The sequence below is a fragment of the Sinohyriopsis cumingii genome, chromosome 8 (genome assembly GCF_028554795.1).
Source record: "Sinohyriopsis cumingii isolate HCF-2022 chromosome 8, ASM2855479v2, whole genome shotgun sequence".
Taxonomy (NCBI): Eukaryota; Metazoa; Mollusca; class Bivalvia; order Unionida; family Unionidae; genus Sinohyriopsis; species Sinohyriopsis cumingii.
Window position 1 is genome coordinate 7,507,960 of NC_142968.1, and position 144,179 is coordinate 7,652,138.

At 36.9% G+C, this 144,179-nt stretch overlaps 4 protein-coding genes and 1 long non-coding RNA gene across 13 annotated transcripts in view; all 5 read right to left on the bottom strand.

The window, feature by feature from the left end:
- Window positions 1–12,191: 12,191 nt before the first annotated feature.
- Window positions 12,192–63,913, bottom strand: LOC149792925 (beta-1,4-galactosyltransferase 2-like). The gene is made up of 6 exons (XM_089966775.1): window positions 63,693–63,913; window positions 63,105–63,295; window positions 58,394–58,516; window positions 56,314–56,418; window positions 14,325–14,463; window positions 12,192–13,516 (listed from the first exon to the last, which is right to left on the bottom strand). Exons 1-6 carry the CDS (start codon window positions 63,693–63,695, stop codon window positions 13,478–13,480), a joined length of 600 nt encoding a protein of 199 aa, XP_089822901.1. The 5' UTR covers window positions 63,696–63,913; the 3' UTR covers window positions 12,192–13,477.
- LOC149792926 (beta-1,4-galactosyltransferase 4-like) lies at window positions 16,131–39,239 on the bottom strand. The gene is made up of 7 exons (XM_089966774.1): window positions 39,087–39,239; window positions 31,254–32,081; window positions 25,163–25,398; window positions 24,643–24,833; window positions 23,952–24,074; window positions 21,070–21,174; window positions 16,131–16,735 (listed from the first exon to the last, which is right to left on the bottom strand). Exons 2-7 carry the CDS (start codon window positions 31,573–31,575, stop codon window positions 16,732–16,734), a joined length of 981 nt encoding a protein of 326 aa, XP_089822900.1. The 5' UTR covers window positions 31,576–32,081; window positions 39,087–39,239; the 3' UTR covers window positions 16,131–16,731.
- LOC149792927 (uncharacterized) lies at window positions 54,191–55,866 on the bottom strand. The gene is made up of 3 exons (XR_016422531.1): window positions 55,012–55,866; window positions 54,679–54,817; window positions 54,191–54,317 (listed from the first exon to the last, which is right to left on the bottom strand). It is a non-coding gene; the product is annotated as an uncharacterized LOC149792927 (long non-coding RNA).
- Window positions 63,914–71,814: 7,901 nt separating the features above from the next.
- On the bottom strand, window positions 71,815–74,815 carry LOC149792928 (beta-1,4-galactosyltransferase 4-like). The gene is made up of 3 exons (XM_089968921.1): window positions 73,509–74,815; window positions 72,950–73,140; window positions 71,815–71,971 (listed from the first exon to the last, which is right to left on the bottom strand). The coding sequence occupies exons 1-3, from the start codon at window positions 73,734–73,736 to the stop codon at window positions 71,815–71,817; spliced, it is 576 nt and encodes a 191-aa protein (XP_089825047.1). The 5' UTR covers window positions 73,737–74,815.
- Window positions 74,816–106,335: 31,520 nt separating this feature from the next.
- The window catches only part of LOC149792929 (beta-1,4-galactosyltransferase 4-like), a 97,575-nt gene continuing 59,731 nt past the window's right edge, over window positions 106,336–144,179 (bottom strand). For 2 of the 9 annotated variants that reach the window (XM_089966767.1, XM_089966764.1), the window contains exons 2-8: window positions 119,945–120,754; window positions 113,990–114,225; window positions 113,440–113,630; window positions 112,367–112,489; window positions 111,441–111,545; window positions 109,350–109,488; window positions 106,336–108,980 (exon numbers count right to left, since the gene is read on the bottom strand). In XM_089966767.1, coding sequence (XP_089822893.1) covers window positions 108,942–108,980; window positions 109,350–109,488; window positions 111,441–111,545; window positions 112,367–112,489; window positions 113,440–113,630; window positions 113,990–114,225; window positions 119,945–120,266 — 1,155 coding nt within the window. In that variant the 5' untranslated portion in view covers window positions 120,267–120,754 and the 3' untranslated portion in view covers window positions 106,336–108,941. Of the gene's footprint in view, window positions 108,981–109,349; window positions 109,489–111,440; window positions 111,546–112,366; window positions 112,490–113,439; window positions 113,631–113,989; window positions 119,187–119,944; window positions 120,755–129,629; window positions 130,038–130,579; window positions 130,730–144,179 lie in introns of those variants that run through there. The other 7 variants (XM_089966765.1, XM_089966766.1, XM_089966769.1 and 4 more) reach the window with 7 other exon arrangements.

A 144,179-nucleotide genomic window follows, 5' to 3' on the forward strand; every position in this document is an offset into this window, starting at 1 on the left:
GATTAATACAGTGAAGAAAGTTAAAAACAAAACCTTTTGACTATTTTTTAAAAAAATTATACGTTTTTAATGTGCTCAAATATAAATAGTTGTGTGCGCAGCTTGGGAGTCAATGTAATTTCCAGTGGCCGAATTGCCACATAGCCCCTAAAGGGTCATTAGAGAAATTAAATGGAAACGGCACTTGGGATCAAAGGTTCTCAAAGAGACCAAGCGACAATGGCGATCCTTATCACACAATACTTTTCAAAATGTGTTGGTGCAAGTTTACGCTAGCGGTCTTGAAGATGATATTATTATCTCATATCCAGAGAGAGAGAGAGAGAGAGAGAGAGAGAGCGCTGGTAAAACTGATAGGATGACTAAACAAACAAGACTAGCGTATAAAGAAATTCGCTTGGTACCTCATGCAGATCATTTTTTGACAATCTAGTAGCCCAAAGGTCACTTCCGAAAAATGTAGAACGACATACAGGGTGTAAATAAACTGTTTAAGTAAATGGTTGCAGTATTTATGTATGATAAGCGCATGTTAAACTTGACACAAATAATACGTGTGTAAGCGAAAGCTAACACACACACACACACACACACACACACACACACACGTGCTACTGAATCAGGTGACAGTAGAACTGCTAGTACTTTAGTCTGGACAATAGTGCTTTAAGATATGGACAGACAGAATTAAAATTGCATTATACAGAGAGAAAGAAAGACTGGTAAAAGACAAATGTAAGACACCATTTTTGGTTCTGTTCCCTTTGTAGTACTTTTTTTCACAAGATAACTGTATTTCTGAAGACAATGACACATTGCATGGGAGAAACGTTCTTTGTTTTCGTTCATTCATCAATTTTATAAAAGGCAATGCTATATTTATTGTCGACTGACTCCAAGTAACATTTTTGTATATTCCAAATTTAAGAGATGTCATCATGCTGTGTGGAGCGAGCAATTTTTTTTATATCAAAATACCAAATAACTGGACTTTGTGTGCATGTGCGTGTCTGACTTTCTCAAAATGTTTTATATGATATTTTCTCAAAAATGGAGAGATCTTAAGTTGCTATATGTTTGTTTTGTGCTATATATCTCTTGTTATTGTTGTTTGATTTTTGGAACAACTCCGTCAGGCACATTAGAAGACAACAAAGGTTTATTCTTTTTTAAAAGTTGGTCCTAGTGCGTGGACACTACGACTGAGACGCCTGACTGAGACAACCAGACTGAGGTAAAAAGAAAAGTAATGTTAGCAAAACCGATTTCTCTATCGCTTGGATGAGAAAGTATTGGTTCGCCTTTTGAAATGGACATAAATTTGATCTCGCTTAGGCATTTTGACATATTCACGCTCACTCACATCGGTAGAGAGAGAAGTGAGACATTACTGAGTGGCAGTTTAACAAAAAAATAATTAGCGAATTTGGGGTTTGCATTAAGTAAAGAAGCTAAAGTACAGTAAACCTCAACGATAATGACCAAGCTGCCTGTCCATTGATGCATTTATATAAGAAGAAATATATCCTCTTAAACACAAATATATAAGGCATGCATGACTAATATGAACACAAAGCAAACTGTACTAACAAAGGGGGTGTTTTCTTTCAAGTCTGCGTAACTTAGTTTCAATTCCTTTTCAAGGACCGCTCCGGTGGTTTCGTGGTTAGAGCGCCCGCCTCGGATGCGGGAGGTCATGGGTTCGACCCCCGGCCGAGTCATACCAAAGACTTATAAAAATGGTACTAACAACTGCCTCGCTTGACGCTCAGTATTAAGAGGTTAGTGTTAGTACTGGTCGGCCTGGTGTCAGGATAATGTGACTGGGTGGGACATAATCCTACAAGTCTGCGACATGATGCCCCAATGCTAGGCTTCACTATATATTGCCACACTGCAGACATCGTAGCCATATGACTGAAAAATTGTTAATGCTACGTTACAAATACAAATACAAATCACACACACGTGCGCGCGCGCGCGCGCACACACACACACACACACACACACACACATATATATGTCCCTTTCAAGACAAACATGGCATCCTTTCGTAGAGCTTGAAATAAGAAAGCTTAACAAACGTAAACACTTTGTTATCGATATTTTCTTTTACAGCATGTTATGTATATTTAATTTAATTGTTTGTTTGTTACTTTTTAATTTTTGTATTATTTCATTACATGTTATTGTAATGTAACATTGTATGCTGGACTTGATCTTGTCCAAAATTGAGTTCATTTTCTGCTTGACCCAGACTGACTTTTTTTAATTTCATTTTGTGTAAACAACTAATACATAGCTAAATTATTCTCTCTGTGAATGGGCATACTATCAGGTTAATTATTAATAGAAAAAGTAAATATGTTAATTTGGGTCAGAGTTTCGGAATTTCGTAAGTGAATTATTAGGTTACGGTTTTGATTTTGTAAACTTCAGGATCATTCTAGAAGATTATTTTACGTTAGGTAATGGTTTTTTTTTAATTATAGAAAATGCTAATTGTGACCTGAGGTCAAGTATAGAACTATGTAATCTTGTAATTGTGAGGATGTGGTCATTCGTGCTTTAACATCTAGCACTTTCAAGTTGTATATTATATGTTGTGACCAGTAGTTTTGGGCTGAAATCTTTTCTCTTCAGCTTACTGAATTCAAATGATTATTTTCTCTGCAGATATAAAAGTACTCTGATAAAATTATTGGATAAAAACATACATTGGAATTTATACTGAATTCAAACCTGGAATTATATTACTGTGATTCAACAAAAGACTGTTGACTAATAAACGCTCTGTAAGCTATAACAGCCACGTAATCGTCTTCAGTTTTTGGATCCCTTAGGGAATTTTATTCAGGACTTTAAATTACTAGGACTTGTGTCTGATCTAATTCTTGGATTGTTTTGGGATTTAATTATAACAAGCATGAAACAACATAAATACCTTTACAACAATAAAAAGCTGTACCTCTTCTAAACAAACATTTGTATCAAAATAGAATTAAAGACAAAAGACCAACAGAACCGGATTTAATAAATGTAATGACGTGTGTAGAAATGCCTCTCACTTTGAGAAGGTATGCGGATGCAACCTGCCATGGACCAAAAAACATGAAAAAATTAAAACAGAAAGAAACATAATTCAAAATTCATTTTAAAAAAATCTCTTTTAGTGGATATGCCTAAACACTAAAAAGAGTTGAACGGGGACAATAAATATAAAAGCCTTTATATGTTTGAAAAGTGAGGGAATATTCGTAGAGTTCTTAATTAGCTATACATGATGGGATGGGTCTGTCAGATATCCACAAATAAAGAAGTAAAGTTTTCTGGTAAAGTTGCAAATGTGCATGCTTTGGAAAATAGCAAAAATTGTGCAGAATTCTTTTTCTCGTGACACTTGTAAAGTGGAGAATCTGTGCAAATGTCAAAAACTAAGTCACATAATTGTCTATGGTACCGTTCCGGTGGCTTCGAATGCGGAGGTCGCGGGTTCTAATCCGCGGTTATTTCAGAGAAGGAGAGGGGTTATAGAGATGGAGAACCCATTCCACAAGGAACGGAGAAAAAGGGCTATGAAAAGAAACAGAGGAAAAAACCTGTGCAGGTGAAGAAATTCAAACAGAGAGACAGCGAGTGAAAGAAGAAGAAATTGGACATTTTATGTGAAATGTTCATTGTGACTTCCTAAAGTGAATATATATATATATATATATATATATATATATATATATATATATATATATATATATATATATATATATATATATATATATATATATATATATATATATAACTCATGTACTGGATGCGATGATCCTTAATTGCCTTATACCCTTGCCGAGGCCAGGTCCTACTTCTTCACCTGCCACTGTGGATGAATCGGTAGTGATGGCGCTGCTAATGGTGCCTCGTGGGTTTCCTATACAGAGGATAACCTACGCTCCTAGCTGCGATCAGCTGGATGAGAAATTCCATACCCAGATGGACGAACTGATGAGATGGATAAAGGTTGATCAGAATTGATTAGAAAAACGTAAATTACGTTAAAGGGAAATGAGATGTATTTTTCTTCGACTAGAATGGAATATACAATTTGTTTCTGGATAATGTCTCCCAAATATCCATCCGTAGAAGTAGATGAATTCGTGCGGAACACGGAGACGACGAAGTTAAGTAGTTTCGTAAAGGCCCAAGGACACGTGTTTAAGCCGAAAGGGAGAGCGCGAAAGTTATAACAAAATGTCTGAGTATGGGATCCGTAGGAAGTTCCGTGAAGAAGGGTGGAAGGGGAACATGGAAATATGCATATGCCAGATCGAGACTGATCTGGCCATTTCTATCTTGAACGTTTGGTGGCAGCATACATTGATCTTGATGACTGAGATGGATGATTAATCTTAATTTGTCATTGGTCTGCCTGACCTGCAAAAGCCTGGAGTAAAACCACGGAGATTGTGGGTTTTGAACAATCTCCACCGCCAGCTTCTCGATAAGCACCCGGATGTCTTGTTGTAAAAGCGAATGCTTTGCCAAGTCGGATTGTACTTTCGTTAGGAATGGGGAGGACGAAAGGTGAGGGGTATGGCAGAAAGAGATCCGAAGTCTATACAATTTGGGTAACTCACTTGTCTTGCGTGAAGAAATCGATCCAATGTTGTTTGAAAAACAAGAATCTGGCGCCTACCGGATAGTTGTCTGTGAGCCATCGGGAACACGAGCCAGCGAGGAAAGAGTGGAGGCTTGGTGGTAGATAACCTTCGTTTACTACCCCCAAGAATGACTGTCTACGAGATTTCTCAGCAGATTGTCTCCGTGTATAGGGTTGGGATCGTGGTTGATTGTTTGCTGTTTGTTTTGTCTTTTTGGGTTGGTTTTTTGTGAGGTGAGGGGTTTTGAGAAGCAAACGATCACACATCCCCTCATCTCCTGTCATCCTGTCTTTGAGGGAGAGTGGGAGATTGTTTATAATGTGATTGTTGCTTAGAGAATTGATATGGAAGTTTCTGGGGTGCCAGTTTCCGTACTTCTTCGATCTTATCACCGAACATTGGAGGCGATCCGAAGTTAGTGGTTCGCAGAGTCAGTGTATAATGAGATCTGAGCGAGATAAAGCGAAAGCTTGCGTCCCGTCGCAGCGGATCCAGGTTAGCGGACGCTGTCAAAGCATTCGCCATAGCATGGTTGGCCGCCTAGTTAATAACCTTAGATATTCTAGCCGTTGACTCCCAAACATGATGATTGCTAGACTTATCTGCCAGCCAGAAAATTACCAGCGACGCCACATCCAACAACGAAGACGTGGCACAATGCTGCGACCGAGCTTCAGTCATATCGCTACGATGTCTGCAGTGTGACAGTTTATAGTGATGTCTAGCACTGGGTCATCATGCCGCAGACAGGTAACATGATGTCCCACCCAGTCACATTATCCTGACACAAGGCCGACCAGTCCTAACATTAACCTCTTAATGCTGAGAGCCAAGCGAGGCAGCTGTTAGTAGGCGGACGCTCTAACCACTAGGCCACCGGAGCGGTGGACTCGTATAGTTGAGAGGACAGTAAGATGTGATAGTGCTCCTCTACTGATAAAAAATGACAGTTCCGTAACAATAGAGAACTTATGCAAGATAATATACCTAAAACATTTTATACAAAACATTAATCAACAAATGAAAGGTGACATTAGAAATAAATTGAAAACCGAGCTTGACAAGACAGGTAAAGAACTGCACAGCAGAGATGTTAACTCGACTAGACTACAATAAGAATTAGAAAGATGCAAAGAGGAAGAGAAGAAGTTATCCAAAGACAAAATGGCCTTGTGAATATCACTCAGGGAGAAGAATAACCAGCTGGAAGGTATAAAGGCTCACTAACTCTTTCTACACCAATTGCTCGGTGATAGAGTATATAATAAGGATAAAGAAAATGTAACTACAAAATGTACGGCACAAACTCAGACATTACTAGCTGATATAGTGCGTATGGGCAAACCTTCAATTGAAACACAAACGGCAAATATGACGAATGCGATCAATGCTCTTGACTCTGATTGTACCAAACGGCGGAAGCATTTATCGGACTAAACGGGATATATGACCAAGAACAGAGGCGGTCGTATGAAATCCACTGGCTCAAGGGAAGGAGTGACGCTGAAACTGTCCATCATACACAATACCTCTAATGAAGAACTTACAGTAATTAATGATAACGGTGTACGTGGTTATCACCACGATCAGAAATACTCAGCACGAGCACACACAAGACAAAATAACTTATTCAAAAAAGAAGACGATATATTGTTGGAGACACTTCTTGGAAGCAGGGATGACTGCATGTTGTCTATTGACGATGATGTATGGGATAGACTCATGATGGTGACGACAAAACAGCATAGCTTCATTCTACAATAAAATGTATGCCCTACTATCAACCAACACGTCGAAACATAACAGCAATAACGATTAATAAAGTATCATTAAACAAAGTTAAAGGCCAACGTCTTCTTGTCAAATCCGCAAATTTTGTAGTATGACAGCTGTATACAGTTATATGTATGTATGTATGTATGTATGTATGTATGTATGTATGTATGTATGTATGTATGTATCATCATCATCATTGGCGACTCGGTCTCGAAAGACCTTGCGAATAGCGCCCTGGGGTGTTGCCTGTCTCTGTTGGCAACGTCTGCTGTGGCTGTGCAGGCCTATACGTGAGTGACAGTCCCTACTGCAGTTGGTGCAGACATACTGGGAAGTCTGCATTACTGTGGTTGCTGTTGCGTTCTTCTTTCTCTTACGTTTCTCTGCCACCAACTGGCCTCTCCTCGCATCAGCGACTGATATGCCATTGTTTACCATCAGTCTCCAGGTGCCTCGGTCCTCAGCCAGCTCTTCCCAGCCATCGGGTGAAATGTTGCATGCCTTCATGTCCCTCTTGCACACATCTTTGAAACGGAGTGAGGGGCGTCCGACTCTTCTCATGCCAGTGGCCAGCTGTCCATATAAGATGTCCTTTGGCAGCCTTCCATCCTCCATGCGTCGGACGTGACCCAGCCATCGAAGGCGGCGTTTAATTAGCAGGGAGTACATGCTGGGGGTACTTGCACGCTGCAGGATCTCGCTGTGTGGAACACGGTCTTGCCAGCTGATTTTCAGGATGCGTTTTAGGCACCGTATATGGAAGGAGTTGAGCCGGCGTTCTTGCCTCATGTAGGTACTCCACGTCTCACTTCCATATAGAAGGGTGCTGAGAACGCAGGCCTGGTAGACTCGGACCTTGGTGTGCTCTGTCAGCGCGTTGTTTTCCCAAACCCTCTTTGTTAATCGAGCCATGATGGTGTTTGCCTTTCCAAGCCTTCTGTCCAGCTCCATATCAATCGAGAGAGTGTTGCTGATGGTTGACCCTAGGTAGGTAAAGTTGTTGACTGCTTCCAGGGTGACACCATTGATTTTGATTGAAGGGGCAATGGTGGTATCTTGCACGCTGACATTTGTTTTTTCCAAGCTGATTGTGAGACCAAAGTGCGTGCAGGCAACAGCAAAACGGTCTCCCAGTCTCTGGAGGGCTTCCTCGGTGTGGGCCACAAGAGCTGCGTCATCTGCAAAAAGCATCTCCCTGATGAGCACAGCTCTCACTTTGGTCTTTGAGCGCAGTCGTGCCAGGTTGAACAGGCTCCCATCAGACCTGGTGTGTAGATATATGCCATCCGTGGACGTGTCGAAGGCGTAGGACAGGAGCAGGGAGAAGAAGATCCCAAAAAGTGTTGGTGCCAGCACGCAGCCCTGCTTCACACCACTGTTAATTGGGAAGGAAGTTGAGGATGATCCATCATACAGGACTGTTCCCTTCATATCTGCATGGAAAGAGATTATCATGCTGAGGAGTTTTGGGGGGCAACCGATCTTACTCAGAAGTTCAAAAAGGCCCTTCCTGCTGACCAAGTCAAAGGCCTTGGTGAGGTCGATGAACATCATGTAGAGTGGTTGACCTTGCTCTCTGCTCTTCTCTTGGAGTTGTCGTAGGGAGAAGATCATGTCTGTCGTCGACCTGCCTGCTCTGAAGCCGCACTGTGATTCCGGGTACACACGGTCTGCCAGCAACTGCAGCCTGTTGAGTATGATGCGGGCGTAGACTTTACCAACAATACTCAAGAGCGAGATCCCTCTGTAATTATTACAGTCACTTCGGTCGCCCTTGTTTTTGTAAAGGGTCACAATTGTGGCATCACGCATGTCTTGGGGGACTACTCCTTCCTCCCAGCAGCGGCAAAGTAGCTCGTGCAGTGGTTTAATCAATGCTGGTTTTCCACGTTTGATAGCTTCGGGCGGGATGCTGTCACTACCTGGTGCTTTGTCGTTTGGAAGGCAGTCGATTGCTTTGCTGAGCTCCTCTAAGGTTGGCACTTTGTCGAGCTCTTCCATGGTGGGCAGATTCTTTATGCTGCTGAGGGCTGCATCAGTGACTGACGTTTCTCGGGAGTATAGTTCTGAGTAGTGCTCCACCCATCTGGCCATCTGTTGCCCACGGTCTGTGATCTTCTCTCCCGTCAGGGATTTCAGGGGAGCGACCCCTTTCACTTTAGGGCCTAGAGCCTTCTTGATGCCACTGTACATGCCTTGGATGTGTCCGGACTCGGCACTGCGCTGGATCCCTTCACACAGTTGTTGCCAGTACTCGTTCGCACACTGTCTAGCAATGCGTTGGGTGTTACTTCGGGCACTTCTGAGAGCAGCAAGCGTCCGTTCATTAGGGCATTTTTTGTAAGCTATGAAGGCTTTTCGTTTCTCCTCGATTTGTGGTTCCATCCTTGATAGGTGTGCATTGAACCAGTCCTGGCTGGGTCGTTCCTTCTTGCCAAACGTTGACATAGCTGTACTGTAGATGGCACCCTTCATGGCGTTCCACTTGGCTGTAGCGTCATACTCAGGCAGGTCCTGGAGAGCCTTGTTCAGGGCAGACACATACTCCTCCACCTTGGCAGGGACTGACATCTGTGCAGTGTTTATGCGTGGACATCCTTTGGGTTTTGTGCGGTGTAGCACGTGTGGCTGTAGTCGCACTCTGCTGCTCACAAGGGCATGGTCGGAGTCACAGTCTGCACTGTGGTAGGTTCTGGTGGAGAGGATGCTGTTAAGGGCAGAGCGCCTGGTGATGACCAAGTCGAGTTGGTGACAGTGATGAGATCTGGGGTGTTTCCATGACACTTTGTGTTGTGGCTTACACTTGAAGAAGGTGTTTGTGATGCACAGGCCATGGTAGGTGCCTAGCTCCAGCAGTCTCTGGCCGTTTTCGTTGGTCTTTCCAGTGCCATGATATCCGAGGCAGGTAGGCCAGGACTCGTGGTCCGCACCTACTCTGGCATTAAAGTCGCCGAGGAGGAATAGTGGTTCATTTTTGGGGCATCCTTTGATCTGTTCGTCCAGCTGCCCATAGAACTGATCCTTCACGTCTTCTGATGACGTGAGGGTTGGGGCGTAGACACTGATGATGTTGACAGGACCTGAAGTAGTGGTGAGGCGGATGGACAAGAGACGCTCAGTGCCCCCTGTTGGAGGTTCAACCGAGGCCAGGAGATTGTTTTTGATGGCAAAGCCCACTCCGTGCTGACGGGGCTCCTCAGGTTCTCGACCCTTCCAGAAGAAGGTGTAGTTTTCCTCTCTGAGGGAGCCACTAGAGGCGAGCCTGGTTTCCTGGAGGGCAGCTATGCTGATATTTAGTCTGGTGAGTTCTCTATCGATGATGGCCGTCTTTCTGGTGTCGTCCACTTCTCTGAGGTCGTCGGAGATGCCTGTACACATGGTGCGCACATTCCAGCTTGCAAATCGAAGAGCTGGAGTCTTCTTTATTGGTTTCTTGTTTCTTTTGTCTGGTGTGGAATTACCGTCTGCTTGTCATGCTGAACAACACACTGAGCTCCAGACACCCACTGGAGCAGGCAGACGATGGCGGGTCAACACCTTATTGACCGGGGGCTGCCCGGCTTGAGGCGGGCGATAGTTGGCCAGTGGACACGATGATCCCTCCCACCGTCAAAGCTGACCCGTGGCGCCCCTTCCCTACGCCAATCAGGTGGGACTTATAACCCGTAAACTGTCAGCTTCCGTGTTGTTTCCTCACTCAGTAGCGAGACTGGAGTGTCCTCTCCAGGGCGCAAGCCTGGGCGTGGAGTATGGAGATCCTGGGCTGCCCAGACGTCAGGATCCCCCTCTCGTCCTTGCTGGTGGGGTCCAAAGGAACGCTGAGCATGACATTTGGCACCAGTTTGGATGCAGGAGCTGCCGGAAGGAGGTCGTAGTCGACCCCCAGCCGCCTTAGGGGCTCCACTCCTGATTTTCTGTCTGGGTTTACTCCCGTAGCCTTTCCTTCTCCCGAAGATATCCACAAGGCAGTGGAGCCATAATCCAATGGATGGGACTTGGTTGGTTTTGAATCAGAGTTTCCTTCTCCTAGATGAACTGCCTGACAAGGCTAACGAGCTTCATCTGCCCGGGTTTGGGGTCAGAGTTTCCCTTCTCTTAGACTGGTTGTCTGCCAAGGCTAATGAGCCCAGTCTGCCCACCCAGTTATACCGCCGGGTACTCGGTCGCGCCACACAGCAGGCTCTGTTAAAACAGGGGGCACCGCGTGAAGGTGCTGCTGTGGACACAATAGTGTAGGAGAGGCCATATGCAAGTAACCTCCTGCCCCGCAGAGCGAGACAGTGGTCCTGCAGCGATCACTACACCTGGGAAGGAGAGGCTATGAGAGACGCTTCACTTTCCTTTGGCAAGCGGGACGTCAGGCCCAGGCCACGCACCCCCCGTGTGTGTGTGTGTGTGTGTTTATGCATATTTCCAGGATATTTATATATGGTTTTATGTATTTATATATCTCATCTTGTAATTGCATTATTTGACGATGTATTTCTCTTGCTTGCGTTCTCGTCTATGCTGTGTCTCATAATCTTATGATATGTATAATCCGTATTTTCTTAACCTGATATAATCTTTGTTGAAGAGGTAATGAAGTCAGACAGTCAGTCATAGATAAATGCATGCACGCACGCATACGCGCAAACAAGTACATATATGCATAAACACATGTATAATGTAGAAAGAACTACATATATAATTACATTGTTATAAGTTTTCAATTTCCTTTACGTTACTGTTTCAATGTTAATGTTAAACACATAACAATATAGACGTATTAACATTTTCGAAATATTATCATCATCAAGCAATTGTTAAAAGATCAGTGCCATGCTGAGCCAAATGATTGCAGATTTGCATAATTGCAGGTATTGAGATATTTCGTTTTGTCATTACGGTAGCTGACACAGTACTACTGTTGTATTTTCGTCACTTTTCGGTTGTATTTCATGATCTTGTATTATCCTGAATTTGATTAATCTGATGTAATATCTGTTGAAGAGGAAATAAAGTCTGTCAGTCAGTCAATCAGTCAGTCATACATACACACACATCCATCCATCCATCCATCCATCCATCCATACATCAGCACATGCCTCTACAGCAGCGAAAAATGGACCACCTATGCGAGACACGAGAGGAAACTCAACATCTTCCACCTGAGATGCCTGCGGCGCATTCTGCACATTCAGTGGCGGGACAAAGTACCCAACACAGAGGTTCTGGAACGCGCCAACATGAACAGCATGTTCTCCTTCCTCAGCGAGAGGCGCCTTCGTCGACTCGGCCACGTAAAGAAAATGGACCCAGGCCACATTCCCAAGGACCTGTTATATGAGGAATTAGCAGAAGGCGCACGACCGACTGGACGACCACGTCTGCGCTAAAAAGATGTTTGCATGAAGGACACGAAGACGGCCAACATTTATGTCAACGACTGGGAGAGCTGTGCTAACGATCGTTCCACCTGGCGCCTAGTTGTCAGACAGGGCGTTAAAAAACCCGAGGAAGACAGGAACATAAAGCAAGCTGAAAAGAGAGCTAGAAAGAAGGAGAAACAACAACTTGCTCTGGAGATACACCATCGTCTCCCGTAGACGGACGAATGCCAAGACATACATACATGCATGCATGCATGCATCCATCCATCCATGCATCCATCCATCCATCCATCCATACATGCATACATACATACATACATACATACATATATGTTAGCCCGCATTGGAAATTCAAGATATTTGAGGAATTTCTAAAAAGAAAGAAGAACAATTTTCTTTTATACAAGTAAATATTTTTCTCAGATTTTAACTGATCAAAACAGAAGAACAATCTGCATAGGTAACATGGTATCATATGTTACATGATGTAGGTAACATGGTATCATATATTAGATGGTGTAGGTAACATGGCATCATATATTACATGGTGTAGGTAACATGGTATCATATATTACATGGTGTAGGTAACATGGTATCATATATTACATGGTGTAGGTAACATGGTGTAGGTAACATGGTATCATATATTACATGGTGTAGGTAACATGGTATCATATATTACATGGTGTAGGTAACATGGTATCATATATTACATGGTGTAGGTAACATGGTATCATATATTACATGGTGTAGGTAACATGGTGTAGGTAACATGGTATCATATATTACATGGTGTAGGTAACATGGTATCATATATTACATGGTGTAGGTAACATAGTATCATATATTACATGGTGTAGGTAACATGGTATCATATATTACATGGTGTAGGTAACATGGTATCATATATTACATGGTGTAGGTAACATGGTATCATATATTACATGGTGTAGGTAACATGGTATCATATATTACATGGTGTAGGTAACATAGTATCATATATTACATGGTGTAGGTAACATGGTATCATATATTACATGGTGTAGGTAACATAGTATCATATATTACATGGTGTAGGTAACATGGTATCATATATTACATGGTGTAGGTAACATGGTATCATATATTATATAGTGTAGGTAACATGGTATCATATATTATATAGTGTAGGTAACATGGTATCATATATTATATGGTGTAGGTAACATGGTATCATATATTACATGGTGTAGGTAACATAGTATCATATATTACATGTGTAGGTAACATGGTATATATTATATGGTGTAGGTAACATGGTATCATATATTACATGGTGTAGGTAACATGGTATCATATATTACATGGTGTAGGTAACATGGTATCATATATTACATGGTGTAAGTAACATGGTATCATATATTACATGATGTAGGTAACATGGTATTATATATTACATGGTGTAAGTAACATGGTATCATATATTACATGGTGTAAGTAACATGGTATCATATATTACATGGTGAAAGGAACATGGTATTAGACACTAACATAGTATCAACTAACCAAACAACCACGCACGCACGCACGCACGCACACACACACACACACACACACACACACACACAGAGACAGTGCATCATCAAAGTATACATATAGCACTCTTAAAATGGTATCGCAGAAATAGACAACTCTATGTCATCCCCCCATCGGAAATTCAAGGTATTTTTCGAATTTCTGAAAAAAAAGAAGAAAAAGTATTTCATTTTATTGAAGGAAAACATTTATTAAAGATGAATTAATCAAAGCCAGAAGCGATAATTTGCTTATGAGAATAACTATCTAGTTTGTATTAGTTTGAGACTGTGCATGATGAAGTAGGAAAGAATAAATAAACTAAGAATATGTTCAGTGATTGCTATTTTAACGTAGTCGATATACGAATACCCCTTGGGGTGGAGAATTAAACTCTATCAAAATGGGGTTACAATGTCAGTAAAATAGATACATACATACATACATACATACATGGATGGATGGATGGATGAATGGATGGATGGATGGATGGATAGATAGGCAGAGATAAATATAATGTATAAAAAAGCTACGTGTTAACGTGAGTTCTGATAGATAGATAAACTGTATAAAAGAAAAATAAACTGCGTGTATACATAGAAAACCATTAACCATATCAATCAGTCAATGTTATGTTCGTCAGCTTTGACTCGGATCCCATAACATGTTAAAAATCCTAAATAATAACATGCCTTGGTCAGTGACAATCAAAAGAAGCCGGCCTGTGCTCGTTTTGACTCTCACCCTTATTATTCCCCTGCATGTTTACCACTGAACTGAAGCGGTTCCCACATGAAAGATACATATGATCGAAAACTCCATTTTAACTCCAGTAGCAGCCACGAAAGATGTATTATGAAAAATGACCGTCCACAATAGATGTACGGTGAACATTGACCGAACTATAATCTTTCTAGATGTGTGATACATGTGAGCAGTTAAAATGTGATTAAATAAAAATTTAACTGACCTTTAAAAGTTCATCTTCTTTAACTCCTATTAGAAGCCAAGTGTACAACTGGTTGTATTCGAGGGCAAACCTCTTGAAACGTATGGTCTCCACTCCGTCTTCCATTTTTCTTGCTAGAACATTTCTTACAAGTCCATAGCTTTAAAGAGATGAAGCTTAGATTTCAGAAATGACAGTAGTGCAGATAATGATTGTGTATCAGATACACTAGGCTTACACAGAGTTGTCATTATTAGGCTTACTAAGAGTTGTCAAGACTGGTCTTACATGGATTAGACTAGGCTTACTAAGAGTTGTCATGACTAGTCTTCCATGGAGTTGGCTAGGCTTACATGTAGTTGTCATGATACGTCTTACATGGAGATGACTAGGCTTACAAGGAATTGTCATGACTAGTCTTAGAGGGGGTTAATACGACTAGTCTTAGATGGAGTTGACTAGGCTTAGAAGGAGTTGGTTCTACTAGTCTTACGCAGAGTTGACTAGGCTTACACGGAGTTGTCATGACTAGGATTACAAGGAGTTGTCATGACTAGTCTTAGACGGAGTTGTCATGGCTAGGCTTAAACGGAGTTGTTATGACCAGTCTTAGACGGAGTTGACTAGACTTACACAGAGTTGGTTTTACAAGTCTTACGTGGAGTTGACTAGGTTTAAACGGAGTTGTCATGGCTAGGCTTACAAGGAATTGTCATGACTAGTCGTACACGGAGTTGTCATGACTAGTCTTACACAGAGTTGTCATGGCTTATACGGAGTTGACTAGACTTACACGGAGTTGTTTTGACTAATCTTACGTGGAGTTGAATAGGATTACACTGCATTGTCATGACTAGGCTTACGCCGAGTTTATTAGGCTTACACAGAGTTTTCATGATTAGGTTTACACGGAGATGACATGACTAGTCTTACACGGAGTTGACTAGGTTTACATGGAGTTGGCTATGCTTACATGGAGTTGTCATGACTAGTCTTACACGAAGCTGACTAGGCTTACACAGACTTGGCATGACCAGTCTTAGACGGAGTTAATTAGGCTTACACGGAGTTATCTTGACTAGTTTAACGTGGAGTTGACTAGATTTACACACAAATGTCATGACTAGGCTTACACGGCGTTGTCATTACTAGTCTTACACGAAGCTGATTAGGCTTACGCAGAGTTGTCATGACTAGGCTTACACGCAGTTGGTTGACACGACTAGTCTTACATGGAGTAGACATGACTAGTCTTACACGGAGTTGACTAGGTTTACATACAGTTGTCATGACTAGTCTCACATGGAGTGGACTAGGTTTACAAGATGTTATGACTAGTCTTAGACAGAGTTAACTAGGCTTACACAGAGTTGTCATGACTAGGTTTACACGAAGTTGTCATGACTAGTTTTACACAGAGTTGCCATGACTAGTCGTACACGGAGTTGTCGTGACTAGGCTTATACGGAGTTGTCATGACTAGTCTTACACGGAGTTGTCGTGACTAGGCTTACATTGTCCATTATTTCAAAAAAGAGGGAACATTTTTTATCAACTTGGCGTCGTTAGTGATTTTGAGCAAGCCGATGTCAAAGTTTATGTGTAACTTGTAACTCCTAAAGAAAGAAAGACATAGTGATTAATGGGATTGTGATTTGAAGCTAATAACAAAGACTATGCTGTTCGTTTTTGTGCACACACACACACACACACTATATATATATATATATATATATATATATATATATATATATATATATATATATATATATATATATATATATATATATATATATATATATATATATATACTATTGAGGCTCTATGGTATTGAAATACATAACAGAAAAGAGTGAGAAAAAACCTGCAAAATTCAACAAATAATTTATTTCCCTAGAATACAAAGTGAAAATTTTAACACAAAATCTTATGGGTTTGCGAAATAAACCCCAAATCATCCTAGAGTTTCGAACACAAGTCTTAATGATTAAAGCTCTTAATAAACATTAGCTGAGAGATAAAAAGAATCGAACGCTTGAAATGTTTATGTGATTGTGGCAATGTGACAACAGTCTTTTTGTGAATCACAATAATACAATGTAAGAATATATCTTTATTTGAAATGTCATTATAAATCCAAGTATCTAAATCCAAAAATGCTATTTTTGAGCACTTTGTATTTCCGGAGAAGAATAACTTGAATTAAATAATTTAAATAAATAAATTCCAACCCAAATGAAGTACTGGACACAACCATAATACAACTAATTCTGCTCATATATAAAAGCACGATTAAATTTTTTTTTCCAATAAGAAGATAATGTAGTCATCTACCTAACCTCAGGTCACAATTATAATTTCTAAACAAAAATGTTACCTAATGGAAATTTTCATTCTTGAAGGTTCCAAATGTTTGCAAGATAAAATCTTACCTGTAATTATAAGGTCTATTACTAAAATTATAACAAAGAACATGGTGGAAAACACAATATCCTTGATTCAGTCCGAGTGAAATATGTTTACGTCTATTAATAATAATTCTAATATTAATTCCATCCTCATAGAGAAAAGATTACCTATGTATTAGTTGTTTACAGAATTAAACAAAATGATTCAGGTCAGGTTGAAAATGAACTTGATTTTGGACAAGGCTAAATCCACAGTACAATTATCCATAGCATATAATGAAATAAAAGAAATACAAAAGTTAACAACAATTGTAAACTAAGTATACATAACACCTCCCGTAAGGAATAAAAAAGATTTATACAATAATGCTTTCTTTTAACTATTAGTCAAATGTACACAAGATGAAATATTATGAAAGACACAAAAATATACATGAAACAATATAATACTTATATACACGTGAAAGTGCATCTGCTCTTAAATCGTCTTTTCCCTTGACGTTCCAAATGTCAATATTGTATTCCTACAACATCAAAAACCCCATCTTAATAATCTATGATATTTATTTTTCATCTTGGTAATGAGAGTGTGGGATTTGAGATCACTAAATACAATAATCGGAGAAAACGCTGAACTCCAAATTGTTACAAAGCCTATATAAAAACCAAACATTCCTTTTCAGTTGTGAAATAATTTCTCTTGTGCTTGTTTAACTTTTAAGGAAATTGCACACTTGATGATCTTCACCAATTTTGCCTTCTTGAGTCAATACCGAACTAACCCCAACATCATTTGCATCAACAGACATGTTAAATGATTGACTGAAATTTGGAGCTGAAAGAACTGGTGCATTCATACGTATGCCCTTTATCTTATCAAAATCATCCTGACATGTTTCAAGCCAATGAAACTTTTGTTTCATACTCAATAAATTTGTCAGGGTTCAGCAATTATGGATCATTGGAACAAAATCTCCGACAGTATGCAGCCATACAAAAAAAAGTACGGAAGAAGAAAAACACTTTTGGAAAATTAATTGTCAAATTTGCGCCCTGTCAAAGAATTTCCGAATTGCCTATGAATGACCTTTCCCGTTGTCATTGGTGATGATGACATCATCGATGTAAGCATCACAATTATCTAGACCACATGTAATCATGTTCATTAAACGCTGAAAAGTACAAGACGAACCTTTCATCCCAAACGGCATAACTTTATATTGATAAAGTCCATCTGGAGACACGAATGCCGAAATTTGCTTTGCATTTTTATCATATCTTAAGTTCATTTTTAACTGAGTGCAGATTAGTTCTTGCAACTTCACGGGCTTTTGACAATTTATACTTAAAATTAGAAACATATTCTAGAAGATTAATTTCTGTATCTTCACTGGAAAGAAGTTTCTCTTTAAACAACTTTAATGGTCCACGTACAGTCTTATCCCAAAACGTATTCATAGGGACTATATCCAAAAGATTCCTGAACTGATTCCTTAACAGCAAACAAAATTTAATGAACACCTTCATCAGAATCTTTTCCTATATATAAAAAAAAAAATATGTCCGAATCGTATTTTTCAAAGTTTAATAAAATCTTTATAAAGCCCATTGGTTTTTATGATGATAGGCAGACTATTTGAATTGCTGTAATTGTAGCTGTAGGGTTTAACGCCATTTTTTAGCACACGATAGGCTATATATGGCGGCCAGTATTGATGGTGAAGGAAGAACCCGGGAAAACCCCCAAAAGAACCACTCACCCACGAGAAGCTACTGGTAAGCTTTCTCACATACCCACATTAGCCGAATCCGAGACTCGAACCCACGCAGACAGAGGTGAGATGGCAGTAACGGAGAGCGCCTTAGACCACTCGGCCACTCGGGGCCCCTATTTGAATTGCTGGATCCCTACTTCATGCATAACTTGCTGGAAAATTCCAGACATAAAATTTGACCCTTGATCAGACTTGACAAATGTGGGCAGGCCAAAGTTAATTAAAAAATCATGATCAAAGCTTTTGCTATTGTTTTTGTTGTAATATTCCTCAAAGGAATTGCCTCTGTGAATTTTATAGTCGCACACATTATGGTCAACAAGTATTGGTTGCCTGACTTGGTATTATGTAAAAGTCCGACACAGTGCATTCTACCATTATTCTGCTAAATGGTTCGTCAAATGCAGAGGTAGGTTGCAGATGAGCCATATGAATCTTCTGATTGGATTTTCCTTTCATTTGATAAGTGTAACAAGAACTGCAGTATTTATAGTCATCACTTCTAATTATTGGCCAATAAAAGCGATTTAAAATCTTGTCTGATTGATCCTTAAATGAACAGCCGAAGGAATTTCATGTGCCAGACTGAGAATTTCATGCCTAAAGGATTTTGGAGTTACGATTTGATAGTTCATGTGGCCTCCATTTTCTTATAAGGACACCAATTTTAAATAATGTGGCTTCGGTTTTGCTCATATGGCTCTGAAACAAAATGGACATTTTCCCCATCAGACGACAAGTGAAACAAAAAAAAAAGACATTGCAGGGTACTTTTCCCATTCGACGACAAATGAAATAAAAAGGACATCGCAGGGTATTTTTCCCATTCGACGACAAGACATTGCCATTTAAAGAGAATTCGTAGTAAAATGAGGATCACTATGATCAATACCTTTCGCTTAATCCAAACGAGGAGGAGGAAAAGCCTGACAAATAAATGTGTCAGCTAAAGGAGTAATTTCCTGATCAACATTATTCTCAAGAGGTGCTTTTGCCAAAGCCCTGGTAACTGCACAATATGGGTATAAATCAAGAATTTCTATTTCAACAGGATCGACTTTCTGATCCAAACAATACTTATCAGTTACAAGTGAATTAACCACAAACTTCTTTCCTGCTAGGTCATTGCCTAATAATAAATGAACACCTTCGATGCGTAAAGAATACACTGTTCCGACTGTCACGGGTCCTGCGACTAACTCTGATGATAAATTAGCAAATAGAGAGCAACATTAACAAAGTCGCATTCTACTCTCAGAATAAAAAACAGTCTCATTAGAAGAAGACTTCTCATAAAAAGTTCAGTACCTAATAAGAAACGACTCTGAGAAGCTCTTGTGTCCCTTAAAATTTTAATAAGGATAGGATTGACAGAATCACCCATGAATGACGTGGTTCATAATTCTCCATAATAAAATCAGACATGGGTTTGTTTGACCCAAGAAATGTATTGCTTTCAACATATGACCATGACCTTGACCTTTTAAAAATAAGAGGATTTGGAATTGGTCTTTCTTGATTCTATTGGTTATTTTTCATTTTATAGCAATCTGAAATAATGTGCTATTTCCTCTTGCAAATAGGTACACGCAGAAAGCGATAACGATTTATGATCAGTCTTAACAGAAACTTGATTCTTAAAAGTTGTGCTACATTGAGATTTGGAAGTGCTCGTATTAGGCTAAAATAGCTTTTTACCAGAAGACTGCTGAGTGGAAGACATACCGAAGAAAGAAACTGTATGGGCTAAGGAATACTAGTCAGCTGTACGAGCAGCATTTTCTGAAGTTTCGACTTTGTGTTCATCATGGCAAGTCTCAATGTTATTATGGACGCAATTCTTGAACTCTTTAACTAATATGGGTTGTCTGAGATTTTCGTAATCTTGACCAAATTTCTCGGCTAAGCGCCATCGATCAAGTAAAATAAGTGCAGTTGCAGAGAGAGAGAGAGAGAGAGAGAGAGAGAGAGAGAGAGAGAGAGAGAAGCTAATACAAATAAAGGTGCGATATGAAAAATAGTTGCAGGAAGAAAGAGTAAAGCAAGAAAGGAAAATTCAATTTAGAATAAATCAGCGCTATAAAGCGAAAATTACTTCCCAACTTTTACACACAAGTTCTAGTTTTGATGTTACTAAAACTATTAGGTTAGTATCCCTTTTTAAGGAAAAAGAAGGTAAATACTTTCTTCATTTGGAATAAAATGCTGAAAATTTGAAATAGCAAAGAGAGCATTGGACTATGTTATTACAAAGTGCACTTTTTGTGTCAAAGCTCGTGACATCTACACTTCCTCCTTGTTAATACTGCAAAGTGCTAATTATGATATGGTTAAGGAATATTGGTATATTGAAGGTTTGTGAGATGATACTTGAGGCTGATTGACAAACTTTAGGAAGTATAAAAAAGAAATTGGCAAGCCCATGTTGAATTTTCAAGAGAAAAAGTGCAATTATTTGATCGATGGCGCTTAGCCGAGAAAGTTTGTCAAGATTACGAAAATCTCAGACAACCCATATTAGTTAAAGAGAGAGAGAGAGAGAGAGAGAGAGAGAGAGAGAGAGAGAGAGAGAGAGAGTACAACCTGTTGGGGCTGTCTTGATTACTAACGTCTCTCACATGAGGAAGGGCCACATACTTTCCAAATTCATCGTTCGGTCTCACGTATCTCATTCCAGAATACTGAAGTCTAATTAATAAAAATAAAAAGGGTGAATGATACAAGAATGCATTTGTGCAAAGTAATTGATAAAATGTTAACGTGTCCTGCCAGTGTTGACATTTAGTTTTGGAATTTTGAGGAACACTGGTAGCATATACGCTTACTTAGTTTGTTTGCTAAACATACATCTAGGCAATTATCGTACCGTAGTCTAAAGTACACCTACACATCTTGCATTGTAATGACTATGCTTCAATCCAGTCATGTAGGCAATTATCGTATCGTAGTCTAAAGTAAACCTACACATCTTGTATTATAACGACTATGCTTCAAACCAGTCATGTAGGCAATTATCGTACCGTAGACTAAAGAACACCTACACATATTGCATTGTAATGACTATGCTTCAAACCAGTCATGTAGGCAATCATCATACTGTAGTCTAAAGTAAACCTACACATCTTGCATTGTAATGACTATGCTTCAAACCAGTCATGTAGGCAATTATCGTACCGTAGACTAAAGTACACCTACACATATTGCATTGTAATGACTATGCTTCAAGCCAGTCATGTAGGCAATCATCATATCGTAGTCTAAAGTAAACCTACACATCTTGTATTATAATGACTATGCTTCAAACCAGTCATGTAGGCAATTATCGTACCGTAGACTAAAGTACACCTACACATATTGCATTGTAATGACTATGCTTCAAACCAGTCATGTAGGCAATCATCATACTGTAGTCTAAAGTAAACCTACACATCTTGCATTGTAATGACTATGCTTCAAACCAGTCATGTAGGCAATTATCGTACCGTAGACTAAAGTACACCTACACATATTGCATTGTAATGACTATGCTTCAAGCCAGTCATGTAGGCAATCATCGTATCGTAGTCTAAAGTAAACCTACACATCTTGTATTATAATGACTATGCTTCAAACCAGTCATGTAGGCAATTATCGTACCGTAGACTAAAGTACACCTACACATATTGCATTGTAATGACTATGCTTCAAACCAGTCATGTAGGCAATCATCATACCGTAGTCTAAAGTAAACCTACACATCTTGCATTGTAATGACTATGCTTCAAACCAGTCATGTAGGCAATTATCGTACCGTAGACTAAAGTACACCTACACATATTGCATTGTAATGACTATGCTTCAAGCCAGTCATGTAGGCAATCATCGTATCGTAGTCTAAAGTAAACCTACACATCTTGTATTATAATGACTATGCTTCAAACCAGTCATGTAGGCAATTATCGTACCGTAGACTAAAGTACACCTACACATATTGCATTGTAATGACTATGCTTCAGGCAAGTGATGTAGGCAATTATCGTACCGTAGTCTAAAGTAAACCTACACATCTTGCATTGCAATGACTATGCTTCAAGCCAGTCATGTAGGCATTCATCATACTGTAGTCTAAAGTAAACCTACACATCTTGCATTGTAATGACTATGCTTCAAACCAGTCATGTAGGCAATTATCGTACCGTAGACTAAAGTACACCTACACATATTGCATTGTAATGACTATGCTTCAAGCCAGTCATGTAGGCAATCATCGTATCGTAGTCTAAAGTAAACCTACACAGCTTGTATTATAATGACTATGCTTCAAACCAGTCATGTTGGCAATTATCGTACCGTAGACTAAAGTACACCTACACATATTGCATTGTAATGACTATGCTTCAGGCAAGTGATGTAGGCAATTATCGTACCGTAGTCTAAAGTACACCTACACATCTTGCATTGTAATGAATATGCTTCAAGCCAGTCATGTAGGCAATTATCGTACCGTAGTCTAAAGTAAACCTACACATCTCGCATTGTAATGACTATGCTTCAAGCAAGTCATGTAGGCAATTATCGTATCGTAGTCTAAAGTAAACCTACACATCTTGCATTGTAATGACTATGCTTCAAACCAGTCATGTAGGCAATTATCGTACCGTAGTCTAAAGTAAAACTACACATCTTGCATTGTAATGACTATGCTTCAAGCAAGTCATGTAGGCAATTATTGTACCGTAGTCTAAAATAAACCTACACATCTTGCATTATAATGAATATGCTTCAAGCCAGAAGGAATGCATAAAGTGAATGTGTGATGTTGTTCCATAACTGGACTATGTCAAAGCAATTAATACAAGATTGTATATATTTGGGTCATACTAATGAATTTTCCAGCGACCGAATTGCTCCTCTGCAAAATCAAAATGATTCGAAAGAGAAGATTCCACTCTCTTAGTATTTAATAACTGCTTTCGTTATTATTGTGGGACGAGATCAGCAGCACTTACATGTACAATTATAGCAACCAAGAAATTGCCAATAAATAGAACGATGTTTTATATTAATACCCACATTTTCTGTCTTTCTGTGTGTAACGCTTGCCGAGCAAGAGGTCGTGAATTCGATACTCGCAGCGGCATCCAATCTTTTATATCTCATTCTGCATATTTGTGTTCAAACTTTCTTTCAAAGTCGCTCATTCCAATCTTTTAAATTTCGTTCATACTTATTTTAATCCTAGGACGGGCAATTAACCGAGTAACAAGAAATAACATCTAATGATGAAAGAAGAACAAAGACAACAAACAGTACAGCAACAGAAATGCAGAAGCAATTTAACAACCGCAACAGCAGCTACCTCGTGTCATACCTTTTCAAAATAATACACTGGAGAAAAAATGATTGAAAGAAAAATGAAAGAAACAGATACAAAACAGATAACGCAGATCTGTCAAAAGCTAAAATGAGGTGCAATGGGAGCAAACCTTATTCCCAAATCATCGTCTTCACTGCCCCATCCGAAATAGAGGTTTGAGAATCCATTGACTTTAAGGTATTGTTCTGGCGTAAAACCAACAACCCCACCGTGGAAATCATAATATGGGATGCTGAAGATAAAATAATTAAATATAAAAGTGTATGGATATACTCTTTAACAAATAAGAATGAACTGTTGATTTTTGTTGCATTTCATACGATACATAGTCTAAAGCCGCCAAAACATGTAGTACTATATTTACTGCAAACGCGTTACCCCCCCCCCCATTCTTTATAATATGCTACAAGCAAAACCAGAAAATGCAAACCAAATTCCGTAACTGTGCTCCAGAACGGGTGTTCCGTACTATACGCGGCCTAACTGTATCACAGACTAATTCGTAAATTGTCAAACTGAGTACACTGTATCCTCGTTCAAAAATGATATTAGAGTTATAAAAAGTCACGCCTTTTTCTTTGTTTGTGTAATGGAGAGGAAGCGGTCAACTTATTGTTCATCATTCTGCCATGACTACTGATGATTTTCACTGGAAATTTATGTTTACAGATAGACTGTCTCTACATGGCAGTCCTAAAGTCAGTCTTATTGTTTAACTTCTGCATGTGAAGTGAGTATACAAACCGAAGAAAAAAAAAACATTTTGAATACGTTGTGAGAAACGTTTAAAAGATAATTACCCGTTGTTTTTGTATTTTGTGCTTCCGGTCATGAAGTGAATCGGCTGACTTCCGCAGCGATACAAATTTCTGTCGTCAGTCATCAGAGAGTCGACGTCATGGATGATGTAACACGTATAGCTGGATATCCCACGGGCCGTACGGAACCCTGCATTTGCTAACAATCCTCGATTAAACTGCGTTGGCAATGCCTTTACAAGGAGATAGAAGAAGGGATTCAATCGATGACTGTCTGCATAGTGTGTACTTTAATCTCAGACTTGAGCTTTTCAAGTAGAAATTTCATCTTGATGAATCATGAGATAAACAGTACATTCCACTGTCTTAAAATCACACATGTAATGCAAAATATATCGCTAATGCTTTGACTAATTAGTTTTGAACACGTTCGTGTGTTGCAATATAATTTTCAGATTTATTTCAGCATACCAAGAAAACACTGGTTCCTTACGTTGAAAGATGAGAGAGAGAGAGAGAGAGAGAGAGAGAGAGAGGGGGGGGGGAGCAAATGTATTCTTACCATTTCTACGACGTATATTCCGTACTCCAGTTGTTGGCGTTGCAAAACCGTATGAAGATGGCGCACAAGAATATCTAAGTGCACCTTCCGGTCTCTGTAAGGTATTATGATCGCAGTTCTCTCCCTTGCTTGACAATATGGCGGTGCATATCTCCCGCCATAAGACAGATTTCTCAAGCTATCCTCGTTGGTCACTTCTTGGAGAGTAATTGTTGGCTTTATGTTCATTTTACCCACTTGAACATTAGGAAAACACGAAAGAGAGAAGAAGCATAGCTTTTCAAACGTGTCCAATATTTTTCAAGTTATTGAAAACCTACCTAAAAGGATATACCGCCCAACAAGTACGCCGTTGCCTTAAATACAGAACATTATTATGATATACTCCTCGTCGCTAGTCAAGGTGTCACAAGTTAACCACGGCGGATCGATCCGATATTTCATTGCTTCGGGTCTGTTAAGCTGCTGCATCCATTCAAACTCAAGTTGTTCAAAAGTAGTTAAGGGGGTCACAATGGAACTTCAAACGTTAAAATAGGAGGTTTGCACTTTGGCGACAATGGGAATTTAACATGGGAATGTCACCTGGAGGTCAATTCGAACTGAATATTGGGTGGCGTCATGGGATTTATAGGATCAAAAGTTTTTACAGGGTGAAATGTATTTTTAGGGACAAAAGGTTGATAGGGACAAACATAGACATACAGAAAAAAAATACACATTCAAATAATAATAATAATAATAATAATAATGATAATAATAATGAGGACTTTGTATAGCGTCTAATCTTTAGAAGATCTAAGCGCTTTACAACATTAGACAACACCTATAAGATAAAAAACATACAATAATATTATTACAAAAACAAACAACATGAAATTAGAAAAACATTAAAATATAACAAACATGCTGATAATATTTCAGGTAGGAAACATTATTAGGTCTTTAAGTTTGTTCTTGCAGTCGAAGTAAGTGAGTTTTGAAAGCCGTCTTGAATGTGATCACTGTGTCTTTGTGTCTAAGTTCAGCAGCCAATTCATTCCACGTTGTTGGGCCCTGGTATGCAAAAGAATGCTGTCTATATGACTTTGTTTTCATAGTGGGAATAATGAGTATACGATTGTCAGAAGAGGAGCGTAAGTTTCTTGCTGGTGTGTACACATGGGTGAGGTCAGATAGGTATGTTGGACTAGAGTCCGACAGTGAAATGTAGCACAGAGAACAACTTTTTTGTTTGATTCTGGATCGAATGGATAGCCAGTGTAGGGTACAAAGCAGCGGGGAGGTGTGCTCTGATCGTGGTACTCTAAGTATGATCTGAGCAGCTGTGTTTTGAACTTTTTGAAGTTTCTGGAGTAGATATTGAGATGAACCAGACAGAATTGAGTTACAATAGTCCAGTCTTGAAAGTACTAATGAACACACAAGTGTTTTAGTGACATCAACTGAAAGATATTTGCGAATTGAGCTGATGCGTCTCTGCTCAAGATATGCAGCCTTGCATATGTTCATGACATGTTGGTGCAATGTGAGAGTACTGTCCAGAGTAACACCTAGGTTTCGTACTGATTGTGTGAATTTAATGTTGGTGTTGCTGATATTTATTGTTTGAGGTAAAGGATGTGAATGAGAAAGTCTTTGTGTTGTGCTCAGAATGGCCTCAGTTTTATCATCATTCATCTGCAGCTTGTTACAAGTCATCCATGATTTCACATCAGAAATGCACTCTCTACACCTTGGATGGTAGCATCAGCTTCAGTTGGGTGGCTAGATTTGTATATTTGGGTATCATCAGCGTACAATTGGTGAGACACTGGATGATGATCTATGACACTTGAGAGCAATCAAATAGGACAAAGTTCATGTTGTTTAAAATCTAGCCAGCTAGAGTGATTCATCTTTCTCGTCGCTTGTCCTCGCAATGAAGTGTCGTTCTTGGATGATTGAACTTGATCTGCTTACCGATAATTGTACCTAACACGATGGACATAACATCGGATTTACGAATGAAAGGGAGTACGTGATGGGAAACATCTACGCTGGGACCCAAATGGTAGCTGACTAGATTTTAAACAGATTGTGTGACGGAGAGAGAGAGAGAGAGAGAGAGAGAGAGAGAGAGAGAGAAACATGAACTTTGTCCTATTTGACTGGTTGTTACTTGTTTTGTTTTAGCTTTTTCTTACAAATGAACATTTAATGTAAATACGTTGTATATGAAGTGATTTTAGAAAGGCATGAACATTAATTTTGAACAGTAGTTTACTAGAACCAAGAACTAAACAATTCGTAAATAGGTTTGTTTCATGTCCAAATGTTTATCTATTAAATGGATAGTGCTTAGACCAAAGCACGGGCCAGAGAGCCCATGTATATACTTGAATAAATGTTTTGAACCCATATAATAGACTTTTCTTTTTTCGAGTCTCTATTCTATGTGTGAGTCTTTCTTTAGAACATTTTTGTCCTCTTTTATGTGTGTTTGAATGTGTATTTGTTTGTTTCTGTATGTCTGTGTTTGTCCCTATCAACCTTTGTCCCTACAAATACATTTCACCCTATAAAAAGTTTTGATCCTATAAATCCCATGACGCCACCCAATATTCCATTCCCATTGACCTCCAGGTGACATTTCCATGTTAAATTCCCATCGTTGCCAAAGTGCAAACCCGATATTTTAACGTTAAAGTCTCATTGTCGCTGAAGTGACCTCCTTAACTACTTTCAAATTACAACTCTGTTCCTCCATGATCGAGACAAAGGAAGTCATATTCTCACACAACTGGAATAAACTCATCATAAATAAGCAATCTTCCGAGTTTGCAACGATATATACCGGAAATACACCGGAAATGGCTTCTTTCTCGTACGTAGTATAGTTATGTATATCTATATCTTTTGTAACTTCTGGTACATGATTTTATCTTTTTTTTTTTAAAATTTTTATTCATGACTGTAAAGTATAGTTAATATATTTATCTACGAGACCAGGGTCTGTTTTAGGATTATTAAGAACGTAAAATTAAATATGATGTATAAATAAATGCTTACATTTGAGCTGACTATTACTAATAATAGTCTTCTTGACGACTTTGGATTAATTTCTCATCTGTTGATGGGATTTAGACGGTTCTAGAGGAATTAAGTAATTTTCCATTGGTTGGGCTAGGTCACATGAATGGCAAAATGCGAAATAAATTGAGTAGTCTGTTCTGTCATTTGGGGGTATGTTGTGAAACGAAGTCGTAATAGAAGGTGCATATAAATAAAAAATTGAGCAATTAGATTCATTTCTATTTTGGAGTCATGCTTATTTTTTGTGTTCCTGTTGTAAGTCTGAAGGCATGATTTATGTTGTATTTAGATATTATTCGAGAGGAAAAACATTTGTTTGGACTGTTCAGTGGCAATAGAAAGTGCTCATTATTTGGACTGTAATATTATTTTGGAACTATTGTAAATTAGTCAAAGGAACGCAATCTTGCCAACGTAACGATTCTTGGCAGACTAGTACATTTCCCAATTTGAAACTTATACGGAAATTTCATTCTTTGGGACATTCATAGAACTTTATCAGGATTATTTTGGACCCACTTCATAATACTGTAAGTTCCTCTAAGATTTTCATTTATAACTTTGATAATTAAATTCTTTGTAAATTTTACAACATTTGTTGGTTTTGCATCTTTTATCTTACTTAGTTTGTGACCATGGTGTCGTAACAGTATTCCTCTGAAGTCAATTACCTCCACCATTTTCGGCCGATGTACAATGCACCGCTGTTACACGCTATTGGCTAGTTGGCATTACATACTATGAGAGGGAACTATAGATGTCGTTATTGCAAAGCAGACAAATATCGGATCGATCCGCCAAGATGTAGATAGGTTAACGCATCTGAACCTGGGCTAGCGAAGATGTTCTGTTCTTAGGAAATTCTGATAATGGTTCTACTCTAATACTCCAAAAGCAACAGCATGCAGAAAAGAGTTTACATGGATGGAGATTATCTTCTCACTGAGTTTGCATTTATATAAATCTGCTTTGTCACTTTCAAGAATCCAACTCTTGTATAAAGCTCAGAATAATTAGATATAGTTTGTAGATACAGTTATTAGTTGTGTTTATATATTCTTAACAACTGTAGGGATCGGGTGTCCAGTGGCGTTAGTGGTGAGGACGTCAGCCGAGTCATACCAAAAGCTTATAAAATGGTAATAGCAGTTGCCTCGCTTGGTTCTCAGCATTAAGAGGTTAGTGTTAGGAATAGTCGGCCTGGTGTCAGGATAATGTGACTAGGTGGGACATGGTGCTACATGTCTGCGGCATGATGCCCAAGTGCTAGACAAAACTAAAAACGGCCACACTGACATCGTAGCGATATGACTCCAATTGTTAAGGCTACGTTAAACACACACACACACACACACACACACACACACACACACACACAGAGAAATTAATTATGCATAGTGCATTACAATGACAACTTACTGGTTATCCATCTCCACTTTAGGATAAATTTGAACTTTTCATTTCTCTTGAATCTACACTTTATTAAATAATGCAACTTTAGGACGGAGGTGGAAAATTCACATGTGCCTTATGCAAATTATAGCATGCTTTTCGAGATGAAACAAGAAATTGTATTCATCCATTATTTCCTTAACTAAGAAAACTCAAATTCCAGATTTCATCTAATTATATTCCTCTGTACCACCTAAATGTATTTAATATAAGAAAATAAATTCAAGATTAAAATATAGCAGTTGTTAAGAACTTCCATAAATTTTCATTAAGGTTTTGATAAATATATTTTTTTCTTTGTCCGAATGTGTGCTGTTGATTGCTCTTCATTTGAATCCGGTGTACCAGACAAAATTCGACTGATCATAATCCCACCACCATCAACAGGAAAAATAAGATTGGACATAATCCCCTACCCAAATATCTGTTAAGCTCTTTTTAAAACTTTCTAAACCGTCGCAATTATGCATTTTTTTGTGTCGACTTGCTTTTCACAAACATAAAGTAAACGAAAGAGGAGACCACTGATGTGGAACTTTATTATTCTGTTGACATATAGGAACTGCAGGGATCATCAGCAAGGCCTGAAACCCATCGAAGAAACTCTGAGAGCTGCGGGGCACTACATCTGGGGCATTAATATCATACATATTTAAGTGGTGCAGACTAGTATTGTTATATTTTGTGAAGTAGTTAAGGCTAAACAATAACTATTGGGCAAACATGAAATTCTGGCATAACTTATCGGCCTGGTGTCAGGATAGTATGACTGTTGGACATAATGCTACATGTCCGCGGCATGATGCTCCAGTGCTGTGCTAGACATCACTATAAAAACTGCCCAAATTTAGACATTGTAAAGATATGACTGAAAAATTGTTAGAGTTACGTCATAACACACACACACACACACACACACACACACACACACACACTTCCCATCAGCCATCTGAGGAAGAAATTACAAAGATTTGCTACACATCACCTTCCACATAGATTGGAATATCTTTGGTGCTCTGCCGGGGTCGACCTTAAGCGAGATAATAGATCGCGCCGCCAAACGAATCGAAGCGGCTTGACAAAATAAAAGGAAATTCACTCCAAAGGATGTTAATGTAGACGATGTTAATACGATGTTAATGGATTTAGTAGGGCCTATACAGTCTTATCTCTTTTAACTTTGACTGACTTTTGTTTATGCTGCGTTTAAAGTAAATGAACGAAAACTATAAAACAAAATCATAAATAGTTCATTTTCGGAAGCATACTGTTGTGAAAATTAATTTTCAAGTTCTACTCTGTGCTATAGAGTTTTGATTAAACATGTAAATACATCTTTAATATATGGACGATAAATATATATACTGTGTGTTGTTTTCTTTGTTATGAAATACCATGTTAATCACTCAGCCACTTGACTGAAAGTAAAAAGCATCTCAAATTTTTTTAACAATAGAGACGAAGAGTCATTATTTTTTAAAACAAACGAACATTAAAGTGTACATTTTCAATGATGTTGCGGTTGCCATTTGATATAAAGTGGAGAAGAAAAAAAAAACCTTACCCAGATGTGGAGGCTGTTCTGGACAAAGCGGAAGTGTAGATCGATTTTGTGTGGATCCGGTTTGCGCAGTCAAGTACTCCACATTTTCTGATGTGTTCGGACACATTTTAGAGGAAAGGTTAGGTGAGTTATGGACTTTCTGCGTACTTTTGTTACTAAATCCCTTTGTATTGTCACATGATCTATACATGTGTGTCATGCATTGACATCCTTGAAAATACATATGCACTGATATTAAAACAAGGACTATCAATGTCACAAGAAATAGCATTTTTTGAGATTTTAGAATACACTCGCAACCGTTTCCCGTTTTTTCCACCATTTTCGGAAGATCAAGTTAGTTCCACAACATCAGGGGAAAATATGAGATCCAGGAACAATCTGTAATAATAAATTAACCGAGTATTTTATTCCAAATTTATCAATTGCATATCGTAAAGTGTGACAGATCACATTCCAAAGAATATCGAATTGCTGTCTTTGTATTACACCACTCACTTCATGTTGATCTTCAAATACTTCGTGCTCATTTGCAGGAATGTGTACACTTGCAAGACATTACTCAGGTCACGTGACACAAATGTATCCAGATATTGGCTCTCGTTAATCACTGCTAGGTCGTGAAAAAGTGTTGATACAAAACTACGTATGTCCGTTTGAAAGAAATAAGTCACATGACAAGGGCTGCAGACTTTCAAAACGATTAATCCTCAAAGCAATTAGGAAACCACTTTATTTTTTAATTAGAATCCAACAGCTTTAACGTAAAACCAGGTGTGCAAATCCAAGGGTACTATTGGTTATAAATGCGAACTTAGAAGTCCTTGTCTGAAAATAAAATAAATGATGAATAGAAAATATGCAGTCACCAAGAATGGGCTTGATTCACAAAGAATATACAATCCAGTCGAACATTAAAAAACCCAAAGAGGATGCGTTTGAACGCTGTTTGGATACCGCTTATTTACATTATATTTTCTTGTCTCAGGCGCTCCTTTTTATTCCCACTCTCTTGTGACGAGATAGTGTAACTGTTATAACTGCCTCACAAGGTAAGCATTTGTCCTAAGTTTCTCCTCTCTCACAAGGTAAGCAGTTGTCCCAGATTTAAAGTTTCATCTCCCACAAGGTGAGCAGTTGTACTAGATTTTAAGTTTCCACTCTCTCACAAAGCAAGCAGTTGTCCTAGATTTACAGTTTCATCTCTCACAAGGCAAGCAGTTGTACTAGATTTAAAGTTTCCCCTCTCTCACAAGGTAAGCAGTTGTCCCAGATTTAAAGTTTCATCTCTCACAAGGTGAGCAGTTGTACTAGATTTTAAGTTTCCACTCTCTCACAAAGTAAGCAGTTGTCCTAGATTTAAAGTTTCATCTCTCACAAGGTAAGCAGTTGTCCCAGATTTAAAGTTTCATCTCTCACAAGGTAAGCAGTTGTACTAGATTTAAAGTTTCATCTCTCACAAGGTAAGCAGTTGTCCTAGATTTAAAGTTTCATCTCTCACAAGGTAAGCAGTTGTCCTAGATTTAAAGTTTCATCTCTCACAAGGTAAGCAATTGTACTAGATTTAATGTTTCATCTCTCACAAGGTAAGCAGTTGTCCTAGATTTAAAGTTTCATCTCTCACAAGGTAAGCAGTTGTACTAGATTTCAAGTTTCATCTCTCAAAAGGTAAGCAGTTGTACCTAGATTTAAAGTTTCATTTCTCACACTGTAAGCAGTTGTCCTGGATTTAAAGTTTCCCCTCTCTCACAAGATAAACAGTTGTCCTAGATTTAAAGTTTCATCTCTTACAAGGTAAGCAGTTGTAATAGATTTAAAGTTTCATCTCTCACAAGGTAAGCAGTTGTCCTAGATTTAAAGTTTCATCTCTCACAAGGTAAGCAGTTGTACTAGATTGAAAGTTTCATCTCTCACAAGGTAAGCAGTTGTACTAGATTTAATGTTTCATCTCTCACAAGGTAAGCAGTTGTCCTAGATTTAAAGTTTCATCTCTTACAATGTAAGCAGTTGTACTAGATTTAAAGTTTCATCTCTCAAAAGGTAAGCAGTTGTACCTAGATTTAAAGTTTCATTTCTCACACTGTAAGCAGTTGTCCTGGATTTAAAGTTTCCCCTCTCTCACAAGATAAACAGTTGTCCTAGATTTAAAGTTTCATCTTTCACAATGTAAGCAGTTGTACTAGATTTAAAGTTTCATATCTCACAAGGTAAGCCGTTGTACTAGATTTAAAATTTCATCTCTCACAAGGTAAGCAGTTGTACTAGATTTAAAGTTTCCACTCTCACAAAATAAGCAGTTGTCCTAGATTTAAAGTTTCCACTCTTTCACAAAGTAAGCAGTTGTCCTAGATTTAAAGTTTCATATCTCACAAGGTAAACAATTGTCCTAGATTTAAAGTTTCATCTCTCAAAATGTAAGCAGTTGTACTAGATTTAAAGTTTCATCTCTCACCAGGTAAGCAGTTGTCCTAGATTTAAATGGTTTCTCCTCTCTCACACTGTAAGCAGTTGTCCTAGATTTAAAGTTTCCACTCTCTCACAAAGTAAGCAGTTGTCCTAGATTTAAATGGTTTCCCCTCTCTCACACTGTAAGCAGTTGTCATAGATTTAAAGTTTCCACTCTCTCACAATGTAAGCAGTTGTCCTAGATTTAAAGTTTCCACTCTCTCACAAAGTAAGCAGTTGTACTAGATTTAAAGTTTCCACTCTCTCACAAAGTAAGCAGTTGTCATAGATTTAAATAGTTTCCCCTCTCTCACAAGATAAGCAGTCTCCTAGATTTAATTAGTTTACCCTCTCTCACAAGTTAACAAGTTGGCCTAGATTTAAAGTTTCATTTAAAGTAATTTATGCTAATTTATGTAGCATTTTACCAACAAATAATTTAATAAAGAGAAGGAGCAAACATCACTGACCACGTTCACCACCGTACCGTCACACCAAAGTGCGTCCAAGAAGGGAAAGGGATCAGTAGACCTAAAGGAGTATTTTAGCATCCAAATGACTCAGACAGCGACCTCGAGAAAATTTAGAACGACAACTTACACCTACAGGGTGAAATTTAAAGACTTCGCGTCTGACATTTCACCCGAGGAAGCAGAAGGTTTCATTACAGTCTTATTTGACTCACTGTTAGAGGAACTCAAACGTCAGTGCCAAGTCAAAGATCGAGGTCATTTGAGCCTATCTATGTATCACGACAGTTTGAAGTCGCATGTATGGTCCGGGTTTAGTATACCTGCAGAATTAAATTCTTCCAAATTTTGAGGGCTCTTGAAGACGTGCAGACGATGACAGAAACATTTGACATCACCGATGGAAATGTAACCATTCATATGGCATACGTTGTACCTTCATGGGAAGAAGACAACGAATGCACTTGATCTACTTACCGATCAGTGTACCAATGGATACAACAGCAGATTTGCTAATGAAAGGTGTGTGACGGATAAAGAGAGAAACATGAACTTTGTCCTATTTGATTGTTTGTTTATTGCTTTATTTTAGCTTTTTCTTCAACATGAACATTTAATGTAGCGTGAAAGAAAATGGCATTCTTTTATGAAATGTAAATACATTGTATACGAAATCTTTTTTGGAAGGCATGAATTTTAATTTTAAAAAGTAGTTTACTAGAACCAAGAACTAAATAACTTGTACATAGGTTTGTTTCATGTCCAAATTTTATGTATTAAATGGATTGTGCTTAGACCAAGGCACAGGTCAGAGAGCCCATATATATATGCTTGAATAAATGTTTTGTACTCATACAATAAACTTCCGTTTTGGATCTCTATTCTATATGTGAGTCTTTCTTTGGAACATCTCTGTCGTCTTCTCTGTGTGTTTACATTTTCTTTGTTTGGATGTGTATTTGTTTGATTCTATATGTCTATATTTGTCCCTACGAACCTTTGTCCCTATAAATCCAATTCACCCTATAAATAGTTTTGACGCTATAAATCCCATGGCATCACCAATGTTCAATTTTAATTGACCCCCAGGTGCCATTCCCATGTTAAATTCCCATTGTTGCTATATTCCTTGTCACCTAATTTCAATGGTAAGTCGACCGCTCTGGTGGCCTAGTGGTTAGAGAGCCCGCCTCGGATGTAGGGGAGATCATGGGTTCAATCCCCGGCCGAGTCATACCACAGACTTATAAAAATGGTATTTGCAGCTGCTTCACTTGGCGTTCTGCATTAAGAGGTTAGTGTTAGGACTGGTCTGCTTGGTGTCAGGATAATGTGACTGGGTGGGGCATCATGCTACATGTCTGCGGCATGATGTCCTAGTGCGAGACATCACTATAAACTGCCACACTGCAGAAATCGTAGTGAAATGACTGAAAAATTGTTAAAGCTACGTTAAAAATCCAAATTACACACAGACACACACATTCAGTCCCAATTTACGCCATATTGCCCCCATATACTACTTCAGGAGAAATGCATTAGAAATTTACTTCAGCCTTATATGCCAAACCAGGTTAGTCATACACAGACAGTGCAGAATAGTTATATATGGAAATCCACTTCATTTATGGATCCTTGGACAAAGCTAGACAACAGGGTTCGCGACCCGAGGACGGACTTCATGTATTCTGCTCTGCGTAAAGAGCTTTGTGTGTTTTCTTTGGGCCAAAGGCGTTTAAAGGCAGATACTGCCGTGTAAGTCGTGTATTCCACAATCAGTCACCCAACTGCCAGGTATCACTCCTTGAGATGTGCGGCCAGTATAAATGGTGGAGGAAGAACCCGGGAAAATCCCGAGAAGAACCACGGACCCATGAGAAGCTACTGGCAAGTCTCCAAAGCAAGACACGTGTCTCGGCGTGCCCTGATTGTCCGCTATTGGTGTGTGAGCGGAAAAAATACACACACACAAAAATAAATAAATAAAAAAAAAATAACGAAGACTGATAATAAACGTTATCAAAGGTTAGACTTAGTGGGCTGAATTTTTTTAAAGTGTTAGTGTTAATCTAATATCAATTAATTAAATAAAAGAATGACAGACCTTATACTAATGGGAAATTTTGTGAAATTATTTGTTGTATGAGTTAGGGTCTACCCTTGGAGAACTGTAAATCCAGGCTCTCCATTATAAAATATTCCTCAGTTTTTCGAGTAATGACTGTTATTCCGGATTTGCAAAAGCCCCCATCTCCACCCCCCAACCAACCACACACATCCCACGAATACAGTGTTCTAACAAGCTTATCTTGCAAACGTTCTCAAAAGGTTTTCGGACAAGAGGGAAGACACACTGACACCAGCTAATACGACATATCAGTCCAAGTTGTTTCAGCTTAATATTTGGTAAATATATGTAATATTATACTGATTGTATAACCGACATTAACAAGGTACATACAACCGAAATTGACAAGGTACTTACAACCGACACTGACAAGGTACATACAACCGAAATTGACAAGTTACTTACAACCGACACTGACAAGGTACATACAACCGACATTGACAAGGTACATACAAATTACTGTAAAATCTACTTGGAAATTCACAAGATTTACTGCAAACTACGTAGAATAAGTTTGAAGTGCACAGACATTAGAAAACCAATACAGCATTTACATTTATATACAGGAAATGCTTACATTTTGCCTGCGGTTTAAGGAAAACTTCACATCGTCAAGGTGTAGGTGATGCTGTAGGTATTTTTAAAATGTGTATTGATATTGTCAGTGGCGTCACTAGGGTTGGTGTCACCCAGTGCGGTAACTCATGGTGTCACCCCCATGGACTTCCTTCCTTCACAAAAATTCAAACATTTTATAAACAGTCATTTTGGTATCACCCCATCTGATGGTGTCACCCGGTGCGGTCCGCCCCCCCCCCCCCGCCCGTTGAGGCCACTGGATATTGTCATTCAGATATGGAAAGGTAAAATAAATAGCTGATATGGATTATGAGTTTAGAAATTATTCCTATTGTAGATAGTATTTATTTTTACCCACCCCCCCCAAAAAAAATCAAACAACAAAAAAAAAAAAAACAATACAAAACACACACACAAAAACCACAGTATGTTAACTTATTTTGTAAACTGAAAAGAAGTTGTCTGAATCTTTGAGTAAATACAGGAAGACGTAATTATACACAGTACCATGAAAGAATAAGAAACTTTTGCATTTTAGACGCTGAGATGGAATTTAATCTTCCACATGTTTGTAGGGAATTTGAACTTTAACGTCAGTTGTTTTCACAGAGATTTTTCTATTAACACCCTAATGATCTTTTTTAATCTGCTTTACAGCGTAAAATAAAAACACTTTGAATTCCTTTTTTATTTTTAAAATTCGTTACTGTAAGCATTGAAACGATTGAACGCAACTTGAAAATTCTTGTATGACAAACAGTGTATAGGAACTGATTTGGATCATTCCGTAGGAGTTGAACTGAATAGCTTTTACAATGTCGTTTATAGGTAGGTCTATATATTATATTAAACAAATTAACTTTTCTCGCTGACAAGTAGCATTCCTAGCTTTCACATCTTTTTGTGTTTATTTTGATCTTACGTAGATCCAAGTGTTTGCCTTTCTTAAAACGACACGCAGGTCACGACACAACGGGATATAGTTCTATAACTGTGTTGCGTGGTATTAATTTAGTCTCATACACGACAGAGTTTGCTTTATGATAATGCAAACTCCAGGGAGGAAATCGCTCTCCTGGAAAGATTGTTATACAAATTCATGCAAACGTCTATCAATAGTTTACATATGTCCCAGTGTAAGGAGTTGTTTGGCAGTGTAAGACTTCAAAACGTGTCCTTATTACAACCATGTATCGATCTTTAAAGACAACCTAACTCTTCTCCTCTCCCTTACAGTAATTTTCAATCTACATAGCTTTTGAATGTATAAATATGCACGTACATAAATGTATGTATGCGTGTCAATACATACATTCCTGCATACATACATACATACATACATACACTCCAAAAAGAAGACAAAATCCCAGTTATCATTTTGCCATATCCATTGAGTTATTTGTTAGATGTGGGTTTCTTTGGGTGGTGGTGGTCTTCCTCATTTTTCTTACCTCCAAACCAACTTAATGATCTGATATACGTGTAACGAATTCAGTTTGACTTCTTGGCTTGAATTTACTGTCCAATACCTTTCTCTTGTCCATCCTATGCACCGGGTATTTATTTCCTAACGAGGAGGTAAACTGTGCCATTGGGTCAAAAACATACCGACAGAACAGGAACGATGATACAACGAGTAGCATTTAACTCCATTGCTATAGATACAATACCATAATGGTGCACTTTCCTTATATTTCAACACGAGTTTGGCATTGCCACTATCATCATGCTATCATAACATAATTTATTTTACATATTATAAAGGGCATAATGATATAATCGTATAATATAGTTCCTAACATTTTGAGAAGGGCACTCCAACCCCCCCCCCAGTACAAATTGTAATGGTACAGTTTTCTTACACTTTGAGAAGGGCACGCCAACCAACCCACCCCCCAGGTACAAATTGTAATGGTACAGTTTTCTTACACTTTGAGAAGGGCACGCCAACCAACCCACCCCCCAGGTACAAATTGTAATGGTACAGTTTTCTTACACTTTGAGAAGGGCACGCCAACCAACCCACCCCCCAGGTACAAATTGTAATGGTACAGTTTTCTTACACTTTGAGAAGGGCACGCCAACCAACCCACCTCCACAGGTACTATGATTTAATGGCATAATTTTCTTGCCCTTCGAGAAGGGCATGTTCACTACCCCATTACTTTATTGCAACTATATGTTACATAAAAATGCAGTGAAAACACTTACCGTTGCAGACTAACTGTTATGAATGGACGGTAAGACATGCATTACAATACGGTACTCGTTTCCTTTCCAGGGTTCTTCCTCCGCCATGTATAGCCTCTCGTGCATTAACCCTAAAAAAAATCAACAACTACTTAGCAACGACTTCGCATAAAATAAATGACAATAAATACACTCCATTCCTTTTTCGTCACAGAATTTGAAGTTATTGTGCAGTATGTATAGCACGAACTGAAGTAAACAAAATGTCAATGACACTTACCAGTAATCCTTTGACTGGCAAGTAGGTGTTGAATTTGTTTAAACCTGTTTCATTTTTTGCGTGTACTGTTTGCAAACAAAAGATATTCAAGTCAGTCATGGAAACCTGAGAAGGATAATAAAAAGGTATGGAGGCTTCTACTAACCAGAATGTGCATTTTAGAAGCATTTTATGTTGTTGTAGGGTTTAACGCCATTTTTCAGCACAAGATAGGCTATACATGGCGGCCAGTATAATTGGTGGAGGAAGAAACCTGGAAAACCCCGGGAAGAACCACCGACCCACGAGAAGCTACTGGCAGGCTTTCTCACGTACCAACGTTAGCCGAGGCTGAGACTCGAACTCGCGCAGACAGGTGAGATGGCAGTGATCCGTAACGGTGAGCGCTTTAGACCACTCGGCCACTCGGGGCCCCGGTAAGCATTTTATGAGAAGCGCGATGATAAAAATTCCATAATCTGTTGGTATGTCAGACGTGAAAACCTGGGAAGTATAATGAAAAGTATGAAGGCCTGTACAGACCATAATAAACACCTTCTCAGAAGTGCGATGACAAATTACATATGTCTGTTAGTGTGTGTGTGTGTGTGCGTGCGTGCGTGTGTGTGTATGTGTGTGTTATTTTGGGTTTTTAACGTTTGTGTGTTGTGTATGTGTTATTTTGGGTTTTTAACGTGTGTGTGTGTGTGTTATTTGGGTTTTAAATGTGTGTGTGTGTGTTTTGTTTTTTTTTAACGTGTGTATGTCTGTTGTTTGGGTTTTTAACGTATCATTACCAGTTTTCAGTCATAACGCTACGATGTCTATAGTGTGACAGTTTATGGTGATGTCTAGCGCTGGGACATCATGCCGCAGAATTGTAGCATTATGTCCCGCCCAGTCACATTATCCTGAAACCAGGCCGACCAGTCCTAACACTAACCTCTTAATGCTGAGCGAAGCCGAAGCAGATGTTCTAACCACTAGGCCACCGGAGCTGTCATATGTCTTTGGTAATAATTGTTATGAAAATAATGTCAGTGACAGACACAATGATGATCCCAAATGAACAGTTTGGAATAAAAAAATCTATGTTCATATGTCAGTCTGTACATGTTGTAAGTGTATACCTTGGTGCCTGCCTGACTATATTCTAGTGACAGTTTGTAACTGAACCATGTCAAATACCCGCAACATACTTCCTAGTGCCCTTTGATTACTTTTAGTATGCAAGGTTACTGGACTGCCACCATTTTAGTATCCAAGGTTACAAGACTGTCACTATATTAGTATACAAGGTTACGGGACTGCCACAATTTAGTATGCTAGGTTAATGGACTGCTACCGTTTAGTATGCAAGGTTACAGGACTGCCATCATTTTAGTATCCAAGGTTACAGGAGAGACACCGTTTTAGTATGCTAGATTATGGCACTGCCACATTTCTCTACTATCTTCTGGGCTCTGTAACATAAAGCACCGTGAGTTAAAATTCAAAGACATGGACTTTCAGTCAGTCTAGGTTTGTTATTCTGTAACCAACCAGAATGTATACAGATTTTATTTTAAATGTAGCATTTTTACTATCGTGATGAAACACATCAATTTTACAATAGTGCTGAAACACGGCATATTTACTATCGTGATGAAACGCATTTAACAGCCTACTAAAATGCGGCACAGAATCAATGTCGATAATTTACTCTTTAGCGGAAATACCTTTCATCCTTAGAAATGGTGGTCACCCAATATTAGCACTAAGATGCCGCATTATCTTTTGATTTACGCAATTTCCTTATGGCTTGCCTATGTATAGTCTCGGGCTTGGCCATTGTGGGTATGTAAAAAAGCTTACTAGTAAATTCCCGTGGGTCGATGGTTTTTCGGCTTTCCTGGGTTCTTCCTCTACCAGGTAGACTGGCAGTCGTAGCTACCAGACGGGATATGATGTAAAATTGGCACCATTTTCATTTGGGACCAGGTAGACATCAAAAGAAATCTTATGGTAAAACCCCATGTCGATATGACTATCCATTCAGGGGGACTAGCGATAAAAAATTTTCAAGATGGCCATTCTGCCGTCAAATCGGCATTGTTTTCACTTAGGACCAACTAGACGCCATAAGAGGTGATCTTGTGGAAACAACATGACGAAATGACTTTCCGTTGAACAAATTTTCAAGATAACGTCCATATTGTACGTCATGTCCGCATCGTATTCATATGGGTCCAACTGGGCATGATAAAAAGTCAACCAGATCCAGATATCATAAGAAATCATGTGGTGAAAAATCCATATCGATATGAACAGGTATCCAGGGAAGTAGTGATATAAAAATTTTAAATATGGCTGCCGTAGCGTCCCTGTCAGATTAATATCGTCATCATTTTCATTTAGGACTTACCATAGACCATACAAAGTCTTAAAGTGAAAATCCTATGTTTGATGACCGATCCGTTCATGAGGAATATCTGTAATAAAAGTTCAACGATGGAGAAACTGGATATCCCAGCTGCTCCATTTTCTTTAGAACTGACTAGACGCTGTGATGAATGTTTGTTTAAAGTTTCATGGTATTCCTCCAAGTAGTTCATGAATACTAGCGATAACAAGTGGAAGAACGGAAGGACGACGTAAAACAAGCCGTTCCATAATCTCTTCAATGATGTGCATACGCAAGCAATGACATCATAATGTTGCTGTATTTTCGGGTTAGAATCTTATAATTTTCATCTTATTTTCCTCCTTTAAGAAAACGATCTGATTATACTTATTGTCACAGTTTAAAAAACGCCAAACACATATGTTGCTAATATTTGAATTTGATTTAAATAATATTAATAAATAAATTCCAGCCCAAATGAAATACTTGACACAAAATAATACAACTGATTCTGCTCAGTTCTTACAGCACGAATAACTAATTTTACAGTAAACAAGATTTATATGGCAAACTAAGACGTAAAAAGAAAAACCCTAATGAGGGACAAAAGTTCATTGTTCTAGAAGACTTAGAAGGTCTGTTACAATAAAACATGTGACTTCCATCATAAAGTCCTGGGTCTAGCTATATGAGAAGTACAAATGTCCTTGACCCACCTCAATATAATAATCTTAATAATAATCCTATGTTGTTTACAAAAACTGTCACTGATCTTGGGCAAGGTCAGCCTTTAGATACGTTATCAAAGCATATATTGCAATAATATTTTTTTTATATAAAAACCCACTAACAAGTAATGCAAATTAAATACACACAACATGCGGGCGGAAAATCCTCAAAGACATCATATTGAGATATAACGCCAATCATAAAATGTGGGGATAAAAAGGTCAAAATCTGGTCAACATATGATGGAGACAAGTACATTCTCTAGCACAGCTTAGGGCTTAGGGCTTAGCAACGATTTTTCAAAGCACTTGCCCCTGGACGTTTGAGATGTATCATATACTCGCCCATGTCCACTACACTAATTATTACAAACGACAGGCACATGATGCAAGCTGGGCACTATAATATCCCCAAAGCATGAAAATATTATGGTATGGTTGAAAACATTGAGCTTATGGCCATTCTAATACACACACGGATATAGCTAAATGCACGATAATCAACAAGGTTTGCTTCTCGAAAATAAATTGCAGCTTTTCACCTAACCCACGATATCTTGATGGTCGTCTTTTGTAATCTATGTGTCATTATACGTGGATAAGTTTTCTTTTGAACTAGCTCTCATACATCTTGCAAGTTAATATGTGGGAATCCAGAAACGACAAAAATGTGTGCATTTTAGAATGGTCAAACGGTAATACGATCTTCCCAGGTCACCTGTTTTTTAAGACTGCACAGCTGTATTGATATATTATATCACCTCAGCGAGGATGCCAGCAAATCTTTCTGTAAGTTTTAATTTCGTTGGTTTCAGATAGGCAACACCCATAACGTCAGGTTTGACATGGTTGTTATCGCTGACTCATTAAAAGGACACTACTTTCGTCCTTACAAGTCAGCATGAGGAGCCAAAGGACATCTTGCAGTCAAGGTCTTTGTTGCTACAGGATACAGTAATTAAAAATTAAGTTTATCAATGCCCGGTGCAGAGCTAATTCCAACGTATCAATGCTGAATCCTGACAACCCGTGAAGGTTTCGTCTCCAGCGGATCACTAAAGTACAGCATAACGCTGATAAAGAAGCGAGTCGTTCAGGCGGCACTAGATTAAAAACATATAACGCACGGCTTTCAATATCACTGACGCCACTGACAGTAGCCTCACCTGGTTGTGTTGTCAATGATCGCAGGTTTTATAGGACTTCCTGTGCTTTTCATCCTTGTATCACGAAACGTAGCTGTTAGACAGGAAGGTGATCTCTGAGAGAATTTTTTGCTTCTGCAAGCCGAGTGGGAAATGCAAACCAGCTCAGGAGTGATCTATAAGTATTCACTCAATTGGCCTGATTGGATATTATACCGGTTGTATTTTAAAATTAGATTTGGAGATTCCATTATTCTTGCATGACTATTTTTAGGACTGCTCGTTAACTGCATCGAATCGCATTCCAGAAGACAATAGTCGATCTTCCTTGAATATCATTAATATTCAAAACCAACAGTTCCAATATTCTTTGAGAAATCAAAGAGAAATACGACATTCACTAAGGAATACTAAAATGGGTAGGCAATTGAGTTAAAAATTGAAAACTATTCACAGCGTTGTCTTGTTTTTGAACAAAATCGTGACTTAAATCTAAGTGTCAACTAAATAAGTGTTTTAGAGAAAATCCAACAAAGGACTTACTCAGAGTCATGACTAACAGTGTGTTGAGTAAACCGGATAAAATGACAACAGTAAAATACATGAAAAGAAGTTTTTTTAAATGTTAGAGTTACTGTAAAGGACGGGCGGGTGGGTATGTTCCGAAGTGTATAAATGCAATAATAAGTTTAAAGAAATGCTTGAATTCCGGATCATCTTATTTTTAACCGTGTGGAATTACATGCTTAATAAAAGGAAAATACGAGGAAAACATAAATATATAATTACGTTTAATTACATATATAATTACGTTTAATTACATGTATAATTACGTTTAATTACATGTATAATTACATATATAATTACGTGTAATTACATATATAATTACGTTTAATTACATGTATAATTACGTTGAATGACATGTATAATTGCGTTTAATTACATATATAATTACGTTTAATTACATATATAATTACCCTGAGAGTATGATTTGCTTGTCTTCATACCCCATTCCAATCATTGAGCAAGAAATGGATAGCCTACATTGTAAGTATTTTGTAAGTTGGCTTCATATTCTTAGTGTGGCTGGAGATAGCTGCTTATATTTAGTATGAAACAATATTACATCTGCAACAAGCCTTAATCAAGATGGAATTTGATTGAATCGTTCGATGTATCACAATAATATAATCCAAAAATGTTCTTGTCTGAAATCACTATAATTCCAAATTAATGTGCCAGTCCAAGAATATTAAAAATGATCACTCTGTATTTCCAGTGAATACAAATTTGAATAAATAATTCCACTAAAATGAAATACTGAGCACAAAAATACGATTGACCTTCCTCAGATGTTAAATGCAAGACTGAGTAATTTCTCAAGTAAATGTTCTGTTTATAACCCCCTCTACTTGATCCAGGTCGCAATTGCCATTTTCTAACTGATACACTTTAGGTGGAAACATTGTAAATATTCTCATGGAAATTGATGTATATGGCTTGATTGGCTAACCCGAGGCAACATACTATTACACTGAGGAATTTCCATCCAGTGTTGAAAAATGATGCTGAGAAAAATGTTCTATTCATTTGGATGCTCTTTGGTCTATAATTAGTAAAGCAATCACATTTTTAATGTTTCTGCTTATATAACTGCGCATTATTAATTCAGCTAGCGTCTGTGACTATTTTATCTGCGATCAGCAAATGAATGGTGGTTCATCGTCCGAGCCATTATGAATGAAATTATTTCTTCTTTCTCTCTAAAATACAAACATAGAAACAAAAGCAATGTGATAAAAAAATCTCAATGCTCGTAAAAACTGGACAGTATTTAACTTGTTTCATAAATTTAATATTAAATCATTTGGGATTTACATACAGATGTTACTATTTCGTTTTAGTTTAAAACTTTTGTCCCTATGCTGAAGGCACGCTTCGTACAGGCAGATTTTCGTTACGCTCCTGTATCTCCTCTGCAATTTTAGTTTTATCGTTATGTATTTTACATTGTCCATAATGTTTTCATTTTCCTTCAGTAATTTGATTTTATTCTTATACATTCAGTAACAATTTGGTCAGTTAAATGTCGATTTGCTTTTTGTAGTCAGTTGCGAACTGGTATAAACAAAATGGAATCAGTCTCTTTGCAAATTCTTCGGTATCCATTTTTGATGACGGATCAATCGTAAACCTTAGATGCTTCTTTGAAACGTTTGCAATAGGAAACAGTGAACGCAGAACTGAATTTTGCATGATAAATTGTATTATTGACGATTTTTATTATAGTCAAATTTGTCTGCCGGTAAGACTTGTGATATTTAGTGACCGAACAATTCAGACATTCATCAGTGTTTATTCCATGTAACTTTCAGCACAAATTACTTTGGCATGAGTTTGCTGTTGCCTCTACAGTGTTAAATATTTTGTCTGGTAAAAGTCCGTATGCTATTAGGAACACGAGTGTTAACAAACTGAACAGGGAATAATTAGGTTTGCAATATCTTCAGAATATACGTTTGATAGTGGACACTATAAACAGTTCATTTAAAAGCATAAGAAATTAGGAGGAGATTAAAGTGCTGTATGGTAAAGCAGGTTGATTTCGGTGTTTTAAAAATGATTCTTGGTGACTGAGGTTTCATAAACGTATTAATAGTGTGCAAAGTAAATATTTTGTCCAAGAAAAATGTACAATTGATCGTGTACTTGGTACGAGTGCTGTACTGTTGTTTAAATAAAATGTAAACGAAGTCTTAATGTCCCCAACATTATGTTACCATCTATGTGATTTTTAAAACCACCTGTGTTTTGTTCAAATCTCAAAGACAAACTTATAGTTTATCTTCTTACATTGTGTTTATTTTCAACTTTTTTAAAATATGTTTGGAATAAAGAATATGTATTTGAATATGTGTTGCAATTACTTTGTGATGCCTTTTATTAACCTTCATGAACAGGGTACACTTTGTAGTCGCCTTTTCACATTTTTCATGTGAACCATTTTGTTTATTACTGGTAGCGTTTTGGGAATAGCGTTACTTTTTTCCCTCTGGTATATCACATGTCAAACATATTTTTATTCCTTCATTTTCTATTACACTTATTTGTCCACATCTGCCACATGCTAGAAACTCGCTATCTTTCAAATATTCAAAGTAGTGTTCAAATGGAATTATGTTTTACGTTGCATTTGTTGTATCGCCAGAACTTTCAGCCCTGAATAAAACAGTGAAGAAAGTTTGAAAGCTGGACTATATTTCTTAACTTTAAGCGTGAATGAAGTCACAGATAAACATGTATTGTACATTTATGTAATGCTAACCCTCATGAATTTATGGCACAGTTTAAATGCATTTCCAAGTTATGAACTTTTACTTTCATTGAATTACACGTAACTTAACTTTGCCAAAGTAGGTCTGTATTCCGTTTTCACACTCATGATCACCAATTTACAAACTTTACATTTAATTTATATGGTTTTCGACTTCATAAAATCCAAAATGACCACTGTATTGTTGTTAGGACTGTGAGTTGTGAAAATTTTGTTGACTTCGGCAAATTATTTGCCATGTTTCACTTTGTTCCACAAATAAAATGCAATCCAAACAATATCCATTTTTTGCTTCAGTGGAACTGATCTAGCGGCCATTTTAGTCTTGGGATCCTTCTTGATTGTTTTTGACGCTATAAATAAACAACCTTCACCACTAAAATACGTATGTCCAGTAACATATAAAAAATGATAGCATTGCATTCCGATTAATAATTTTTAATCTGAATAAATAAAACAAAACATCTCACTTTCATTTACCTTTAATTTCTCTTCACTATTCAATATAAGGTCACCTTTCCTTAAATGTAGGAGTAAAGGAAATTACCAGATTAAATGATTATTTTCAATTAAAAACGTTGCTTTCCAATCATGTGTGTACACGAAACAACAATATATGTTTAAGAAACTATTCATTTTCAACATGCTTTTGAAAATCGAATCATTATAAGGCTGCAGTAAAACATTATATTATTATTCTGGAAAACCTTCTAACAATGATGGCGTCTACCGAGTACAAAAATTATATTTATCGTATCCTAGTTTCTGCTTTTATGAAACAAAACCAAAATGCAAATGACAAACACCCAGATTTTCTGTTCCATTTTGCAGCAGCTAATCATGGTCTATACTATTCATTTACCCAATAATTAGTAAGGATGCGCACAGAACTATATCCAGCATATGGTGTTCGAATCCAGACTCGTTCATCAAAGCGTGAAAATAAAAATCACTTTTGAATCGGTAAGGTATACGTGATATTCTCACAAATTTTAAAACAATTCAACTTGCAAATTTGAATTTATTATTTCCACATACTTGTTTTGGCAAATGACTTTCATCTTGATAAATTAGAATCTGTGAATGAATCATAATTCTATATTAAAAAATAACTGATCACTTACAGTAAATAGTTGCGGGGTTATTTTTACTTCCGTAAATTCTAATGTGTTCATAGTAACATGTTTTAATCCACCCGTAGTATCTTAACAAGCAGCATGATTAACGGACTGAATGGGCAGAAAAGGGGTAGGGGTGGGGAGATAAAAAGCTTTTTCCCCATTATGTAATTCACATCCCGTCTGACAAATCATGAATAAAAGCTATATTTGAAGTTACTCTTTTATACAATTTGCTTGGGGGTGGGGGTGGGTGGGGGGGCGGAATTCGCTTTCACCGCCATTTAAACGAGAATCAGAAATCCTTAGTGCTATTAACTGAACTAAAACCTTACGGTTTGAAAAGAAAAATCATCAAAATCTTCAAGTTTCGTTTGCTTTATTTCTGTGATTAAATGGTGGTTTCCAGTTTGTAACAAGTGATGGAATTCGACAATTTTCTGCAGTACCCATTTATTAAACCAAATCATGTTTAGTTTTGGTTCATCACGGCTCATGTATAATCGCACTGTTAGTCACTCTTTAATAATCCACTCAGACGTACAAAACAGAGAACGTACCGACAAACAAATCAGGAAAACTTACTCATAATGATTTACCACTCACACAACATTAAAAATGTTATCATAAATTGGATTCGAAATAACTTTCAAACCGGAAATAACTTTCAAACCGGAAATAACTTTCAAACCTAACACACCTACCAAAAAGAATTGTCACGTGACATGGACCAGTCTGCTCCCTAGTAATGCAGTTAATATTGCAGTAAAGGTATTGTCTAATTCATCTTCTTTGTCGTATGAGAAGAATTATTGTTTATAAATATGTCATCTGTATCATCATCCTTCAATGTTAAACAACCGAAAACAACCGAAAACAACCGAAAATCACCACATTACTTGTCTAATTTTAAACAACCGAAAAACATCAAATTACTTGTCTAATTTTAAATATTTGCACAGTAAGTTAAGAAGGTAGCCATTTGTAGGAATTGTTTTGTATTTTAAAATTTTGTTTCACATAATCTAAATGTAAAAGTTCTAAATGTTTCAGTTGATAAAAACTTAATAAATTGGTCCATATTTTTCAACTGTTCTCTTCCTCACTTGCTTCTGTTTCATCCGTCTGCTAATCTGTGAAGAGTGTTTAGAATCCTTCATCTAACTTTGGTAAAATGATAAAACATTTTCTGGTTTATTTTCAGTGAAATAAGTCGACATTCTAGTCCTTAATTTTCTTATTCTGGAGCGTATACCTTTTGTCTTAAGAAGTTGAAATGTATTCATCGTTTCTATTTTCAACAAATAATTAACGATTTTGCTATAATACTATCTTCATTTATGAAAATGTGTATTTATTGGCTTATCTCTGTGAAGATTTCTCTCAAAGCATTGTATATTTGTAGGCTTATCTCAATAAAGGTTTCTCTCAACGCATTGTGTGTTGTAGGCTTATCTCTGTAAAGATTTCTCTGAAAGCATTGTGTAGTTGTAGGATTATCTCTAAAGAGTTCTCTCAAAGCACTGTGTATTTGTAGAATGATCTCAACAAAGATTTATCTCATAGCATTGTGTATTTGTAGGCTTATCTCCGTACATATTTCTCTCAAAGCATTGTCTAGGATTACTCTGTAAAGATTTCTCTCAAAGTATTGTGTATATCATCTCTCATTGTTCTTTTACTTTTTCAGCCTAAGCGTATGTTGCAAAGATGTTTAACACTAAAAAATGTACTCGTATTGATTTTCCATACTGTACATGTAATCAATACCAGGTCATCCGTAAGAACCATTTAAACTCTTTTGTAAAGAATTTTTTTCCTTTGCATGCCTAATAGGTAATCAAATTCTTCGTCAGCCATTATCTCAACTCAGTGTATTTTATTTTCTTTCTTCAGCAATTCTTCATTTTTATATTTTTAGAACATTGTTTTATAAGTGCACCATATGGCCATTAATGCGATGAAGTGATGGTGCATGTTAATATATACATATCTTCGAAAGGTGATATAGCCATGATCAGGAAACAGATCGATGATCATTGAAAATAAATGTCTGCGATCGGCAAACAGATCGATGGTAATTGAAAATAAATGTCTGCGATCGGCAAACAGATCGATGGTAATTGAAAATAAATGTCTGCGATCGGCAAACAGATCGATGGTAATTGAAAAAAAATGTCAGTAATCGGGATGTTAACAGATCAAAAGTAATTGAAAATAAACGCCAGTGATCGGGACACAGATCGATGAAAATTGAGGGAAAAAAATGCCTGTCATCGGGGTGTTAACAAATCAAAGGTAATAGAAAATATATGCCCGCGATCATGAAACGGATCAATGGTAATTGAAAAAATGTCAGTGGTCGGGAAAGAGATCGATGACAATTGAAAATAAATGTCCGTGATTGCGAAACGGATCAATGATAATTGAAAAAAATGGCAGTGCTCGGAAAACAGATCGATATTAATTGAAAATAAATTGCAGTGATCGGGACAGATAGATGGCAATTGATCATAAATGTCAGTGATAGAGACACGAATAGATGGTAATTGAAAATAAATGGTTGCAATCACCAGGAAGCCTACTATTTTTCATTTAAAGCAGGGCCGGATCGTGGGGGTGGTCCGAAAACCCCAGGGTTAGAAAAAAAGTTCACAAACACGTAGTCACTTGTCACTTGAAATTAATTCGCATTATTCATGCACACAATTTTAGAGAATTATGCACACTTGAGTGCATAGACACATACTTTTGCTTTGGTGCCTTTTCGAGGAAAGGGAAAGTCAGGACCCTTTCGAAACTTTGGAACCTCCCCCACACTTAATCTGATCCGGCCCTGTAAAGCGCATGGAAGTAGCAGGAAGATTGGTGTCTGACGTAAGGAATTAGCAGGAAAATTGTTGTCTGACGTAAAGAATTAACAGGAAAATTGTTGTCCGATGTAAAAGTGCCAGATTCCCCAGATGTGGCAACCTTTCTGAAAATGTTAATGCTCTTGACTCCAACTCTAAGGTCCCCATATACATAATTTTCAATAATGTTATTTTAGCTGTAAGGTCCCCATATACATAATTTTCAATAATGTTACTTTAGCTCAAAGGTCCCCATATACATAATTTTCAATAATGTTACTCTAGCTCTAAGGTCCCCATATACATACTTTTCAATGTTATTCTAGCTCTAAGGTCCCCATATACATAATTTTCAATAATGTTACTTTAGCTGTAAGGTCCCCATATACCTAATTTTCAATAATATTGCTTTAGTTGTAAGGTCCCCATATACTTAATTTTCAATGTTATTCTAGCTCTAAGGTCCCCATATACATAATTTTCAATAATGTTACTTTAGCTTTAAGATCCCCATATACATAATTCTCAATAATGCTACTTTAGCTGTAAGTTTCCAAATATAGATCATCTTCAATTAAGTCACTAACAGACGACTTTAAGCCCAACTGGTCAGAAATGACCTATTTGGAAAGAATTTTAAGCCCCCTGAGACATAACTGATCAATACCGAAGACAGTAAAAGACCCAGTGGTCAAAACTGATCTATAACGAAAACCAAGTGGCCACGGGTCCTATTTAAGTCAACCAAGATTTTCGATCTTTTCTGACGCATGAAAACGAGACCAAATCAGTGCACGGGTTACGATGGCATGGTAAGAAGGTCCCATTTTCTGCCTGATCTATTAAAGAATATTTTATTTAAATATTTTTATTGACATGAAAAGGGCCCTGGGTGGCCGAGTAGTCTCAAGCGCTCGCCTTCACCGAACACTGCCATCTCGACACTGTTTACATGGGTTCGAATCTCGGGCTCGGGTATGTGAGAAAGCTGGCAGCAGCTTCCTGAGGGTTGGTAGTTCTTGTAGGCTTTTCTCCTCCACCAGGCATACTGGCCACCATATATATATATATATATATATATATATATATATATATATATATATATATATATATATATATATATATCACTAAGAAATGGCAGAAAAAGAAACCCAAAACAACAACAAAACTGCAATTGATATGGAAAACAATTGTTTTGAATTCTCGTGATCCTTAAAAAATTCTTAGTAAACACTATGAATTGTCTTCCAGTATTACTTTTGATGACATCATCTAAAATGCTAAAAAGACAAATATCGACTGATTGGTGGTGCTTTGATAACCGCAGTCATATAACACACAATGCACATCATATAACTCACAACGCATATCATATAACTCACAACGCATATCAAATAATTCACAATGCACATCATATAACTCACAACGCACATCATATAACTCATAACGCATATCAAATAACTCACAACGTACATCGTATAACTCACAATGCACATCATATAGCTCACAATGCACACCATTTAACTCAGCATGCACATCATATAACTCACAATGTACAGCATGTAATTCGCAATAAACATCACATAATAACAGCATGCAAAGTAAATAACAAATGCAAAGCGTACAACATGCATATCATGTGTTTAAATGCACATATCATCAAACAAATAAACACATCAAACGCACATCATACCATAAAACATACAAATCATATGATAAGGATTGTATATAATATATGCAAAACAGACCACTTAAGACAGATCTGGCGTTCCATACTCTGCCCCTATCGTATGGAGTATATCGCTGATATTTCTGCTACATTGTCTCTTGTCATTTTGTCACCATTACTTACACTGATAGGCTATTCATCAATTGATGTATTGATTTTGTCCCCATAAATATAAACGGAAACACGTGGTTTTCTATGAATTGGACAAAATTAGACAGTTGAATAGATACATAAATACATACGTTGGTTAAGTTTGATTGGAAAAGGCAAACATACAAAAATATATATGGATGGCTAGATCGATGGATATCACAAGTCCTTTTCGATTACCTAATTACCTCCTTTAACAATGTGATCTTCATTATTTGGGATGCACTTCCGTGGCAAATTGGTTATAATTTTGTTTGGATCTATGTAGGTATGTCAATATAAATAATTTATTTAGTTATTTATTTATAGAAGATGTCATGGAAAAAACGAACCGTTTTAAAATATGCTCGTACTGTTGCGCTATTAACTCGGCACAATGTTCATCGAAAGGAACTGTAGTACTCCAGTCGTAAGTAACCCATGTGTATGATGGAGATAAATAAATGATGAATGAATGGATTTTGATACATATGTGTGTGTGTGTGTGTGTGTGTGTGTGTGTGTGTGTGTGTGTGAAGATGGTAGGTTTGTATGAAAACAGAAAAGAAATTAATTTTTGCATTCTAAGGTGCAAATGGAAAATCTCAAATGTGGGACAGTGGATGGCTGCCCTGAATATAAATCATAATGTTATCAAATTGAAATGTACTTCCAGGCTTGGTGTGATAATGTATGTGTATTTTTGTTTGCATATTTCTTGATTAGATTTAGTTGTATTTATTTTATAATAAATTTAGACATGTATGTCCCTTTATCGTCGTATGAATCATTATTTGCTCGTGCTGTGGAATCAACCAATCCATTCCAATCATCCAATGACAGGAATGGGAGGAGCTTTCAGTCAGCCAATCACAGGAATGGGCGGAACTCATTAGAGTACGTAAATATAGAATAGTTAACATCTGATCTCTTCGTATGTTTGAAATAAATTACATCGAAACTAAGCCAGTATAGTGAACATACCACGTGTAAGAAGGGGATAGGAAAATTAAGACGTCATTGGATAAATGAAAATATAAATGTTCGGGATAGGAAAATCAAGACGTCATTGGATAAATGAAAATATAAATATTCATGATATAGATAAAGCAAATATAGTAATGTGTAAGTAACTTGGTATCAGATGCTACATGGTGTACATACGCAACATTGCGCAAGTAACATGGTATTAGACATTAACATAGTATCAGATGCTACACTCTAACTCTAAACTTCAAAGTCAGTTGCTTTTGTATGTTCATATATATATATATATATATATATATATATATATATATATATATATATATATATATATATATATATATATATTTTTTTTTCAAGGTAACGTGTATTGAGCATACACTAACCCATGTAAATCAAAGCGATATAATTTATCATGTGATGTACTAACAAGTTAGCTAATTGACTAATTAATTAACCAAATAACCACACACACACACACACTCTCTCTCTCTCCGTCAAAGTATATATATAGAACACTTGCAATGGCATGGCAGAAATGGACAAATATATGTCATCCCCCATCGGATATCAAAGGTATTTTTCAAATTTCTGAAAAGACAGAATAAAAAATTTGTTTCATTTCAGTAAAGCATTTTTTCTTATAGATCAATTAATCAAAGCCAGAAGCGATAATTTGCATACGAGAATAACAATCCTGTTTGTATTAGACAGAGCATGATGAAGTATAAAAGAATCACAAAAATAAAAATGTGTTTAGTGGTTAGTTAACACCCCAATACTCCTTGGGGTGGGGAGTTACACTCTATGAAAATAGGGTTACAGTGGTTGTAAAATACATACTGTAAAATATATGAAGTGAAAAATTTTGAAATGACTATAGCAAACGTTTTCCATCTGTGTGAAACTCATATGAACAGTTAAAATGTGATTAAATAAAAATTGAACATACCTTTAAAATTTCATCTTCTTTAACTCCTATAAGAAGCCAGGTGTACAGCTGGTGGTATTCGAGGGCAAACCTCTTGAAACGTATGGTCTCCACTCCGTCTAACATCCTTCTTGCTGGAACGTTTCTTACTAGTCCATAGCTTTAAAGAGACGAAGCGTAGAATTCAGAAATAACAATGTAACAGATAATGATTTTGTATTAGAGGATGTGGTACACTAGCCTCACACAGAGTTTATTATTTTGGTGAAAACTTCACCGTGTAACTTTATTATTCATACCTGACAATGTTTTAACTGTTCAATCACATACACAAACAATATAGAGAAAGCTAACCTGAAGCTTTCGTCCTCTCGCTAAGGTCTTCATCAGCAGACTTATTTAATCTCTACTGACTGTTAACATCGCTCGATGGAATGGTGAGATTGTCCCAGATCTGCGGCAGGTTGTAACGGCGTCGGTTTGTGCGTATGGATGTAGATCGATTCTTTCACCCCACGCTCACCCCAGGCTTTTTCTCGATGTAAGAGTTTTACTGAGTCTCAAGTTACATTATGACCAGGGCAAACGTTGTGAATATGCCGTGGTAATTCAGACGAACTCGAATTTGGTCTTCTGTGTTGATTAAATCTCGCTTTCAGTGGCATTTCTGTTACCCCCAACAAAGTCGTGATAACATTAATTTTCACCCTGTCCTTCACACTTAATGTGATAGATGGATCCACAAATATCTTTCTTATCAGACCTATCCTTTCGGTGAACTAGCATTTATCTTAGGGTCCAGTACGGTTTAAAACACACTAATTTTGTGTCGTTTAAAAACGCGCTGCAGGCATTCAGAAGTATCTTTTACATATGCTGGCATAATACTACTTTCCCAATCTATTCGTTCAGTTGGTCTACTCTTCCTGGTGTTGTTATTAGGACTAGCCTTCAGTCGGTTGGAAACCTTAATCGCCCACGCCGAATGCCTGAAGCATGTTTTTCAATGACAGCAGCATTTATCCTTTTCTAATGCGTTGTATTTATCAGTTTCTAATGGGCTGCATTTATCCGTTTCTAATGCGCAGCTAATAGCATAGAGCTGCTCTGTCAATGATACACATACATCCTACGTTCAGACCCACTGTATCCATGAAACACAAACAGACTTAACACTATTCATGGGTCCAAACTAGCGGTACGTTGTCGTTTATTGCAGAAACGAGACACCTTTGCAGATGTTGACGCCATTTTTGTTTTGACCAGGGCAAACGTAGTGAATATGTGCAAGCCCATTTGTGTATACTAGTAACTTTAAAAGAAAGAGAGATGTGTGTGTGTGTGTGTGTGTGTGTGTGTTCCGATAAGAATATACAGACATAAAAAGGTAAAATACATTAAATACATTTTTTAAAAACCATAATGAAACTCCAGCTTATCATATCTTGTAGGACTATTAAAACCACATCACTTCTTAACTGTTTATCTTATCTTTTTAAAATGTATCTAATAAAAACGTTTATATATGCGTGTTTACATGTTTTGGTGTAGGACCTTAATGTATGCATTATGAATGTATGTATCTGTCTCTCTGTGTGTGTGTGTGTGTGTGTGTGTGTGTGTGTGTGAGAGAGAGAGAGAGAGAGAGAGTACAACCTGTTGGGGCTGTCTTGATTACTGACATCTCTCACATGAGGAAGGGCCACATACTTTCCAAATTCATCGTTAGGTCTCACGTATTTCATTCCAGATAACATAAGTCTAATTAATAAAAAGGTTCAATGAGATAAGAACGTATTTGTGCAAAGTAATGGGATTAAATATTATTGGATTATGTCAATGTTGACACTTAGTTTTGGAATGTTTAGGAACACAGGTACCATATACGCTTACTTAGCTTGTACTTGTATCCTAAATATACATGTAGGCAATTATCGTACCGTAGTCTAAAGTAAACCTACACATCTTGCATTATAATGACTATGCTTCAAGCCAGTCATGTAGGCAATCATCGTACCGTAGTCTAAAGTAAACCTACACATCTTGCATTATAATGATTATGCTTCAAGCCAGTCATGTAGGCAATTATCGTACCGTAGTCTAAAGTAAACCTACACATCTTGCATTGTAATGACTATGCTTCAAGCCAGTCACGTTGCCAATTATCGTACCGTAGTCTAAAGTACAACTACACATCTTGCATTGTAATGATTATGCTTCAAGCCAGTCATGTAGGCAATCATCGTACCGTAGTCTAAAGTACAACTAAACATCTTGTATTATAATGACTATGATTCAAGCCAGTCATGTAGGCAATTATTGTACCGTAGTCTAAAGTAAACCTACACATCTTGCATTATAATGACTATGCTTCAAGCCAGTCATGTAGGCAATCATCGTACCGTAGTCTAAAGTAAACCTACACATCTTGCATTATAATGACTATGCTTCAAGCCAGTCATGTAGGCAATTATCGTACCGTAGTCTAAAGTAAACCTACACATCTTGCATTATAATGATTATGCTTCAAGCCAGTCATGTAGGCAATTATTGTACCGTAGTCTAAAGTAAACCTACACATCTTGCATTGTAATGACTATGCTTCAAGCCAGTCATGTTGCCAATTATCGTACCGTCGTCTAAAGTACAACTGCACATCTTGCATTGTAATTATTATGCTTCAAGACAGTCATGTAGGCAATCATCGTACCGTAGTCTAAAGTACAACTACACATCTTGCATTGTAATGACTATGCTTCAAGCCAGTCATGTTGCCAATTATCGTACCGTAGTCTAAAGTACAACTACACATCTTGCATTGTAATGATTATGCTTCAAGCCAGTCATGTTGCCAATTATCGTACCGTAGTCTAAAGTACAACTACACATCTTGCATTGTAATGATTATGCTTCAAGCCAGTCATGTAGGCAATCATCGTACCGTAGTCTAAAGTACAACTAAACATCTTGTATTATAATGACTATGCTTCAAGCCAGTCATGTAGGCAATTATCGTACCGTAGTCTAAAGTAAACCTACACATCTTGCATTGTAATGATTATGCTTCAAGCCAGTCATGTAGGCAATTATCGTACCGTAGTCTAAAGTACACCATGACATCTTGCATTATAATGACTATGCTTCAAGCAAGTCATGTAGGCAATTATCGTACCGTAGTCTAAAGTAAACCTACACATCTTGCATTATAATGACTATGCTTCAAGCCAGTTGGAATGCATAAAGTGAATGTGTGATGTTGTTCCGTAACTGGACTATGTCAAAGCAATTAATACAAGAGTATATACATTTGGGTCATACTAATGTTCATTCCTTTTAATTTTCCAGCGACCGAATTGCTCCTCTGCAAAATCAAAATGATTTGAAATAGAAGATTCCACTCTCTGAGTAATTAACAATGTTCACAGCTTTCGCCATATTTGTGGATAGGGAAGATATCGGCAACAATTACACCAACAATTATAGCAACAACGAATTTGCAAAAATACAACAATTACAATGTAATGAAAGCACATAAACGATGAAAGAAGAAAAAGACTACAAACAGTACAGCAACAAAAAGCCTGAATACTTGAACAGCCACAACAACAATTACGTCAAGTCATAAATACTTCACTGGAGGGGAAGAAAAAAAGAACGAATGAAAAAGAAACGAAATATAAAAGAACAGATAACGTAGATTTGTCAAAGGCTTGAATGAGATATAAGGGGAGCAAACCTTAATCCTAAATCATCGTCTTCACTGCCCCATCCAAAATAGAGGTTTGAGAATCCATTGACCTTGAGGTATTGTTCCGGCGTGAAACCAACAACGCCTCCGTAGAATCTATAATATGGAATTCTGAAGATAAAAGGAATTAAATACAATGGTGAGTGGAAATGGAATTTATTTATAAAATATTACTTATCTATTCAATATTTTGCAGACGACATGTACACTTTATCATGGGTGGTTATGTTTTCGAAATTCTGGTTCTGTGCAGAGAACAAATTTGAAAATCTAAGCACACTAATGCTGTCTGCCGATACTTGAGTGAGTAACGTGTATCAATATTGTCTTAATATGTTCGTGTATAATTACCTGTCTCAGTAATTAGCATCCGTCACCCATACATTTCATTTTCATGTCTTTTAGATGCACATTCTATAGACACTGTCTGTACACAAGACCAAATGCCTGATTTGTTACTATTCAATTAAAAGACAGATACAGAAAGAAAACCATTTTCTTGACCTCGACTCGGAATAAAATGGAAATGTAGGTTTGGTATTAATGCTATAACGCTTTTCACGCTTTCTTAATATTTGTAGGCAAATACATGGAATAGAAGTCAAAACACACACGGATTTATCCAAGCTACATCTGATGTTGATTTTGTTTAACAGCACATCAACAAAAGCAGGCTATTTAGTGCCAGGGCATTCTATTAAAGTGCCTCGTAAAAAAAGACTTTATGCTAGGTGACGCAGTCTGATTCGATCCTAGTATTCTTATTCGCACCATGCTAACCACTCAGCCACCGCACCTGCGCACTGGCATCTGAGAAATAGTCACTAATTACACCAACATGCGCGTTCCCTCTCTCGCACGCACACACACACAAACAAACGCACGCACACACACACACTTACTTTTGGTGGATATCGAGGACTTGCATATGGAACTGAGTACTGAGGACATTTGTTCTGGCGATGTTAGAGCGAAAAGAAATACTGTTTGAGGCAGTAAATTAATAGCAAATGGTGATGTATCAAGGAGGGAACTGTACTATCAATTCTAAGGAATATGAAATTTTATGTACAATCGATACAAACTAAAGACACACACTGTTTGACAAAATCACGGAGACCGTGGACATTGGTACATTATGACCAACAAGGACATGTTTGCATATCTAGTCCAATCTAAAGAATCAATACGACCGCTCGGGTGGCCTAGTGGTTATAGCGTCCGCGTCGGATGCGGGAGATTGTGGGTTCGAACCAAGGCCAGATCATAAAAAAGACATGAAAATGGTACTAACAGCTACCTCGCTAGGCGCTCAGCATTAAGAGGTTAGTGTTATGACTAGTCGGCCTGGTGTCAAAATAATGTGACTTCGTGGGATATCATGCTACACGTCTGCGGCATAATGCCCCAATGCTCGACATAACTATAAACTGTCACACTGCAGACATCGTAGCGATATGACTGAAAGATTGTTAAAGCTACATTAAAATCAAATCTAAATCACATACTAGTATTAAGTAACTGTAACCTCTATACAGGTTTCGTCTACAACTGTTCTTTAGGGCAATTTCATTATTTGTTGAATATATATCTTGCTGTTATTGACTGAATGCTGAATTTATTGATTGACTGATTGTCCTGCAATTAGACTTTAGTACGACATAACACGCTTCGGACTAATCCACCACTTTGGAGATCATCTTGTACTAAATTTGGAGTATGCGCATTTGGTTATAGCGTCCCGTTTTAAGGAATTCTTAGATTTGTGCGATTACTTGTTGGAGTATTGGAACTCGTTGCAATGGAAATATTCCTTAGCCCAAATAATTAGCCAGTTAGTAGGAGAAAACATCACGAAGTGAAGTGTTAGTGAGTTTCCATGATGCCATGGTTGACATTTAGTGAATTCAGGTAAAAACCGCATGAGTGTCCCTGGAAGTACCATAGTCCCTATTAAAACATAGTGGTATACATTGGTGGTGTGATTGCAGTGGCAGTATTTACGACAGGAGACCGGTAAATTGCACAAAGGAAAAAACAAGAAGGGTTAGGCAGATACCGTTTATGTCGTTATGGTGGCAAATGTGACGCAGTTGTACTGGCGTAATGTGCCTTGAAACCATGAATTGACTGGCCTAAGGTGGCGCAGTAAAAATAGTTCCCTGTGTTAGAGGATAGTGGTATAGTTTCTACGGCGTGAACTGCTGACGGCACGGAAAGTTGATGAAGAGAAACCATGCAGATGTGCGGTTGATAGATATTTGGCAAGTTTTGAGATATGTGGTCTTGCATTGATTAGCGAAAAATTTATGTATAGAATGGACAAGTTGGGCTTTTCAATTTACAACTGAAGTTGTATAGAAGTCTTTGGAAATTTGAGGTAAACTTATGACTTCTAGCGGAATCGCGCCAGGGTTTGACACCGCTTGCAACTATACTATTTGGCTGGATTTTTGCATTTATGGCAGGAAACTCGTCGGCAATGACTAATCTCTTTTTTTTTTTTTACAAAATAGAGTAATATCTTCGTTGCATAATACGCGTGCGAATCTTCTCTCTCTCTCTCTCTCTCTCTCTCTCTCTTGGGCATGTGCAGATGTAATGTTGAAAATAAGAACGAATGTTTGTGCTACCCATATTGTGTATTTCACGGAGACTGCATTTTTCAAGTCACTTCAGTAGAAAAAATTGCTGATGCAAACAATATTATTTATGTTGTAATCTGTATAGTGTTTTATCTCATCCTCAACACAAAGAATAATGATAGACTAAAACGTCAAGAACAACAAAAACAACAACTTATCTATGCTAACTGAATTGAAATAGCTTTAAAGTTCAGTAATTACAGAAGTGAAGAACAGAGTTCTATGAGAGTACATGCATGTATAGAGTTAGTGGATGGGGATACTTTTCTGAAACCTTTATACAAAACGTTTATCCTGTTTTATTGTTTTGGAGCCATGAATGAACAATAATATACTTTAATGGTAAAACACTGTCTTGGTTCACCTTCCAAATCACTTAGTTTATTCATTTGGTAATTCAAGGTACCACGTAAAGGTGTTTTGTATCGCTGATTGGAAGTTTTAAACAAGGTTTTATTCCCCCGCGTCTCCTTCTGTGTAAACCATATGGAAAAAAGACTAAATGAGTAAGACTATTACAGTCTAATGCAGCTCTAAATAAATGTTCTGTTAAGTTATAAATACAAGTTGGTCCAGTAGAACATCCTGAGCGTTTTGGCTATTGTTAAAAACCTTTAAATTTGGGAAAGCAATATAGATTGACGCCTTGTATTTACATGTTGTGTATTGTTTTAATAAGACTTCGTTTGCAATAGAATTATCGATACAAATATAATTCATGATATGTTCAGCAAAGTCATCAAATCACCAAGTGAAGCATTTAAAAGAACATTAAATGCATTCAACAGTTTATGATTGCTTGCACGTTCAGTCGCAGGTCTTAAAAGCGCGATAATGAAAAACATATTGCTGTAATTAAATGGTTCATTTGGGACTGATCATCTTGATGATAAATGTTTGACCTCTGTATAATATATTTATCTTTCTATATATTTACTGAAGTTCCGTGCATGTAACTTCCAAATTCGATTAGTGATAATTCGATCTCACTTTAACGGGATTTTTCACTTGATTCACATCTGTTCTCTCCTGTTTGAATACTAAGTAGGCAAATGATGAAATAGGGGCGGATATAGCTCATTTAATAATCATAAAAATCTCAAGGATGTATTTTCAATATCTTTATGTGTGTAAGATCTCGCGTTTTAACTTTACAGATGGGTCGGATAATTAGCAATTTCGGTACAACTCTACAATGAATTCATGCGTATTTTCAATAGCATTTTGATGTACTTCTTTCGTACATGTCGTAGATTTATTTGCCTGTATTGGACGTGTATGGTAATGGATCGTGAGTTTCCCAACACTATTGTCTCACATGCATGAAATATTAAGAAAAAATACAAAGGACTGTTATATGCACCAGCTCATCTTCCTATAGTTTAGCATAGTAGTTGGTATCTGATACTTGGATCGAAAAGGAGATATTACGTTTTTGCACCGTGTAATTTGATAGCAGAGATCTCTTTACAAGTGTTCCACCGAGCAATTGAGGACATAGTTTCTGGGGTATGTATCGCCAGCATTGGAAGAAAGATACACTCCAAAATCGCGAACACGTACCAAGCGTGTAAACGGGGACCTTCCTACAAATCATGATTTAACGTTATTCTAGGCTAAAATAGCTGGAAGAAGCAAGATTTTACCATTTTTCTAACAGAGAACGTCCTCATACCGTTGGTGTGTAATTTCATGAAGGTCCTCGGTTTACACCAAATACAAACGCACACACACACACGCACACACACACACACACACGCACACACACACACACAACTATTGTTGTCCAAGAGACAGATAGTAAACTCTTTTTTTCCCTTCTGCTTATACAATGTTGAGTAAACAAACAGAACGGTGGTGAATTTTTGTCCAACAGTATGCCATGACTGATAGTTGTGTTCCAATGAACAAATTCATGTGTTACAGAGAGATTGTCGCTATGAGGCAGTGATAAAGTCAGTCTTATTATTTAACTTCTGCATGTGAAGTGAATGTATATTAGCTAAACATGTCCTTTTTTTAGTACGTTGTGAGAAAGTATAAATTGTAATTACCCATTGTCCTTGTATTTTGTGCTTCCGGTCATGAAGTGAATCGGTTGACTTCCACAGCGATACAAATTTCTGTCGTCAGTCATCAGAGAGTCGACATCATGGATGACGTAACATGTGTAGTTGGATATCTCTCGGACCGTACGAAACCCTGCATTTGCTAACAATCCTCGATTAAACTGCGTTGGCAATGCCTTTACAAGGAGATAGAAGAAGGGATTCAATCGATGACTGTCTGCATAGTGTGTACTTTAATCTCAGACTTGAGCTTTTCAAGTAGAAATTTTGTCTTGATGAATCTTAATATAAACAGTATATTCCATAATTGCCAAGTCATATTTGTAATACAAAATATATCGCTACTCTTTTGACCGATAAGTTTTTGACACTTTCATTTACGACAAAAAATTGTTCAGTCAGTGCCACTTTCAGTCAATGTCACTTTATTTCTGCACACCAAGAAACACTGAAATACACGTATATTTTTTGACAGACCGAACATTTGTATCATTGCTGAATTGAAGAAATAAATAGTTCCTTCCTTCTTACGTTTAAGAGATCGAGACAGAGGGAGAGAGTATACATGCTTACCATTTCTACGACGTATATGCCGTACTCCAGTTGCTGGCGTTCCAAAACCGTATGAAGATGGCGCACAAGAATATCTAAGTGCTCCTTCCGGTCTCTGTATGGTATGATGACCGCTGTTCTTTCCCTTGCTTGACAATATGGTGGTGCATATCTCCCGCCGTAAGATAGATTTCTCAAGCTCTCTTCGTTGGTCACTTCTTGGAGAGTAATTGTTGGCTTTATGTTCATTTTACCCACTTGAACATTAGGAAAGCACGAAAAAGAGAAGAACCATTGCTTTTAAAACTTTAACAAGATTTTTAAAGTTATTATTATATATAAAAATACGCCTTACAACAAGTACGTCGTCGACCGCTCCGATAGCCTAGTGGTTAGAGCGTCCGCCTCAGATGCGGGAGGTCGTGGGTTCAATCCCCGGCCGAGTCATACCAAAGACTTACAAAAACGGTACTAACAGCTACCTCGCTTGGCGCTCAGCATTAAGAGGTTAGTTAGGACTGGTCGGCCTGATGTCAGGATAATGTGACTGGGTGGGACATCATGCTACATGCCTGCAGTATGATGCCCTAGTGCTAGACATCGCTATAAACTGCCACACTGCAGACATCGTAACGATATGACTGAACAATTGTTAATGCTACGTTCAAATCAAAATCACACACATACACACACACACACACACACACACACACACACGCACACACACAAGTAAGCCATTGCCGTATATACAGAATGTCATTACTCTTATACTTTCAGTTTCTAATGAACTGTTAGTTTCTGTTTTTAGTTTTGTTTTACGTCCAGTTCAAATTTTAAAAGATATCAGCAAGCAAGGTAACCCCTCTCTCAAGAGATTTAACACAAGTATTTCGAAGTCAAGAACTTTTTATTTTAAAAGACATGTATAAAACAACAACAATAACAACAACAACAAAATGAATCTGTGTCCCTGAAGCAAAAGCAATAAGTAATATCAAAGGAACCTTTCAAAAATACGATTGGTAGCCAAGTATGCTAGTGATGGAGTGTCTTTTGTAACTCCATACATGTAATCTTTTAGCCGTGGGCTAAGTTTGCGGTGCATTATACCTAGTGTTTTGGTAGTCTAAAGATATTTTGTACGATATCTGTTCGATCGTTTCATCATTTTACTAGTTGAGTAAAGTACCTCATTTTTCACTATTTGAGTGAATACATCATTTTAGTATGTGAAAGTAAAGTACATCATTTTTACTATTTGAGTAAAACATATAATTCTTTTCGTCGTGTGAAATTACTGTGAATCATTAACTTTTGTCCATGTACTGTGTATGATCATTTACTTGTATTCACATTTATGTTACATTATTAGGTTCGTGCGGATTATGTTAATTTATCCAATTTTCGGATCTTACACACGCACGTATTAATCATAATTATTTTTCCATTCAAGTAATTCATTAATAAACATTGTATTTGTATCACCATCAAAAGTGCTCTGTTATAAAGCCGAAATCCACTCCGGTTATCTTGTTACACCCCTAATGTAATGATTTTGGCCAAGTGGCAAATGTTGATCATTAAAACAAACAACTTTAAACTCCTGTCTAAAAGCAAGATCATTTTTAAGACATTCAAATGAACTAGTCAGCTACAAGTAAGACCTAGTGATTATCAGGGCTATGCCTTTTGAGGTTCATCTATCTCATATCCGCAACGTTAGCCGGACTTGTCCGAGTATGGCGAGACGAAAACGTACACTGACACTCTTTAACTTAATTCTTCCTTTACTATCATTACTTTTCTGTCTTTCCTATTGCCACCTTCCTTCCTTTGTTTAATAGTCATGTGTGGTGAATGCTTTAACGGATAGGTAGATAGATAGATAGATAGATAGATAGATAGATAGATATCATTTGTAATACTGACGCGATACAAGCATCAAAATTCCGGAAAATCACGAAAGTTATTTTGAGTGTGTTTTTTGGGGATCACACAAAACCTACCCACACTTGGACGTAAAACAGAAATAAACACAGAAGTGTGGCCTACAAAAAGCAAGAACTTGCATATGAAATGATGACAGGTGATCTAGATTATATTGTTTCAAAACTGACTCCAAATTCATTATAGATAGTTCATTACAATGGCATACTTAACTAAATATATTTTTGATTCAATGCCACTTTAGGACAAATTTAATCGTCTCATTCTTCTTGAAGCTACACTTTTATTAAATAGTGCAACGTTAGGATGTATGTGGAAAAGTCACGTGTGTCTTATGCAAATAATAACACACTTTTCGGGATGAAATACGACATTGTACTCATTCATAACTTCATAAGTCATTAACTAAGAAAAATCAAATTCCAGATTTCATCTAATTACATTCGTCTGTACCCCTTATAAATTTTCATATAAGAAAATAAATTCACTAATTCGACTTTTTACTTGCACATGCATACCAGAGTGAAATGTAGCACTTGTTTAGTACATCCAAAACAAGATTTTCTTGAAGGTTTCAATATAAATGTATATTTGTCTCAATATTTGCTGTTGATTGCCCTTTGACTGAAATACACCTACAACTAATCCGTGGTGTACAGACAAAATCCACCTCCTAACCCCCGTCTTACACCCCAAGCCACCAACTATGAACGTTAGGACATAACCCCTTCCCCTAGCCTTAGCTGAGCCCTTTTAAACTTTTAAAGTTTCTGTATTTCACTAGTATTGTTATATTTTGTGAAGTAGTTAAAGGTTAATCAATAATTGTATTGGATAAACATAAAATTCTATAATTAAGCTCAGTATGTGGCATATTGACGATCAGTCGCATTTCTATTTTTCATTATCCCGTTTTCAATTTTGGGTGGTTGTGTTGTTGAGTTAATTAACTCATTTTACATTATGAGAGATGTATACATATATTTATCTCTAGGCCAGTACCAGATCTTGAACCCCGATCTATACTTCCATACAGGAAACACAGTAATTACTAGGTGGATAGGTAAACAGACGGAAAATCAGTTTGAAATATTATAGTAATAGTGGGAATGTAGGAAATAAAATCAAATTGTGACGTGTCACAAATGTATTAAAATCATTACATTCTAAGAATTTGTATTTATTACTATCAATCCTCACAATACATTGATGGCTTCACACGAAAAAGGAAAATTATTTATCGACTGAAGTCTCATGGACAAATCGAAAAACAAGCCTATAACACTGAGAACAATGAGTTGATTTAAAGATTCTGTTTGGCAGGAGAATTGTAAAACAAGCATATAACATTCATATTATTCAGGTTTAATCTTCTCTTTGACAGGAAACGGAATATACGTATAAAATGTTTGTTTAAACGTTTACTCACTTTTTAAACAAAAGTTATTAAAATGAATTTTTTTTTTGGCGCTAATTGCTTTGTCGGTCAAAGAGGTCTTTCCAAAGTTCCTTCGTGGTATTGCTAGGCACTTTCAACTGACCAAAAATACAGAGTGTACCAAGAATTATCAGTAAAAACTGTATTAACCATTAAAATTACATCACGAATGAACTTTTCATTGGCAGTGACAGTTAAAAAATGTCATCATTTTGTTAGTACTATGTACATTCTTATTTGTTAAAAATTGCAACAAAATATCTTGAAAATATATATTTAAAAAATCATACGGCAGATATTTTATGGTTTATTATGTTAATATCCAAACGAAAAAGTTTAAACTGTCATATAAAAGCTTGCAACATTACAAAAGTTTCAAATTGTGACTTTTTGTAGTGTGACTTTCTGTCAGTGCCTTTCTGTCATAGAACAGGGGAATTATGCCCCATCTTTAATTTTGCATGTCGTGATTATGTCCGGAGGTGAGGATGAGCTTGTCAGTTAGGGGTTTTACCCAGGGGAGATTTTGTCCCACACCCAACTATTGCATGCATATTTGTTGAATTACTTAATGCAAGTATATTTTATAAACATAACATCTTTGAGAGCAGTAATAGTGATAAGTGAAACCTCATGGCCGATCCAGCCAGCGAAGCTTGAGTTCGAATGTATTCTGTGGAAATTCTTGGTTCCGATATTACGGGATGATTAATGCCACGTTCATTCTAAAATGTAACAATGTGAGTCAATAACTTTGAAGACTACCATGTTTGAAGCTTTGAATCCGATCAGAGAATGATTCATATCATGAACGAGTGAAGACAAAAAGCGCCAAATATCGGTATGGTGTGTATAAATGTAAGGGTTTTAATTAAATATGGCGGTTCAAATTTCGGGAGAGCAGTAGGTAAATTGTCCAGTCTTATATGAATCTACGCGAAAAAAAAAAAAAACCCAGTAAATTATGGCGCGTGACGTCAAGGCAAAATCGATCCTGGTACTAATTTTCGCGAGGTAAAATTCTTCACTATATTTGATTCAATCTTCAAGTCAGCCTTCCGCGCAACAAATTGCCACGACTTGCTACACGTCACCGTCTCTGTACATTATAGGCATTTTCGGTGCTCGGCCGGAATTTATCGAGATGTTGCATTTGTTATTTGAAACAGTGAAAAGTGAAATAAATCCCTTACCCAGATGTGGAGGCTGTTCTGGACAAAGCGGAAGTGCAGATCGATTTTGTGTGAATCCTGTTTTTGCAATCAAGTGCTCCAAATTTTCTGATGTGTTCGCACACAGTTTATAGGAAATGTTAGGTAAATTATGAAATTTCTCGGTACCTTGCTTACTAAATCCCTCTGTATTATCACATGATGTATACATGTGCAACATGCATTGACATCCATGCAAATACAGCTGCATTGATATTAAAACAAGGACTATCAATGGTACAAGAAATATAATTTTTTTTGAAGATTTTAGGTTAGATGTGCAATCACTTCCCGTTTTTTCCATCATTTTATGAAGATCAGGTGAGTTCTACAAAATCAGGGAAATATCTCAGATCCAGGAACAATTCTGTAAATAAATTCACCGAGTGTGGTATTTCACGTCTATCAACTGCTATCTTGGTATTATCCCACTCTCTTTATGTTGATCTGCAAATGTCTCGTGCTCATTTACTGGTATGTGTAAACGTGTAAATTACTAAGGTCACGTGACCCAGTTATCCAAACAAAGGTTCTCGTTCAACGCCGCAGGGTCGTGAACAGGTATTAATACAAAATTAACTATTTCCGCTGTTAAGAAATAAGTCATATGACAAAGAACCTTTGCCTTTTAAAAGATTAAAAACCATCCATAGGACGATATAGGTAACCATTTTCATTAGGATCCGGCAGCTTCAATGAAGAACCAACGTGCAACTTCAAGAGTAGTATTGGTTGTAAATTTTATATTTGAAGGATCTCGTCAGAAAAGAAAGTAAATGACGTATGGAAAGTATGCAGTTCACAAATTTCACCAAGAATAGGTTTAGTTTCCAAACAAGGTGCACTGCACAGTCGGACATTAAGAAATAACAAAGCCAATGCATCTGAACGCAGTTTGGATATCAATTCATTACATGCGATGTTCTCAGAATCTCCTTTTTTATCCCCATGTTTTTGTGAGGAGATATTGTAACTGTCAGACGCTCCACTTGTCCGTCTGTCGTATTATCAGCAGCAGAAGCGGAGGTGGGGTGGGGTGGGGGTGGACCAAAAAATGGTGGGGCATAGACCACAATCAATGCTCCATTTTAAAATCTGAGGCTTAAAAATGTTATTTTTAGTCAGACAGCATTGACTCGTTAACTATACAAAGGCCAATCCACGGCATGTATGTAAGCATGGTTACTGTCCATGAAGGGGGGATGGTGGCGACCAAAAAAGTACGCGTTGACCTTGAGATTTGACCCCAATTCAAGGCCCCATTGTGAGAATGCTGATGTTACCTGCGGTAATGCTGATTTATTAATGAGTCTGCGAAAAGGAATGGCTGAGACCAGGTTGATGACGTTGAATATCTGTTCAATGAATTGCTTGGATAATTGTTGTGTTTTTTTCTTGTTGCGAGAACACACCACCTGGCGAATCTCTAAGTGCAAAACAAAATTTTAGAACAAAATTTTAGAGATTCAGAGTGCTGTCAAGTATGATTTTCAATTTGTTAATATGTAATCAAGCACACCTCACAAGTGAACCCCGGGTGCCATAAAATAAACATACTTATTTGGGTTCGGAAGGGGGCACAGGCAAGTGCACCTGGGTTAAGTTTTATAAGTTTACAATTACCCATTCAAGGATAATTCATCTTTTTTTCAATGCATCGCAGGCGCCCCTCCACTGTAATATTTTTTTAACGCCGACAATGTCTGTCGCGTGTCCCTGCGAGCAAACATGAAGTAAGTTTTCACTTGTTGATCGAAATATTATCTGTACCCGCAAACTTCTCGGCCACTGTTTCTATTAAGAATATACGACTAAAATAATTTACATGAACTACACAAGCGGTGCTGATATATCAGTGCGTTCGCACTTACATATACAAATTTAGTGAATTATTAAGCATCTGAGCATTTTAAATCGTTCCAGTTCTACTGTCGCAACATTTATTGATTTTTGCCTGAATCTGTGAAACCAGTGTGTTATTGCCAGCGATCAATTTGTCACAGGTATTTATAGTAGCTTGACATGTCAACGGGGCAATGTCTAAATTGTGAGTCGAATTGAAATTCCGTCATTTCGCTGTAGATGGACGAAATACGTTACTGTGCAAACTGAAATCTTTTATGTGATCTGACTTGTATGTGGAACTGGTAGCAGATATATTTATTGTGTGATATATGTGAATTTTATTTTCTGGTTAAGTCACATTGATGTAACCGTGTTAGGTATACAGTTTGCTACATACTGTAAAGCTCCGGGATTAATATCAAAATATTTTCCTGCGGCTGACATTGGAGAAAATTCTTATTTCTCCGATTTCCAGATTAATTGATTTAACAGATCGAAGAGTCTTTATACATTTACAAATTTTTCATCGCGTGCTATGCGGTTATCTTTTCTATTTGATTTCACGTGATCAACGACAAGACCATCATGTATCATAGCAATGAAGCACTCGAACACGAAACTGTGATCAAGATACATATTTATTTGTTTTATCCCAGTGAAGGGCGGACAATTTAAAGGTTAAATAGTTCGGAGCCCCCAGTCAGCAAAACCGACGGTCTAGGTGTTAAAACAGGCTATGACAACAACAACAACAATAAGATCAGGAGTTTGATATATACATACATATCTGTAATTATCTGTATAGTAAACTATCAATACCAACAACGTTCCTACGCTTTTTCTACCATACAAATTATAAAAGACACATACAAATATAAATGCCTAATTATACGTGCACAAGGCCAAGAACGCCTAACTCTGCACAATCCACAACTATGTATTCAAATTACAAGGTGACAAAAAACGTCCACCATTTTATTTGCAATTACACGAATTTATCAGAAGGACCAAGAATGAATTTAATCAAGATGGTGCGTCTTATGTGTTTTTCAAAGTTCAAGATAGACAGCAATGGTATTTTCGTTGACTCCACCATGAACAACACACGAGTAGCGACTATTATTAACAATCTTGTGGATGACAGCAAGAACATATTTAGAATAAAATTTATTGTCGAACATGTCAGCCAAGATGATCCAACTTGGATTATTCGTGATAAGCTAGACCCTGTTAAGGAATCGCAACGACATAACAGCGTTGCCACAATAAATAAAAACTCCAAACCAGGCACGTTGACCTAAATAGACAAACCATATTACAATATACTACATATACTACGACCGAATTGCCCCTCTGCAAAATCAAAATGATTTGAAATAGAAGATTCCACTCTCTGTGTACCGGTAATTAACAATGGTCACAGTTCTCGCCATATTTGTTGATAGGGAAGATATCGGCAACAATTACACCAACAATTATAGCAACAACGAATTTGCAAAAATACAACAATTACAATGTAACGAAAACACATCAAAGATGAAAGAAGAAAAAAAGACAACGAACAGTACAGCAACAAGAAATTCAAGAATTCTTGAACAGCCACAACAACAATTACGTCAAGTGATACACAATTCACTTAAGGAAGCAAAAAACAAAACAATGAATGAAAAAAAAGAAGACAAGAACAGATCAGATTGCTGTGTCAAAGGTTAAAATGGGGTGCAACTGGTTCAAACCTTATTCCGAAATCATCGTCTTCACTGCCCCATCCAAAATAGAGGTTTGAGAATCCATTGACTTTGAGGTATTGTTCTGGCGTAAAACCAACAATCCCTCCGTGGAAACCATAATATGGAATTCTGAAGGTAAAATGTATTAAATACAACGGTGAGTGGATATTTTAAATTTTATTTAAAAAATACGACTTAGCTATTCATTTCTTTTACAGACATGTACACTTTATCATGGGGGGTGTTATGTATTAGAAATTCTGGTTCTGTCGAGAACAAATTTAGAAAATCTAGGCACACTAATGCTGTCTGCCGATACTTGAGTGAATAATGTGTATCAGCATTGTCTTAATATTTTCTCAATAATTAGCATCCGTCACCAATACACTTCATTTTCATGTCTTTTCGATCCACATACTATAGGCACTGTCTGTACACAAGACCAAGTGCCTGATTTGTTACTATTCAATTTAAAAACAGATAAAGAAAGAAAACCATTTTCTTGACCTCGACCGGAACAAAACGCAAATGTAGTTTTGGTATTAATTCTATAACGCTTTTTTCACGCTTTCTTAATATTTGTAGGCAAAAACATGGAATAGAATTCAAACCACACAATGATTTATGAAAGCTACATCTGATGTTGATTTTGTGTTTAACAGCACATCAAGAAAAGCAGGATGTTTAGTGCCAAGGCTATTCGATGAAAGTGTCTTGTCTTAAAAGACTTCACAGTAGGTGACCCTGTCTGATCCGATACTAGGATGCGAACTCGCACCATGCTAACCACTCAGCCACCGCATGCGCGCTCTCTCTCTCTCTCATGTACGTACACACAGTGTTGTCTAAGAGACAGTAAACGTTTTTTTTTCATTCTGCTTTTACAATGATGAGTAAACAAACAGAACAGTGGTGATTTTTTGTCCAACAGTTTGCCATGACTGACAGTTGTGTACCAACGTACAAATTCATTTGTACAGAGAGATTGTCTCTTTGTGTCAGTTCTAAAGTCAGTCTTATTGTTTAACTTCTGCATATGAAGTGAATACATATTAGCCAAATAGGTCCTTTTTAATACGTTGTGAGAAAAGTGTAAATGGCAATTACCGATTGTCCTTGTATTTTGTGCTTCCGGTCATGAAGTGAATCGGCTGACTTCCACAGCGATACAAATTTCTGTCGTCAGTTATCAGAGAGTCAACGTCATGGATGACGTAACACGTATAGCTGGATATCCCTCGGGCCGTACGAAACCCTGCATTTGCTAACAATCCTCGATTAAACTGCGTTGGCAATGCCTTTACAAGGAGATAGAAGAAGGGATTCAATCGATGACTGTCTGCATAGTGTGTACTTTAATCTCAGACTTGAGCTTTTCAAGTAGAAATTTTGTCTTGATGAATCTTAATATAACAGTATATTCCATAGTCACCAAGTCATCTTTGTAATACAAAATATATCGCTACTCTTTTGACAGATGAGTTTAGGGCACTTTCGTGTATAATATTCACTGTCACTTTATTTCAGCACACTAAAAAACACCGAAATACACGCTTTTTTTTTTCCAGAGTGAACGTTTTCATCATTGCTGAATTGAAGAAATAAATGTTTCCTTGTTCCTTACGTTAAAGAGATAGAGACAGAGGGAGAGAGAATACATGCCTACCATTTCTACGACGTATATGCCGTACTCCAGTTGCTGACGTTGTAAAACCGTATGAAGATGGTGAACTATAATATCTAAGTGCTCCTTCCGGTCTCTGTATGGTATTATGACCGCTGTTCTTTCCCTTGCTTGACAATATGGCGGTGCATATCTCCCGCCGTAAGATAGATTTCTCAAACTCTCTTCGTTGGTCACTTCCTGGAGAGTAATTGTTGGCTTTATGTTCATTTTACCCACTTGAACATTAGCAGAGCACGAAAGAGAGAAGAGGCATTCCTTTTAAAACTTTAACAAGATTTTTCAAGTTATTATTATTGAAAAAAAATGCGCCGTACAACAAGTACGTCGTCGACCGCTCCGGTGGCCTAGTGGTTAGAGCGTCCGCCTCAGATCGGGGAGGTCGTGGGTTCAATTCCCGGCCGAGTCATACCAAAGACTTACAAAAACGGTACTAACAGCTGCCTCGCTTGGCCCTCAGCATTAAGAGGCTAGTGTTAGGACTGGTCGACCTGATGTCAGGATAATGTGACTGGGTGGGACATCATGCTACATGCCTGCGGCATGATGCCCCAGTGGTAGACATCACTATAAGTTGTTAATGCTACATTAAAAATCTAAATCACACACACACACACACACACACACAAGTACGCCATTGCCTTATATGCAGAACGTCATTACTCTTATACGTTCAGTTTCTCCTGTATTGTTAGTTTCTGTGTTTAGTTTTGTTTCACGCCCAGCTCAAATTTTAAAAGATATCAGGAAGCAAGGTAACACCTCCCCCCAAGGTATTTAACACAAGTATTTCTAAGTCAAGATCTATTTATTTTAAAAGACATGTATAAAACAACAATTACAACAAAATGAATATGTGTCCCTGAAGCAAAAGCAATAAGTAATATCAAAGGAACCTTTCAAAAATACGATTGGTAGCCAAGTATGCTAGTGACGGAGTGTCTTTTGTAACTCCATACATGTAATCTTTCAGCCGTGGGCTAAGTTTGCGGTGCATTATACCCAGTGTTTTGGTAGTCTAAAGATATTTTGCACGATATCTGTTCGATCGTTTCATCATTTTACTATTTGAGTAAAGTACCTCATTTTTCACTATTTGAGTGAATACACCATTTTAGTATGTGAAAGTAAAGTACATCATTTTTACTATTTAAGTAAAACATATATTTTTTTTCGTCGTGTAAAATTACGGTGAATCATTAACCTTTGTCCATGTACTGTGTATGATCATTTTCTTGTATTCACATTTATGTTACATTATTAGGATTGTGGGAATTATGTTAATTTTGTCCAATATTTGGATCGTATACACGCACATGTTAATCATACTTCCTTCTCCATTCAAGTCATTCATCAATAAACATTGTATTTGGATCACCATCAAAAGTGCTCTGTTATAAAGCCGAAATCCACTCCGGTTATCTTGTTACACCCCTAATGTAATGATTTTGGCCAAGTGGCAAATGTTGATCATTCAAACAAACAACTTTAAACTCCTGTCTAAAAGCAAAATCATTTCTAAGACATTCAAATGAACTAGTCAGCTACAAGTAAGACCTAGTGATTATCAGGGCTATGCCGGTCGAGGTTCATTTATCTCATGTCCGCAACGGTAGCCGGACTTGTCCGAGTATGGCGGGACGGAAAAGTACACTGACACTCTTTTACTTAATTCTGCCTCTACTATCATTACTTTTCTGTCTGTCCTATTGCTATCTTCCTTCCTTTGCATAATAGTCATGTGTGGTGAATGCCTCAACGGATAGATAGATAGATAGATAGATAGATAGATAGACAGACAGATAGATATTTAGATAGATAGATAGATAGATAGATAATCATTTTTAATACTGAAGTACACACCGACACGATACAAGCATCAAAATTCCGGAAAATCACGAAAGTTATCTTGAGTATGTTTTCTGAGGATCACAGCAAAACCTACCCACACTTGGACGTAAAACAGAAATAAACACAGAAGTGTGGCCTACAAAAAGCAAGAACTTGCATGTGAAATGATGACAGGCGATCTAGATTATATTACTTTAAAATATTCTGATTTAGCGTTCACTGAAATCTGTCTTGACACTTTGAATAATCCAACTAGTATATACCTCTTAAATAATTCTTTACAGTTTGTAAATAAAATTATTATGTGTGTTTATATATTCTTCAGGGGTAGTAAATAATGGCGCGTGACGTCAAGGCAAAGTCGATCCTGGTACTAATTTTCGCGAGGTGAAATTCTTCAATATATTTGATTCAATCTTCAAGTCGGCCGTCCGCGGAACAAATTGCCACGACTTGCTACACGTCACCGTCTCTGTACATTATAGGCATTTTCGGTGCTCGGCCGGAATTATCGAGATGTTGCGTTTGTTATTTGAAATAGTGAAAAGTGGAATAAAACACTTACCCAGATGTGGAGGCTGTTCTGGACAAAGCGGAAGTGCAGATCGATTTTGTGTGAATCCTGTTTTTGCAATCAAGTGCTCCAAATTTTCTGATGTGTTCGCACACAGTTTATAGGAAATGTTAGGTAAATTATGAAATTTCTCGGTACTTTGGTTACTAAATCCCTCTGTATTATCACATGATGTATACGTGTGCAACATGCATTGACATCGATGCAAATACAGCTGCATTGATATTAAAACAAGGACAATCAATGTTACAAGAAATATCATTTTTTGTGGAGATTTTAGGTTAGATGTGCAATCACTTCCCGTTTTCCCCATCATTTTATGAAGATCAGGTGAGTTCTACAAAATTAGGGAAATATCTCAGATCCAGGAACAATTCTGTAAATAAATTCACCGAGTGTGGTATTTCACGTCTATCAGTTGTATATATCAAAGTGTGTCAGATCATATTCCAAGAATATCGAACTGCTTATTTGGTATTATCCCACTCTTTTTATGTTGATCTGCAAATGTCTCGTGCTCATTTACTGGTATGTGTAAACGTGTAAATTACTTAGGTCACGTGATCCAGTTATCCAAACAGAGGTTCTCGTTCAACGCCGCAGGGTCGTGAACAGGTATTAATACAAAATTAACTATTTCCGCTGTTAAGAAATAAGTCATATGACGAGAACCGTTGCCTTTTAAAAGATTAAAAGTCATCCATAGGACGATTAGGTAATCACTTTATCTGCTAATCAGAACCCGGCAGCTTCAATGAAGAACCACACGTACAACTTCAGGGGTAGTATTGGTTGTGAATTCTATATTTGAAGGATCTCGTCAAAAAAGAAACTAAATGATGAATGGAAAGTATTGAGTTCACAAATGTCACCACGAGCAGCGACTATTATTAACAATTTATTGTCGAACATGTCAGCCAAGATGATCCAACTTGGATTATTCGTGATAAACTAGACTCTATTAAGGAATCACAACGACATAACAGCGTTGCCTCAAAAAATAAAAACTCCAAACCAGGCACGTTGACTGAAATAGGCAAACCATATTACAATAACGCACATACCGTTTAAACGAAACTACAATAACGACCGTACCGTTTAAACGAAACTGATATTAAAGCTCTAACCCCAATGAGAACAAACACGTCAAACTGAAGTATTAGCTTGAGGCGTGGAAACGGACTAACAGAATCATGAATAAAAGATAAAAGAGTGGGAAAAAAATGCTCTTGTCGACAGAGCTAAAATAGATAACGTAGCTGTATTTAAAAAAAACATTGAAGTTTCCAATTGTGTAAAAAACAATAGCTAACGATATTTTGATAAATTCTGGCAAATATTGTAGTAAAGGCGTCCCAATAGCGATAGTTGATCATAACAGTCACGTTTGCACTGAAGCAGTAACATAGTTTCCGGTGGAAAGAACAATATGATTGTATTACAGCGATATTTTGAGAGATTTACAATATTAGTGCGCGTGACCCTGTATCTGTCTGATTATTTCACGGTAACGACACAAATTTATCTGTGAGAGATACATCCGCTACAGATGAATCAACATTTGATCAGTTTGTGCTACCGTCTGGTATACTTTATCGGAAGGAATATCTCCAACGTGCGATGAAACAGATTGCAGTAAAATATGACGTTGACAGTAAATAATGGTCCATATAGAACAACAACAATAACAAAATCATGGCGTTCAAATCAAAAAAGAATTTCTTGATGATATATCAAGATGTTTAGTTGAGTTTGGACATGGTGGTCTCTGGAACACAAAATATAATTCCACCGATACGATTTCAGTTGAGAACGTGGATTTTTACCAATCTAGTTGTGTTGGATCAGGCGAATATCAACTGTATATTGAATGATTCGGTCATCAAAGACACAAAACGATCAGAGTAGTGATAAACGATAATCATCTCATGGACTACGATCTTATCGGATTTGCCGAGATTGAATCATTCGATTTCTCAGCGAGTACCGGTCTGGTTTGGATGTCACTTTATTAAATCGGACCCAAACATTAATCTCAAAGACTGATGCGCAAAATATCAACGTGGCTGTGCTCCAATAGTATGATAACGCTAAGTGTTCGACGCCAAGATCCTTACATCGCGGACTGTAACTTCGACGATAACTTGGTACGGGCCGGCGAGGACAATTTGGTTACTACACGATGATAAAGAAATCTGCAGAAACATTATCGGCATGTTTACGTTCTGTGCGGCATCTGATAATAAACGCCGAAGTACAAGATTGATCATGGGTCTGGCAGACCAAGATTTGTGATCGCAGATACTGTGTCGCGAAGTGTATCAGTGTCGCGGCAACGTGTGTGTTTACACGACGGTACAAATATTGGCATGGTTGTTAGCTACTACAACGGTGACTCGCCACAGTTCACTTATTTGGGATCTTCGATGCTTGCATATTCGTCAACATACCTGTTATCGATGATTAACCGGTTTGTAGCGGATGATGTTAGAGTCGACACTAATTCTTTTAATATAAGTCGATTGAAAACGGATCTGATGAAAACATTTATGGAAATCATCTATCGACACAGCTCCGCAGTGTACAGACACTATGTGTCACTACGACGATGCTCTATGTCGTTCTTGCAGATCTTTGATTTCATAAGCGAAATAATGAGTGTGGCACGCTTGATCAATCGCATTCACCGGAAATTCACCCTCAACCTGATAATGAGGTGGCTCAAATGGGAGTAGTATGGTGGGACGGTCTAGGGACTAGGGGAGTTCCATGTTAAAAATGTAATATCCACTCTGGGGACTACGTAAATTTAACATGGGAAGCAATATCCACTCTGGGGACTATATTAATTTAACATGGGAAAAAAAGGCATCCACTCTGGGGACAAGGGAATTTAACATAGGAGAAAGGAAATATCCATTCTAGGGACAAAGGCATTTGAACAATGGGAGAAAGGAAATATCCATTCTAGGGATAAAGGCAATTGAAACATGGGAGAAAAAAAATATCCATTCTAGGGACAAAGGGAATTGAACATGGTGGGATTGTCTAGGGACAATGATGGTAGAGGGTCAAAAATATCCATTCTAGGGACAAAGGGAATTGAACATGGTGGGATTGTCTAGGGACAATGATGGTAGAGGGTCAAACACAACAGAGACAGAGACATACATACACTAGTACAAGCGTGAGATTTATATATAAAGCATTACCAAGACCTGAAATCTTGCTGAGGTGTTAAAAAATTTGAATAATTGTAATGATCCTATAAATAGCTATAATCAAGGAAATGCTCAAAGACAAAATGGATGTGACTAAAAGTAACGCTAAAATGACTGGAATGTCCCAGAATTTAAAGGAAAATAAACATATCCCCGAAAATTAAGTTACAATGGTTTAGACAAAAATGGATAAAATTAGTAACTACTTACAAAATCAACTTGTGTGACGATCGTGGATACACACCCATGTATCTTTTTATAGCTATAATCAGCTGAAATGCCCATGAAATTCCACTATCTATTTATAGCTCCAACTTGTGGGTTATTCCTTTGGAAAATCCCACTATCTTTTTATAGCCTCAGCTTGAGTGACGTTCCTGTTTATGAAGTCTAGTACATATGTATAGTTACAACCTGTGGAAATCCCCAAGTCCATATTTACAGTCTTAAAATTTCCAGCGTCAGTGACGTCACTGTCCTGAACATTAGGGGATAAGTGTCAACAGTGTTGCAAGTGGCTGACCTGAATACGCGCTACTGTAGGTAGGTAGGTAGAATGTATTTGATAGGGATAAAGGGAGTTTTATAGAGACAAACAGAGACCAATAGACACACACACACACACACAAACACACACACACACAACGTACGCGCGCAGACATACTCACATACACAAACACACACTATAAAATAGATAAAATTAGTAAATACTTACAAAATCAACTTGTGTGACGATTGTGGATACACACCCATGTATCTATTTATAGCTATAATCAGCTGAAATTCCTATGAAATTCCACTATCTATTTATAGCTCCAACTTGTGGGTTATTCCTTTGGAAAACCCCACTATCTTTTTATAGCCTCAGCTTGAGTGACGTTCCTGTTTATGAATTCTAGTATATATGTATAGCTACAACCTGTGGAAAACCCCAGGTCCATATTTATAGTCTCAAATTTTCCAGCGTCAGTGACGTCACTGTACTGACCTGAATACGCGCTACTGCAGGTAGGTAGGTAGAATGTATTTCATAGGGATAAAGTGAGTTTTATAGGGACAAACAGAGACCAATACACACCCACACACACACACACACAAACACACAACGTACGCGCGCAGACATACTCACACACACACACTATAAAATAAATAAAATTAGTAACTACTTACAATATCAACTTGTGTGACGATCGTGGATAAACACAAATGTATCTATTTAAAGCAATAATCAGCTAAAATTCCTATGAAATCTCACTATCTATTTATACTACAACTTGTGGGTTATTCCCTTGGAAAATCCCACTATCTTTTTATAGCCTCAGCTTGAGTGACGTTCCTGTTTATGAACTCTAGTATATATGTATAGCTACAACCTATGGAAATCCCCAAATCCTCGAAATGGAAATCCTCGAAATTTCCAACGTCAGTGACGTCACTGTACTGAACACTAGGGGATAAATGTCAACAGTGTTGCAAGTAGCTGACCTGAATACACGCTACAGCAGGTAGGTTGGTAGAGTGTATCTGATACGCACACACACACACACACACACACATACACACACACACACACAGAGGGAAGAGGAAAAAACAAGCCCCAAATATACTATCAACACAGAAGGGAGATAATACAAACCCCCCAAAAAACTATCCACACAAATGTACGCGAACGCATACAAACCCCAAATATACTATCCACACAACGTCGCTAACGCATACAAACCCCAAATATGCTATCCACACTCGGGAGGAAGAAGAAAAAACAACCAAATTTACGATCTACACAACGTACGCGAACACACACACACACACACACACACGCACACCACAGAGGGAAGAAGAAGAAAACCATTATACACTATCCACACGGAGTGAAGAAATAACCCTTTATATATACTATCAACAGAGAGTGAAGAAAATAACCCATTATATTCCATCAACACAGAGTGAAGAAGAAAAAGTTTCTTGAAAGCACCTAAGCCCTCACCTGCAATGACCAACTCTACCAAAGACCTACACCCCACCCCCCACTCTCAACACTACAAAACCCATTTAACCCGTTATTTTATGGCATCAGTGTGTGATTTAGGAAACATCAAGACACAAAAATGATGGATGAATAGACTGACTATTGTTTACCGACTTGCATGCCTAAAGAGCGTGCGTGAAGGAAAACATCCTTCCATTTCAATTCTAACTAAAACATGATCCAGAGGGATAGAGAGAGGTGAAAGAGCACAATTTCATAAAGTGTGAGTAAAAACAAAACACACCATCCTTATTATACAATGTCAAGACCAAGAGACACTTACGTTTTCTTTCTGGTCTATTCTCTTTTAGAAGGTAGTATGAAATTTCACATCAGGGCCAACGCATCGGCTCACATTGTCAATTTTTCCATTTCCATGTCTTTACTGGCACAAGTTCTTCATCATCTTCAATTTCTTCTTCTTCTGAATCCCTCTTCTCTGTTTCGTCTTGTTTTTTGTTTCTTCTCTTTTCTCGTAGGGCACTCCGAATTCCAATGTCCTTTCTCCTGACAACGATATTAGGTATTTTGACTTTTGTCTCTCTTTCTTAGACGAAGCAGATATTCTGGAGACAAATACCCATTTACCTTTGCAGATATAGCAAACTTCGTTAGCACTTACACACTTTCGTATGACTCTCATCAAATCAACGACCAAAAGAGTAAGTTTTGTTGCCACTTTCGCATGTGAATTATGCTTTCGTATGAAATTTAGCAAATATTTGACCAGCAGGTCGATCTGTGCTGACTCTTCCATCTTCTTGATCGTTTGAGAGCGGAATGAATACTCTGACGCTAAGACACTCTCCTTATATACAGGGACCTGCTGCGTATGAAACCTAGTCAAATGTAATTTTGCAATAAGATGAAACGATTTCATTGAGGAAGTAAAAGGCAATGATGTACCGTATCGCCTCACACAAAACCTGAAGTGTTAGTTCAAATCCGTGTCAGCAATTTCGAAGACGACATAACTGAGCTTTAATCAATGCTCTCCAATTAGGCCACAAAACCACGAGTCCTGATTCACGCCAAAAGAAATTTCGTTCGGTCCATAAAAAATAGTATCACATCTGAGAAACGCAAAAACGAACTTCCAGAAAACTGAGAACGACGGCTTACACCTACAACGTAAATGTATGAGTTCAAGTAGTGCGTAAAACTTAGTCAAATTAAATTTTTATAGTCAAGACGAAACGATCTCTTTTCGAACAAGAAAGCAGACACCAAGCGACAATGGCGATCCGTGTCACACAACACTTTTCAAAATGTATATTATCAGAGGTTTGTTCTAGCGATCTGCACGGTTAAATTAAATGTTGATGTATTTTGCAATAAGACGGACACAATTTCCATGGGATCGCCCATGGTACGATTGTTCGTGCATTAGTTTAATTTTTAAAAATATTTTTTTATATAAATCGCCTATAGGATAGACCCAGTAAAGCATGGCTATTCTCGTCACTGTCTGAATAGCTACTCAAGTCAATTCGAAGTGAACGCGGTAAGAAAATAAGTATAGCCAATGAAATGGCTTACAACGGGTGATGCATTGTTTTGTTCTAGGACTGTGTGGCATAATAATCCCTATGTTCTTGCGTTGTTACCATTACAGTGCAGACAGACTGAAATGTGAACTTACAAGCCCTCTTTGTGTGTTGTACCATTTCCTCTTACCACATCAAAATACTGAGCGTCACAGCATTGGTTCGCGTTTTCAAGCTGACCATTTTTTTATATCTCACTTAAACATTTCGACATAAACACTCACACTCACATCGGTAGAGTCAGAACAGACGTGTTACAGTATTGAGGGGCATGTTATCTTTTTTTTTCAAACTAATAAATTTGGGGTTTGTATGAAGTAAAGAACCGAAAGTACAGTGAAACTCAAGGATGATGACCCAATCTGTCTGTCTATTGATGCGTGTATTTACTTAAGAAGAAATATGACCTCTAAAACACAAAGAGATACGGCAAGCATAATTAGATTAAACACAACGATGTTTTCCTTCACGCCCGTGTAATTTAGAGTTTCAATCGTCTTTGAAGACAAACTTGGTCTCCTTTTGTAGGGCTTGAAATAATAAAAAAACTGAAAAATCTTAAGCACTTTGCTATAGATAATTTCATCAACAGACTAAACAACATAAATACCGTTACAACAATAGAAAGCCTTAAATCTTCTATCAAAAAGAAATGCATGAAAAAAATTAAAGATTAACGATAACTAACCAATGAAACCGAATTTAACAAAGGCAATGACATGTGAAGAAATGCCTCTCACTTTGGAAAGGTAGGTGAATGTACTCTGTCATGCACCATCAACTTGAAAAAATTATAAACAGAGAGAAACCTGAATTCAAAATTCAGTTGTTTTTTTTTCTTCAAAATTATTTCGTTTCTTTTTTTTTTTCTTTTTTTGGGAACAAATCTAAGCACTACTATAGAGTGGAAAAGGGAAAATGCACATAGCTTTGATATTTCTGAAAAAATGAGGGGATATTCCTAACGTTCATAACCACCTATATATGCTTGGACTTGTCTGTGACTTATCCACAAAACAAGATGTACATATTTCTGGTCAAGCTGCAAGTGTGTGCGTGTTTTTGAAAATGGTAAAAATTGGATATACAATTTGAGCCCCATGATCAACAGTAATATGGATTTTTACAGAGCTTTTGGAAACCCGGTAGAACTGAACCAAGGACTTAATTTGATCTTTGTGTAGTACAACGTGGTGGGACACACCTCTGTGCCGTTACTGCGTGTCATTCCTTTCAAAGTGGATAGTACCACAAACAATGACCAGGAAGGTGCAAACACCTATCACGTACACCGTGAATTCTTTCATCCTCACTATTTGCCCGTCAGTAAGTCGTATTTAGACACTGTCAACATTGCTATAAAAGGAGATCTGGGACAAAATATTCCATTCTCCAAAGGGAAAGTTACAGTGAAACTCCATTTTCGAAAACGGTTCTCTCACGAATTGTAAGTCAAGTCAGCGACGAGTGACATTTTCACCCTATAAAATCCGGCGAGATGCGTGTGGAATTTCAGTTTGCAGAAAATCTACGCGCAGATAATACGGTGAACGTCCTCCTGTATGCTGAATTCGACAATACGATATAAACCAACAGTTTGAGAGAAGTCATTCTACACTATTAGAAGTCATGGAAGACTTTTATCAATGTTTATATAATAGGGATTCTTTGGACATGGAATGTGAAGATCCTGAGGAAGGAGAACACCAAGACAAAGACGAAGAAGTCATCATGATGAAGTCTAGAGGGCCAGAACAAGAATCACATTTAGTTTCCTGTTATGCTATAGTCTTGACAGAAAAAAATTAAGGAATTGATCAAGAAAGATTGCTATGGATGTCATAACGATCATCCCAGTCAAATACAACACGATAAATGTCTAATGCTGAGTCAAGAAGATAAATTGGACGAATATCTGGACGAAGCTTGGAGTCTCATCTCGGAAGAAGACGTGTTACAACAGTGGTATAAAGGCTTGCGTGAACATTATTGTCCTCCATTAACAACTCAAGAGATCCATCGCATCGAAGCTCTCTTGGATTAGAGTTGGGAGACAAGGCGAAGAAACGGTTACTTGTCAGACATTTTCAAGCAAAAGGTCAGGATCGAATTGATCACTTATCATTACCTGTGAAGAAAAAACCCACACAAAACAGGGATACCTGGGAACTTTATTACCTTTTGAACCACAGTTCGTACACTGCTTCTTGGAATCCTGTCGTCTGTGCTAAAGATGAACTCCCTCATCGCAAACCTCAAGACCATCTAGCTTACGTGATCAACACGGACGACAGTCATCTCCCAGGAACCCACTGGGTAGCCGTCTACTTTCCTCAAGAAGGATGTGTGGAATATTTTGATTCGTACGGATTGCCCCCTTTGGAAGACGATATCATCGACTTTATGAGAAGAAATGCTCAGACCACCCGATTCAATAATGTGAAATTACAAGGCACAGATTCCTTTGTGTGTGGACAATATTGTGTGTATTTTCTGCATCATCGCAGCCTGGGCTATTCCTTAGAACATTTAGTGACTCATTTTGATCCTCGTTCTTCTTCTAGAAACGATGTGAAAGTATATCGATGGTTTTGTGACCATTATGCTTATCTTTTGTCTCAAGCTAGGAAACGTAGTGTCCATCAATGGCCTAATGACTTCCAACAGTGGAAATCACAATTTCATTCACAAAGTTGTCAGCCCTGTCCAAAATAATTTGTGAGTTGAAAAAAATGTTTGTGATTTGAAAAAAATGTTTGATGTTATATTGTTGGATTATTGTTAAAAATGTTAGAATTGTTGGTTAGTGTTAAGTGATTTTTTAATAAAAAATGTGTTTTGAAGAAAAAATGCCTTTGTGGTTTGTTTAACTATAGGTATCCTGATTCATGCTCTTTGACTTCTCTCTATCCCTCCCATAACACTATTTGAACGGTTGGACTCGAAAACCGTGTAGTAATGATTTCCTTCACGTCCGCGCTTTGAAAATAAAAACGGGACAGTCTACAGTCTGTCCATCCATTGTCGACTCATCTTCCTACGAAGATGTGCTCAAGATTAGCCAAGTTGAACGAAGCCTATGTGAATTTGCATAGGGTCATGACAAGTCTGATACCGAGACCTGAAGAGATAGACAATATCATAATGTTGAAAGTCACTGAAGACCTGAAAGAAGAGCTCTTCAAGGAGGAATTCAAGAAGGAGAAAGAAGAATGGACGGAGAAGTACAGACTTCATAAACAGCAGAGAGAGCAGCAACAGCAGCAGCAGCATGAACCTGACAGAGGCTTTGTATTCAGTGGTATCGACACCAAAGAGTTCTTCTTCTCTTTCCGAAGAAGCAGACCCTATCCTGTGAGAAAGCCTGTCGTCAGAGGAGGCCGTCATCTTATAACCTTAGCGATCGCCATAGCTTCAAGTTCCCTCCCCCCAAAAAAAATTTCAGGGCTACCCCATACTCTCGAAAAGAAATAACATTCCATTGCCTATGATATGTTAGTCAGTTAGAAGAAAGAAATACAGAAGTGAGTCTATCAGCACATGATTTCTTTATCTTGGTTAGAAAGTGTGACTCTAAGTTGTTCGTTTCCGTCGCTTATCAAAATTTTAAAAATAGTAATGTTCTGTAAAAAGTGAGTGAGTGTTTCTTTTAGGTCTGTGCGTTTTTTTTTGTTGGTGATAATATGGATAATGTAAGTTCGGGTACAACGAAATTTAAAGAATTAGGCGCAGAACTCGGTGTCGAGGGAAGAAATATACGCAACAGCAGCGGGAGCAAGAAATGCAGACCTAGCCAGTTAGCACTCCACCCACCTCGAGAACACAAATAACACCTAGTCAAAAGCCGACTGTACCTAACAAACAACCCGTCCCGGAAAGAGTGGTGGCAAAACAAAGGTCCAATTATGTTAGACAAACGGTATGGCAAACTCAAATGTAATTATCGGAGGCACTATGTTCTTTTCTTACTCCGATACTACAGGCAATCTCAGCTGAAAGAACAACCACAACAACAATAACAGCGACAGACACCATAGCAGCGGATTTGAAACTATCTACCTCAACTGAAGAATTAGTATCAGAACCAGAAGAGGAAATTGAGGCGGTTGAGGAGGTGGAGGGGGACGCTGACCCTCGTTGAGAAGTACACTGAAATGGGGCTAGATCAAGCATTGTATGACGTCAACATAGCAGGGCAGTTTATTACAGCCATACAATACGTTGCCTACAAATCTTTAGACACCTTTAAACCAAGACCTTCTCAATGGGGATTAGGGGTCAGAGTTCTTCCCCAATTCTACAGACAAGCCTATACTGGATACCCCCTCAGTCAACTGGTAGAAGCCGCTGCTTACATTACCGCCCATCATGGCTACGCATTTCCTGATATCAAGAATCATGAGACTAGGAGTGCGGGAAAGAACGTGAAAGCAAAAGACGTGTTACCTTCTAACAGAAAAAACAGACTTTTTTCAGGGCTCCAAAAGATTGCTTTTTATTAAATAGGGAACCATATTTGGCTTGGTATCCGTCCTTGACTAAACTATTCTCGAAACAAACTCGACCCATTGGAACACCGCAACAAACTTAACTTTTTAAACCTAACAGTGACCAAACTGGTATATGTCGCTTAGACATAATAATTTAAATAAGATCAGTATGGCTATTTTTATGTACACTAAGTACTAATATTAGACAGATATGTTAGGAAGTAGGAAATTTAACAGACTCGTTAGATTTGAACTAATTGCACAGGTGGTTAACACATTATTGGTACTTTTTATTGTCCATTAGCAAAAACGGGACTTGATTTGAAATAGGTACGGGCTAGCGTTTTGGTGAGTACTTAACATCCATGGCTGTCTTGCTGAGCACCTTTTTCCTCCTTTACCACGCTCGGACAGAAAAATGAGTTTGTGGTGAGACAATTCCCACTCATGTTTAAAGCCTTTCAGTCAGGTTGTTAAGCACTAGTTAGTCCTACACCTGAGTGGCTAAATTTAAAAATAGTTTGTGAGTACATAAAAACCTGGGGGATGAGGCTCTCTTTCCTTCCCCAGGAGTAATTAAAAATCACGCGGTGCGTTATTAAACCAGTGATACATGCTCCATTAGAGCGAAAATCACTTTAATTCAAGTAAGCAAGCAAGCAAGTTCGGGTACCGTCTCTAGCACTCTTGATGACACCAACTGTCTGGGTTATTTTCTTTCTTGCAAGCCCCTATGTTCCACTTCTGTTTGTGATAATAACTTGTGATACTTCACATTTTCTAAAGTGGAAATCTTTACAAGCCGTACAAAATACAAAACTTATATGACTTTGGCTTTTGACACTTGCACAGACTCTTCACTTTACAAGTGTCACGAGAAAATTGTATATCCCATTTTTACCATTTTCAAAAACACGCACACACTTGCAGCTTGACCAGAAATATGTACATCTTGTTTTGTGGATAAGTCACAGACAAGTCCAAGCATATATAGGTGGTTATGAACGTTAGGAATATCCCCTCATTTTTTCAGAAATATCAAAGCTATGTGCATTTTCCCTTTTCCACTCTATAGTAGTACTTAGATTTGTTCCCAAAAAAAGAAAAAAAAAAAGAAACGAAATAATTTTGAAGAAAAAAAAACAACTGAATTTTGAATTCAGGTTTCTCTCTGTTTATAATTTTTTTCAAGTTGATGGTGCATGACAGAGTACATTCACCTACCTTTCCAAAGTGAGAGGCATTTCTTCACATGTCATTGCCTTTGTTAAATTCGGTTTCATTGGATAGTTATCGTTAATCTTTAATTTTTTTCATGCATTTCTTTTTGATAGAAGATTTAAGGCTTTCTATTGTTGTAACGGTAATTATGTTGTTTAGTCTGTTGATGAAATTATCTATAGCAAAGTGCTTAAGATTTTTCAGTTTTTTTTTATTATTTCAAGCCCTACAAAAGGAGACCAAGTTTGTCTTCAAAGACGATTGAAACTCTAAATTACACGGGCGTGAAGGAAAACATCGTTGTGTTTAATCTAATCATGCTTGCCGTATCTCTTTGTGTTTTAGAGGTCATATTTCTTCTTAAGTAAATACACGCATCAATAGACAGACAGATTGGGTCATCATCCTTGAGTTTCACTGTACTTTCGGTTCTTTACTTCATACAAACCCCAAATTTATTAGTTTGAAAAAAAAAGATAACATGCCCCTCAATACTGTAACACGTCTGTTCTGACTCTACCGATGTGAGTGTGAGTGTTTATGTCGAAATGTTTAAGTGAGATATAAAAAAATGGTCAGCTTGAAAACGCGAACCAATGCTGTGACGCTCAGTATTTTGATGTGGTAAGAGGAAATGGTACAACACACAAAGAGGGCTTGTAAGTTCACATTTCAGTCTGTCTGCACTGTAATGGTAACAACGCAAGAACATAGGGATTATTATGCCACACAGTCCTAGAACAAAACAATGCATCACCCGTTGTAAGCCATTTCATTGGCTATACTTATTTTCTTACCGCGTTCGCTTCGAATTGACTTGAGTAGCTATTCAGACAGTGACGAGAATAGCCATGCTTTACTGGGTCTATCCTATAGGCGATTTATATAAAAAAATATTTTTAAAAATTAAACTAATGCACGAACAATCGTACCATGGGCGATCCCATGGAAATTGTGTCCGTCTTATTGCAAAATACATCAACATTTAATTTAACCGTGCAGATCCCTAGAACAAACCTCTGATAATATACATTTTGAAAAGTGTTGTGTGACACGGATCGCCATTGTCGCTTGGTGTCTGCTTTCTTGTTCGAAAAGAGATCGTTTCGTCTTGACTATAAAAATTTAATTTGACTAAGTTTTACGCACTACTTGAACTCATACATTTACGTTGTAGGTGTAAGCCGTCGTTCTCAGTTTTCTGGAAGTTCGTTTTTGCGTTTCTCAGATGTGATACTATTTTTTATGGACCGAACGAAATTTCTTTTGGCGTGAATCAGGACTCGTGGTTTTGTGGCCTAATTGGAGAGCATTGATTAAAGCTCAGTTATGTCGTCTTCGAAATTGCTGACACGGATTTGAACTAACACTTCAGGTTTTGTGTGAGGCGATACGGTACATCATTGCCTTTTACTTCCTCAATGAAATCGTTTCATCTTATTGCAAAATTACATTTGACTAGGTTTCATACGCAGCAGGTCCCTGTATATAAGGAGAGTGTCTTAGCGTCAGAGTATTCATTCCGCTCTCAAACGATCAAGAAGATGGAAGAGTCAGCACAGATCGACCTGCTGGTCAAATATTTGCTAAAGTTCATACGAAAGCATAATTCACATGCGAAAGTGGCAACAAAACTTACTCTTTTGGTCGTTGATTTGATGAGAGTCATACGAAAGTGTGTAAGTGCTAACGAAGTTTGCTATATCTGCAAAGGTAAATGGGTATTTGTCTCCAGAATACCTGCTTCGTCTAAGAAAGAGAGACAAAAGTCAAAATACCTAATATCGTTGTCAGGAGAAAGGACATTGGAATTCGGAGTGCCCTACGAGAAAAGAGAAGAAACAAAAAACAAGACGAAACAGAGAAGAGGGATTCAGAAGAAGAAGAAATTGAAGATGATGAAGAACTTGTGGCAGTAAAGACATGGAAATGGAAAAATTGACAATGTGAGCCGATGCGTTGGCCCTGATGTGAAATTTCATACTACCTTCTAAAAGAGAATAGACCAGAAAGAAAACGTAAGTGTCTCTTGGTCTTGACATTGTATAATAAGGATGGTGTGTTTTGTTTTTACTCACACTTTATGAAATTGTGCTCTTTCACCTCTCTCTATCCCTCTGGATCATGTTTTAGTTAGAATTGAAATGGAAGGATGTTTTCCTTCACGCACGCTCTTTAGGCATGCAAGTCGGTAAACAATAGTCAGTCTATTCATCCATCATTTTTGTGTCTTGATGTTTCCTAAATCACACACTGATGCCATAAAATAACGGGTTAAATGGGTTTTGTAGTGTTGAGAGTGGGGGGTGGGGTGTAGGTCTTTGGTAGAGTTGGTCATTGCAGGTGAGGGCTTAGGTGCTTTCAAGAAACTTTTTCTTCTTCACTCTGTGTTGATGGAATATAATGGGTTATTTTCTTCACTCTCTGTTGATAGTATATATAAAGGGTTATTTCTTCACTCCGTGTGGATAGTGTATAATGGTTTTCTTCTTCTTCCCTCTGTGGTGTGCGTGTGTGTGTGTGTGTGTGTGTTCGCGTACGTTGTGTAGATCGTAAATTTGGTTGTTTTTTCTTCTTCCTCCCGAGTGTGGATAGTATATTTGGGGTTTGTATGCGTTAGCGACGTTGTGTGGATAGTATATTTGGGGTTTGTATGCGTTCGCGTACGTTTGTGTGGATAGTTTATTTGGGGTTTGTACTATCTCCCTTCTGTGTTGATAGTATATTTGGGGTTTGTATGCGTTCGCGTACATTTGTGTGGATAGTTTATTTGGGGTTTGTATTATCTCCATTCTGTGTTGATAGTATATTTGGGGTTTGTTTTCTCCTCTTCCCTCTGTGTGTGTGTGTGTATGTGTGTGTGTGCGTATATCTGCGCGCGTACGTTGTGTGTGTGTGGGTGTGTGTGTATTGGTCTCTGTTTGTCCCTATAAAACTCACTTTATCCCTATCAGATACACTCTACCTACCTACCTGCTGTAGCGTGTATTCAGGTCAGCTACTTGCAACACTGTTGACATTTATCCCCTAGTGTTCAGAACAGTGACGTCACTGACGTTGGAAATTTCGAGACTATAAATATGGACTTGGGGATTTCCATAGGTTGTAGCTATACATATATACTATAGTTCATAAACAGGAACGTCACTCAAGCTGAGGCTATAAAAAGATAGTGGGATTTTCCAAGGGAATAACCCACAAGTTGTAGTATAAATAGATAGTGAGATTTCATAGGAATTTTAGCTGATTATAGCTATAAATAGATACATGGGTGTTTATCCACGATCGTCACACAAGTTGATATTGTAAGTAGTTACTAATTTTATCTATTTTATAGTGTGTGTGTGTGTGAGTATGTCTGCGCGCGTGGATTGTGTGTGTTTGTGTGTGTGTTTGTATGTTTGTGTGTATGTGTCTATTGGTCTCTGTTTTTCCCTAGAAAACTCCCTTTATCCCTATCAAATACATTCTACCTACCTACCTAAAGTAGCGCGTATTCAGGTCAGCCACTTGCAACACTGTTGACACTTATCCCCTAGTGTTCAGTACAGTGACGTCACTGACGCTGGAAATTTTAAGACTGTAAATATGGACTTGGGGATTTCCACTGGTTGTAGCTATACATATGTACTAGACTTCATAAACAGGAACGTCACTCAAGCTGAGGCTATAAAAAGATAGTGGGATTTTCCAAAGGAATAACCCACAAGTTGGAGCTATAAATAGATAGTGGAATTTCATAATAATTTCAGCTGATTATAGCTATAAATAGATACATGGGTGTGTATCCACAATCGTCACACAAGTTGATTTTGTAAGTAGTTACTAATTTTATCCATTTTAGTCTAAACCATTGTAACTTAATTTTCGGGGATATGTTTATTTTCCTTTAAATTCTGGGACAATCTCGTCATTTTAGCGTTACTTTTAGTCACATCCATTTTGTCGTTGAGCATTTCCTTGATTATAGCTATTTATAGGATCATTACAATTATTCAAATTTTTGAACACCCCAGGAAGATTTCAGGTCTTGGTAATGCTTTATATATAAATCTCACGCTTGTACTAGTGTATGTATGTCTCTGTCTCTATTGTGTTTGACCCTCTACCATCATTGTCCCTAGAGAATCCCACCATGTTCAATTCCCTTTGTCCCTAGAATGGATATTTTTGACCCTCTACCATCATTGTCCCTAGACAATCCCACCATGTTCAATTCCCTTTGTCCCTAGAATGGATATTTTTTTCTCCCATGTTTCAATTGCCTTTATCCCTAGAATGGATATTTCCTTTCTCCCATTGTTCAAATGCCTTTGTCCCTAGAATGGATATTTCCTTTCTCCCATGTTAAATTCCCTTGTCCCCAGAGTGGATGCCTTTTTTTCCCATGTTAAATTTATATAGTGCCCAGAGTGGATATTGCTTCCCAAGTTAAATTTACGTAGTCCCCAGAGTGGATATTACATTTTTAACATGGAACTCCCCTAGTCCCTAGACCGTCCCACCATACTACTAATGGGACAAAGTTTATTTTAGTACCACCATCCGCAGATGACCAACGATGTTATGATGTTCTTAAAAAATCAGTGAATTGGCAGAGGTTTTAAAAACAGCGATGTTATTGAGTTTATCGCTGACATCGATGATGCGCCGTCCGTCGAGGATCTTAATGGGAATATGAACAATCAAGTGGTTAACGATGATGTCATGGTTGGCAAACAAAAGAATCCGGTCAGAATATTTTTACGAGGGAGGCATAGAAACATATGTCATTTACTTTACAAAGCGATACACTCAAATCCCCAAAGTGATCAGAGATGACTAGAAGTTTTTGGTTATCTTTAACTGTGTTTACACACATACGCTGAGTAATATTCATCAGGCTTGGTGTCACTGATAATATACCTATTAATGTCGTTGTTTCAGCGACCAGCGAGGAGACCGCGTATATAACATTGTCGGTGACGACGATTCGTCAGCGATAGTTTTGTTTTCTTTTGTCCTGTGCTCGTCGATGATTTCTTCCAGCGATTCCTTCCACGCACATGCTTGATTATACCAAAAGGACTGTGTGCGATTCGTTATGGTATATACTAAGTTATTAATTGAGGTGTTTTCGCGACGAATTCCAGGCACCACCAATAGTTTCTCCGGTGAAGTCTTTATCTGCTGGTTTCAGTATGAATGTTTCCTCGGTATTTTGATTTAACACGACCGACACAGTTCCAGAAACTCTACTAGTGGAATGACACCATGGAAATGTCGTAAATATCCTAAATGTAGCGGCGCTAAATACGGAGAGCAATGTCACCCCGGTAACCTCAGCGGTATGTTTGAATGAGTTCTTTTGTCGTGACCATGTTGCTGATCCAGATGCTACTGTGTTGATGAGTGGAGTCGTATGAACTACATGATCTTGAATCGCTTTGATTTTGTCTCCAATTTCTGGGAGAATAATGCCGACGACCATTGCTATTTCAAATAAAGTAGTGGCGACTCTACTCATGTTCTGCGATAATTGGTAAACGCGGTTACGTGATTGCTCTATTCAGATCTGTATATGGCCAATCCATCACTGATTTGTATTAACGAGGTTATTGTCAACGTATTTCTTCCTTGCAGCGTCATCGTCCGATTTTGCAATTCTACTTTTGCAAATGCTGAGCTCACCGGTCATCGTATCGCCGGCATTAGCAACAATATATTTTAGACAAAATATTTTATCTTTCTGGAAAAATCTTCTAACAAATGATGGCAATTACCGAGAACGAAAATTATATTTATCGTATCATACTTTCAGGTTTTATAAAACAAACCCAAATGCAAATAGCAAACACCCAGATTTTCTGTTACAAACTGCAACAGCGAATAATGGTATGCGCAAATCAGTTACCAAATAATTAGTAATGATGCGCACAGAACTATATCTAGCATATGGTGTGCAAATCCAGACTGGTTCATGAAGCGAGACAAAATGCCACTTTTGAGTCGGTATGGTAGGTGATTAAAACGTTATATTCTCACAACATTTAAAACGATTTAACTTGTATATGTCATGTTATTAGTTCGACATTCTTTTACAAATGTCTTTCATCTCGAAAAATTAGAATCTGTGAATGAATCATAATTCTATATTAAAAATTACGGATCATTCACAGTAAATAGTTGTGGGGTTATTTTCACTTCAGTATCACTATGGGCAAGACGAAATGAATTACATTCACATCAAATAAAATTATTTTTTTATTGATTATTGTTTAATAATCAAATAATGCTCATGATATTAAAGCATACTAAAATGGATTAAACTTCCAACAATTTAGAAATTTTAATGTGTTGATAGTAACATGATTTATTGCACCCATATTATCCTAACAAGTAACATGGTTAATGGACTGAATGGGCAAAAATGGGGTAGTGGTGGGGAGACAAAAAGCTTATTTCGCATTATGTATCTCACATTTCGTCTGACAAATTATGAATAAAAGCCAGCTTTGGGAATTACCCTTTAATACAATATGGTTTGGGGCGGGGGAATTAACTCTGAACTCCGTAAAAATGAGAATCAGAAATACTCCGTGCTTGGTTCTCTTCATTTCTGTGATTAAATATTGGTTCCCAGTTTGTAACAAGTGACGCAATTGACAATTTTCTGTAGTACAATTGACTAAACCAAATCATGTTTATATTTTTGTTGTCCATTAAATGATCACGGCTCAAGTAGAATCAATTGTTCGTCACTGTTGAATAATCCACTCACACGTATGAAACATCAAGCGATTACAGAAGATTGCCGCTACCATTAAAAAGTGTTGTCACTTGAACTCCCTACTAAGTCCGCTCCCTGATACTGCAGTTAGCGTATTGTGCCCCCAATATTTCAACCACTTGAGAACATTAAACGTTTTACCATGTCATTTTAATTTCACATGTACGCACTTTTTACCATTCCTCCTCTTTCTTTTCAAAATCTCTTTAGCATTATATAATTCATCATCTTTTGTCGTATGGGGATAGTTATTGCTTTATAAATATGCCATCTGTATCGTCATCCCTCAAGCTGTTCCGCTCAGACTAGAACACCCAAAATTAATTTATTAATTTGAAATATTTCCTCAGTAAAGTTATGAAAACAGAAATCTGCATAAATTGTTTTGCATTTTATAATTCTGTATCACTTAATTTAAAGGTAGGTGCTTTAAACGTATCAGTTGATAAATAACTGAATAAATTGGTCCATACTTCTCAACTGTTTTCTTCCTCACTTGCTTCAGTTCAGTCTACTGATTTGTGACGAGTGTTTTGCCTCCCTCATTTAACTTTGCAAAATGTTAACACATTTTCTGCTTTGATATTGAGTGAAATACCTCGACATTCTAGTCTTTAATTTTCTTATTCTGCCGCGTATACTTTTTGTCTTAGAAATCTGAAATTTATAAAGTGTTTCTATTTTAAACAAATCAATAACATTTTTGTTATCAAATCATTTTCCTTCATCTAACTGTGTATTTATTGGCTTATCTCTCCACATATTTCTCTCAAAGCAATGTGTGTTTGAAGGCTAGTCTCTGTAAAGGTTTCTCTCAAAGCATTGTGTTTTTGTAGGATTATCTCTGTAAAGGTTCCGCTCAAAGCATTGTGTGTTTGTAGGCTTATCTCTGTAAAGATTTCTCTCAAAGCATTGTGTGTTTGTAGGATTATCTCTGTAAAGGTTTCTTTCAAAGCATTGTGTGTTTGTGACCCAAATTCATTGATGATGCACAAATCAATGCCGCTGATACGTTAACTCATTATATACGTTTGTTTCCTTAATGCATACATTTTTGCTATATCAATATACGTCTATCATTCGAAAAAACAACACATCATTGTAAACAATCAAGCTTGGGTCTTAAAATATCGTAACCTAAATGGTTTATATCAATACCTACATTACTGTCACTAGTGTAATTACGAGCCAATTCTGTCAGATAAAGATGAAAAATAAAACTGAAGATTGAATTAAAAAATCCCTGAATCAATCGTTTATGGTCTTTGAGAAATCTAAAAACAAATTTTGAATAACTATACCCTGAACATTCATTGACGAGGCTTCAGAATGTAGGTCGCTAAGGTCATGATACATACGTAACCCTTTCCTATGCACGGCTTTCTGGGTGTAAAACGAGGGATTTGAAGAGGATAAAAGTCGCTAAAAATTCACTTATACGTTTTATTATATAAAACCCAACCAAATAAATGGTTATTGTTACTGTATATCATTTTTACGTGCCATATTTTGTGGTGTTCATTGGTTATAAAATATGTGATACTTACGTTACTTGGTCCAAATAATATGAGATCAAAATCAAAGCATTGAATAAACCCTTTGAAAACGTAATCATGTTTCATATTTGTTTGAAAATAAAATCTTGATAAATCTATCAAGCAATATTGTGAAAAATTTTAGCATATTTAATGCTTAATAGTACGTACGTTACCGATACATACGTGACAAAGATATACTAAACTACGGAACATGTGATGATAGACGGCCAACTCTGCATGCTGAAAGGTGTCATGCCGCCATCTTTCAATTCTAAGTTTATAAAAATACATCAAGTACAACGAGGACAAGCCAGTAAAACTGTGTTATACTCTGTGTATTGAAGACCACCTATATGTAAGCGATTACAATTAAAGCTTTTGATTGACACTTACGTTTTTATTGGACAGGAATCAGTGAAAAAGAAAGAGTAGATATCATACATTAAAATATAGTGACCTCTATGTTTATAAGCGATGTAATCACTGTCAATAAAGTAGTGATAGATACGTTACAGAGCGTAATTTGTATGTATTAAGATTTAATCGAGAACAAAAATGATTACCAGTGTAAATATGAGTACAACTTAGATCGTCACTTTAGCTCTACTATACAATTATTCTTAAAAACACAATTAATATTGAATATTTTTTTAAAAGGTTCTAAAAGTGACTACGAATGACATGAGCATATTCAGTAACTAATGGTTAAAGGGCTAGCATAAAAACAGACAAAATCTTTAGTGCGGAGGTAAATTATATACAAACTAGGGAAAAATTCAATGCAAAGGTAAATTAGAAACAAACCATGAGTGTAAGTATTTGTTAAAAAATAATTAATTAATTTCAGCTCATCTCAATACTTCACATGATGATTTGGTAACGCATTATCGATACTTACGTTTTAGTCCCCTACCGTTGAATCCGGGGGAACTCTAGGTTTCCACTGACTCGTTCTTGTTTATTTTAGAATGGCCAAAACAGGAAATGAAATACAAAAGGCCTACAGGGAAGGCCAGTAGGCTAAAGGTCCGGATTTCCCCCCAAAAGAGATAGCAAGGCAAAGGAAGTACTATGGGTCATCGTCACAATTAAATAAGACGAAAAGGGAGGAGAGAAACATGAAAAATAATTAAGAAACAGACTTTCAAGGCTGAGGAAAAAAAAAAAAAAGAAAGAGAGGAAAGCAACGAAAGCATAAGTGAACAGACCAGTGATATTGTACCAAGAAATGAAGAGCAGAATGATCACGTGATAGTAAGGATACCATTTATTACTAAGAGTAACAATGGAAAAAGTTTGCAGATGATCAGGCGTAGGGCTCTTGCGCGTGCCCACAAAAATATAGGTATTCTGAAATCTGACTTTTCAAACCTGAGACATAAGATAAAAAGAAAAGATTAGAAAATTGAGCGAGTAAGTAAAAAAACTCTTTGACAGCATCTAAGGAATTGACACCAAGTAAACGAGCCGATGCAGATGTTGAAAATTTATATCTGACCTCAAGAAGAAGGAATCTTGCAAGACGAAAACTCCTTGTAAGCAATGCAGTTTTGTCTGAAGTAAAGGCGTCAAAAGGGTCTCATTCTCTACAAAGATGCCGTGTTCTACATCAGATTATTTCTGGGTCGATAACGAAAATGTATCAATGTCCAAAAAAGTTAAGTAGCTTCACAAACTTATGTAGGATCTCTCTGGGAAAATGTAAAAGACAAAGGTCTTGCCTATTTTAAAGAGAGATAACAATGCCTCTCACGTTCAGTTACATCATCTGTCCGAGATTTCATGATGCGAAACGATAATAGTCGTGCACAACCATGCAAGGCAGATTCCAAGAAAATGGACAGTGGAGAGAAATTACAGACACTGGTCCTGACCGATTACCTCAAGAATCTTCACTACAAATACAAATGTGAAAATCCGAATCACACTATTTCTCTAGCTACATTCGAACGTTTGAAACCAAAACATCTACTGCTTACCTCATTCATTTCCCGAAATCATCGTCAATGTATACACCATTAAAACGTGGCCCTCAAAGTTCAAGCTCTAAGAACGAATGGAGTCAAAATATTGAGAATCCTGAAAATCTAATCGGTAACGCAGATGACTTTCATGAACTTCTCAAAACTCTGCCCAGCAATGTTGTCTATAGGACCTGGAGAAAAGTAACACTTGAGAATATGAAAACCGAAATGAAAATTAAATGTCAAGTATAAAGCTTCAAAGAAGATCTGAAAAGGAGTTAGAGCTTTTTGACCAGCACGTGCAGAGAGTCCGTGAGCAGTACCAGCACATAAGGCAGCTACAAGAATCTCTTCCTGAAGATAAAATTGTTGTACAGATGGACTTTGCAGAAACGTTTTCTTGTAGATCTTTGGATGAAATACAGACGGCCTACTGGAACCAGTCTATGGTTACCCTCCATCCAGTCGTTACATACTACAAAGAGAACAACGAACTAAAACACACAAGTTTCGTTTTTGTCAGTGATGAAATGTCACATTCGTCTGGCACAGTTGCTGCGTTTCTGGGCAGGCTCATTCCGGATCTGAAGGAGATAAAACTTAATCTCAAGCTTATCATTATTGGACAGATTCACCGTCAAGCCAGTACAGAAACAGATTTATATTTTATTTGATTTCTAATCACAGAAAATAGTACTCCATTGGTGCCAAGTGGAATTACTTTGAAGTGGGGCATGGGAAAGGGCCATGTGATGGATTAGGAAGGACAGTAAAAAGAATGGCAGATGAAGCCATACGACTGGGAAATGCTGTAATCCAGGAAGCTTCGGATTTTCATGCATGAGGAACAAAATCAAGTACGACTGGCATACTCTTCATCCATGTCTCCAGTGAAGCAACCAAACTGAAACAATGTGAACTAAATTTATTTAAGCTAACCATTGCGAAAAACAATGAAATATCACGCAGTCAGCATCAATGATGACCCTAAAAAATTGACGACCCGTGAAACCTCCAGCTACTGTTTAGTGTGCATTGCGGGTTCTTACTGCGACAGCTGAACCACTCAGAACTTCTCTTGGAGTCAGCAAGCCACTTCACCAGACGAGAGCACTTCGTCAGTCATTGTCAGTGACCCACCACGTAGTACCCATTCATCTGTAGAGTCAGACGTAGCCATGAATCCTTCAATATCTGAAAACGACACCTCATCATCTACATTTGTTGGATTTAAAGGAGACTTCGCAGCTGCCGTATACAATTGAAAATGATACTTTGGAAGGATTGACGAAATCGACATGGACGACAAAGACTGTGAGATTAACTTTATGAAAAAGCTAAAGGACTGTTCAAATGACCGGAATAACCTGATCTTGTCTGGACTGTCGTAAAAAAGTATCCTTCGTAAAGTCGAATCTCTTTTTCCATCTGGAAAATCTGAACGACTATTCAAAATATATGATGCCGAATGGAATTAATTAACAACGCATTTGCGTCACGTTAGTGAAATACATACGTTACCTAAACAGTACACGTGAACAGTGCCCTCACAACCGTCGGCAAATGAATGTTGTTTTCTATATGTGAGACTGTATATAAGTTCAGGCCTTTTTAATTACACACAAAAGTGTACATTTAAGTTGTTTGAACTCTAAAATATTTCCGTGTTTTACCATTACGACAGATACGTTACCATTCTACGTTACAAAATCATTTTATAAGATACATGATTTATTTTGTTTTAGCTTAAAAATTTCGTGAGTTCACTTAAATAAGCATAAAAATTTTAATCATTTTATCTCATATAAAATATTAAACAATTCATAATGATTATGTCAGATCAATGATCAAAAGATGTTCGGCTGTCACATACATGAAAAAAATACAAAAATGACGAATGTACGTGTTTATTAGGGTTAATCAAACATATTTGTAATAATTTCATGCCATATTTTCATGAACAAAAGGGAACCAAGAAAAGTGAGTGAAAACAATTATAGATTTAATGAACAGTCTCTTGTCGTGTGTATCTGATACATACGTTATATTTTTCGAGTGACTAAAAGAGCATACACATTTGAAACTTTCGTGCTTATATTTTGAATCGGAAACTGTTATGATCAAAATTGTATTAATCTGACAATTAAAATATTTTTGATGTTTTGAATATACACTATTAACAATTTATATGAAAATTAAAATACGAGAAATTTGGTAAAGATGCATTTGAATTTATGCATTTTTATATGTCTTTTTTCATAACTCATAATAGCAAAACGCAATAATGATTTGAATTAAATTTATGTGAAATTATCGCAAAATACATAATTATAGAATTTTCAACCATTTGTCCGGTATAATTTTATTTCTAAATCATAAAAAGAATACTTTCAAATACGAGAAGATCTCTTGTAACCTATGTATTTTGCTTGAGAATTAAGGTTTAGAGAACGTATTTATAAATAAACCTAAATAAAATATGGGTCAATTGGTGTTGCTGAAAATTTTAGCTTAAATTTTAGATATTTCTCTGTAAAATAGGCAAATAAAGTTGTTTTTAGATCATTTTTTGCTTCCATTTGTATACGTCTAATTGTGCCTCATTGGTGAATCTGGGTGTTGAAGGCTAATCTCCGTAAAGTTTCTCTCAAAGCATTGTGTGTTTGTAGGCTTATCGCTGTAAAGTTTTCTCTCAAACCATTGTTGTATGTAGGCTTATCGTTGTAAAGATTTCTCTCAAAGCATTGTGTGTTTGTGGGCTTATCGCTGTAGAGTTTTCTCTCAAAGCATTGTGTTTGTTGGCGTGTCGCTGTAAAGTTTTCTCTCAAAGTATTGTGTGTTTGTAGGCTTATCGCTGTAAAGTTTTCCCTCAAAGCTTTGTGTTTTTGTAGGCTTATCGCTGTAAAGTTTTCTCTCAAATCATTGTGTGTTTGTAGCCTTATCGCTGTAAAGTTTTCTTTCAATCCATTGTGTATTTGTAGGCTTAACGCTGTAAAGATTTCTCTTAAACCATTGTGTGTTTGTAGGCTTATCTCGGTAAAGGTCTCTCTCAAAGCATTGTGTTTGTAGGCTTATCTCTCCACATATTTCGCTCAAAGCATTGTGTGTTTGTAGGCTTATCTCTAAAGATTTTTCTCAATGCATTGTGTTGCTGTAGGCTTATCTCTCCACACATTTCTCTCAAAGCATTGTGTGTTTGTAGGCTTATCTCTAAAGATTTTTCTCAATGCATTGTGTGTTTGTAGGCTTTTTACTCCACATATTTCCCTAAAAACATTGTGTGTTTGTAGGCTTATCGCTGTAAAGTTTTCTCTCAAAGTATTGTGTGTTTGTAGGCTTATCGCTGTAAAGTTTTCTCTCAAAGCATTGTGTGTTTGTAGGCTTATCTCTAAAGGTGTTTCTCAATGCATTGTGTTGTTGTAGGCTTATTTCTGTAAAGATTTCTCTCAAAGCATTGGGTGTTTGTAGGCTTATCTCTCAAAAGATTTCTCTCAAAGAATTTTGGATTTGTAAGCTTATCTGTGTAAATATTTCTCTCAAAGCATTATGTATTTTTCGGATCATCTGTAAAGATTTCTTTCAAAGCACTGTACATGTGTAGGATATCTCTCTAAAGGCTTCTCACAAAGCATGGTGTACTTGTATGATTATCTATGTAAATATTGCCCTCAAAGCATTATGCATTTATAGGATTATCTCTGTACAGAATTTTCCCAGAACATTGTGTATTTGTGTTTGTAGGCTTATCGCTGTAAAGTTTTCTCACAAAGCATTATGCTTTTGTAGGCTTATCGCTGTAAAGTTTTCCCTCAAAGCATTGTGTGTTTGTAGGCTTATCGCTGTAGAGTTTTCTCTCAAACCATTGTGTATTTATTTGTAGGCTTATCGCTGTAAAGATTTCTCTCAAAGCATTGTGTGTTTGTAGGCTTATCACTGTAGAGTTTTCTCTCAAAGCATGTGTTTGTTGGCGTATCGCTGTAAATTTTTGTCTCAAAGCGTTGTGTGTTTGTAGGCTTATCGCTGTAAAATTTTCTCTCAAACCATTGTGTATTTGTAGGCTTATCGCTGTACAGATTTCTCTCAAAGTATTCTGTATATCATCTCCCATTTTGCTTTTATTTTTTCAGCCAAAGCGTATTTTGCAAAGATGTTTAACATTAACGAAATGTACTCGTTTTAATTGTTCACACGTTACATGATAACAATGACATATCATCCGTAAGAGCTAAATAAACTCTTTTGCAAAGATATCTTTTACTCGTTCGCATCTCTAATGGGTCATCAAATTTTTTCGTCAACCATTATTTCAATTCAGTGTATTTTCTTTTCTTTTTTGTGCAATTCTTCATTTTTATATTTTTAGGACACAATTTACAACTGCAGCATATGACCATTAATGTGATGAAGTGACGTTTCATGTTAATATAAACATACCTTCGATAGCTGAAATTGCCGTGATCGGGAAACAGATCAATGATAATTGAAAAAATGTATGTGATCGGCAAACATATCGATAATGTTGCTGTTGTAGCAGGGATTAAAGCCATTTTCAGCACAAGATAGGCTATACATGGCGGCCTGTATAAATGGTGGAGGCAGAACCCGGGAAAACCCCGGAAATAATCACCGACCCATGAGAAGCTACTGGAAAGCTTTCTCACGTACCCACACTGGCCGAGCCCGAGTTCGAACACACGCAGACAGAGATGAGACGTCAGTAATCATTAACGTTGAACGCTTTAGACCACTCGGCCAGTAAGGCCCCCCCCCCCCTTGATAATAAATGATAGAGATCGATGGTAATTGAAAATAAATGTCAGTGATCGGGATGTTAACAGATAAATAGTAATTGAAAATAATTGTCCGTGATCGGGAGGTTAAGAGATCAATGGTAACTGAAAATAAATGACAGAGATCGGGACAAAGATTGATGAAAACAGAAAATAATTATCAGTGATTGGGACACATATAGATGGTAATTGAAAATAAATGACTGCAAGCATTAGGATTCCAACCACTTGGTTCCCACGCTTTTCTAAAGATAAATTTCCAGGTCATTTCCAGGTTTTTTCCAGGATAAAATTACTTTTTTTGAAGGTTCACATATGACCATTACTAAATGGAATAAAAGAACATTTTAGATTACAAAACATGCATTTTCTAAATCTGTGATTTGTGATTTTGATTTTTAACGTAGCTTTAACAGTTTTTCAGTCATATCGCTACGATGTCTGCAATGTGGCAGTTTATAGTGATGTCTAGCACTAGGACATCATGCCGCAGACATGTAGTATGATGTCCCACCCAGTCACATTATCCTGACACCAGGCCGACCAGTCCTAACACTAACCTCTTAATGCTGAACGCCAAGCGAGGCAGCTGTTAGTACCATTTTCTAAATCTAAAGATGTTTCTCTTTCAAGGCTCTCCAAAAACATCGAAGTTAGAAAAGAAGATCATGTACAAAACCACAGACTGGATCACACGAAACAAGTTTGACAATATTCCTATAAATTGGCATGTAAAATTTCAATGTAGAGAATAAAAATTCTAACTTCTTTTGCTGCATTATGTTGCTAAGTGTGAACAAGATAATGAACATAATGAACATAAATTATGTTTTGATTCCTTTCAAACCTTTAATTGTAAAAAATTCTATAGCAACATATATATATATATATATATATATATATATATATATATATATATATATATATATATATATATATAAAGTAACATTTCCTATTGCAGTATAAAAAAACAATAAAAATATAATTAGAATCTTGTCTTGTATATATAAAAAAATCAAATAATAAATGCAAATAATTAGAATCTTTTACTGTAACGAAACTAGCTGAACCCTGAATTTATCTGTGCCAATAAAATCCCAAACAAGATTTTTCAAACAAACTAATTTCCTTAAGACGATATGGTTAAAAATCCATCACTTAAAAACTTTTTCAAAAGGGTTGATTTAAATTTTAACAAAAGACCTTCAAAATTAAATTATATACTGTTGTATAAACAAGGCCTGGATTTTCTATAAAATCAACATGTCTTCTTGTAATTCGTTAATCCAGTCCACAAACCTGTGTTGATACAGGGGCTTGTATAGTTTTTTAATATATAATACAAGGGATGAAAATATCTCATTTCAGCTCTGAGATTCAAAATCTTGACTACAAACTTGGCTTAAAAAGAATAGTAGTCCGTTTTCTAATCCGAGTTTCCTCCGAATATTCCCACCCCATTTTGCATATTTGGTTATTTATGTTTGAGTGTGTGGTCATTGCAACTGCATCGAAAATTTTGAATTTGCCGCCACCGTGCGGTAGCGACATTTGGTAGTCGCTTACCAGTGGGCCTAAAAAGTTTAAACCTATGCTATATCGACTTATACCTGTATGAAATCGATAGGAAAATGATTTATTTTCTCAGAAATGGCAGTAATTATAATCATTATGTCGTTAATCCACTGACAGACAAGACGAAACTACGGCGTAGATGAAACCTGACCCAGTACTCGCCATTTGCATTACTAGTCACATGACTTCACAAATCTCAAATGACGACGTCGGAAGTCCAATAGTCCCGTGATATCAACAACAAATTCCTTTATATTGTTGCTGTACAGAAATTCAATTATATTAAATTAAAGTCAGATACTTTTTGTAAAAACCAGCAATCTGGCCAGTCTGATTTATCAAGCAGAGAGCACGTCAACGTGGTAGTCACGTGATACAACAAAAATCCAGAAGTTGTTCTCGGAATATACAAATATGATTAATTTTGTGTTCTTTCGTTTTTATATTTTTATTACAACCATTATACGACATTCATTTAATATTACTTTCTTTTCTCTACAACATTTGAAAATGTGGGTTGTTAGATTTGTGTACTCATGCGACTAGCAATGCAAATCGCGAGTACCAGGGCACATGTCATCAACGACGCAGTTTTATCTTTGAGCAGATTAAAGACATAACGATTTTAATACTCACAGTTCCTGAGAAAATAAGTAATTTTCGTATCGATTTCATGCATGTATCACTCGATCTAACAACGTTTAAAGTTTGCTTGGCCATCCGGTAAGCGGCTACGCTTTGCCACCACCATGTTGGCCTCATGTGATGATAGACTGGTTTTCATACCTTCCATGTAAGGAAAAATAGGGATATCGAGCTGACTTTGAAAATAAAAGTCTACTGGACGAATCTAGTCCACTGGGCGTTTAGACTGACTCAGCATATACGTTTATTGCAATCAACCAAATGATCCATACCGCACCCTCCGACTATTCTGGTTAGAACTCGATAAATTTAACTCACGATCAGCTTAGTTACTACTCAATTACGTGTTTGTTTCGGGCGTCAAGTGGTGGCGGAAAATTCCTGGGGTTTTCCCTACTTTCATCAATATTTGCAAAATTCAAGGACTTTTCACGGTCAGGAATTCTTTTTGGGGTCATTTCTCCCGACTTTTTCCCGATTTCCCGGTAGCGTGTGAACCATGTAACCATACTGCATTTAACGCAGGGCCGGATCGGGGTGGGTGGGTCCGGGGTTTAAGGACCCTCCGAAGGTAAAAACAAACTACACACAAACGTACAGTCACTTGAAATTTAACCATCGTTTCAAACTTGTACACATTTATTAGGATTTATGTACGCTTAGATTACATAGGCACAGACGTTTGCTTTGGTGCCCTTTCGAGGAAAGTGAGGGCCCTTTTTAAACTTTGGAACCTCATCCAACACATGACCTCATCCGGTCATGTAAAGCACAAGGAGTTATCAATTATTGTTTGACTGAAGGAATTAGCAGAAAAATTGTTGTATGTCGTAAGGAAATAGCAGGAAAATTGTTCTCCGATGCATAAGTGCCAGATTACGCAGGCGTGGCAAACTTTCTGAAAATGTTAATGCTCTTGACTCTAGCTCTAAGGTCCCCATATACATAAGTTTCAATAATGTTACTTTAGCTGTAAAGTCTCTATATACATAATTTTCAATAATGTTACTCTAGCTCTAAGGTCCCCATATACATAATTTTCATTGTTACTCTAGCTCTAAGGTCCCCATATGCATATTTTTCAATGTTATTCTAGCTCTAAGGTCCCCATATACATAATTGTCACTGTTACTTTAGCTCTAAGGTGCCCATATACATAATTTTCAATGTTACTCTAGCTCTAAGGTCCCCATATACATAATTTTGAATAATGTTACTTTAGTTGTAAAGTTCCAGATATAGATGATATTCAGTGACGATTTTAAGACATCTAAAATGCTCTAAAGAAAAATTGCGACTTATTGGTGGTGCTTTGGTAACGGCAATCATATAACACACAACGCATATCATATAATTCACAACGCATATCATATAATAACATCATGCAAAGTAATGATAAATGCACAGCTTACAACATGCACATCATGTGTTTAAAAATGCAAATACCAAATAAACACATACAAATACTCAGAGATGAACATCACACCATAAAACATACAAATCATGTAATAATGAATGCACATCATATATACAAAGCATACCTAATTACGTCCCTTAACAATGTGATCTTCATTATTTGAGATGCACTTCTGGGGTAACTGGCTATCCTTTTGTTTGGATCTATGTAGGGATGTAAATAGAAATTATTTACTTTTTATAGATGTCATTAAAAAAACGAACTGTTTTACAAATATGCATGTACTGTTGGGTTATTAACACGGCACAATGTTCATCGAAAGGAACTGTAGTACTCCAGTCGTAAGTAACCCATGTGTATGATGGAGATAGATAAATGAATGATGAAAGAATGTGTGTGTGTGTGTGTGTGTGTGTGTGTGTGTGTGTATGTGTGTGTCGTCTGTATGTGTGTGTGTGTGTGTGTGAAGAGGGTAGGTGTGTATGAAAGAGGAAAAGAAAATAAGTTTTGTATTCAAAGATGCAAATGGAAAAACTCAAATGTGGGACAGTGGATGGCTGCCTTAAATATAAACCATAAAGTTATCAAATTTAAATGGTGTGTTTATATGTGTGTATGTTTGTTTGCAGGTCTTTAATGCATATATCTCGATTATATTTAGTTGTATTTATTATAAAATAATGTTTAGAAATGTCTGTTCCTATGAATCATTATTTGCTCTTGCTGTGGATTCAATTCAACCTATCCATTCCAGTCAGCCAATCACTGGAATGGGCGGAGCTTTCAGTCAGACAATCACAGGATTGGATGGGAACTGATTAGTATGCATTCATATATATTCATATGTTGTTGTTTTTCTGCCTTTTATGTGAATGAAAAGACACAAACTCGCCCGCTTTCTCATTGGAAGTAAGTAAATTTCAAAATATCACTCTCCTGGTCAAAGCAAAGTTTGTGGGGAATAATAGCCATTTTCTATACTTTTTTGGCATAACCAATTACAAAATAACACTTACTACCCAAGAACAAAAATTGTGTTACATATTGTAATTAACATCTGAACTCCTCCTATGTTTAAAATAACAGAGATATTACATCTAAACAAGGCAAGTATATTGAAAATACCACTTGTAAGAAAAGGATAAGAAATTCAAGACATCATTAGATAAATGAAAATATAAATATCCAATGGCATAAATAAGAGTTATTTTAATGTTTAAGTAACATGGTATCAGATGCTACATGGTGTAACATGGCATCATATGCTGCATAGTGTAGGTAACATGGTATCATATATTATATGGTGTAGGTAACATGGTATCATATATTATATGGTGTAGGTAACATGGTATCATATATTATATGGTGTAGGTAACATGGTATCATATATTATATGGTGTAGGTAACATGGTATCATATATTATATGGTGTAGGTAACATGGTATCATATATTATATGGTGTAGGTAACATGGTATCATATATTACATGGTGTAGGTAACATGGTATCATATATTACATGATGTAGGTAACATAGTATCAGATGCTACACTCTAGCTGTAACTCTAAACCTCAAACTTATTTTCTTGGGTGTGTCCAACTAACCAAATAACCACACATACACACACTCACTCTCTCTCTCTCTCTCTCTCTCTCTCTCTCTCTCTAAGCATCAAAGTATATATATATATATATATATATATATATATATATATATATATATATATATATATATATATATATATATAGAACACTTGCAATGGCACGGCAGAAATGGACAACTATGTCATCCCCCCATCGGATACTGAAGGTATTTTTCAAATTTCTGAAAAGACAGAATAAAAAATTTGTTTCATCTAAGTAAAGCATGTTTTCTTATAGATGAATTAAGCCAGAAGCGATAATTTGCATACGAGGATAACAATCCAGTTTGTATTAGACAGCGCATGATGAAGTACAAAAGAATCACAAAAAATAAAAATGTGTTCAGTGGTTGCTATTTTAAGGGAGACAACACCGCCAATAGTCCTTGGGGTGGAGAGTTACACTCTATGAAAATAGGGTTGCAATGGTTGTATAATACATAATGTAAAATATATGAAGTAAAGTATATTCAAATGACCTTAGCATAATCTTTATATGTGTGTGACTCATATAAGCAGTCAAAAGGTGATTAAATAAAAATTGAAATTGCCTTTAAAATTTCGTCTTCTTTAACTCCGATAAGAAGCCAGGTGTACAATTGGTGATATTCGAGCGCAAACCTCTTGAAACGAATGGTCTCCACTCCGTCTTCAGTCTTTCTTGCTAGAACGTTTCGTACTAGTCCAAAGCTTTAAAGAGATGAACCTTATAATTAAGAAATGACAACATTGCAGATTTTGTACGAGAGGATGTGATATTCTTGGCTTACACAGAGTTGCCTATTTTGTTGAAAACATAACTGTGTAGTATTATTATTCATATCTGACAATGTTTAAAAAGTTGAATCACATACACAAACAGTATAGAGAAAGCGAACCTGAATTTTTCGTCCTCATGCTAAGGACTTCAGCAGCAGGCTCATTCAATCTCTACTAACATCACTCGATGGAATGCTGAGCCATGTTAACAGATCGTCCCAGATGTGCGGCATGCTGTAACGGACGCCCTTCCCCCGTCCCTGTTCAGCGTCGGTTTGTGCACACGGATAAAGATCGATTCTTTAACCCCACGCTCAAACCATGCCTGTTCTCGAAATAAGAGTTTTACTGAGTTCCAAGTAACAGTATGGCCAGGGTAAACAATGTGGATATGCCGTTATTGTTGTTGTTTTTGTTGTTGTTGTAGGGTTTAACGCCATTATTCAGCACAAGATAGGCTATACATGGCGGCCAGTATAACTGGTGAAGGAAGAACCCTGGAAAACCCAGGGAAGAACCACCAACCCACGAGAAGCTACTGGCAGGCTTTCTCACGTACCAACGTTAGCCGAGGCTGAGACTCGAACTCACGCAGACAGGGGTGAGAAGGCAGTGATCTGTAACGGTGAGCGCTTTAGGTCATTCGGCCACTCGGTGCCCGGATATGCCGTTATACGTCAGACGAACTTGAACTTGGGTCTTCTATCTGGACTAAATCTCGATTTGGATGTCCTTGCTTTTCCCCCAACATAGTCGTGATGGCACTGATTTTCACCCTGTCCTTCACACTAAATGTGATACATAGGTCCACAAATAGTTCTCTTATCAGACCTATCCTTTGGGTGAACTAATATCTGTCTTAGGGTCCAGTATGGTTTAAAACACATTAATTTCGTATCGTTAAAAAACGCGCTGCAGGCATTCGGAAGTCCATTGTACATTGGGCAGGATGATGCTACCTTTCGAATCGATCACTGCCATCTCACCTCTGTCTGCGTGGGTTCGAGTCTCGGATTCGGCTAATGTGGGTATGTGAGAAAGCTTGCCAGTAGCTTCTCGTGGGTCGGTGGTTCTTTCCGGGGTTTCCCGTGTTCTTCCTCCACCATTAATACTGGCCGCCATATATAGCCGATCGTGCGCTGAAAAAATGTCGTTAAACCCTACAACCTTTCGAATCTATTTTCTCAGTTGTTCTGTTCTTCTCGGTATTGTCATTAGGACTAGCTTTCAGTCTGTTGGAAACCTTAATCGCCCATGCCGAATGCCTGAAGCGTGTTTTTCAAAGACAGCAGCATTTATCCGTTTTTAATGCTTTGTATTTATCCGTTTCTAATGCGCTATATTTATCAGTTTCTAATGCGCTTTACTTATCCGCTTCTAATGCGCAGCTAATAGCCTAGATCTGCTCTGTCAATGATACACCTACATCCTACGTCTAGATGATGATACGCAGACTTAACACTGTTCGCGTGGGTCCAAACTAGAGGTACGTTGCAGAAACGAGACACCTTTGCTGATATCAAGGTCATTAACGTGTTTTTTTTTTGGGAAGCAAGTGTAAAAGTATTTGTGTATATTTCTAAAGAAAGAGATACGCGCGCCCGCATGTGTGAGTGTGCTCAGATAAGAAAATGTAGACATACAAAGGGAATAGGTAAGACAACAAACCATAATGAAAATTTAGCTCATTATATATAGCATTAAAAACGTTACACTTTTCTTTAGTGTTTAAACATTTAAAACGTTCATATAAGATTATTTGCATGTTTGGAATATGACGTTAATGTATGCATTATGAATTTATGTATCTGTGTGTGTGTGTGTGTGTGTGTGTGTTTGTGTGTGCAAGAGAGAGAGAGAGAGAGAGAGAGAGAGAGTACAACCTGTTGGGGCTCTCTTGATTACTGACATCCCTCACATGAGGAAGGGCCACATACTTTCCAAATTCATCGTTCGGTCTCACGTATCTCATTCCAGAATTTTCAACTCTTATTAATGGAAAGGGAGAATGATACAAGAATGCATTTTTGCAAAGTAATGGCACAAAATATTAACATGTCTTGCCAATGTTGACATTTATATTTGGAATATCGAGGAGCACAGTAAGCTTACTTAGCTTGTATGTTAAATATACATGTAGGCAATTATCGTAACGTATTATAATGTACACCTACACATCCTGTATTGTAATGACTATGCTTCAAGCCAGTCATGTAGGCAATTATCGTACCGTAGTCTAAAGTAAACCTACACATCTTGCATTGTAATGACTAAGATTCAAGCCAGTAGGAATGCATAAAGTGAATGTGTGACATTAATCCATAACTGGACTATGTCCAAGCAATTGATACAAGAGTGTATATATTTGGGTCAGACTAATATTCATTCCGTTTAATTTTCCAGCGACCGAATTGCCCCTCTGCAAAATCAAAATGATTTGAAAGAGAAGATTCCACTCTCTGAGTACCGGTAATTAACAATAGTCACAGTTTTCGCCATATTTGTTGATAGGGAAGATATCGGCAACATTTACACCATTAATTATAGCAACAACAAATTTGCAAAAATGCAACAATTACAATGTAATGAAAGCACATAAATGATGAAAGAAGAAGAAAAGACAACGAACAGTACAGCTTCAAAAAGCCTGAATACTTGAACAGCCACAACAACAATTACTTCAAATCATACATAATTCACTTAAGGAAACACTAAAAAAAAACATAAAAAAAATAATGAAACAAAAGAAAGGAAAGAACAGGTCATATAGGTGTTTCAAAGGCTAGAATGGGGTGCATGTGGAGCAAACCTTATTCCCAAATCATCGTCTTCACTGCCCCATCCAAAATAGAGGTTTGAGAATCCATTGACTTTGATGTATTGTTCTGGCGTAAAACCAACAACCCCTCCGTGGAAACCATAATATGGAATTCTGAAGATAAAATGTATTCAATACAACGGTGAGCTATTTATTATTTTGCAGACATGTACATTTTATCATGGATGGTTATGTTTTAGAAATTCTGGTTCTGTGTAGAGAACAAATTTAGAAAATCTAAGCACAATAATGCAGTCTGCCGATACTTGAGTGAATAATGTGTATCAATATTGTCTTAATATGTTCGTGTATAATTACCTGTCTCATTAATTAGCATTCGTCACCCATACATTTCATTTTCATGTCTTTTAGACGCACATTCTATAGACACTGTCTGTACACAAGACCAAATGCCTGATTTGTTATTATTTAATTAAAAGACAGATACAGAAAGAAAAGCATTTTCTTGACCTCGACCGGAACAAAACGTAAATGTAGTTTTGGTATTAATTCTATAACGCTTTTTTTCACGCTTTCTTAATATTTGTAGGCAAATACATGGAACAGAATTCAAACCACATACAGATTTATCAAAGCTACATCTGATGTTGATTTTGTGTTTAACAGCACATCAACAAAAACAGGATGTTTAGTGCCAGGGCTATTCGATTCAAATGTCTTGTCTAAAAAGACTTCATGCTAGGTGATCTTGTCTGATTCGATCCTAGTATTCGAACTCGCACCATGCTAACCACTCAGCCACCGCAGTGACATATGAGAAATAGTCCCTAATTACACCAACATGCTCTCTCTCATGTACTCACACACACACAAACACACACACACATTGTTGTCCAAGAGACAGTAAACGATTATTTTGTTCATTCTGCTTTTACAATGATGAGTAAACAAACAGAACGGTGTTCCAACGTACAAATTCATGTGTCTCTTTGTGGCATTTCTAAAGTCAGTCCTATTGTTTAACTTCTGCATGTGAAGTGAATATATTTAGCCAAACAGGTCCTTTTTTAACACGTTGTGAGAAAAGTGTAAATGGTAATTACCCATTGTCCTTGTATTTTGTGCTTCCGGTCATGAAGTGAATCGGCTGACTTCCACAGCGATACAAATTTCTGTCGTCAGTCATCAGAGAGTCGACGTCATGGATGACGTAACACGTATAGCTGGATATCCCACGGGCCGTACGGAACCCTGCATTTACTAACAATCCTCGATTAAACTGCGTTGGCAATGCCTTTACAAGGAGAGAGAAGAAGGGATTCAATCGGTGACTGTCTGCATAGTGTGTACTTTAATCTCAGACTTGAGCTTTTCAAGTAGAAATTTTGTCTTGATGAATCTTAATATAAACAGTATATTCCATAGTCACCAAGTCATATTTGTAATACAAAATATATCACTAATGTTTTGACAATTTCGTGTATAAGTAATTTTCAGTCACTATCACTTTATTTCAGCACACTAAGAAACACTGAAATACACGCTGTTTTTGCACACTGAACATTTTCATCATTGTTGAACTGAAGAAATAAATGTTTCCTGGTTCCTTACGTTAAAGAGATATAGACAGAGGGAGAGAGAATACATGCCTACCATTTCCACGACGTATATGCCGTACTCCAGTTGCTGACGTTGTAAAACCGTATGAAGATGGTGAACTAGAATATCTAAGTGCTCCTTCCGGTCTCTGTATGGTATTATGATCGCAGTTTTCTCCCTTGCTTGACAATATGGCGGCGCATATCTCCCGCCGTAAGACAGGTTTCTCAAGCTTTCCTCGTTGGTCACTTCTTGGAGAGTAATTGTTGGCTTTATGTTCATTTTACCTACTTGAACATTAGGAAAGCACGAAAGAGAGAAGAAGCAGAGCTTTTCAAACTTTAACAAGATTTTTCAAGTTATTACTGAAAATCTATCAAAAAAGATATACCGTACAAGTACGCCATTGCCTTATATACAGAACTACATTATTATATACTCATAAATTCTGATAATGTTTCTACTCTGATATACTGAACTATTAGCATCTGTTGTTAGTTTTGTTTTACGTCCAGTCAAAATGTTATATATATATATATATATATATATATATATATATATATATATATATATATATATATATATATATATATATAAACAAATGCAAAAAATATATCAGTGTGCCTGAAACAAAAGCATTATGTAATATGTAACGAACCTTTTACAAATACTTTTCGATTTAACGGTTTCTCTGTTGATCAAAATAAAACAGTCTTAAATATTTGGCAGTTAATGCCACATATCAACATAAAATTTCACTGAGAAACTGATCCATAGCTTACTAAAATTTAAAATTTCTTAAGTCTGCCTTCATTATTATTACGCATATCAAAATTAATATCAAGAGATGGGTTTTCAAGCAACAACTTGACTCTATTTTTAAGATGTTTAGATGCTGCGTCATGCATATATGAGGAACCTAAGATGAGAAACTGATATACAGCACGGAATGCAGAAGGTTGAAACTTAACAACGGATCTAAACCCGACTTGAAACTCGTTGCGCATAGCACGAATGTAATATTGTGGAACATTCATCTCAATTTTTTTGAATGGCTTCAACTTCAAACTCTTGTTAAGAAGCAAAATAATTTTCAAGTGAGTTATAGCTATCAATAATATCACTTGTCCATACCCGACACTTCAAAAACTTTACATCTGCGTACGTGAAAAAGCTTGCAGTAGCTTTTCATGGAGCGGTGGTTCGTTCCGGGGTTTTCCCGGGTTCTTCCTGCACCATTTATATTGGCCGTCGTGTATAGCCTATTTTGTGTTGAAATAATTATCTCATTCACATTTATTAGAGTATTCTGAAGGTGAGTGACATATTTTTCAAGATATTTCACCAGGTCTTGCGTGGCTGCTGCCAATAAACTGCTTCTGTACGGCTTGAAAACTGGGTACGTCGACATTTGGTACAAAGTTTAGACGCGACTTTTTAACTTGTCCATTTGCAAACGTGGTACTTGCTTTTATTTGCATTGGTTGCTGTACTTGCTTAGGTTGTTGTACTTGCATTGGTTGTTGTATTTACCTTGGTTGTTGTATTTACCTAGGCTGTTGTACCTTTGTTGAAAGTCTGACTTGTCATTGGGATAATCAAGACATTTTTCTCTGATAAATAAATCTTGGAGGGTCACGTTCCTTGTACTCATATCATAGAAGTATGTAGAATATCGCTGCACTTAACGCATTATCCATTTCTTGCCCAACTTTATTTTCCTGTCCAGTTGAAAACCCCATTTTGCGAATGATGAGTAAGCAAATTAGGTGAGTTCTCTGTAACCAGTCCCCCCCCCCCACAGTTATTTGTATCTGATGCTATTTTGTCAGGATAGGGTAGTTCGAAATGTCTTGGGGCCATTAAAATGTTAAATGTGATTTTCTGATGGGTTTAATATATTTTTGGTGAAATTTTATAAACGAATTGAATTTTCTCGACGTCATTACCGCCGGTAAATAGAGACTCGCCTCCAAGCGGTTGTCATCACTGAACTTAGATGATTCATGCATGAAGCAAGAAATAATATACTCTTTCTGAATCATTATTGCCCTCTTAAACTTTGACACCCCCACTCCCCTCCTCGACGGACACCTAGCATAGTAGCACTGCATCGGGCACTCGCCATACACATGGATTCTAACAAATGAGAGGAGGTCTGTCTCTCTTGTAAAGAATAATTTTGTTAAGATGTGTTCGTTACCCTCTTGAAAATTAACACAAAGGTTCTTTCCTTTTCCCAACCTTATTCCCGATTGAATATGTTTAGAGTAAAATATTACAACCAACTGTCGTGATGGAACCATAGTCTCCGACTGGCAAGCGTTTGATATAATTGCGATACCAGCAAAGTCTGTGAAATGTTTAATCATCTCCAGTGGGAATCGCTCAAATCCAGGGGAACCAAGACCAAGCTGACTATGTTGTACAAGATAGTGAACAATCTGGTGAACATACCCACGGACAACTACTTGAACCTAGTGTATAGCCAAACTAGGGTAAACCTCAGGAAGAAGTTCCAACTGAAGTCAGCATCAAAACTTGTTTCAAATTCAGCTTCTTCCCACGTACAATATGGACTTTGAAAAATTAACATCAATAATTGCAGAAGCTCCTGAGTTTGTATCTCACAAGCAGGAGCTTTCCAAAATCACATTCTAATGAACTAGTCAGCTACAAGTAAGACCTAGACATTCTCAAGGCTATACCGGTTGAGGTACATCCATCTATCTCATCTCCGTTACATTAGCCGGATTGGTCCGAGTATGACACTTTTTTAACTTCTGCCTTTCCTATCATTACTTTTCTATCTGTCCTATTGCTACCTTCCTTCCCTTATTCCTAACAAAGGCCTTCCTGTTGCTTAATAATCAAGCGTGAATGCCTCAACAGATGGATAGATAGATAGACGGGTAGATAGTGCTTTCATTTTTAATACTACAGTACACCCCGATACGATACAAGCATCAAATTTCCAGAAAGTCACTAAAGTTACCTTGTGTGTGCTTTGTGATAAATCAAAGCAAAACCTACCCACACTTAGACGTAAAAGAGAAATAAACACCGAAGTGGCCTACAAAACACAATAGCATGCAGATGAAGTGTTGACTGCGATCTAGATTATTTTCTTGCTCAACAATAATCTGATTTAGCGTTCACTTAAATCTTCCTTGTCACTTTGAATAATCCAACTATTCTGTATCTCATACATAATTCTTTACAGTTTTTAATAAATTAGTAGCTGTGTTTACATATTATTTCAAAACTGACTCCTAATTCATTATAGATAGTTCATTACAATGGCATACTTAACTAAATATATTTTTGATTCAATGCCACTTTAGGACAAATTTAATCGTGTCATTCTTCTTAAATAGTGCAACGTCAGGATGTATGTGGAAAAGTCACGTGTGCCTTATGCAAATAATAACACACTTTTTGGGATGAAATACGACGTTGTACTCATCCATGACTTCATTAACTAAGAGAAATCAAATTCCAAATTTCATCTAATTACATTCGTCTGTACCCCTTATAAATTTTAATATAAGAAAATAAATTCACTAATTCGACTTTTTACTTGCACATGCATACCAAAGTGAAATGTAGCACTTGTTTAGTACATCCAAAACAAGATTTTCTTGAAGGTTTCAATAAAAATGTATATTTGTCCCAATATATGCTGTTGAGTGCCCTTTGACTGAAATACACCTACAACTAATCGGGGGTAAAGACAAAATCCACCTCCTCCTATCCCCCGTCTTACACCCCAAGCCCCTAATTATGAAATACAGGACATGTATCCCTTCCTCTAGTCTTAGTTTGAGCCCTTTTAAACTTGTAAACCGTAACTAATATGCATCTTTGTGTGTCGGATGGCTTTGTAGAAAATATAGAGTAGATGAAAAAAGACACCATTGGTCGGGGGACTATTATTCTGTCGAGATAGTTTGCGGGTTAAGTGAAGCCCCAATGCGATCAAACTGACTAGGAACTTCACGGATCGTTAGCAAGACCTCAAGTCCCTCGACGAAACCCTGAGAGATATGGGGCATTACATATGGGGGGAAATAGAGCATTACTAGGATAAAGATATAAGTTTACTGTATTTGACTATGGGGACTGTATTAGTACCGTGAGTCCTAAAGCTCTGAGATGTCTGTATCTGACTAGTATTGTTATATTTTGCGAAGTAGTTAAAGGCTAATCAATAACTGTATTGGATAAACATGAAATTCTATAATTAAACTCAATATGTGGCATATCGACGACCAGTCGCATTTCTATTTATTTATCCCCATCCCGTTTTCTTTTTGGGTGGTTGTGTTGTTGAGTTAATTAACTCATTTCATAGTATGAGGGATGTATATATGTATTTATCTCTAGGCCAATATCAGATCTTGAAACCCGATTATATAAATACTGGGGGTTTGGGGTGGGGGATAAGGTAAACAGACAGAAAGCCACAGTTTAAATTATTATAGTAATGGCGAGTGTATAGGACATAAAGTCAAATTTTGAATTTCCAGAAATGTATTAAAATCATTAAATTCTAATCATTCTTAATTATTACTATACACTCGCAATAAATTGATGGCTTCACGGGAAAAGAGAATTTGTTTAGTGACTGAGGTCTCAAGGCCAACTTGGAAAACAAGCCTATAACACGGAGAACACTCAGTTGATTTAAGGCTTCTGTTTGACATTAAAATTTTAAAACAAGCAAATAACATTTATATTATTGAGGCTTAAGGCTTTTCTTTAACAGTAAAGGGATTATAAATGTAAAATGTTTGTTTAATCTTTAATCACCCTACAAATAAATATGTTATTAAAATGAAACCTTTTTTGTGCTAAATGGTTTATTGGGCATGGAGGTCATTCCAAGTTCCTTCGTGGCGTTGCTGTGAACATTCAACTGACCAAAAATACAACAGTGGACCCAAAATTATCAGACTAAATCTGTACTAGCCATTAAAATTAAATCATGAATGAACTTTTGCATTGGCAGTGACAATTAAAATAATGTCATAATTTTGTTATTACTATGTACAGTCAACTCCGCTTATATGCACAGCCTCGGGACCGGACCCAAGCTATGCATATAAACGAAGTATGCATTTAAGCGGACTTCATGTATATTTACAATATACAATGGGACCGTACGTTCGCAATGCACTTTAGCGATCTATGCAATTAAGCGATATGGATTTAAGTGGAGCCGACTGTATTCTTATTTTGTTAAAAATTGCAACAAAATATCTTAAAATATATATATATATATATATATATATATATATATATATATATATATATATATATATATATATATATATATATATATATATATATATATAAATCATACGGGTGATATTCTATGGCTTATCATGATCATATCTCAATGAAAAAGTTTGCAACATTACAAAAGTTTCAAACTGTGACCTTTTGTCCTGTGACTTTTTATTCGAGAACAGGGGAATTATTCCCTATGTTTTTGTCAGGTAGGGGATTTTTCCACTGGAGATTTTGTTTTACACCCAACTAATGCATGCCCCATATTTATTGAATTACTTAATGCAAGTATATTTTAAAATTACCAGGTTTAAATATTTAAATCCGATCTGAGATTGATTTATATCATAAACGAATGAAGAATTTTTTTGTGCTAAATATTGTTCCATTTTGTACAACTGTATTGGTTTTAAAATAAATATGCATGACTTGAAAGGGAAATGGTCTAGTCTCATATGAATAAGTCTACGCGAAAAGAAACAGTAAATAATGGCGCGTGAAGTCAAAGCAAAATCGATTCTGGTACTAATTTTCGCGAGGTGAAATTCTTCACTATATTCATTCAATCTTCAAGTCGGCCTTTCGCGCAACAAATTGCCGAGACTTGCTACACATTCCCATCTACGTATATTATAGGCATTTTCGGTGCTCTGCCGGAATTTATCGATATGTTGCGATTGCCATTTGATTTAGTGAAAAGTGGAATAAAACCCTTACCCAGATGTGGAGGCTGTTCTGGACAAAGCGGAAGTGCAGATCGATTTTGTGTGAATCCTGTTTTCGCAATCAAGTGCTCCAAATTTTCTGATGTGTTCGCACACAATTTAGAGGAAACGGTAGGTAAATTATAAAATTTCGCGGTACTTTGGCTACTAGATCCCTTTGTATTATCACAAGATCTATACATGTGCAACATGCATTGACAACCTTGCAAATACATCTGCACTGATATTAAAACAAGGACAATCAATGTTACAAGCAATACCATTTTTTTAGAATTTAGGTTACATGTGCAACCGCTTCCCGTTTTCCCCATCATTTCATGAAGATCAGGTGAGTTCTACAAAATCAGTGGAATATGTCAGAGCCAGGAACAATTCTATCAATAAATTCACGAGTGTGGTATTCCACGTCTATCACTTGTATATCTTAAAGTGTGTCAGATCACATTCCAAGAATATCGAACTGCTATCTTGGTATTATCACACTCTCTTCATGTTGATCTGCAGATGTCTAGTGCTCATTTACAGGAATGTGTACACGTGCAAGACACTGCTCAGGTAATGTGACACAACGTTATCCAGACAAAGGTTTTCGTTACTCGCTTGCAAGGTCGTGAACAAATATAATACAAAATTAACTATTTCCGCTGTTAAGAAATAAGTCACGTGTCACGAAACGCTGCCATCCATAAGACGATTAGGTAACTACTTCATTTGTTTTTAGGATCCGGGAGCTTCAATGATGAACCACACGTGCAGTGTCTGGGGTAGTACTGGTTGTAAATTCTATATTTGAAGATCTTATCTGAAAAGAAAGTAAATGATGAATAGAAAGTATGCAGTTCACAAATGTCAACAAGAATGGGTTTGATTTTCGAAGAAGATACACTCCACAGCTCAACATTAAAAAACAACAAGCAGACGCATCTAAACGCTGTTTGGACATCAATTTTTTACATGCCATTTTCTCAGAATCTCCTTTTCATCCCTATGTTTTTGTGAGAGATATTGTAACTGTCAGAAGTTCCACTTGTCCGTCTGTCTTTCCATCCTTTCATCAGTCCGCCTGTCCTTAACTCTGTCTCCTCTTAAACAACTAAACTTGCTACAGAATCTGTCTATGCGATAACCACCAATGAGATTGGTATGATGTTGGGGCACAGCACATGGGGTCCCGGAGAGAGGACCCAAGGTCAAATTTGCAATGATTGCAATACGAGAGACATTTGTGAATATTTGTTAACCAAACTGTGTATATTAAACGAAGGCGGAACGTCACATAATATGTAATGGATAATGGCCTACGACCTTTGCGTCGTGGTGCGCTGGATAGTGGGTGTGGAGTAATGGTTTGGGTTGGGATGGGTGGGTAGTTGTTTACGTCTTTCGAAGGGACTCGCGTTCTACCGGCTGAAATACATTTCCTGAAATCACAGACAAAATCAAATTTTTTACATTTAACTGCTGAGTACTGAAATTTTCCTGAGAAATTTCAACATTTTGAAACAAAGGTACATGAAAATAAACCATGGCTTTGTTCCAAAATGTATTCGAGCTAACAATATAACTCTGACTGGCACCATTTTTAAGACTAACCAGATATCATAATAAATCTTATGGTAAAAGCCTATGTTCCTATTTCCATTCTGAATAATTAGCGAACATAAGATTTTCAAGCCGGTCATCACACCTTACTGGAAGTCAGATCAGAGCATTTTTCATTCATTTAGATCCACCACACATAAGAATCATCCTTAAGTGGTCAACGCCGTGTTTCGTTTTAGAGGAAGTGGCCGTAACAATATTTTCTGTCTGATCTGTGTCATTTTCATTTAAGAACAACCAGACATGATACGAAATCCTTCGGTGTAAACTCCGTGAAGCTATGTATTCCTGTTTAGGAGAAACAGACCAGATTAGGCCACTATGATGACTCTCAGATGAGCACCATTTTAGTACCAAATAGACGTTATAAGCATTATAGTAAAAGCATCACCATTTTGTACCAAGTAGACATTATAAGTATTATAGTAAAAGAAACACAACAAAAAGCTAATTCGTTTAAGAGGATTAGCAGTAACAAGTCTTCTTCATGGTGGATATCCATTCAAAGCCATTTTCAGTTAGGACAAATAGTACGACAAAACATGAAGTCTTTAAGTGAAAATCATGTGCCGTTACGACCATCCGTTTCCTGATGAGTATTGATGGCAAGACTTTCTTTCACGAGGGCCGGCCAAGTTCTGTCCAAAGGCATATGGGATAGACCATTTTCATTTAGGACAATAAGAGATTATAACAAGTATTTTAGTGAAAACACAATGACAATATTAGCATCCGTTCAGGGGTAGAGGTAGGAAGACTTTAAAAATAGCCATATTGGGGCACCATGAGGGGTACCATTTTGTTTAGGCCAGTTAGAAGTCACAAGAAATATTTAAGTGAAAACCCCATTTCGACAAGGTCAGGACGAGTAGCGATAACAAGCTTTAAATGATGGCAGTCTTGGTGGACATGCTGAATGCAAGACCAACATCTTATTCCGTTAGGTCCTACTGAATATCATGAATAGTTAGGTTTTTTTTTAAAGCAAAACAACATGTCTATAGTATAATCCATTCATGCGGAGTAACATAGTACGATTTGGAAAATGGCCTCCGTGGCGACCATATTATGATATAAGAATGGCAACTTTTCACTTAGGGCTAATTAGAGATCGTTTAGATTAGGTATTTCATTGAAAAACCTAAGAAAAGTTGCGATGTCAAGAATTTCACGATGGCCACAGTATCAGCCATTTTGAATGTCAGACCGGTACAGTGTTCATTTTAGATCAAGAGGACATCATAATATATCTTTAAAACATCCATGTCGACTGTGTAATCCGTTCCGGACTAGTAGCGACAAGAAAAGTTTCAACATGGTGACGAAATAACGGATGTCCGCTCGGCAGCAGTGACTTATCGATTACATGATGACTCTGTTACGATTCTATAGTCATAAACTAAGTAACACAGGGAAGATGTTACTGCATTCTGTCACGATTCCATAGGCATAAACTAAGTAACAGAATGAATATGACACATCACTCTGTCACGATTCTATAGTCATAAACTAAGTAACATAATGAAGATGACACAGCACTCTGTCAAAATTCTATAGTCATAAACTAAGTAACAGAATGAAGATGACACTGCACTCTGCCATGATTCTATAGTCATAAACTAAGTAACATAATGAATATGACACAGCACTCTGTCATGATTATATAGTCATAAACTAAGTAACATAATGAATATGACACAGCACTCTGTCATGATTACATAGTCATAAACTAAGTAACAGAATGAAGATGCCACTGTACTCTGTCATGATTCTATAGTCATAAACTAACAGAATGAAGATGGCACTGCACTCTGTCACGATTCTATAGTCATAAACTAAGTGACAGAATGAAGATGGCACTGCACTCTGTCACGATTCTATAGTCATAAACTAAGTAACATAATGAAGATGACACAGCACTCTGTCACGATTCAAGTCATAAACTAAGTAACAGAATGAAGATGACACAGCACTCTGTCATGATTACATAGTCATAAACTAAGTAACAGAATGAATATGACACAGCACTCTGTCACGATTCTATAGTCATAAACTAAGTAACATAATGAATATGACACAGCACTCTGTCATGATTATATAGTCATAAACAAAGTAACATAATGAATATGACACATCACTCTGTCACGATTGTATAGTCATAAACTAAGTAACATAATGAAGATGACACATCACTCTGTCACGATTCAATAGTCATAAACTAAGTAACAGAATGAAGATGACACTGCACTCTGTCATGATTCTATAGTCATAACCTAAGTAATATAATGAACATGACACTGCACTCTGTCATGATTATATAGTCATAAACTAAGTAACAGAATGAAGATGACACTGCACTCTGTCATGATTCTATAGTCATAAACTAAGTAACATAATGAATATGACACAGCACTCTGTCACGATTCCAGTCATAAACTAAGTAACAGAATGAAGATGGCACTGCACTCTGTCACGATTCTATAGTCATAAACTAAGTAACATAATGAATATGACACAGCACTCTGTCATGATTATATAGTCATAAACTAAGTAACATAATGAATATGACACAGCACTCTGTCATGATTATATAGTCATAAACTAAGTAACAGAATGAATATGACACATCACTCTGTCACGATTCTATAGTCATAAACTAAGTAACATAATGAATATGACACAGCACTCTGTCATGATTATATAGTCATAAACTAAGTAACATAATGAATATGACACAGCACTCTCTCACGATTCCATAGCCATAAACTAAGTAACATGATGAATATGACACAGCACTCTGTCATGATTATATAGTCATAAACTAAGTAACATAATGAAGATGACACAGCACTCTGTCACGATTCCATAGTCATAAACTAAGTAACAGAATGAATATGACACATCACTCTGTCACGATACTATAGTCATAAACTAAGTAACATGATGAATATGACACAGCACTCTGTCATGATTATATAGTCATAAACTAAGTAACATTATGAAGATGACACAGCACTCTGTCAGATTCCATAGTCATAAACTAAGTAACAGAATGAAGATGACACAGCACTCTGTCACGATTCTATAGTCATAAACTAAGTAACAGAATGAAGATGGCACTGCACTCTGTCAAGATTCCATAGTCATAAACTAAGTAACAGAATGAAGATGACACTGCACTCTGTCATGATTCTATAGTCATAAACTAAGTAACATAATGAAGATGGCACTGCACTCTGTCATGATTCCATAGTCATAAACTAAGTAACAGAATGAAGATGGCACTGCACTCTGTCATGATTCCATTGTCATAAACTAAGTAACAGGATGAAGATGACACAGCACTCTGTCATGATTCTATAGTCATAAACTAACTAACAGAATGAATATGACACTGCACTCTGTCATGATTCTATAGTCATAAACTAAGTAACAGAATGAAGATGACACAGCATTCTGTCATGATTCTATAGTCATAAACTAAGTAATAGAACGAATATGACACAGCACTCTGTCATGATTCAATAGCCATAAACTAAGTAACATAAAGAATATGACACGACACTCTGTCATGATTATATAGTCATAAACTAAGTAACAGAATGAAGATGACACTGCACTCTGTCATGATTCTATAGTCATAAACTAAGCAACAGAATAAAGATGGCACTGCACTCTGTCATGATTCTATAGTCATAAACTAAGTAACAGAATGAATATGACACAGCACTCTGTCATGATTACATAGTCATAAACTAAGCAACAGAAAAAAGATGGCACTGCACTCTGTCATGATTCTATAGTCATAAACTAAGTAACAGAATGAAGATGACACTGCACTCTGTCATGATTCTATAGTCATAAACTAACTAACAGAATGAATATGACACAGCACTCTGTCATGATTCTATAGTCATAAACTAAGTAACAGAAGGAAGATGGCACTGCACTCTGTCATGATTCCATAGTCATAATTTAAGTAACGGAATGAATATGACACTCCACTCTGTCACGATTCTATAGTCATAAACTAAGTAACATAATGAAGATGGCACTGCACTCTGTCATGATTCCATAGTCATAAACTAAGTAACAGAATGAAGATGGCACTGCACTCTGTCATGATTCCATAGTCATAAACTAAGTAACATAATGAAGATGACACATTACTCGGTCACGATTCTATAGTCATAAACTAAGTAACAGAATCAAGATGGCACTGCACTCTGTCATGATTCTATAGTCATAAACTAAGTAACATAATGAAGATGACACTGCACTCTGTCATGATTCTATAGTCATAAACTAAGTAACAGAATGAATATGACACAGCACTCTGTCATGATTCAATAGTCGTAAACTAACTAACAGAATGAATATGACATTGCACTCTGTCATGATTCTATAGTCATAAACTAAGTAACAGAATGAAGATGACACAGCACTCTGTCACGATTCTATAGTCATAAACTAAGTAACAGAATGAATATGACACAGCACTCTGTCATGATTCAATAGCCATAAACTAAGTAACAGAAAGAATATGACACGGCACTCTGTCATGATTCTATAGTCATAAACTAAGTAACAGAATGAATATGACACAGCACTCTGTCATGATTCAATAGCCATAAACTAAGTAACAGAATGAATATGACACAGTACTCTGTCACGATTCTATAGTCATAAACTAAGTAACAGAATGAATATGACACAGCACTCTGTCATGATTCTATAGTCATAAACTAAGTAACAGAATGAATATGACACAGCACTCTGTCATGATTCAATAGTCGTAAACTAACTAACAGAATGAATATGACATTGCACTCTGTCATGATTCTATAGTCATAAACTAAGTAACAGAATGAAGATGACACAGCACTCTGTCACGATTCTATAGTCATAAACTAAGTAACAGAATGAATATGACACAGCACTCTGTCATGATTCAATAGCCATAAACTAAGTAACAGAAAGAATATGACACGGCACTCTGTCATGATTCTATAGTCATAAACTAAGTAACAGAATGAATATGACACAGCACTCTGTCATGATTCAATAGCCATAAACTAAGTAACAGAATGAATATGACACAGCACTCTGTCACGATTCTATAGTCATAAACTAAGTAACAGAATGAATATGACACTGCACTCTGTCATGATTCTATAGTCATAAACTAAGTAACAGAATGAAGATGGCACTGCACTCTGTCATGATTCTATAGTCATAAACTAAGTAACAGAATGAATATGACACAGCACTCTGTCATGATTCAATAGCCATAAACTAAGTAACAGAATGAATATGACACAGCACTCTGTCATGATTCTATAGTCATAAACTAAGTAACAGAATGAATATGACACAGCACTCTGTCATGATTCAATAGCCATAAACTAAGTAACAGAATGAATATGACACAGCACTCTGTCACGATTCTATAGTCATAAACTAAGTAACAGAATGAATATGACACAGCACTCTGTCATGATTCTATAGTCATAAACTAAGTAACAGAATGAAGATGACACAGCACTCTGTCACGATTCTATAGTCATAAACTAAGTAACAGAATGAATATGACACAGCACTCTGTCATGATTCAATAGCCATAAACTAAGTAACAGAAAGAATATGACACGGCACTCTGTCATGATTCTATAGTCATAAACTAAGTAACAGAATGAAGATGACACTGCACTCTGTCATGATTCTATAGTCATAAACTGAGTAACAGAATGAATATGACACAGCACTCTGTCATGATTCTATAGTCATATACTAAGTAACAGAAAGAATATGACACGGCACTCTGTCATGATTCTATAGTCATAAACTAAGTAACAGAATGAAGATGGCACTGCACTCTGTCATGGTTCTATAATCATAAACTAAGTAACAGAATGAATATGACAAAGCACTCTGTCATGATTCTATAGTCATAAACTAAGTAACAGAAGGAAGATGGAACTGCACTCTGTCCCGATTCCATAGTCATAATTTAAGTAACGGAATAAATATGACACTGCACTCTGTCACGATTCTATAGTCATAAACTAAGTAACAGAATGAAGCAAAATCAATACGTTTTGTAAATCTTGACAAATAATGTCATTATCAAAGATATAAAATAAAAATATAAGAGAAACTTACAGTATTATGAATTGAATCCAAAATATAAAGTTCTATTCAGGTCCAAAAGGCCAATGTTCCTATTGAATCTCAGATTTCCGACTGAATGTCTCGCAAAGTCCAGTCTAGAATGATTCACAAAAATTCCAGAATAATGTTCTAGCCCAAAAAGTACTTTGTAGTTCCAACGAATAATCGTAACTTATGTCTCCTCTCAAATTATCTAAACAAAATATCCAACACATCTGCAGCCTGATTTTAACATACGAAACAAAACCCAGAATAAGGAATTAATGCAAAATAGTAATGAATCTGATTGCTCAGTTCTCTCCTTATATACACCTTCCAATGTTGCAATATATCCCAAAAGACATCGTACAACTCAATCAGATATTTCAAGATACCTATTCATGTGACCTCATCCATCCAATGGGAAATAACTTAATTCTCCTAAGAACCCTCCTGACCGACCTGTCTAATGGGAAACAACCCAAAACTCGTAAACAGGTTTTATTATTAATATTATTATTAATGGTCATAAACACTCACAACTCACTCCTGCTGGCTCAGAAAAGTCACCGAAATCAGCACTGCATCTCACATATCAATAATCTATTTTGACCTTAATTCAAGAAACACAATCACTTTCAATTAAAAAGACACAAACATTTTCCTATTTGGGGAAAAAATCTTAAAAAAATTAAATAGATGCCTGAATAAGTTTGAAGAAAAAAATACATTTTCAACAAAAATAAAGTTGTATAATAAGTTTACTGTTAAAAAGGAATAAATCCTGCAAACATACATATAGGCGATTATTTCATTCAGTTTTTGGAAATTTAAATGTATTGTACAAAACTGAATGAAAAAAGAAATTTCTATATAAACGATTTTGTAAATGAAGATGGTTCATAGATGCATGTTGATAATATCTGAATCAAGTTTGGGTTCCATGTAAATATTCTTGAATTTCTTGGGCTTTAATATGACACAGCATCATTTGATGTTAGTATTGATTCTAATATACAATACCCATGCCTACACATATCTATACCGCTCTGGTGTCCTAAATGGTAAGAGCATCCGCCTCGGAGGCGGGACGTCCATGGGTCAAACCCCGACCGAGTCATACAACAGACACAAAAATGGTTCTAGCAGATGCCGCGCTTGCTGCTCATCATTAGTGTTAGGACTGGTCGGCCTGGTATCAGAATAAAGTGACTGGTCGGACCAGGGGCGTATTAACCATTAAGCAGACTAAGCACGTGCTTAGGGCACCAGGGCCAAAGGGGTCACCACAAAGTTGAGAAAAGGGTGAAAAGAAAAAAAAAAACGAATGAAGATTTGTAAAAAAATTTGATAAAACTAGTGCAAATTGATCATAATGTTCTGTGTCTTGATCATGGTACACCCTAGGGTTATCTTCCCAGGTGTACGTGGAAAGGAGGGGGGCACCAAGATTTGTCAGTGCTTAGGGCACCAGTGAGCCTTAATCCGCCCCTGGGTCGGACATGATGCTACATATCTGCGGCATGATGCCCCAATGCTAGACATACTACAAACTGGCACACTGTATATATCGTAGTGATATAGCTGAAACATTGTCACATATATGTTAAAAACCCAAATCACACACCTACAACTATTTCATACAGAATTAGACCTGCAAATAATTTTCTAAATAAAACTGAAAGGACAAAAGATCAAATGATTCGTGCTCCTTTGAAAAAATATTCGGTAAATTCCAAAATAGAATCAATATTGAAAAGATTGGATAAATAGCGAGAATAATCATATATACAGATTTGTCTGAATAACAAAATGTTTACATATCATGGTATATTGTATATTTAAAAAAAAACAGCGTACGTACTATACATATTCTCAATCTCTCTCTCTCTCTCTCTCGTCAATAATATAAGGATATAACTGACATGCATCCATATTTGTATTTATCACGTGACCATGACCACCGCGTCGACATATGCTCTCTGCTTGATGAATCAGGATTTCTCCAGGTTTCTACGACAACGGCAGGTTTCTGGTCGTTTTCATTTCTTCGGAATAAATATGTTCATAACAATGTGTTCTTTTTCTTACAAACGATATGCGACTTTCATTTAATATTTTCGATATCTTTTGGTACAGTAACACTGAAAAGGGTCTATAAATGATATCACGTGACTATTTGGCCTTTCATGTTATGGACATGCAGGTTGCGAGGTACGCCACGTCTGATTAGCTATGCAAATGGCGAGTACCAACTCAAATTTCACCAACGCTGTAGTTTCGTCTCTTCTAACCGACAATTAAAAACCATGTGAATAGTACACTTGCAATTCCTGAAAAAAATAAATCATCTATCAAATTCATGCAGGTATGACATCTATCAAATTCATGCAGGTATGACTAGATGTAAAATCGTTTTAAGTTTGCTATATATCCTATATATCCTAGTAAGCAACGAACCCTAACTTTATTCGATTTCTTTTATGGGTGTTAAAATATGTAATAAATATGAACGCGCGAATGGAAATACATGCCCATAAACTAGGAAACTCCTTACACCTCCAGAAAAATCCAACAAAACAAAAAGAACCGCAAAACAATGGTTCCTAATGTTTTCTTTACAGTTAGATGGTTAAAAATAAAATTATCTTCTGAAAACATTACGCCCCCTGGATCCCCATCAGGGGCTCCATTCCACAGACCCGTTGCCTACACGTATGCATATGCCGAACCCATCCCCAACGATATTCCTGGATCCAATCAGAGAGAGAGAGAGAGAGAGAGAGAGAGAGAGAGAGAGAGAGAGAGAGAGAGAGAAAGAGAGAGAGAGAGAGAAAGAGAGAAAGAGAGAGAGAATAAGAGCATGAAGTTTCACCTTGTAGCACACTAAATGAACCCCACGATTTACAACTTCAGGATTAAAGGTGCTGTACTCCAAGGTGAATACATTATTGTACATTCAAAAGCACATCCATAGCGACATTTGTTCGCACAGAAACTAAAGATAAAACATGTACAAGTCTACCTGATCTACGCATGTCGGACTACGCAGTCATGCGTCATGTGACCCTATTAATCATTAACACGCTTCACTTGACAACGTGAAGACCCCCTATGAACGTTTAACTTGCCTTGTATCAGTCGCTGTCGGCCTGGTACGAATAAACACGATCTTAATTCCATGATTTTTTTTTTGCCTTTTTGAATCGAACATGGAAATAAAATCAAAATAAAAGTTTTGAAAATGTATAAAACGGTGCCCCTTGAACAGTCGTCCCATATTTTACCAGCTAACACTGATCGTGAAAAGTTGCACAAATCTGTTTTCAGCTGACCACAAGAAGTGAATAATGTATTTACACAGGCACTGTAGAATATATGTCTGGCCGAAAATATTTACTATTCTGAGTGACAGTGTTGTCTTACGTGGCTTAGTCGTAGGCGATCTGCTCGCTTGAAAGAGGTAAAAACTACAATAAAATGGATAACCTTAGAAAGAGTTTATCATCATCTTTATTTCCTTCCGTAGGAGATTAAATGATCAAAAAATTAAGTAAAACTTAGTATACTTACAGGTTTAAACGGAGCTTTTCTACTCAGCCTAAGTAGCTCGCCTACGGCTTAGAACTATGGGTGTACTGTACAGACAGACGTATTATGTACTTCCAAGAAAGGGACAGGTGCAAGGTGAAGTTGTTTCCACAACGAAGAGAACGTTAACTTATCTCTGTTACTTTCATTTACTGTGGTTGACTGAAAATTCTATAGACATTGTACTTGTGAAAACTGTACACGATCTAAGCACATAGACAAAGAAAATGGCTGATCAGACTTGTTCGAAAAATCAGCCTGATTTAGACTAAATTACACTATATTCAGCAGTTATTAAGATAAGTAAAACGAATCTTACCAAATTAGACATTACCGCTTTTTAAAGTGCAAGTAATGAATTATATCAGAATTCTATCAGAAAGTTAAAAAAATTAGTTACTGGCCCGTTTTTTAAAATTTGTAATTTACCTTTTAAGTATATAATGTGAAAATATCCAAGCGGAGCTAGCAAGGTGATTTTTTTTTATAGGTGCACTTCTGAAATGAAGCAAAGGTGTATGCTCTATAACCCAAATTACACCCATCAATCGCACACCAAAATAATGGCAAAAGTTCTTTTAACAATGCCTAACAAATAAAGGTCTTTTTTAAATAGCTAGGAAAGCATGGAAAACCATTTTTCTTTAAAAATCTAACCACATGGAAAATAAAGTGTAGAGCGCTAAATTAAAACAAATATGAAAATGTGTGCAGCTTGTTTTGTTATTTTTATACCATCAAGCATAATGTTCTGACATAATGTTACACTGACATTGATGTTATGCAGGAAAATAAGCTACTTATGCTTATGTTGATCTTGTTTATACAACATGCCTTGTAGCATGCCTTGCATACACAATATGCCTTGTAGCATGCCTTGCATACACAACATGCCTTGCATACACAACATGCCTTGTTTCATGCCTTGCTTACACAACATGCCTTGTATCATGCCTTGCTTATACAATACGCCTTGTAGGATTACTTGCTTACACAACATACCTTGTAGCATGCCTTGCATACACAGCATGCCTTGTAGCATGCCTTGCATACACAACATGTCTTGTATCCTTGTATCATGCCGTGCTTACACAACACGCCTTGTAGCACGCCTTGCTTACACAACATGCCTTGTATCATGCCTTGCTTACGCAACACGCATTGTAGCATGCCTTGCTTACACAACATGCCTTGTAGCATGACTTACTTACACAATATTCCTTGTAGCATGCCTTGCATACACAACATGATTTGTATCATGCCTTGCATACACAACATGCCTTGTATCATGCCTTGCTTACAAAACATGCCTTATATCATGCCTTGCTTATACAACACGCCTTGTAGCATTACTTGCTTACACAACATACCTTGTAGCATGCCTTGCATACACAACATGCCTTGTAGCATGCCTTGGATACACAACATGCCTTGTATCATGCATTGCTTACACAACACGCCTTGTAGCACGCCTTGCTTACATAACATACCTTGTATCACGCCTTGCTTACACAACACGCCTTGTAGCATTACTTGCTTACACAACATACCTTGTAGCATGTCTTGCTTATACAACACGCCTTGTTGCATGCCTTGCATACACAACATGCCTTGTTTCATGCCTTGCTTACACAACATGCCTTGCATCATGCCTTGCTTACACAACACGCATTGTAGCAGGCCTTGCTTACACAACATGCCTTGTAGCATGCCTTGCTTACACAACATGCCTTGTAGCATGCCTTGCTTACACAACATGCCTTGTAGCATGCCTTGCTTACAAAACATGCCTTATATAATGCCTTGCATACACAAAATGTCTTGTATCATGCCTTGCTTACAAAACATGCCTTGCAGCATGCCTTGCTTACACAACATGCCTTGTAGCATGCCTTGTTTACACAACATGCCTTGTAGCATGCCTTGCATACACAACATGACTTGTATCATGCCTTGCATACACAACATGCCTTGTATCATGCCTTGCTTACAAAACATGCCTTATATAATGCCTTGCTTACACAACACGCCTTGTAGCATTACTTGCTTACACAACATACCTTGTAGCATGCCTTGCTTACACAACACGCATTGTAGCATGCCTTGCTTACACAACATGCCTTGTAGCATGCATTGCTTACACAACACGCCTTGTAGCATGCTATGCTTACACAACATGTCTTGTAGCAGTATTGTGTGTGCGATCACATTAATTTTGGGGAAGTTAGAAGTCTTTGAACATTTAAAACCGTTACATTATGTGAAAGACAAATATAACGATAATGTTTATTTTCATTCATTTGTAATGAAATTAAGAACAAAAATGATGGCAAAACAGATTCGATTTCTTCCGTATACTAGTGTTAGAAGAATAAGCAAACAGTTAACCCTTTGACTTTCGTGGATCTGATCTAAACCATTCATGTTCAAAACTGTAAAAGTAATTAGTGATATCTCAGGGATAAATATGACACGTTTTATGTTCCTTATTTCAGTAAAAAAAAAACTGGTTGCTATGTTAAGAAAATACAATATGCGATTTTAAAATAACTCACTTCTGAACGGGGAGGGGGAGGGGAGGGAGCTTGTCGGGGACTTTGTTACTAGTGGGATACTGTTCTGTGGGGAAAAGAAATAACAATGACAGTCAAAAGGACTTTTTTAAGCTTGCGACATAAATGTTTCAGCTATGCACCCGAAATTAAATCAACAAACATATTATTAGAACCAGCTGCGACTATAAAATATCGTTATTGCTAGACAGATCAAACAAGATCAAACTGATCACGCAAATAACGGACCTTTCTGTCACGCAAATGTTTAAGAATATTTGAACATCTGGGGACTGAAAATTATTGGTGAATATTTCAGCAAAACAAGTACACTGAGAATATCGCACGAACTCTCAAAAATATCCAAAACTTCCAAGTTAAAAACAAAACAGCTGTGATGAAATAGAGTCAGAATTTTTCCATCTTTATAGCCGTGATTTTAAGTTCTTGCTGGTAAAAGGGTTACATATGGTTTATGATAGGGTGTGAACCCAACAGAGGATGACTGGCTATGTGTTTATTCAGTAATTAGACGGTTGAGTTGGCTAGTCTCTTCAAATGGATTAAGCTGTTTGTGTCACTAGGAAGGCCAGATTTCTGCGTTCACAGCTACATGTGAAAGATTTAGCCAAGCGCTACCGAACATCAAACTAGGCGTACCAACGAATCGGAATTAGAGGAGTTTTAAAATCTACCAGTAGGAGGCTCTAATGTTTCAGACAGGCATGGGGGCAATGTAATATCTAGGCATACCTGTGTGAAATTAATCAGTGACGTTTTGGGAAGTATGGAGGATACAAAGAACTGTCAAAATGAATTCTGGGGGAGAAAGGCCACTCCGAGCAAGAGACTCGTACACTCCTTGTTGAGAAGTACAGTCTGTTTTAGCAATGGCGAGAACAAAGCAAACGGATTAGCAACAGTGTACCAGTGGACAAGAGTTATAGTGAGAGATATTTATATTTATTCACATTTTGTTTGCATTATATGTTTAGTATTTTCTACCAACCTTTTTTGCGTACTAGTATCCAGTTTGAGGCTAGTAGGCATCCTATATTTTGTATTTTTCATATATATGACTTGCTTTGCCTACGTAAAATATGTAATTTGTATCAATAAGTGTTCAAATAACATTCTGATAATCCCTATTGATAGGCATCACCGCCTCCATAATCACCAATAACCTATAGATTTGTAGCTATCCAAATAATAGTGGTGTGAGACCCACCTTAGTGAAATCTGCTCACATTACAATTCCCAAAAAATGGATAAAGATACCATGCCAGTAAACACAGCACAGAAAGGACCAAAGCTTGGAAAATTTGTCCATACAAGAGTAGCAGAAAACAAGCTTATTGTTAGCCATCCAGCAGGTTGCTAAACCTTAGATTTTGGAATGGTACCCACAGCGCCCAAACAGGAAGAAGTGTTAACGGCGCTCCATACAATGGGAGTCAACATAGGAAAGATTGACGGACTACAACATGCAGGAATAAACAAGTACGTCATAAGGACCAAATACCCCTACTGGACTCTGGAGAAATGGAAATAAAGGGGATAAAAGCTACGGTGACGTCCACTGAACCCTTCATCAGACACACAGAGCCGAAGCTCGCGGAAATCCAAGTAATGGGGCTTCCATTAGAAGTGGATAATGAAGAACTAAAACAGAAGGTAGAAAAAAAAATTCAGGGTGAAAATAGAAACCCACAAGATGGCGACGGTGTGGGGCTTTGCTCCAATAAAATCGGACAACAGAACAATATACGTAAATAAAGAAGACGCAAAAAAATCCCGATTTTCTTTTACGTACTAGGTTTCAAGCTTAAAACCTGGTATAAGGGATCGGAGAACGACAGAAGTTGTCCCAGATGCCAGCAGACCGGCCATGGGCCACGAGACTGTCCAGACCAGGGACCACAAGCTGACAAAACCATAGAAACAAATACCTACGCCATTATGGCAGCATCACCCAAGAACACTTCAGGAAACATGGCACAACAGCAACAACAACAACAACAAAAACAACAGCAACTTTGGCAACAACAGAAAGAAATACTGGATATGATAAAACAAATAAGGAAGAAAAAAAGGAAACGAAGCGGAAGAAACAGACATAACGCTTCCGGAAATTGATGTCACAGAAATTCAAGATTTACAATCAATCCCAGAGTGGCAACAAATTATAAGTCCAAATAGAACAGGGGCAACAGCAACACCAGCGAAGGAAGGGATCACGGTTAAAAATACATTCAAAAGATTAGAAAAATGAAGAAATACAGGAAGAAGAAGAAAAAGACCTAACCGGAGTAGAACCCTTAACACCACTGACATTTACTCCAATTCCAAGAAGACACAGACAGAAAAGAAAGGCTGAAAGCGGGATAGAATCGCCCCAGGAAAAAGAAGATGAAAGAGAAATAGACAAGACAGATATAAAATCACATGGAGAACGGGAAGTAAGGAAAACAAACCAGGCACAAAAGAAAAAGAGGGAAACAGCAAGTGACGAAAGTGGGACAGAGAATGAAATGGAAAAAAATGAAGACGATGAAGACGATGAAAGAAATACAGACATAATCTGAATATGAGAGCATGGAAGAGACGACGAGCACGATAAGGACCGAGACAACAAACCAAGAGACTGAAATAACGGAAAACACTACAAAACCAGACGGAAAATAAGACAATAGAAACGTCACCGAACGACACAAACAGCAGTGGGGGGGGGGGGGGCTAGTACCCCCACCTGAAATGTTCAAATATAAATAAAATAACCAAACCCAAAACAAATCACATACAAATTAAAATAGAAAAACCATATTGCGACACCCTGGAGAAGTGGAAAAATGGAAGGAATGAACTTTCAAGTCTTATCAATTAATGTAAATGGAATAAACAAGGAAAAAATTGCCAAATTTAGTCCAAACCTAGAATATGACATTTTGTTCTTTCAGGAAACTCACAATGGGTTTACTGATGAGATAAAAGCATATTGCGAGAGTTATTTAAATGGGATTTTAATTAAAAACGACTATGAAGGAAATGATATAAAAGGGGGGTGGGGGTGGAGGGGCCATTTTAATTAAAACTAAACCGGGTTATAGTTGGGAAAGGATAAATGATGGGAATGATTTTAAAGGAAGGATGATTCATATAAGATTTGGAAAAATACATTTCATTAATATTTATGTACCAGCAAATAACTATAAAAAACATAGCTTTATAAAAAAATCTATCTAAATATTTAGAACAACACAACATGGAAAATGTAAAATAGGGGGAGACTACAATTGGGTAGGAGACAATATAGACAGAGAAGGGGAGTTAACCACTAATGACCTGAAATGTAAACTAATAATGAGGGACTTTGTTAACGCTCATAAACTTACGGATATTTATCGAGAATTAAATTTATTAAGAAAAGAGTATACTTTTGAATGCAAACAAAATAAAGGGAGTAGGATAGATAAATTTCTATGTACTAACTACAAAGAAAATAATTATAAAGAAGCAAAAATAATAAATTTTAAGATCTCAGATCACAAACTGATATATATGAAAATAACTGTGCCAAATGAAAACAAATGGGGAAAAGGGACTTGGAAACTAAACAATAAAATATTAGAGGATCCAAATTTTATTTTAGAGATTAAAAAATTAATAAATAACATGATAGAAAATGGAAATATGGACATAATTAAAGAATGGGATGATTTGAAAATTAAAATAAAAAATATAGCAATCAAATCTGCACAAAAAAGGAGCATGAAACTAAAACTAGAAAAAAGAGGCCATCGAATTGCAACTTAAAAAAGATAATTTAATAGAATTCGAGAACAAACTCAAGGATAGATCAAATAATATAGAAGAGGAAAAAATAAGGGGTTACGAAATAAGAGCTGGGAAGTTTACACAGATATATAAGAAAGCGAGAGGGCTATACAAGCGACAGGAAATTAGAAGGGGGGGGGGAGAAAGTAATGGATGCTTTAAAAACCAATGGAGACAAAACAACAGTTGATAAAAATGAAATTTTAAAGCATATAGGGGATTATTATACCCAACTATACACATCACAAAAAATAGAAGACAAAGAAATAGACGATTATTTAAAAGATATTGAATGTGAGAAAATCCCGTCAGAACATAAAGTCTTATGCAATGGATTTATCTCACAAGATGAAATAATAGAAAGTATCCGGGACCTTACAAAAGGGAAATCTCCAGGAGGAGATGGACTCACCACGGATTTCTATACGAAATTCTGCGGTGAGCTGTCGCCAATCCTAGAATGGTTATATAACAACATATTATTAAGAAATAATGTTATGACAGAGAGTATCAGGGAGGGAATAACAACACTAATATACAAAGGGAAGGGTGATAGGAAAGAGCTTAAAAACTGGAGGCCCATCTCCCTCCTAAATACTGACTACAAAATACTTAGTAAAATTTTAGCAAATAGGATAAAAAAGGAATGGGAAATATAATAAATATAAATCAAACGTGTGGGCCAAAAGGGAGGGATGTACAACATAACATTTTAAGTATTAGAAGTATTATAGAACACATAAACGATACCGGACAAAAAGCTGCCATGGTACTTTTTGACCAAGAAAAAGCTTTTGACAGATTAGAATATAACTATGTACAAAAAGTGCTAGAAAAATTTGGTTTTGGAAATAACTTCCAAAAATGGACTAAAATCCTGTACAACAAAATAACTTCAAGAGTACAGGTAAAATGGAGCCAAAAGAGGTAAATTCGAAATTAAAAGATCAGTGAGGCAGGGATGCCCACTATCTATGCTATTATACGTAATAGCCATTGAAATTTTAAATAGAAGTATCCAACTAAACAAAGATATTGAAGGTATAAAAATACCGAACATAAAAGAAGAAGTCAAGATGTTACAACATGCTGATGATTGCACTAACTTTATAAAGGATGCAAATTCCTTTAAGCACCTGACTAAAGAATTTGAAAAATTTAGTAAAGCGTCAGGATCACGGATTAATCATGAAAAAACTGAGATACTTAAAATAGGGAACTGGAAAGGCAATCACTCGGCGTTGCCCCCACATCTAATTAAAAAGCAGGTCAAGGCGCTAGGGGTTTATTTTGGAGAAAACGCAGAAAAGGAAAACTGTAAAAAGATAAAAGAAGCAACTGAACTAAATGTGAAAACCTGGGCTCTAACACCGTTATGTTTAATGGAAAGAACGCAAGTAGCGAAAACGTATATGTATGTACATATGAATTATATTTTAAAATCTATTGATATAAGTAATAAAATTTTAGACATAATAGATAAAACTATACTAGATTACATATGGGATTTTAAGCTACATTATATAAGGAAAGAAATATTGTATAAGGCTAAAGAAAGGGGGCGGGGGTTAGGACTCCCCAGCTCCATTTTAATAAAATAAGCAAATATGTTAAATAGATTTAAGAGAATAAGAGCAGAGCCTGAGAGACAATGGGAAGGTATCTACATATACCATTATGGATTCTCAATGAGAAATAGAAACGATATGTATAGAAATAATAAATTAATTAAACAGTTAGAAATCCTAAGGAAATATAGGAGTACTAAAGAGCTAATTTTAAAATATAGAGACAAAAAGGAACTATGGGAAACAGAAGAAAATCTAACATATAATTGGATTAGGGAAGAAATCACCAAAAATATAATGAGCACAATAGAAAAAGAAAATATATATGTTAATTGGGATAGGGCATGGGGCAAATGGAAAAAATTAGGATCGTTGAAAATTCAAAGCCTCTGCTTCAAATACATGCATAATGCATGGTTGACAGGAGAGGCTGCATGGTCCAAGTACCGCCGAAATGTCCACTGTGTAAAATAGTTTTTTTTCTTCTAAAACTCATGCTATGTTACAATGTAAAAAAACACTCGAAGACCGTATAAAAATTATAAATGAAATTAAGAAAACTAATGTGTATGTGAAACAAAATATTTTATATTTAGATGGTAAATTCACAAAAAGGACATTGTATGGAATTAGTAATTACATTATAAAAATTAGTAATTACATTATAAAAACAATGAGGGCCTGTGGTGAGGTGATAATTATTGGGACTTAAGGCGGAGGGACGAGTGCAATGAAAACTATCCATGGGATAGTTACCTTAAAAGGACTTTGCCACTCGCACCGGCCGCCCCCCTCCTCCTTCTTTTAATTATTGTTTTCCTCTCTATAAAATCATATTCTGGAAGACTTTTGATTTCGGAAATAAAGAAGTAAATAGAAGTAACCTTTCGAGGGAGTGAAGTATACAATATTAAAGAAAATACGGAGCTCTCTCGAATTCGGATAAATTTATACAAAATCTGCGAACAGCGACTCATATATAGCACACATCAAAAAACTAACAGTATTTTCTTTTGAATAAAATGTAACGCACCGCCACTTCGCCTAAATTCCAAAATGTATTAAATTAACCTTTGAATAAATTTATAAGATCCGTTTATGAGGATCATAAGAGAACTAGGTATGATACGACATAAAGCTATCCCTACACGAAAACATTTATAGCACAAACAAACATATTGCATAAACACCTACAGCAGACACGGGATATAGGGACCTCTAGCCAAGGTCACAAAATAAAAATAGGAGCGGGACTCCGAGTTAGGTGATAAAAGCCTACTCGGAAGAACAAACCTATAGAATACACTAGGGAGTTTAAAATACCCCGTCAAAAATTCATTAAATTTTTTAACAAAATTCTATTATATAAAAACACATTGCAACATATCGGGGGAAATCAGTAACACATAAACACATTTACTCTTTGGCTATGGGGGGGGGGGGGCATCTGTCTGGTGCCCCCCAAAAAAAGTAAAGAAAGGGAAAGAGGAATTGAACTGGGTAAGAAATAGAGAGCTTCAACAGGTAGGAAACATCACAGCCGAATATTTGTTTTGATTTGTGAAATAGGAATTTAATAGATTGTGTATTATAACGTATAGCTATTTTATTATGACACATAACATATCATAGAATTATTAGAGAATAATACCTCCTCGTGTATATTTGAATCTATTAGAAAATTTACTTGGGATGTGTATTTGCATTTATCAGTATGTACACAAAGAATTATGCTTAGTAGACAGAGTGGTTTTGCATGCATATGTATTTACGTATTTCTATGTATCATTATAAAATTCGTAGGTCAGAGGCAATGTGAACGATTACCGTAACAACGGTAGATTGCTGTGTCAGAAGAGGGCCTGGTAAAGTGTTCGCTATTCGTCTGATAAGAAGTCCGTGAGAGATTGGTAGATTACGATATACGTCCCTTATATTTTATACAGGAAGAGACGGCACTAAGGTCTCAAGAGTGTTAAGGACGAAGTACGAGAATAGTACAGAAGGGGTACGGAAGGGAGGAGTACAAAGAGTAGCACAGGAAGGGTGCAGGAGAAGGTCAAATACAGGTAAAACCCGTTATAACGATATTCGTTATAAGCGATTCCGCTTATAACGAGATGGCAGCATGGCTCTCATTTTTAATTTAAGACGACCTCTCTTTTTAACATCCAATATGCTCTTGGAAAAGCTGATTATTCGTATCCCTAGCAGATTATTAAACCCAGCACTGCGTTTAATGTTGCCTTAACCTCACCATGTACCGTTTCCGCCATATTGGTATGTATACAATTCAAAACTGAAGTATATTCGATGTCTGATGAAACCCGGCAAACAAAACGAACGATATGTGAGCAAGAGGTTAGTTAAAACTGATGACACTGGAATTTCAATGCACATTTCTATGGGGAAGGTTTTGAATTTTTTTAACGCGATATTCTTATATCGCGATGTTATTCTTAGGACTCGAACATCGCGTTATAACTGGTTTTATATGTAGTATAAAAAGCAGCACAGGAACAGTGCAGGAAGAAAGAACGACTACAGATGAGTTCAAGGGCCTACTCACTTAAACGAGACTCTCACACTAGGATGTTAATTCTCATATGATGAAATAAAGAAGGCATTTGTTAACATGCCCAATTCATGTATTTATTCATGAGTGAAGTGTAATTGGAAGGTTTATATCCAGAAATGCCTTTAATAGTTTTATGTGTTATTATTATTGATTAAAATTGTTGGATATTTCACCACGAGTTGTTCATCTACTTGGGCTGTCGGCAATGCTGACTGGGGGCTCGTGAGTCATTCAAAATTTAAAAGTCTACCTTTCTGCCGTATTAGCTGTAGAGTCGTGACGACAACAACAAATAATTGTCTGTATGATTCATTTTGTGTTTTACGGCATCGGAATCCATGCAGATTCAATATTTAATGCCGACCATCGGTATTTTACGACCTAGGAATACATGCAGATTCAATATTTAGGGGGTGCTCACCAGTTAATATGTACTTTTGAGAGAGTGACGTATGTAAGGTGAAGTTGTTTGCATTTAAAACATGCACAGTGGAGAGAATGGTGGCATGCCTCTATGCTACATTAATGTAATGTGGATGATATTTCTTTGGATATTGTACTTTGGGAATTGTACATGATTTAAACACACTGCTCCCTTGTGCTAAAAAAATGAGTCTGAATTAGCCTAAAGTACACTGTCCATAGCAGCTATTAAAATAGGGAAAATCAATTCTGCCAGACTAGACAATACCAGCTTCTGAAAGTGCCATGAATGAATTACTAAATATATAAAATATTAAAAAAAATTATCGGCTCTTTTTTATACAATTTACCTCTGAAGTTCAGGAAGTGAAAATGACCAAATGGAGCTAGCACTTTTTTGAAAGGTGCACATTTGGAGTAAGGCCAAGCTGTATACTCTATAACCCATATTACACCCATCAATCATATACCAAAATAAAGTGAATTAAAGGTTCTTTGAATTATACCTAAGATATACAAGGTCTTTTTAATAAGCCAGTATAACCAGTGAGGAAAGCCGGGTAAATTCTTTTTCTTTAATTTCCTAACCCTATGCAAAATACGAAACTGTACAGCCCACCTTAATGCCGACCATACCGACCATCGGTGTTTTAGGACCTCGTAATCCAAGCAGATTCAATATTTAATGCCGACCATCGTTTCTTTTTACGGCCTCGTAATCCATGCAGACTCAATATTTAATGCCGACAATCTGCGCTTTACAGCCTCGGAATCCATGCAGATCAATATTGAATGCCGACCATCTGTGTTTTACGGCCTAGGAATCCATGCAGATTCAATACTTAATGCCGACCATCTGTGTTTTACCGCCTAGGAATCCATGCAGATTCAATGTTTAATGCCGGCCATTGGTCTTGTACGGCCTAGGAATCCATGCAGATTCAATACTTAATGCCGACCATTGCTGTTATATGGCCTAGGAATCCATGCAGATTCAATATTTAATGCTGAACATTGGTGTTTTACGGAAAGGAATCCATAGAGATTCAATATTTAATGCCGACCATCTGGGTTTTACGGCCTAGGAATCCAAGCAGATTTAATATTAAATGTCGACCATATGTGTTTTACGACCTAGGGATCCATGCAGATTCAATTTTTAATGCCGACCATCTGTGTTTTACGGCCTAGGAATCCATGCAGATTCAATATTTAATGCCGACCATCTGTGTTTTACGGCCTAGGAATCCATGCAGATTCAATATTTAATGTCGACCATTGGTGTTATACGGTCCAGGAATCCATGCAGATTCAACATTCAATGCCGATCATTGGTGTTTTATGGCACAGGAATCCATGCCGATTCAATATTTAATACCGATCATTGGTGTCTTACGTCCTAGGAATCCATGCAGATTCAATATTTAATGCCAACCATCTGTGTTTTACGGCCTCGGAATCTACGCAGGTTCGATATTTAATGCCTACCATCTGTGTTTTCCGGCCTAGGAATCCAAGCAGATTCAATATTTAATGCCGAACATCGGTGTTTTACGGCGTAGGAATCCATGGAGATTCAATCTTTAAAGCCGATCATCTGTGTTTTACGGCCGAGGAATCCATCCAGATTCAATATTTAACGCCGACAATCTGTGTTTTACGGCCTAAGAATCCATGCAGATTCAATATTTAATGCCGACCATTGGTGGTTTAAAGCATAGGAAACGGCATATTTAATGCCGACCAGTGAAGTGCATTGCTTCTAAGAACACACCATGAATGCTGATCCGGGTCAATCTGATAATATGATTCGATTCTGCACCCTTGAGTTGTGCGTATTCCTTACAGTGATATTCCTTACAGTGCGTTATCTCAGTTGAATTATGCGTATTTCCTTACAGTAAGTGATCTTAGCTGAGATTTTTGCAA

Bases quoted from the DNA above. Each gene is read 5' to 3' on its own strand.
- LOC149792925 (XM_089966775.1), bottom strand. The intron at 58,517-63,104 runs GTAATTACAATT...TTTTATCTTCAG, and splicing joins ACAAAATACAAGGACAATGG to AATTCCATATTATAGATTCT. The intron at 56,419-58,393 runs GTTTGCTCCCCT...TTTATTAATTAG, and splicing joins GACGATGATTTAGGATTAAG to ACTTATGTTATCTGGAATGA.
- LOC149792926 (XM_089966774.1), bottom strand. From the start codon at position 31,575: ATGGTGGAAAAAACGGGAAACGGTTGCGAGTGTATTCTAAAATCTCAA. The intron at 24,834-25,162 runs GTAAGAATACAT...CTCCTTGTAAAG, and splicing joins GAATATACGTCGTAGAAATG to GCATTGCCAACGCAGTTTAA. The intron at 21,175-23,951 runs GTTTGCTCCCAT...TTTATTAATTAG, and splicing joins GACGATGATTTGGGAATAAG to ACTTCAGTATTCTGGAATGA.
- LOC149792928 (XM_089968921.1), bottom strand. From the start codon at position 73,736: ATGAACATAAAGCCAACAATTACTCTCCAGGAAGTGACCAACGAAGAG. The intron at 73,141-73,508 runs GTAGGCATGTAT...CTCCTTGTAAAG, and splicing joins GCATATACGTCGTAGAAATG to GCATTGCCAACGCAGTTTAA. The intron at 71,972-72,949 runs GTAATTGCCATT...TTTTACCTTCAG, and splicing joins ACAAAATACAAGGACAATCG to AATTCCATATTATGGTTTCC.